The sequence below is a fragment of the Engystomops pustulosus genome, chromosome 4 (genome assembly GCF_040894005.1).
Source record: "Engystomops pustulosus chromosome 4, aEngPut4.maternal, whole genome shotgun sequence".
In the NCBI taxonomy this organism is placed as follows: domain Eukaryota; kingdom Metazoa; phylum Chordata; class Amphibia; order Anura; family Leptodactylidae; genus Engystomops; species Engystomops pustulosus.
In genome coordinates, this window is record NC_092414.1 from 188725200 (window position 1) to 188831645 (window position 106446).

General features: G+C 43.9%; 3 protein-coding genes across 5 annotated transcripts; all 3 read left to right on the top strand.

Annotated features, from left to right (window-relative positions):
- Window positions 1–15807: 15807 nt before the first annotated feature.
- LOC140127817 (indolethylamine N-methyltransferase-like) lies at window positions 15808–20647 on the top strand. Its single transcript, XM_072148921.1, has 3 exons — window positions 15808–16128; window positions 17204–17399; window positions 19963–20647. The coding sequence occupies exons 1-3, from the start codon at window positions 15978–15980 to the stop codon at window positions 20390–20392; spliced, it is 777 nt and encodes a 258-aa protein (XP_072005022.1). The 5' UTR covers window positions 15808–15977; the 3' UTR covers window positions 20393–20647.
- A 12478-nt stretch (window positions 20648–33125) lies between these two features.
- On the top strand, window positions 33126–47172 carry LOC140125724 (indolethylamine N-methyltransferase-like). The gene is made up of 4 exons (XM_072144573.1): window positions 33126–33260; window positions 43785–44139; window positions 44701–44908; window positions 46495–47172. The coding sequence occupies exons 2-4, from the start codon at window positions 43989–43991 to the stop codon at window positions 46919–46921; spliced, it is 786 nt and encodes a 261-aa protein (XP_072000674.1). The 5' UTR covers window positions 33126–33260; window positions 43785–43988; the 3' UTR covers window positions 46922–47172.
- Window positions 47173–48693: 1521 nt separating this feature from the next.
- Window positions 48694–98687, top strand: LOC140127818 (indolethylamine N-methyltransferase-like). Of its 3 annotated transcripts, XM_072148925.1 has the most exons (5): window positions 58455–58567; window positions 94675–94755; window positions 94991–95176; window positions 95508–95715; window positions 98199–98687. In XM_072148925.1, the coding sequence occupies exons 3-5, from the start codon at window positions 95026–95028 to the stop codon at window positions 98617–98619; spliced, it is 780 nt and encodes a 259-aa protein (XP_072005026.1). In that variant the 5' UTR covers window positions 58455–58567; window positions 94675–94755; window positions 94991–95025; the 3' UTR covers window positions 98620–98687. The 3 variants fall into 3 exon arrangements, with proteins under 3 accessions (XP_072005025.1, XP_072005026.1, XP_072005023.1); XM_072148924.1 differs by lacking the exons at window positions 94675–94755; window positions 94991–95176; window positions 95508–95715; window positions 98199–98687 and adding exons at window positions 48694–48841; window positions 57682–58041; window positions 69922–70597 and having other exon boundaries at window positions 58360–58567; XM_072148922.1 differs by lacking the exons at window positions 58455–58567; window positions 94675–94755 and having other exon boundaries at window positions 94928–95176.
- Window positions 98688–106446: the final 7759 nt, after the last annotated feature.

Genomic DNA, 106446 nt, shown 5'->3' on the forward strand with positions numbered 1-106446 from the left:
CATGGTTATTTTATATACAGCTCCCTCATAGTTATTTTATATATAGCCCCCTCATGGTTATTTTATATACAGCCTCCTCATGGTTATTTTATATACAGCCTCCTCATGGTTATTTTATATACAGCCCCCTCATGGTTATTTTATATAAGCCCCCTCATGGTTATTTTATATACAGCCTCCTCATGGTTATTTTATATACAGCCCCTCATGGTTATTTTATATACAGCCCCCTCATGGTTATTTTATATATAGCCCCCTCATGGTTATTTTATATACAGCCCCCTCATAGTTATTTTATATACAGCCCCCTCATGGTTATTTTATATACAGCCTCCTCATGGTTATTTTATATACAGCCCCCTCATGGTTATTTTATATAAGCCCCACTCAAACCATAGGGATTCATTAGATACAGCCCCACTCACTCCCATTTGTGTCTGTGGTAATCTTCTTATATTTGTTTCCCATGGACTACTTCCTTCTAAAATTAACTTTTACAATTATGCTAATCAGACAGAACAGCTCCTGGAGGTATTACCAGAGCCCCTCAGTGTGTAGCTTCATAGGCTCTTACACTTTGCATGACCACTTCCCCCTCCCACTATGTGCTGAAACTTCCTCTGTTGCCATAAGATTACAGCTAGAGATGAGCGAACATACTCGTCCGAGCTTGATGTTCGAGCATTAGCGTACTCGAAACTGCTCGTTGCTCGGACGAATACTTCGCCCGCTCGAGAAAATGGCAGCTCCCGCCGTTTTGCTTTTTGGCGGCCAGAAACAGAGCCAATCACAAGCCAGGAGACTCTGCACTCCACCCAGCAAGACGTGGTACCCTTACACGTAGATAGCAGTGGTTGGCTGGCCAGATCAGGTGACCCTGGGATAGACTAGCCGCTGCCCGCGCTGCTCGGATCATTCTGTGTCTGGATGCCGCTAGGGAGAGAGCTGCTGCTGGTCAGGGAAAGCGTTAGGGTGTTCTATTAGAATAGTGTTAGGCAGGAGTGATTCAACAAGAACCCAACAGCCCTTCTTAGGGCTACAATAACGTTATACTTTTTTTTTTTGTTTGCTTGTGGCTGGGCTTGCTGGCACTAGTAGTGCAGCTAGTACCATATTGTGAGGAATTAGCAGGGGGACTTGCTACAGTTGTGTTTAGCTCTTAGTGACACACATATCCACCTCAAACACCGAAGTGGGAAAATTTATTAGGGGTTGGATTTCAATTAGGCACAGTCTGCCATTTCCTTTTTTATTTTACGTTTATTTTTTTCATAACTCAGCGTCATCTCATCTGGCATAGCAGTGTGCTTTCATACTTGGCTAGAAAATAGCCATCGGAGAATCCAAACGGCTTACTTACGCCTACTGTAGCGTTATATATATTTGATTTCTGGTTGATCTGCTGGTGGCTGTCCTTGCTGCAGTGCATCTACTAGCAAATTGTGAGCAATTTGTAGTGAGACTTGCGACCACTGTGTTTTGCGCTTAGTGACGTACATATCCATCGCAAAGACCGAAGTGGGAAAATTTATTAGGGGTTGGATTTCAATTAGGCACAGTCTGCCATTTCCTTTTTTATTTTACGTTTATTTTTTTAATAACTCAGCGTCATCTCATCTGGCATAGCAGTGTGCTTTCATACTTGGCTAGAAAATAGCCATAGCAATAGGATAGCATCGTTTGGTTTTAAAAACTAAAAAACACAAAAAAAAAAAAAAAAAACACAAAAAAAAGTTAAAAAAAAATTAAAGTTATAACTCTCATTTTCAAAATGTTTAACCCGAGGGCTAGGGGTAGAGGACGAGGGCGGGGACGTGGGCGTCCAACTACTGCAGGGGTCAGAGGCCGTGGTCCTGGGCGGGGTGAGACACCACCTGCTTATGAGGGAGCAGGGGAACGCCGCAGAGCTACACTCCCTAGGTTCATGTCTGAAGTTACTGGGACTCGTGGTAGAGCACTGTTGAGGCCAGAACAGTGCGAACAGGTGATGTCGTGGATTGCCGACAATGCTTCGAGCAATTTGTCCACCAGTCAGTCTTCCACGCAGTCCACCCATGTCACCGAAATCGGCACTCCTCCAGCTCCTGCACCTCAGCCTCCTCCCCCCCAGTCTGCCCCCTCCCAGGAAAATTTGGCATTTGAACCGGCATACTCTGAGGAGCTGTTTTCTGGACCCTTCCCACAGTCACAAACCACTTGTCCGGTTGCTGCTGAGCAATTTTCCGATGCCCAGGTTTTCCACCGGTCGCAGTCTGTGGGTGATGATGACCTTCTTGACGTAGTGGAAGAAGTGTGTAAAGAGGTGTCCGACGATGAGGAGACACGGTTGTCAGACAGTGGGGAAGTTGTTGTCAGGGCAGGAAGTCCGAGGGGGGAGCAGACTGAGGGATCGGAGGATGATGAGGTGACAGACCCAAGCTGGGTTGAGAGGCCGGGTGAACACAGTGCTTCTGAGACGGAGGAGAGTCCTCGACCAGAACAGGTTGGAAGAGGCAGTGGTGGGGCCAGACAGAGAGGCAGGGCCAGAGCTGGTGCATCAGCGCCAAATGTGTCAACTAGTAAAGCTCCCGTGGCGAGGGCTCCTGCGGCGAGGGCTAGATTTTCAGAAGTCTGGAGGTTCTTTAAGGAAACACCGGATGACCGACGGACTGTGGTGTGCAACATTTGCCAAACCAGGATCAGCAGGGGTTCCACCACTAATAGCTTAACTACCACCAGTATGCGCAGGCATATGAATGCTAAACACCCCACTCAGTGGCAACAAGCCCGTTCACCTCCGGCCGTGCACACCACTGCTCCTTCCCCTGTGTCAGCTGATAGTCAGCCCCCTGCCCAGGACCCTGCCACAAAAACCCCATCGTCGCCTCCACGATCCTCCACAGCATCCACCAGCGTTCAGCTCTCCATACCCCAGACGCTGGAGCGGAAACGCAAATATAGTGCAACCCACCCGCACGCCCAAGCCCTTAATGTCCACATCTCCAGATTGCTCAGCCTGGAGATGCTGCCCTATAGGCTAGTAGAGACCAAGGCCTTTCGCAACCTCATGGCGGCGGCCGCCCCTCGGTATTCGGTCCCCAGCCGCCACTACTTTTCCCGATGTGCCGTCCCAGCCCTGCACCAGCACGTGTCAGACAACATCATCCGTGCCCTGACCAACGCCGTTTCTGACAAGGTCCACCTGACCACGGACATGTGGACGAGTGCTGCCGGGCAGGGCCACTATATATCGCTGACGGCACATTGGGTTAACTTGGTGGAGGCTGGGACCGAGTCTGACCCTGCGGCTGGTCATATACTGCCGACGCCGAGGATTGCGGGGCCTACCTCGGTCCAGGTGTTTCAGGCCTACTATGCCTCCTCCTCCGAACTACCATCCGTGGGCATGGCGCCATCAGTCAGTAGCTCTAGGCACAGCAGCAGTGCCGTCGCTAAGCGACAGCAAGCGGTGCTCAAACTGCTGAGCCTAGGCGATAAAAGGCACACCGCCCAAGAACTATTACAGGGCATCACGGCGCAGACTGATCTGTGGCTGGCACCGCTGAACCTGAAGCCAGGCATGGTTGTGTGTGACAACGGCCGTAACCTGGTGGCGGCTCTGCAACTCGGCAGACTGACACATGTGCCATGCCTGGCCCATGTGTTAAATCTGATAGTTCAGCGTTTCCTCAAGACATACCCCAATCTGTCTGATTTGCTCACAAAGGTGCGCCGCATCTGTGCGCATTTCAGGAAGTCCAGCACAGATGCTGCCACTCTCAGGGCAGCGCAGCGCCGCCTCCAACTGCCCGCTCACCGACTGTTGTGCGACGTGCCCACGAGGTGGAATTCAACACTGACCATGTTATCCAGAGTTTACCAGCAGCGCTGAGCGATTGTAGACTGCCAGATGTCAACTTCCACCAGAACTGGTAGTCAGGTCAGTCAGCTTCCTCAAGTCTACAATGAGGAGTGGACGTGGATGTCTGATATCTGTCAGGTGCTGAGTAACTTTGAGGAGTCAACACAGATGGTCATTGGCGATGCCGCCATCATCAGCCTCACCATCCCGCTGCTTGGCCTGTTGAAAAACTCTCTGATCAGCATGAAGTCGGAAGCTTTGCGCTCCTCACAAGAGACGGGGGAAGAAGATTCCCTTGTTGATAGCCAAAGCATCCTTAGGTCTGTTTCTCAGCGCATATCGGAGGAGGTGGAGGTGGAGGAGGATGAGGAGGAAGAGGAGGAGAATGTTGGCGAGACACAAGAGGGGACCATTGTTGAGTCCTTCACTGTTCAGCGTGTATGGGCAGAAGAAGAGGAGTTGGAGGAGTTGGAGGAGGAGGAAATGGACAGTCAGGCCAGTGAGGGGAGTGAATTCTTACGCGTTGGTACTCTGGCGCATATGGCAGATTTCATGCTAGGCTGCCTATCCCGTGACCCTCGTGTTCAAAGAATTTATTCCAGCACCGATTACTGGGTGTTCACTCTCCTGGACCCACGGTACAAGCAAAATCTTTCCACTCTCATCCCTGGAGAGGAGTGTGAGAATGCATGAATACCAGCAGGCCCTGGTGCACAGCGCTAGCGGCAGAGTGCGTAGTTCTGCGGGACAAGTAGCGAGGGAGAGTAGGCGAGCAGGCAGCTTGTCCAGCACTGGCAAGGGTACGCTTTACAAGGCTTTTGCCAGCTTTATGTCACCCTAGCAAGACACTGTCACCTGTCCCCAGTCTCGGCAGAATAGGGCTGATCTTTACAGAAAGATGGTGAGGGAGTACGTAGCTGACCATACCATCGTCCTAAATGATCACACAGCTCCCTACAACTACTGGGTTTCAAAGCTGGTCATGTGGCACGAACTGGCGCTGTACGCCTTGGAGGTTCTTGCCTGCCCTGCCGCTAGCGTCTTGTCCGAGCGGGTTTTCAGTGCAGCTGGTGGCATCATCACCGATAAGCGTACACGCCTGTTGACTGACAGCGCTGACAGGCTGACGCTTATTAAGATGAATAAAGCCTGGATTTCTCATAATTTCCAATCTCCACCAGGTGAAGGAAGCTCAACCTGAATAATTTATCCACTCCTCCTCCTCCTCATTTTCCTCCTTCTCCTCCTCTTTGTACAGTAAAGCAGAGGAAACTGGCTATTTTTTGACAGGGCCCACTGGCTCTAGCTATAGTACTTTATGCATTTAATTTTTCTGGAGGGCCACCGACCCGGTCCTCTGTTTTAAACAATTTTTGGGAGTGCCACATACAGGCACTCAATCTATTCAATTTTTCTGGAGGGCCACCTACCTGCTCCTCTGGTTTGAAAACTTTTTTGGACTGCCACATACAGGCACTCAATCTATTCCATTTTTCTGGAGGGCCACCTACCTGCTCCTCTGGTTTGAAAACTTTTTTGGACTGCCACATACAGGCACTCAATCTATTCCATTTTTCTGGAGGGCCACCTACCTGCTCCTCTGGTTTGAAAACTTTTTTGGACTGCCACACACAGGCACTCAATCTATTCCATTTTTCTGGAGGGCCACCTACCTGCTCCTCTGGTTTGAAAACTTTTTTGGACTGCCACATACAGGCACTCAATCTATTCCATTTTTCTGGAGGGCCACCTACCTGCTCCTCTGGTTTGAAAACTTTTTTGGACTGCCACATACAGGCACTCAATCTATTCCATTTTTCTGGAGGGCCACCTACCTGCTCCTCTGGTTTGAAAACTTTTTTGGACTGCCACATACAGGCACTCAATCTATTTCATTTTTCTGGAGGGCCACCTACCTGCTCCTCTGGTTTGAAAACTTTTTTGGACTGCGACATACAGGCACTATCCAAATTAAATTGTCTCCATAGCAGCCTCCACACATTGTCTCCATTGCTACCTCCAAAAGTCGTCCATATAGCTGCCTCCATACATCGTCCCTTTATCAAACGAGGTGTGTCAGGCAGAAATTTGGGTTGTTTTCATGGATTCCACATCAAAGTTGTTAACTTTGTCGCCACCCAGCTGTGTTATCCACAAAATATACTGGCAAACTTTTATCATTTACCAATATTATTTCAGCGCTTCTTGCGCTTCTGTTTACATTCCCCTCACCCGCCATATCCTAAACTTATAAGAACGCTACTACACTTGATCTTATACAAAAGGTTCTTAGAAGTGCTGTTTGGGGAGTAGCCTAGAGACAGGGGCTTGGATTGGCGAAAGCTCGCCTGGCAGCGGAGCGCCAGCTCCATGCCAAGATCCAACTAACATAGTTTTAACTGCAGCACCTTTAATCTACTACTAGTTCACTGCCTCCATACATGGTCCCCTTATCAAACGAGCTGTGTCAGGCAGAATTTTGGGTTGTTTTCATGGCTTCCATGTTAACTTTGTCGCCACCCTGCTGTGTAATCCACAAAATATACTGGCAAACTTTTATCATGTACCGATATTATTTGAGCGCTTCTTGCTCACCTCCTTTGGTTCCTCTCTGCCACCCATTGGTTTGAAGCCTGAGTCCATTTAGGGTATGTCGCCATGCCACTCTCTAGCCTGCCGCTGCCTCTGCATGCCGTCCCCTATAGTGTCAGGGTCAATTATTGGATGTTTTAGATGCTATCTAGCTTCATTCTGTCACTCTGTCATGGCCATGCTGTTGCCCATAGTTTTGGCATAATGGTGCGATTAAGCAGCCTCAGAGGCATCCATGCATGCTGCCCCTGCTGTTTCCTGTCCATTTCCGTGGTGTTTCCATCCTTTTCTGAGGTTCCCAGGTGTTTGGCCAAGCTTCCCTGTGCAGAGCCTTGGTCCCCTTGAAAAATGCTCGAGTCTCCCATTGACTTCAATGGGGCTCGTTATTCGAGACGAGCACTCGAGCATCGGGAAAAGTTCGTCTCGAATAACGAGTACCCGAGCATTTTAGTGCTCGCTCATCTCTAATTACAGCAGATAGAGGGAGGGGGAAGTGCTGAGGGGGAGGCAGTCTAACAGCTTGTGAAGCTGCAGCACATAGAGGCTCTGGGAACACCTCCAGGAGCCCTTTGGGCTCATTAGCATAATTTTAAAGTTGATTTTAGAAGAAAGGGGGCCATGGATAACAAATATAAGAAGATTACCACAGTCACGGAGCCTGGATCTATTAGTAAGTATCCCTGGTTTATTGTGTTTGCTTTTGATGGTGGATTTTCTGTAAAGCTTGGACATCATAAACTTCAATTCAAATTCAATAAACCATTTTTATAAACATTTTAAAAATGTGTCTAGCAAGGTGCAAAAGATGTTTTAAAGACATCCCAAACATGACATATACCATTTCTCAAATTGTCATATTTAGGACCAGCAAAAACGAGCCAGGTAATTTTAAAGAAACACTTAAAAATCTTTCTAATTCTTCAGATGCACAACAAAGGCATTTTTGGAAACAAATCAACACAATGGGGCACATTTACTTACTCGTCTGGAGCAGTTCACCGAATGTGCAATGTCCGCCGACAATGTACTGTGCCGCGATTCACTAAGATTGTGCGCCCGATATCCTGCATGTGTCGCTTCCCCGCTCAGGTTCGACTGAGTTCACCTTCTTTTTCCTGGTGCATGTAAGTGCTTGATCTTGCGACACAATTTGAATGTTAAATCAAGCGCGTAGTCTGAATCAGTCGGATCGTCCAATGACCCTGATTTCTGTCACATTAAAGCCAGCACAGCTGTGCCAAAATCTGATCCTGTGCGACAAAATCCCCTGCTAAATACCTGTCACAGCCGTGCAATCCCCGAAAATGACGGAAAATCCGACTAAAGTGCAATCGCGGACCCTTAGTAAATAAGCCCCAATATCATTTGAAAAATGGCCTTTCTATTGTGCAATGTTTCATTTTGGTTTGACATTTGTATAGTTTTGGAAAATGGGTCCGCTATGGCAATTTTGTAAGCTATTTCTCTTTATTTGGGATATGTTTATTCTTTCATGTGTGTTTGTGTATCCTTTGTGATGTTACATAATCTATCCCCATCAGGTCATGTAAGAACCTTTGGTGAAAATGTTTATTTTTACAGCTTTTTACTGTAACTGGGACAATTATTTACAGAAACTGAGAACCATATAGGGGTTAGCTGCAGAACTGTACTGGGTCCGATACATAGCAGATCAGCTGCACTGGTCTTTAGCGTTACTTAGTTTGAACAGGAGAAGACAGAGACGGTAATAACCCACACCTCTTACTTTTAAGGGGCCTTTCACCAGCAATCGGAGACTCTACCTGCTCATGCAATCTATGCAGGACCTGGAGAGAAACTGCAACAACATCTTTTGACATTACTGAAAACTTAGAACATGCACAACCTCCATAAAAAGAGAGCAATGTGATACATTTGAAAGTAGAGCGTGACTAAACTTTTAACAAAATTAAATAAATGCAGATGATGTTAGTAAGCTTTGTAATACACTTTATTAAAGAAATGTGTTCCGGTGTCCTTCTTCTTTCTCTGCCTTTCTTCCTTATTTTAGTAGTTTGGGTAAATCGGTTTTGTGTCTAGTGTACCTGTGTAACATCACATCTATCTGAAGTGGGAAGACCTTAGACTTTCAGATACACTGCTCAATGCAGGAGAAAGAAGCAGAAATATTGGCATACAAAAAGCTTTTTTACTTAACAAAGTAGATTACAAAGTTTATTATTGCTACCTTCACTATTTATTTCTGAAATGTAAAAACACCATTTCACAAAATCAAAGCAAATGGGCTTACCGGTAATATTTCACGATAGTCAGTAGCAGCTTTGTTTCTGGAACATAACTGTGATTTTTACTGCTAGACAAGCCATTTATCCTTTTCTAACATATGGAAGTAACTGTATGTTGTGCTTATATAATTGGTAGGTGCTTGCTCTTAACCAAGGCAGAATTATTGGGAGGGCTCTAGGGCCATCCGCACCAGGGCCCCACCAGTTTACTCATAAGGAGGTACCCACCAGCAATGTCCAACAGTCAAATAAAAGCTGTGAGCTAAATGTCTGTGGGAGTGATGCGCAGCTATGGTGCCGCTGCATGTGCACCTACCTCCAAGCTGTGCCAGCGATTCACTGGCTCTGCCAATGAAGCCAAAGTGTACTCGCCCAGCTGTACTCAATTGTATACTGCATTCAGAATGCTTTTTCAGCATCTGCACTACATGCAGAGTGAAACCTGATTCCTCTTCCTCCTGCTTAGTACCTGGTTGGCTGAACTAGTTGGCTGAACTGGTTGCCAGCCAAGTACAAGCCAATCAGTGTTAGGTTTACTCAGCTCCATCTGTAAAAGGAGGACAGAGAACTCTCAGAGAATCAGTGGCGTGTGGAACTGGTGTGGCAGATAGAACTAGTAGTCAGTGCTACTGCCACTGTGCCAGCTAGGTCAGCAGCTAGGGTAACGTGTAAGTAAGAAAAAGTATAGACTATTAATGATAATTTAGAACCGTAATGTGTACCACTACATTCACTGGGGGCACCTACCAGATTTTGTGACCAAGGGCTTCCACCCACCTTAATCCGGTCCTGATGTTAACATCCTTCTGTAAAGGCTGGGATAATTCTCTAACCCCCAACATAACATGGTGAATAGCAACCATGACATCTAGGTGGTTAGTCACAGGGAGGGGGTCTTAAAGATATTATTTCCATCCTTTCTTGACATGATGACATAGTGAGTATGTAATCTTTGGCAACATTGGGTCTAACAAGAACCTCCTGCCATGGTGTGGGTCATGAGTACTACAGGCAATAATACCTAGGTATGCTGAATTAATGATGGTTCTAGCATTACCTGAAAAATGATAAGCTAATTAATGAATTAATATATCTCGAAGAGTATTATGAATTATTAAATAGTGGTAGCCAGCATACGGAAACTAGTTTTTACTCAAAGCATTGAAGCTACTCTCACATTGTAGTGGAAAGTAAATTAGTGCCAGGCCATAAAGCAGTCACATGCCCTGTCTCTATGTTAGTTACGCCACAGTAAATTATTGAAACGAGGAGTTCAAGCTAACCACAATTTCTGCTTTCACAATTGGTATAGTGCTAGAAAACAAAGGGTCAGCATTAATGGTACATTCCCTTTTTGGGTAAGAGTTACCTGTATACATGGAGAATATAGGTGGAGCAGAAGAAAGTGACTAAGGTGTTAATTATGTTAATTCTAAAGGAGGGAAGGGATCCGATGGATTCTAGAACTTTTCCATTCCAGGACAGAAAAATAATGAAGGGCTAATAGACTGGAAGCTATCCTGTAATCTCTCATATTGGGGGACCAGGTAGGATTTATCAAAGGAAGGGTGCCTTTTGGCCTTCTGGCTTTGGAAGTCACTGAGGGGATACCCAGGGTGTGGCAGTGCCTGCTCTAGTTGCTCTTGATGCAGAAAATGTTTTTGACAATCTGCACTGGAGGTGGCTGGAGCTTGTACTGTATAGAATGGGAATCCAAGGGATCTTCCAAATATACCTTCAGCTTTATATGTTGACCCAAGGGCAAGAGTGAGAATGCAGGTTTTCCTTTCCTCACCCTTTCATTAGCAGAAGGGAACGAGACAGGCATGTCCATTGTCCCTTCTACTTTTCGACTTGACACTGCAGCTCCTTTCTCGCTTATTGGGATATTTTCCATCGTATGGATGTGGGAACCAAATGCTTGTTTGTTTGAAGAGTTGCAGAGGACATGGTCTTGTTCATGTCTGATGCTGCGGAGACCTTGGGAATACTACTTATATACGGCAGGAATTTGTAGCCTTTTCAGGTTTTAACAATGTAATCTGATGACTAACCTAGGTATTAAAAGAGAGCACACTTCCAGACTCAACCGATAGACCAAATTATCCCCCGCTTTTCTCTAAAATTCTATCAAAATGTCAAAGGTAGAGAAGGGGGTGCAGGCCCTACACTCACGTGCAACCATTTGTTAACTACCTAACAAGCCTCTCAAACCCTATTGGTTAGGGACCTCTGGTCGGCAAACCCTACGCTGACTGAGTGCACAGGAAAGATGACCAAACACAGAGGGACAGATAACAAATAACAGACAGACGGCAAAGTCAGACAGAATTGGATCAAATCCATAATGGTGGTGAAGCACAGATTCGAACAACAAGGGAATGGTCAATTAAAAAAAGCAGAGGTCAGATACACAGTACAGAAAAGTAATAGCAATCAGAAATATCCATCAAGAGACTAGAATAACCAGCAAGTAATGGAACTGGGCAGATATACAAAGGAGATCCTGGATGCCACCCCCAGCAGCTGACTGGACGCCTATGTATAAACCACTACAAACTGATGATGGTCAAATAAAAGGGGGTATAGGGTTCCCTAGTATAAGAGTGTACAACCTATCTTGTCTGGCCCATCATATAAATGATTGGGTGCCTAGATCCGATGTATTCTCTGACTTTTGTCATCCGTATGATCCGTTACCATTGCCATACTCTCTCTCTCTTTTCCTGGGAAATATTAATGGATCTGTCACTCGTAGAGAAAAAATAGCATCCTGGAGAACCTTATGAAAGAAGTTTGGGCTATCCTATATTACATACAAGCACCTCCTGCAATGGGCAAACCCAGCCTTCACTCCGGGTACCTATAACAGACTTTTCACTAAAGTCAAGATAAGGGAGTTAACACTGTGGGTCAACGTCTACATGACTCACTGCTTGACTTTGGAGGAAATAAGTAAATGTCATGGCCTTGGCTGTGATTAGTTCATTCAACATTCTCAGAGGAGAGATTCAGCAATGGGCAAATTGGTAAATGTTAGCAGAGAGGTTGCCCTAAATTTATTTGACTCCACCATACTGAGTTGGTACAGTTTGCCCCATCATCTCATTTTATTATGTTAGATTAAGAAATTAATATATTAAACATGATGCAGCAGCGTTTAACACCTGGTTCCAGCATAGCCCAAGCTCTGATACTGGCAAAGGCAGACAATTGGCAGATAACTCAAAAAGCTGTCCAGGATGAAGAGACACGATTTATGGCCTTTTATCTGCCCCAAATGTCAAGAACATGTCACGGTGATTTCATGGACTATGCGCATGTCCACATATTCAGCAAATGTGAAGGGAATACTGGACATGTGCCTTGACTCTACTGGACCAGATAACACGCTGTACTTGTTTTACTACTTACAGGAACCAGAGTTGGGCTCTCCACATCAGATCCAGTACATCCTATAATTGTTTTTTTTGTCATTTTGTCATTTTTCTGATGACAACTTGAAACATGCAAAATCTTTTTGCATAAATGGAGGAAACGGGCCACGGTGTATTGAGACACTTTGGAGCTTACGTCACTAGTGCAACCTTTTACGCTAACATAATGATAACTCACTGAGAATATGAGAACGACTGTGGGGACTTTGAGCCTATTCTCAGGCTACATGCACATCTAACGTGTGTTAGGGCATAGTCGGGCGAGTATACAACTTCTGCTAACCCCTCCCCTCCATAGTGATACACAGCAACAACCAAAAGCCCCCCCCCATAAACACAGGGACAGATAGAGCATGCTATAGTAAAACATTAATGAAATAGGAGCTATAGGGGCTATATACTAATCTTGAGGGCAATTTCAGTATCATAGGTTTAGACCAGTTTGATTCAGACCCGCAGTAGGGGTTGTCAAAAGTGAACTCTTTTCATTTGTATATGACCTCTTCCTGGACAAATATAGCATTAAAACATTATCTGAACTATAAAACATTTATTTATACAATTCAGTCTAAAGCCTGTGGCTCTGTAGTAAGGATTGGTGTTGAGTGTGTCCCCCAGGTCCGACCCCCAACTTCATTAGAAGTCCGACGTCAGCTTCATCTCAACTTCCCCCAATACTTAATATGATCATTGACTTTGCCAGTGGCATTTAAATGGGTGTGGCACTAACCTGTTGATGTCATCGGGAGCAACGACCCTTCCCACAATGCCCGCCAGCAGCTCTGCTGGTATGTAAGTGACGCCACATGCATGGCCGGAGCAGTTTAAATGCCACCAGCGACTTTGGCAGTGACATTTAAACATTTAACACCCGCTACTTGTGCCAACACAGATCACAGGTTTGGGAAGCGAACCAGATTTTAAAATTTGCTCGAATTTCAACAGATCCGCTCATCACTACTCAGGATATGCTAGGAACTGTAATTTTGGTAACAGCATGAGAGACAGAAATTTGACTATATATGCTGATTGTCACACGTTCTACCATTATTTAAAGGATTATACACAAGGATTTCTATCCGTCATGGATTTGCCTATACAAATTTTCAATGTCAATAAGAAGCCAGAAGCTCTTTATAGTCCAAATATAAGATGTTTATCCTCATGATCCTCATGATACCTGAACAAACACATGAATGATATCTCATAGAAAAGTCCCTAGCTATAATTTCTCAGATGTCACCTCATGAATAACTAAAATATGACCACTTCACTTCACTGCTGGTATCCTATTGTTACAGCCAATGCTATGATGGGTGATGTTCGAAATTTGCTTATACAATTAACTTAGGCCAAACACTAATTTGGCTTACAGCTACTGCTCCCAATCCCTCCAAACACAAGTAAATATAGTTTGACCAAGCTTAACCAAGAGATGAATGAGGTGCTGTTAGACAACTGATAAAACAAATAGATAAAACATAGAAATTCATAAGACCCCCAATACATTGAAGAAATATGGCCAGAGCCACTGGAAACAGCAGGTCAACTTATTTTGTACATATATGCAGGGAGCTGTAAAAGAGTTGGCCATTAATTACTGTTCATGGCCTATTTTCAATTGTGACTAATAACCAAAAGGCATAGAGCCAAAAGGAGTCTACTTTATGTCCTTGTAGCAACTTGGCATTCAACTCAACGTGGCCCATACCGAGGACAGGAAATTGGTAGTAATGTCCACCTATGAACCTACTCAAGCTCTTTTAGTAATCTTTCGATGTTCCTTAACAGCTACCATATAAATATGTATTTCACAAGTAGAGGATGTTTTCCAAGGGTTGTTATCTGCTGAGTCTGTGGGAAAGAGCTAAAGGCTATTTTGGAGAAAAACTAAAAAGAGTTACAAACAATGAATGTCCATTGTATCCTCTCTGGAACCTCTTATGACCCTAAAGAATAGGAGAGCATTTCAACCTTTGCCAGGGTTCGTGAATGGCTTAAACATATCTTACATGGTGTTTCCATTTTTGCTCACTCATCCTCCCTTCTCCACCCGGCCATGTTCTACGCTGGCGATCTGGTCCGGTGAATAAGGCCTTAGACTTAAAGGAAATCTACCATTAAAATCCATCATGATAAACGTAAATGATAAACAGGGACACTTACTTATAGATCCAGACACCATGACGGTGGTAATTGTTTTATATTTGTAATATTTGACCTCCTTCCTACTAAAAATCAACTTTTAAAATTTATGCTAATGAGTCAGAAGTGCCCTGGGGGCATTGCCAAAGCCCCTCTGTGCTTCAGATTCACAGGCTGTTACACTTTGCTGGAGTGCTTCCCTTTCCTACTGTGTACTGAATTTTTTCTGTTGCAACGAGATTACATCAGGCAGAGGGAGGGGTAAGTGCCTGGAGAGCGGAAAGGGAGTCGTATTCCTGTGTTACAGTGTAACAGCCTATGGAGCCATAGCACGGAGGGAGTCTTGTAATGCCCCACAGAGCCCTTATGGCTCATTAGTATTATTGTAAAAGTTGATTTCAGAAGTATGGAGGCCATTGATACCAAATATAACATTACCACAGTTACAGTGCTTGAATGTATGAGTAGGTGCCCCATGTTTATCATGTTTGATTTTGATGATAGGTTTCCTATAAGTACCCCTTGCAGACATTATTGAACCCAGTTGGTAAGTCCCATAGACTTCTTTCCCTCTCTGCGTATGAATATTACATCTTCCATTTATTCATATTGTGGAATGTAGAGACACATAGGGGCAGATTTACTTACCCGGTCCGTTCGCGATCCAGCGGCGCGTTCTCTGCGGTGGATTCGGGTCCTGCCGGGATTCACTAAGGTAGTTCCTCCGCCGTCCACCAGGTGGCGCTGCTGGGCTGAAGTTCCCCGGAGGTGCGCTGGAATGCCCTGAAATTCACCGGCCAATACCTAGTGAAGGTAAGTGTAATTTTCGCTACACATTTTTTGTTTTAAATGCGGCAGTTTTTCCGAATCCGTTGGGTTTTCGATTTCCGTCGCGTGCATGCCAGCGCCGATGCGCCACAATCCGATCCCGTGCGCCAAAATCCCGGGGCAATTCAGGGAAAATCTGCGCAAATCGGAAATATTCGGGTAACACGTCGGAAAAACGCGAATCGGGCCCTTAATAAATGACCCCCATAAAGTTGGATTAGACAGCACCATTCCCGATTTAAAAATAAAATATTAAAAAAAAGGAAAATATGTGTTGACCTCCATCATAAGGGTGCAAGTTACATTTTTTCCTCCAGCTTCTAAATACATTGGACGGATTATTAAAGGAGAAGCCAATATTGTACTTACCCGATTTATCTTCACACAGAGAAGTGGGAGTGGGGGGGGGGGAAATAGTACTGCCCCATGTAAACAGGTCTTTTCAGTAACAACCCCCCCCCCCCTCACACTGTCCTATTGCGGTCAGCCATATGTCTTCCGGGGGTTTTCCACAATTTTTGGTTGCAGAGGGGCCGCTACTGACATTATTTATGAATACAGCCCAGTGGGGGAACCAAAGAGCTATTAAAAGGTGATCAATGCGTTTATTAAATTTATTTCATTTTGCTGACAGTTTGGTTTGAAGTCTCCCGAAACAAGCCTGAGGCAACGCGGAGCTGAGAAGATGTCAGCTGCTTTCAAGTCAACAGAAGACAAAGTGCATTAACAAGAGAAGCTGATTCATTTCCTGCAGATAACATCTCATGACTAAAGACCCGTTTGCACACTATAAATTCTGCTTAATTTGATACATAAACCAGACATTAAAGTCACAGCCAACAGAAACAGCCGTTGAGCAGCTACAGGATGGATCCCAGCTCCCTCAAGCTTTACTATGTGGATGATTTCGATCCAAGGGATATTATTACTACATACGGATCACCTGATTCGGATGCAGCATTATATGAAGAAATGACCGTATTTCCATTGAAAGCTGTTCAGAGGCTTGTGTCTTCAGGTAAGACTTTATGGGGGTCATTTATCTTTAGTCTGGGACTTTGCACCTGTCAATTTTTTTTTCTTTAGCTTTTTGGGTTTGATTAATTTAACATAGAAGATGATATATTTGGTTTTTGAGTTTGTTGGTATTTTGTGATTTTTTTTGTTCTAAAAAAGTTGCGGAGTCTATTCATACTTAATCCAAACATATTGCCTCTACAACTCGGGACTTTATTTGCACAAAAATTGTGACTTTTTGTCCAAATCTTGATTTTAAAGATATATTAGACGCAACACTGAAAAAAAAAAAGTTGCGACCAACATTGCTGGGCTGGTGAAAAAGTTGCACATTTTTGTGCAAATATTTAAATGCGCCAAAAAAGGTGCAAAAATAAGAGAGAAAAAAATTAAAAAAATCAACATAATTAACCCTTACTAAGAAGTATGACTATTTAGGTAACTATAGGCTTGTTACTCACTGCCGTGTTTTTAGATAGTCCCCGGAACTATGTTCATGATAAGTTCAGTAGGTTTATAAGTTAAATTTGTATGTAAGTTAGAACTGGTATATTTTGTAAGTGTAACTCCAGACAAATTTTTTGGTCCCTGTAACAACTGAATTTTAAAAATTTAGGGTTGACAATGGAACACGGATTATTATTAAAGTTTTATTTCAGACTCTTTACACTTGATCATTGAGTTGGACTAAGGGAATTACCAGCAGCCACAGCCTGAGACAGTGTGCACAGAGGTCTGTTTGTAAGGGGCTGTCTGTAAGTCAGGTGTTCTTAAGTCGGGGCTGCCTGTATGTGTAACATAATCTATAACCTAAACTCTACACATCCTCCATAATTTGGACTTCTAGTCGTGGGTCATACAAACACTGATGTACAAATAATAACTCAAATACCACTGTGAGAAAATAGAACTTGGCTTGCTGTGGTCTGCTTTAACATCAGTTGTCAATTCGGTAAATCTTTTTTCTTCACCGTATTTTTTAATACTTTACAATACTTTTTGATGACTATTATTGGATGTTTTTTATGCATGCATCCAAAATGCCTGATGGCTTCTTCTGTTTTTGACTGTAACAGGTACAATTACAGGAAATATACTGACTGACCTTTCCAGCGGACCTCTCATAGCCCACCTTATTCCAATGGCTGAATATTTCAGAGATATAGTGCTTATGAAGCCAAATTACTTTTGCTTGCATGAAATGGAGAAATGGCAATTTGGAGAAGAGGATTCTTTTAACTGGTCCCATCTCTCAGAGTTGGAAAACGACAGGTATGAAGTAGACTGATGTAACTTTCATGTTGTAATAAATGATTCCTGGCTTACCCATGGTGGTCTAGGGTAGTTCAGAGGCTTACGATCCTCCTCCTAGTGATCTTGTGTAATTTAGCATAGTTAAAGGATCAAAGAAATTATGTCAACTATTTTGAAACTTTAGGTCTGCACACAAGGGAGGTCCCACCAAACTATCTGCATGTGTGCTGGATTAACCGACCTTGCATCCATCACTACCCGAGCTTTAATGTTTTGGCCCTATGTCAGCTCTGTTCTTTACCATCACCACCTCCTACTCAACCTCCTTCCCTGTTTAGGTTCTGTCCTCGATCAATCATCGTCATCTTATTTATTATCCCTGTCACTTTTTTTCCACCCCTTCATTATTCCATTCAAGTCCACCACCAGCATGGTTATCAGCGCACCAACCACTACCACCACAATAGCTTCACAAGTGCAAATACTACCACCAGTAGCAATGTCCTCTACCTTTGCCCGATTTTACTCATCATCATCATTCCAAACATTGATTCATCTAATAGTGTAGACTTGTAGAGTGAAAGAGTGAAAAAAAAACAGGAAATACTTTTTTTTAGGGCTAACTGATTGTTTTTGATGATGAGCTTCCAAGAATACTAGTTCCCTGGTAAAAGTCATGTCTGACAAAGAGAACTAGTATTCCCAAAAAAGCTCACTAAAAGGTCAAAATTTACTGTGATGGAAGAGGCTGAAAGTTAGTGTTACTTAAAGAGGTAATAAAGTACCTTCAAGGTAAAGATCAACTGTGGTCTTCAACTACTGGCTGGAAGACCATTATTGACAACGCTGCTACAACTTCCAATCCAGCCATCCACCTTTTAATTTGGAGATACCTAGGTATGAGTTTTTTTGCATAACATACAGTAATTGTGTGGCTTGCTATACTATACAATGGGGCACATTTATCATATGCTGCCCCTGATCCTCTGCAGAATCCTCGGCAGTTAGATTTTCCAGTTGTATAATGGTTCATAAAAGTGAAGACCGAGTTTAAGACTTGCCAATTTGTTCTCACATTAAGTAGATAGGTTTTAGAGATTGAACCCAAAACCAGATTCCATAGCCCCACAAGAAGAACTTGACAACCTCTATGGGTTCTCTTTTTAGCAGCCATGCCTCATCACTGATGGTACACTCATAGAGCCTCTTAATTGGCTAAAGTTTGCTTGCAAGGCTGTTAATAGAGGCTTATCTAGTCACCACCTGAAGCCACGTTATCCATCTTCTCTGGTTTCACCTTCTTTCTGCCATTTTGAGAAATTCACACAAAATTAATCCAAAAAGTTTGGGATTGGCTGGAATCATATTTTATGGGAATTGTAGAATATACTAGTGATGTGCATTCCATCTTTTTTCAGTGAGCTGGATCATTAGGTTCCCCTCACTGAAAAAAACTGCATGTTCTGGCTCCTGAACAGCTCCCTATTACATATAATAGAGGGAGTCTCCATTTAGTCAGCCAGTAAGGGGTGAGGATTACTAAGCCACCGACTCCCTGCCTGGAGTTGACTAGTGCAGGGTGATTTTATTAGAAATACAAAGAGGAACAGGTCAGGCGGAGGAAGAGAAGATACCACAATAAATGTCATATGTCCTGTCTGCCTGGACCTACCCTCTTTAGTATAAACTTATGAAAGCTGCTCTACCGATAAGCTCTCAGGAGGGAGCCGGCTCCCATCATTCACTGGCATTTTGTGCCGGCTAGGTCGCAAACGACCCATCAATAGAATGTACTTATAATGTTTTAAATCAAGATTATGAGTTTCTGGTTAAATCTGAGGTAGCTTAGGATCCTTTACAATCCATTTATAATAATGTCTACAATAATGATAATATTCTTGTTGCTTTAGAGCAGTGATGGCTAAGAGAGCCCAAACCGCAATGCCATGCCCAACATGGCAATTTAAGATGTAACTTAGTACTCTGATTGGTACTCTGAGTTCAGCATTTCAGGAAGATCTGTAAGGGAAATTTGTGCTGGGTCACAGTCCAGGTGAAAACATAGAGAGGTCTTAGTACCACCTCTGGCATGTGTGCCACCACTTCTCTAGAGTGTTTGTTGGGTTCATAAATGATTGATTAAAGGAAATCAACCACCAGGATGAAGGAATGTAAACCAAGCACACTGACATACTGGTGTGTGCCCCCTCTGGCAGGATCTGCTCTTCTTTTAGCTTCTGATGCCCTGGGTTTTTACAAAAAAGGCTTTTATGGATTATGCAAATGAACCTGAGGGGTTCCCGTCCCCATAGATGTTAATGGAACCTGGAGCCCCTCAGGCTCATTTGCAAGTTTTTTAAAGGCTTTTTTTCTTAAAAACAAGGGCATAGGAAGCTGAAAAAAGAGCAGATCCTGCCAAACGGGATGCACACCAGTATGTCAGTGTGCTTGGTTTACAATCCTTCAACCTGGTGGTAGATGACCTTTAAGCAATCAGATATATTCCTGGTGATAACCTCTGCTCGTCTGTAATTGTTTTGCTTTTAACTATTCGGTTTCTCGTTTTTTTTTTTCATTTCAGGAATAAATGGATTGAAAAAGAAGAGTGTACCAAAAGTAAAATCAGAAATATTATGAAATGTGACTTGAGCAAACAAAACCCAATTGACCCATTTGTCCTCTCGAAAGCCGACTGTATGACATGTTTTTTTTCATTAGGTGAAAACAGCATAGACAGAGCAACTTATTGTGAGAATATTAGAAGGTTATCGTCCTTGTTAAATGTTGGGGGTCATCTCATCCTGTCTGGGCTTTTCAATGTAAAGTATTTCTCTATTGGAGAGGACAAGTTTCATTCTTTGTGCATTGATGAAGAGTTTTTCAGGAAGGTTATGGCAGATGCTGGCTTCATTGTAGAACATCTAGAGAAACTTGATAGCAAAGCCTCCAGTGACAAAGCCAAATATGACCAAGTTTTTCTTGCAAGTGCTGTAAAAGATAGGGAGGTCTAATTGTAATTGTCTTTAACATCCATACGAAAAAAAGTCACAAACTGCTAAAATATCTGCATGATAACATTTATTTCTGTAATTGATGAGATATATTGATGAGAGCTAATTTTAAAGGAGTAAACTATGTTATGGAATGAGGAGATATCACTATGATATGCCAAAACTTTATGGTTACTTTGGGATTGATCTGGGTTTTCTAGTACAATCAAGACATGTCATGACATGCTATGTATTAAAGTTAGTTTTATCTATAAATTCCAAATATCAGTGTGATTTCTTTCATGTGGATTACGGGGGTGGGAAGCCAGGAGCCCTGAGTAAACCTGGGGGGACTCAGTACTCATTGTGGTGGAGAACCCAAGCTGCAGTTCCCAGGTAGGGCCTGCCAGGTAGCGCCCTTCCTGGAAGTCTGGGTACTGGAGTACCATGTTCCCCCAGGCTTAGGATGCCTACCAGTGGCTCCCGGTCCTTGCAGAATTTCTGCTGAGATCGGGCCAAGGTTCCAGGCCACAACAAAAATGGCTCCAAGTGGTTGGCTAGGTCTTCCACAAACTCCCACTTGAAATTTTTGAGAATTTCTTTTAAATACTAAATACAACTATTTATATTACATGTATATATATCTAGCCAAAGCAACACCTCCTTCACAAATCATGCAGTTGGTGCTGTAGCTACTCTTGCCACCATCTCAAAGGTTCCTTGCCTTTTGTTCTTTTTAGCAAGAAGAAATATGGTGGGCTGAAGAAAATTTTTCTGGTGGACTTTGCACGTTCTTTCATGTGCAAACTGCTTGCACATGTATTTAAGAAGTGTCCGCACCACATTTGTGTTGCACACAACCGTTTCGTGCTGCACTAGTCTTGAAGCAACACAAATTTCTGCACTGGACCTTATGTCAGAATTATTCTGCAACGTCCAACAGAAATGTGCAGTTTTCACTGCTCTTAGTAAATGTGCTCTATATACTTGCTATTCACTTTGGCCTACAACCAAAACACTCCTCATTCCCTATCCACCTCAGGAAGCTCCTTTGATATACAGGCAGTCCTCGGGGATACGTTCAAGAAAGGTTCTTTAGGTTTGTTCTTAAGTTGATTTGTATGTAAGTCGTGACTGGTATATTTTAAAATTGAAGCTCCAAACCAAAAAAATTTTGTCCCAGTGACAATTGGATTTTCACATTTTTGTGCAGTCATGGGAAGAAGGATTATCAATAAAGCTTCATTACAGAAACCTCACAGCTGATCATTGCAGCCTGGGACTGAAATAAAGCATCTAGAAAAATTCCCCAGTGGTCACAGGGGGTAGAGAGGTCCGTGTGTAAGTCAGGGGTTGTCTGTAAGGGTGTTGGGTGTCCTTTAAGTCGGGGACCGCCTGTACTCATATATCATATACAGATAGTTCTGTCACTGAAGGGTAAGAAAGTGTATTTTAGATGAAGGCCTGTGTGGTAGCCATAAATGGACATCCATTAAATAATCTAATTTTTAATATATTGACATCCACTAGTCCAACCAGAATCTTTGGTTAGTTTGCTACTGGCAATAGAAGCAGGGGCTTCTGGGACCAAACACAATGCTGTTTTTAAAGTTTTTAAAGTTTTAAAGTCTCTAGTCTTAGGTTACTTGTTAAAAACCTGCACTTTTCTGACCCATTATGGCTGTTTGCATAGTGGCTGACATATATAACTCAAGCAGGACATTAAGTAAAACACCCAGTCACCTTCACATTTGGTAAATGGAGAGGGGAAAAGAGCAGTTGAGATGGTGTACCATGTCAGCATTGGTTGTTTCAGCTTGGATGAACAATGAAGATCTCCAGTGCTCAGGTAAGTAAAAAACTACATTCCTTAATTAAAGGACATCTACCACCAGGATGAAGGATTGTAAACCAAGCACACCGACATACTGGTGAGTGTTCCCTCTGGCAGGATCCACTCTTATTTTAGCTTATTATGTACCTGTTTTTTTTTTTTTTATGTTTTTAAAATTGTGCAAATGAGGGGCTCCGGGTTCCATAGGTGTTAATGGAGCCTGGAACCCCTAAGTCTCATTTACATAATTTTCAAAGCTTTTTTTTTTAAAATAAGAAGAGCAGATCCTGCCAGAGGGGACATACACCAGTATGTCTGTGTGCTTGGTTTATAATCCTTGATCCTAGGGGTGGATATCATTTAATGCATGATTAAAAGAAGATGTATACCCATGGGGAAAAACACACACAGTGACCTACCTACTTGTTGCAAGCTGTAAAATTTAGCTCTTAGTCATGGTCTAAACTCTCACTCTACACACAAGTGTGTTATAAAACAAAATTACACCTGAAAATCATCACCTGACATCATAGGAGGAGGGAAGAGCAGCGGGAGATAGAAGAGACCATCACATAATGTATGTATAGCGGATAAATACAAAAAAGCATTAGTCATCTTATACTTAATAAATGTACTTTAACCAATTAATTACTGGGCAAATTTCCAGTTTTGCATTTCCATTTTTTACTTCCCTCTTTCCACAACCCAGATCTTTTGGTATTTTCCATTTACACATAGGAGGGCTTATTATCTGTGGGACAAATTGTATTTTCTAGTGGCATATTTTTTTATTTTGTTCATTGTACACTGAAGTTGGAAAAAAATTCAAAATGTGGTTGTAATTTCAGGGGCGTAACTAGGAGACGTAGGGCCTCATAGCCGATTTCTGAATGGGGCCTCCCTTCTCCCTTAAGAAAACATACATATTTATTTACTCACACATAGGAATTACATTCATACAGTATATACACGCCATATATACATACATACATACAGCATATACAAGGCAACCAATCGGCACCCTCCGATGACGTCACAAAAGGAGCTGATCGGCCATTCAAGATGGCGGTGCCATTCGGAAACACTGTTAGGTGCTGCTGTCGGCTTCGACCGTGGCACCTAACTTGTTAGCTGTTACTGGTGGGTGTCAGCTGTGTAATACAGCTGACATCTGACACGTATGGAGAGGGCTCAGCCTTACTGCTCCCCTTACTTCTCTACCATGTATATTGTTGAGGCACCTAGGATATATAATATAAAGATTTAGCATTTCCAGATCTTGCATTTCCACAGCTTATGAAACCAATCAACTCCACTCTTAGGGGGGGTTCACTCTTTTAATAACGGTGGCTGTAAGACAGGACATACCTCCATGATGTTCCTTCAGACAATGATTAGATAAGCCGAACACACCCTGTTTCATGATTTGCTTATCCTCAGGAACGAGTGCATTAGAAATTTGCTCTCCAAATCCAATATTAAAGGACTATTTAGTACTACCTTTTTATAGAAAATACCAGATAAACAACATATTTGCTATCACAGTTTGCCAGGGATTGTATGGGGTATGTAAGTACTTACGGATGAAAAAGGTTTTTGTTTTACACATAAAATCATGCATTGCACATTTGTAAGATCCTATGGCCTACAGCCAGTTATACGCGTGGTGCTTCTGATTGTCATGTCATGATTTTCAGGTGTCATTTTGTTTTATAGCAAACTTGTGTGTCCAGTGACTGTCGTTATGAATAAAGGTCATCCCAATTTTTTCTTGTGTAAGTTACCCAATAATCCTCATTGTTTATTAAATGTCTTAAAAGATTATCAATCTTTACTCATTGTAATAGATACCAAATCACTAAATCATATATAGGCGCTCCCCTACTTAAGGACACCCGACTTAAAGGCGACTCCTAGTTAAAGACGGACCCCTCTGCTCACTGTGACCTCTGGTGGAGTTCTCTGGATATTACTATAGTCCCAGATTGTAATAATCAGCTGTAAGGTGTCTGTAATGAAGCTTTATTGATAATCCTTGGTCCCAATACAGCAAAAAATTTTGAAATTTTGTCACTGGGGGAAAAAAAAAATGTGTCTTGTTCTACAATTATAAAATATACAGTTTCGACTTACATACAAATTCAACTTAAGAACAAACCTATGGACTCTATCTTGTATGTTACCCGGGGACTGCCTATATACACATATAACTAAATCATATATAATACGTTGACCAATGCTTAGGGTGCGTTCACACACGTTCAGTTTATCAGATACAGTCTTTGATGCCCAAACCAGGAGTGGTCTGAAAATAAAGGAGGAGTAACTCTTCTAAATGATAATCTTCACCCATTATGATCCACACCTGCTTTTGGGTTCAAAAACTGCATGTGAAAAAATGTGTGGCTGCACCCTTAAAGATTTTGGGGGAAATTTACTGGTATCAGAATTGTCTGAGGTAAAACTGTTCTAGCTGTTCTAGTTGAAACCAATCAGAACTCAACTTTAATTTTATAAACAGCTGTGGGAAAATGAAAGCAGAGCTCTGATTGGTTGCCATGGGAAACTAGAACAGTTGTGCTCTCAGACACTTCTGATAAATCTCCCCGTCACTGTGCTTCCATGACTGTGGGGTGGTACATGCTTGTCGGTTTTACAGATGACAATACAAAACAACATGTGGGCATGAAAGTCCAATGGCAAATATAGCAGCATTACAAAACATAGTGCAAAAATAAATAAAGGGACAAAATAAGCAAGTTATTTTTTAGTGATGATATTCAACAACATTCAGAGGACAACAGTTCCTACCAGGATGCAGGGTTATATTCGAGAGGCGCAGTTGGCGATAGTTGGGGTGCCCTTGATGTTACTTATGAATAACTGACTATAAAACACACGAGAGACAGTGAGGCGGGAAACTGTGGCACACTTTGCTTGTTAGTTACAACCACACTTTACTATCATTACACAATCCCAAGGTCTTTATGTTTTGTTTTCCTGGTACTGCATGTCATGTGTGTCAGCCTGGCCCCCCAGTATCCCAGAGAATCCTCAGGTGGACCTAGGCCTTAACACTCTTTGGGGACCCCGAGATCCAGACGAAGGCATTATTTGATTCACAAATAATATGGATTAGAGATCTTATTGATGATACATCCTACATGGGGATTTTATGGAGAGGGAGCGGGCTTTCAGGATTGCCAAATCTGGCGGGCCTGTATTATCCTAGTCTGATGCTGGGCATATATTTGAATATATTTGGCTGGTCACTACATGATTTTTTTTTTATCACATACAGTAATCACCTACCTCTAAGTGGGTTACTCACTTCATGAGGCTGCAGATTGCCTAGGATCAGAAACTAGTAGGAGGACTCTTAGCTATACACGATTCAAGGAATCAATTAAGACTGGCATTTTAAACAATATTCCATCCTGTTATACCTTACAAGTCGTAATGTCATCGGGAGCAAGAAAACCCAGACAAAATGACAATCACATGAATACTGTGCCTGTGGCATGTAAGGGATAACATGAATGGACCCATTTTAAAAGGCCAGCGGCATTTTAAAACATTGACACCCACAATTGTTACAAGCACCTGCTGTGGGTGTTCGAAATCAAATTCTTTGTAATGAATGAAGAGGAAAATCCCTATATAGTGCCATACTGTAGTATGGTTTGGACAAAAAAAACTGCATCAGAAAACCTGAGCGTGTGGATGCACACTAAGGCTGCTCTCACATAATGGGGGTCATTTACTAAGGGCCCGAATCACGTTTTTTCCATCGGGTTACCCAAATATTTCCTATTTGCGTCGATTTGCCCTGAATTGCCCCGGGATTTTGGTGCACAGATCGGATTGTGGCACTTCAGCGCCGGCATGCAGGTGACGGAAATTGGGGGGAGGGGGCGTGGCCGTAAGAAAACCCGATGGATTCGGAAAAACCGCCGTATTTTATAAAAAAAGTTGCGCTTGACACGCGCTTACCTGCACCCAGGGTAGGACGGTGAACTGCAGTGAACTCCGACGGAATTCAGCGCAGCAGCGACACCTGGTGGACATCAGGTGCACTACCTTAGTGAATCGCCGGAGGACCCGAATCCTCCACACAGAATGCGCAGCTGGATCGCGACAGGACCGGGTAAGTAAATCTGCCCCAATATGTGGGCATTGTATTTGAAAATGCATGGGTTAAAACACATCATACGCACATGTATAAGGCTACATTCACACAAACGTATGCCCGAAGGGTATACGTTCGCCATGATGGAGAGGAGGAGTGCATGGGGCCTAAATAATAAGAAATGTAATTTTTTTAACATTATTAAAAATTATTAACAATGTAAAATACAAGTGACTACTTACAAAACATGTGATATGTTTAATGAGGGGTTTTGCCAGATGAGTTAGACTAGATTAAAAAAGACAGTGCAAATGCATTATGGGAGGGAGGCCTCAATAATATGTTGTGTCCTGTAATTAAAAAATACCACCCTGTTGTTATAACCTAATGCTGAGAACTCTGCTAATTTATATAAATCCCCCTAATGATTTTATTTAGCACCACCCTTACTATAAAAAAATCCATTAAGGGGGTGCTATAAATATTTATTACCCTGCTTACTTCACTGAACCTATATATAGCCCACTCAGATTGATTTACTGACCCCAGGGTCGGCGCCAGTACTGAACTTACCTGGGAAAGTGCTGGGCCCCAGAGCCGCAGGGGGGGCCAAAAAAGGTTTCACATAAGGAATCCATGGGAGTGAGGGGGGCTGTATCTAATGAATCTATAGAAGGGGGTGGCTTTATATAAAATAACCATGAGCTGTTTGGTATAATAAACTAAGGAATATTTTAGGGACAGGAGACTGTTTCAGTTTCTGAATTGTACCGTCGCCACGTTAGTTTACAGCATATGGGCTCACTGATTCTCTGTCGCCCAGGGGCCTACTGATACCTGGAGCCGACCCTAGCTGACCCCTGTGTGAAGCTCTCCCATTTCATTATATACTACCTCCTACAGTTTCCCCTACTTTTATTACATAAAGCTTCCCATATATAGCCCCAAGTTTTATTATATAAAACCTCCCATACACTGCTCCCCCTAATTTCATTATAAACAGCTCCCTCCAGTGTCATTTTATACATCCTAAATATCTACCCTAACCCCTGCTAACTTCTTATATTGGACAAGTCGGACAAGGACAACCATAACTAGATGACTCGGACAGCCCCTCCCCATCCTTTCCGACTACCACATCTCCTCAGAATTCCACAAGCAAACTAAATCTAACTAAAAGTATAATTCTCTAGTGGTGAAACTCGGAGGTTTCCAGGTCATACTGGGAGTTGTAGAGGCAGTTCTTTTATAGTATATTAAAGTACAGTGGAAAATTAGGATGAATATGAAGCCAAATCCAGCAAGTCCTATCTAGAATCCTGCAGTGTTAACCCTGAAGAAGGCTCCGGTAATGCTGATTGTCACATGTTCTACTGTTATGGAAATGTTTATACCTGAGGGTTGTCATCCAGTATACATTTATCTATACAAATGAACAAAGTCAGTAAGAAGCCAGGAGCATTTTAATATCTACATATAAGATGTTCATATGATCATCAGCTATCTCATGGAAAACATCTTAGAGCAAAACCCTTAGGTTTATATTTCTTTCTATTATCTTGTATTGGACGTGTGTTTCTGTATCATTCTTGTATTAACTACAAAGAAAAAGAGACAAGCATTACCTCCAAATTACAAATGTCATACACATTCGGAGGCAGCATACAAGAGTACAATGACAATGTAGGCTAACCCAGTATCCTAAATCTGGGTATCAAGTAGTAAGAAATGCAAGTATTACAAATAGGAAACGACACATGACATCAAGAGAATTATAAAAAAAAAATCAGGAACAAGGACAAAATAGGGGGTTTAAAGAAGAGGTGGGACAGCAAATTATCACAAGGGAGAAGGATAGGTGGCCTAATAGGACCAGCAGCAATGGGGTTGTGTAGGGTGAGCCGTAGCAGAAATCAGGAGAAACAGGAGAAAACGGCCGACTGACTCAATGTCAACCACAGTCTCCAAATAAGCGAGTGGGTTACTCTAGTGTTGTGAAAGTGAGCCATAAGTTCCTCCAATCTATGTAATATTGTTATCCCACCAAACCAATCAGAAATCTGAGGTGTCCGAGGGGTTTTCCACAGCCCTGGGATGAGAGCACGGACTGCAATCAACGTGAAACACAGGGAGATTTGAGCTTAAGACTCTGAGGTGGAAATTAGAAACTGCAGGAGAACAGCTGTGGGAGGATTCTTGGGATGATGACCCATCAAATCACGTATCAGTCTGCATACTTCAGACCACCTGCGTTACCAGGCAACCCCACCAGATATGCGTCATAGTCTCAGGAGCACCAACATCTATCTGTGCAATTTGGATACACAGATTGTAGTCTAGTTGGAACCCAATACCACCTGCAAAGTATCTCGAAGTTAGTTTTTTGGATATTACATGAGGTGGACAATTTATGGCACAATTTAAAGGCCTTGAGCCAATCACCGGTAGAGTTCCATGTCCCAGGCTGTAATATAGGGGGGTTCCATATCACTCAATTTATCAAGCAGAAGGCTCTCACCAGCATAACACAAGGTCCCACCAACTTTTAGGTGCATGAGGTAGGCATGTTCCCATTTTGAAGGGTGCAAGTATAAGGCAGTAGGGAGAACAGCTTCATAATAACAATAATAATCTATATTTATGTAGCGCCATGATATTCCATAGCACTTTACAATTCATAGGTGACATATCCAAATAAAATTAGACATAGCAGAGTACAAACAATCATATGGAACAATAGATAAGAGGGCCCTGCTCACAAGAGCTTACAGTCTGTAAAGGGTGATGGAAGGAGACTAGAGCTTGTAATCTATAAGGATGATGAGGGTGGCACAAGAGGTCCAGCCATTCTTTGTATTGGAACAGAATAGAATAATTTAATAATTGGGTAACATGTAGAAGGCGGGGTAGAGGGAAGAGTTGTAGGGAGTCTAGTCCTGATCTGGTGCACCCCAAAAAGTTTGCCAGGCTGGCGGATGAGGGGGATATCAGCTCTGGGGTAGCAATGCTGCAGCAAGATATGGCCACTACCAACCAGGGGAATGTCTGTAAGAAGGGTAATGGGATCACAGGCAAGGTCAGACAGGTGCTGGTTGTGGGCGATTCGACTATTAGGGGAACAGACAGGACAATCTGTCACAAAGACCGTGCATACCGAACAGTGTGTTGTTTGCCGGCTGCTCGGGTTCGGCATGTTGCGGACCTGGATGACCGATTACTGGGAGGAGCTGGTAAAGAACCAGCAGTCATGGTCCACATTGGCACCAATAACAAAGTATGAGGTCGATGAAAAGTCCTAAAATGATCTCACGGCCTTAGCCCATAAGCTCAGGGCAAGGACATCAAAGGTAGTTTTCTCCGAAATACTACCTGTACCAAGTGCCACACCAGAAAGGCAGCGGGAGATCAGGGAGGTAAATAAGGGGCTCAAAAGTTGGTGTAGGAAGGAGGGCTTTGGGTTCATGGAGAACTGGGCTGACTTTTCTGTCAGCTACAGGCTCTACAGTAGGGATGGGCTGCACCTCAATGGGGAGGGTGCAGCTGTTTTGGGGGAAAAATGGCTAGAAGAATGGAGGAGTGTTTAAACTAGAGACAACTACACTTGTGCAGGGCAAAGAGACAGTGTAGATAGGGAGCTGTGAAGAGTCATAGTCCATGGGGGAAGAAGGGGAGCTGGAATGACATTGGGGAATAAGAACCAAAGGAATAGCGAAAGGGAAAACCGTATAAAGTGCATGTACACAAATGCCAGAAGCCTCACAAACAAAATGGAGGAACTGGAACTCTTGATGTTGGAGCAGAAATATGATATAGTGGGTATCAGCGAGACATGGCTGGACAGTAGCTAAGCCTGTCGTGCGAGATGACGCAAATGTGGAGTCCCTATGGTTTGAGATAAGGGGAGGGGAAAAGAATAATAAAATATTACTAGGGGTTTGCTATAAGGCTCCAAATACAATGGAGGCAGCAGAGGAAATGCCGATAAGTGAAATGGATGGGGCTTCAAAGCACAGGGAAATACTTATCATGGGGGACTTCAATTACTCCAATATTGACTGAAGGGGCAGAAACCTGCAGGTCCTTCAAAGGTAGTAGGTTGTTGTCAACAATAAAAGACATTTACCTGTGACAACTAGTCCTGGAGCCAACAGGAGGGGGGGCACTGCTGGACCTTGTTCTAACCAACAGACCTGATAGGATATCAAAACTACAGGTTGGGGGGAACCTGGGGAATAGTGAACATAATATCATTGATTTTATATTATGCTTTACTAAGAGCATTAGTGGAGGGACAACGAACATAAAACTTATCAAAACTTCAGGAGGGTAAAATTTTCAGCAGCTTTGGGACAATGTTCTCAAAGACAAAAGCACCCGAAAAAATGGGAATTCTAAAAAAGTCCTGTGAGAAACACATACCATATGGGAAAAAAACATAAGAGAAACAAGAAAAAGCCTATGTGGTAACTAGTACTGTAAAGAGAGCAATAAGCGAGAAAGATAAGGCGTTTAAGGTACTAAAACATGACGTTAGCAAAGAGGTGTTACAGGATTATATAGAGAAATATAAATTCTGTAACAAAACAGATAAAGGCCGCAAAAATAGAGACTGAGAGAAATATTGCCAATGAGAGCAAAAATAATCCCAAATTGTTTTCAAGTAAAATACTAAAATTGGAGGGTGTCGGCCCTCTGAAGAATAACCTGGGGGTCATGGTGGAAGGAGATGATGAAAGAGCCATTGTACTGAATGTCACCTTCTCAAATGTGTTTACCCAAGAAAATTCACTGGTGGAAGACATGATGTGGAATGATGTGAATTCTCTTTGGAATGTCAACAGTTTAACCCAGGAAGAGGTACGACGACAGCTCACAACCAATAAAATAGACAAATTAACAGGCCAAGATGGTAAACACAATCAAAACCAGATCAACCCCAATAGTCTATGGTATATTACATTCAACTCTTAAACTACAAAAGCCAAAAGTACCAAAAAGAAAGAGCTGCAAAGTTATCATTAAAAATATATTCTTTATTAAAGTTCTCCACAGATTTATACACATATATATCCCACAAATGGGAAAATCAAATACATAGGGGAAACAAGTAGCCCCAGATGGTAAAAAGGGCATCCACAGAGTACCTATAACCCCCCTTCCATATGCCCCAGAGTCAAAGTATGCTCAGAATTTATAAAAGGTAGTCAGTCCAACAGTAAGACAAGTAAGGGTAAAGTGGCAATAGTGCAATGAAACAAATAATGAAATGAACCGGAGGTACCTTCTGGTATTAAAAATTCTATATCTCTATAGAACATTTACCCAAAAACATGGTGAAGGGCAGACAAGGGGCAATCAATGGGAGGCCAAATGGTACACCCGGATGCACATTTCGCACAAATGCTTCGCCAGGAGGTCAAGATGGTATACACCCCTGGGCTCTACATGAGTTATGTACCGTGATAGAAAGACCACTTTTTTAATATTTGCAGATTTTACTAAACTGTGTAAAGTCATTAATACTGAGGTTGGTAGTATAGCATTACAGAGGAATTTGTGGAAGCTTGAGGAGTGGACAGGGAAATGGTTGATGAGGTTTAATGTAGATACATGTAAGGTTATGCACTTGGGTCATGGAAACAAAAAGTATAATTATGTTTGAAACTGTCGATTACTTGGTAAAACTGAAGCTGAAAAAGACTCAGGGGTATTGATGGATGGTAAATTAGCAGCAGAAAAACGCGATTCGTTCCCTTAGTAAATGTGTCCCATTGTGTTTCGGATCCGCTCATCACTACTCCTGGCTTCTTGCTCTCTAATTTAGATGATCAGCATTTCTGTTACACTGTAGTTGCTCTGACCTCACAGTCTTTGGCTCCAGTTATCACCTGCTAATACAGCACATCACCCCTGCTGACATGTATAAACACAGACAAGTGATCACAGGGCTAATGACAATGGCAACACAGTGGATTTAATCGATGAACTATGGTCTGAATATATCAAAACTGGTGCAATCTGTCAAGTGCAGTTGACTCACTAATGTGCACTTTACACCAGATAATCCAATAGTGTTGCACACTCTGGTCTGTTTTTAGGATGTGAGACAGTTGCACGTTTTATTTATTGGTGCACTTGCGTGCTTCATGATGTTGCGGCCGCTTCAGGTGCACAGTTTTCAAGTGTCAGACAAGGTGCAGCCACAACACAATTATGGCCCAAACACTTTTTTACTATGAGAACTGTCAATCTGTGGAATAGCCTGACTCAGGCGCTGGTCACAGCAGGGACAGCAGAGAGCTTCAAGAAGGGTCTAGATGCCTTGTTACACCTAAATAACATTGACAGATATGTTATATAGAATTGTTTCCCATAAATCCCTTCCTCATCCAATCCCTTCCTTGGTTGAACATGTGTCTTTTTTCAACCATATGAACTATGTAACTTTATAAATATTTGTGCAAGCTCAAAAGACCTTAATTTTAAGGCAAAATTAGACAAAAAAAAACCTGGGGCAGACACAATAATATATTCAGGCCAGTATTTGTTATTTATTATATTTGGCTGCCACTTGTGTTTTTGTTTGTTTATTTATTTTTTTTTTTTTGTTCTTTCAACAGCCTAAAGGCATCAAAGAGCTAAGTAGAAAGCAGGTGACTTATAAGGGAACCTGTCACCAGATTTTACCCCTTTAAACTACAGTATATATTCTCAAGTATAAGCCGAGTTGTTCAGCACAAAAAAAAAAAGAAAGTTAATAACTCACCTTTCCGGCACCCCCAGACAATCCACTGCAATAGTATTGTGTGTGCTGGCAGCAGGCACACACCCTCATGTCAGCGGAGGCTGATGTCAGCTTTATGCGCCCCAGGGACCTTCCACTTCCAGACTGATGAAAGAGAAGACCTGCAGGGGGCACCGGAAAGGTGAGTTATTACGTTATTTTTAAGAATTGGGCAAACTGGGGCTTGCGTTATACTGGGGCAAACTGAGGCCATATACTGGGGGAAAACTGAGGCTGGCTGTATACTGTAGGCAAACTAAGGCTAGCTGTATACTAGGGGCAAACTGGGGTTGGCTGTATACTGGGGCAAACTGGGCCTGGCTGTATACTGTGGCAAGGGGCTGAATAGCTATATACTAGGGGAAAGGGGCTGAATAGCTATATACTGGGGGCAAGGGGCTGAATAGCTGTATACTGGGAGCAAGCTGTGACCAATTCATTTCCCACCCATACTCGAGTCAATAGGTTTTCCCAGTTTTTTTGTGAAAAAGTAGGAGCCTTGGATTATATTTGGGTCGGCTTATACTCGAGTATATATGGTATTAGCAAATGCAGGTAGGTTGCAATATGTCCTTTCTAGAATTCCCACATTGATTTGAAATCTCACCCACCAATAAAAAAAATCTTTACAAAATCATGGGAAATGAGCTGAGAAGAGGCATGTGTTGCTTGAACTGCAGGGGGGTGCTTTACTTCAGATGCCTTTATGTTCCACCATATGTCACATAACAGCAGAACTTCTGAGATCTATCAGGGCTGAGAGTGTCATTGTGTGTTATATATATCCTTACGGACTGAAAGCTGCCGTGTCACTCCCTAATCCTCATAGACTGTAATCTCTTGTGTCTCCCCCTCATCCTCATAGACTGTAAGCTCTTGTGTCACCTCCTCATCCTCATAGACTGTAAGCTCTTGTGTCTCCCCCTCATCCTCATAGACTGTAAGCTCTTGTGTCACTCCTCATCCTCATAGTCTGTAAGCTCTTGTGTCACCCCCTCATCCCCCTCATCCTCATAGACTGTAAGCTCTTGTGTCACTCCTCATCCTCATAGACTGTAAGCTCTTGTGTCACCCCCTCATAGACTGTAAGCTCTTGTGTCACCCATCATCCTCATAGACTGTAAGCTCTTATGTCACCCCTCATCCTCATACACTGTAAGCTCTTGTGTCACCCCCTTATCCTCGTAGACTGTAAGCTCTTCTGTCACCCCCTCATCCTCATAGACTGCAAGCTCTTGTGTCCCCCTCATAATCATGGGCTGTAAGCTCTTGTGTCACCCCCTCATCCTCATAGACTGTAAGCTCTAGTGTCAACCCTCATCCTCATAGACTGTAAGCTCCTGTGTCCCCCCCTCATCCTCATAGATTTTAAGCTCTTGTGTAACTCCCTCATCCTCATAGACTGTAAGCTCTTGTGTCACCTACTTCATCCTCATAGACTGTAAGCTCTCGTGTCACCCCCTCATTCTCATAGACTGTAAGCTCTTGTGTCACCCCCTCATACTCATAGACTGTAAGCTCTTGTGTCACCTCCTCATTCCCATAGACTGTAAGCTCTTGTGTCACCCCCTCATCCTCATAGACTGTAAACTCTTGTGTCATCCCCTCATCCTCATAGACTGTAAGCTCTTGTGTCACCCCTCATCCTCCCAGACTGTAAGCTCTTGTGTCACCCCCTCATCCTCATGGACTGTAAGCTCTTGTGTCCTCCCTCATCCTCATAGACTGTAAGCTCTTGTGTCACCCCATTCATCCTCATAGACTGTAAGCTCTTGTGTCACCCCCTCATCCTCATAGACTGTAAGCTCTTGTGTCACCCCCTCATACTCATAGACTGTAAGCTCTTGTGTCACCTCCTCATTCCCATAGACTGTAAGCTCTTGTGTCACCCCCTCATTCCCATAGACTGTAAGCTCTTGTGTCACCCCCTCATCCTTATAGACTGTAAGCTCTTGTGTCATCCCCTCATCCTCATAGACTGTAAGCTCTTGTGTCACCTCTCATCCTCATGGACTGTAAGCTCTTGTGTCACCCCCTCATCCTCATAGACTGTAAGCTCTTGTGTCACCCCATTCATCCTCATAGACTGTAAGCTCTTGTGTCACCCCCTCATCCTCATAGACTGTAAGCTCTTGTGTCACCCCCTCATCATCATAGACTCTAAGCTCTTGTGTCACCCCCTCATCCTCATAGACTGTAAGCTCTTGTGTCACCCCCTCATCCTCATAGACTGTAAGCTCTTGTGTCACCCCCTCCTCCTCATAGACTGTAAGCTCTTGTGTCACCCCCTCATCCTCATAGACTGTAAGCTCTTGTGTCACCCCCTCATCGTCATAGACTGTAATCTCCTGTGAGCACTCCTATTGTTCCATAGGACTGTTTGTACTCTGTAATGTAATATTATATCTGTATATGTTCCCTATGATTGCTGCAGAATTGATGTCCCTCACCTCTTTCTGCATATGTCGGGGGCTCAATTTCAGAACTAACCCAACCTTTCTGCGCCCACTTCCATCTCCTTAGTGTTACGTATTATCTAACTCAGATAGAGAAGGCTACATAAGCCTCCAAGGCACCTTCACTCTCACCTCTGACACTGAGCAAACATTGTCCCCAAGACTGTCCACACAATCATGCTCATTACCTTAGGGGGTTGTTTCCAGTATTTTTTCATAGTTTCAGGGCTTTGGAATAAGCTGTAAAGTAACTTTATAAAAATATGGAAATGAGCCAGAGGCACGCTTGGGCAACTTATGGCTCCCCCCTCCGCTAATTACGCACGCCCACACCAATTCGTTTTCATTCCTCTTTCCTGCCCACTCTCCACAGATAAAAAATCTATAATTTTTGCATCATTATTTTCCAAGTAGCATAGGTCTTTTAATTTTGGCCTTTATAGCTGGCTGAGAGCTTGCTTTTTGTGGGACATGTACTTTATAACAATACAGGCAGTCCCCGGGTTACGTACAAGATAGGGTCCGTAGGTTTGTTGTTAAGTTGAATTTGTATGTAAGTCGAAACTGTATATTTTATAATTGTAGATCCAGACAAAAAAAATATTTGGCCCCAGTGACAATTGGAGTTTAAACATTTTTTGCTGTAATGGGACCAAGGATTATCTATAAAGCTTCATTACAGACACCTTACAGCTGATTGTTGCAGTGTGGGGCTATAGTAAAGCATTCAGAAAGCTTCACCAGAGGTCAGAGGGGTCTGTCTGTAACTATGGGTTGTCTGTAAGTCGGGTGTCCTTAAGTAGGGGACCGTCTGTACCATTATTTTTGTATAGATACCTTTTATTTCATTTTGTTTGTGACAACATACCGTATATACATGAGTAAAAGCTGACCCGAATATAAGCTGAGGCTCCTAATTTTAACACTAAAAACTAGGAATACCTATTAACTTGAGTATAAGCGCCTAGGTTGGGAAATGCATTGGTTACAGCCTTCCTAGCATATAGCCCGCAAGCACATGCCCCTCAGTATATAGTCAGCAGCCCCCCAGTATATAGCCAGCCCCTGCCACTTAGTATGTAGCCAGAGCCTGCCCACTAGTATATGGCCAGTGGCCCCTTCCTCCAGTATATAGCCAGTAGCCCACTGCCCCCATTATATAGCCAGCAGCCCCCTAGTATATAGCCAGCAGCACCCTTGTATATACCCAGTGCTTGCCCCATTGTATATAGCAAGTGCCTGTGTCTTGTATATAGCCAGCATCCCCCTGCCTCCAGTATATAGCCAGTGTCTGCTCCCCCTGTATATAGCATGTGCCTGCCCCCCATATAAAGCCAGTGTCTGCCCCCCAGAATATAGCCAGTGCCTTCCCCATTACATAGCCAGTGCCTTACCCCAGAATATAGCCAGTGTTTGCTCCCCATTATATAACCAGTGCCTGCCCCCAGTAAATAGCCAATACCTGCCCTCTCGTACATAGCCAGTGCCTGCCCCCAGTATAAAGCCAGTGTCTGCTCCCTTTTAAATAGCCAGTGCCTTCCCCCAGTATATAGCCAGTGACTGCCCCCTCGTATATAACCATTGCCTGCCCCCAGTATATAGTCAGTGCCTGCACCGCAGTATATAGCCAGTGCCTGCCCCCCAGTATATAGCCAGTGCCTGCCCCCCAGTATATAGCCAGTGCCTGCCCCCCAGTATATAGCCAGTGCCTGCCCCCCAGTATATAGCCAGTACCTGCCCCCGTATATAGCCTGTGCCTGCCTCCCAGTATATAGTCAATGCCTGCCCCCAGTATATACACAGTTCATGCCCCCTTGTATATAGCCAGTTCTTGCTCCCAGTATATAGGCAGTGCCTGCCCCTTCATATATAGCCAGTGCCTGCCCCCCAGTATATAGCCAGTGCCTTCCACTTTGTATATAGCCAGTGCCTGCCCTTCCACTATATATCCAGTGCCTGATTCAGGAATTGTGGCACATGTTTTTCATCAATCTGGTGCTCCCTGCACTTTCCAGACAGAAGGGAGGAATCAGCTGATGGCATTGATGAGGTGTTATGGAGGCCCTGGTTGTGTGATAGCGACCTTCAGCTCATCTGCATTGTTGGGTCCGGTGTCTCTCATAGATTCTTTATGGGGTAAACAGGGGAGTAACTTGAGGGGGTGCAGAGGGTGCGGTCGCCCAAGATGCGGGTGCGGTAGCCCAAGAAGCTTTGGGGGTCCATAAGGTCTCACTTTCCCTTATGAGAAGACTATTACTATAAACCATACATTATAGTCGGGGGCCTGGCACAGACTTTGCACTGGGGCCCATCAGCTTCTAGTTATGGGGGTTAAGATCAGGAGAGTTTGCTGGACAATAAAGCACAGTGAAACTGTGGTTATAAAACCAGGTACTGGTACTTTTGGCAGTGTGGACAGGTGCCAAGTCCTGCTGGAAAATGAATTTTGAATTGAATGGCTGAAAAAAAAAATAACTTTTTGCTGACATTTTAATGTATTGAGATACACCTGTCAGAATCCTGTTCACAAAAAATTGATCACCTAATATTAGGTGATCATATTAGCCTGACCGAACTGATAAACCCATTATTTTGTTTCCGAAATGAAAACTTTAGGATGGTGTGAGGAATTATTATTATTATTTTATTATTATTAAAAATTCTAACTAAATTGTTTGTGTCAGTATACACGGCTAGAATTGCATTACATTCTTTTATACTGTAGAATTTCATTACATTCATTATAACTGTAGACTCTTTTTTATTTTACATGTTGTAGCTTGAAGGTCAGAAGTCGTGCTGTGCAGCTGGCTTATAGTTTGGTGTAAAATGCCTTCCTTGTATGTCATGTACTGTTTCTGAACGAATAGTGGAGATTTCTCATGAAGCAATGAGATTCTGTTGTATTGTAATACGTATCTTACTAATTTACTAATATAACTATGCAGGGTCGGCTTCAGGTTTCTGTAGGCCCCTGGGCGACAGAGCCTCAGTGGGCCCCTTTACAGTGAACTCATGTGGCGGCACTAAAAATTCAGAAACTAAAACAGTCTCCTGTTCCCTAAAATATTCCCTAGTTTATTATACCAAGCAGTTCCCTCATAGTTATTTATACAGATGCCCTCAACCCTTAAGGATTCATTATATAAAGCCTTATTTGGGCCCTCCAGCAGCTCTAGGCCCCGGAACTTAAGTATGGGATTTGTACTGAACTAGAATCTTCTTAAGAGCACTAGTGGTATCAGGATAATTTCATTCTCCAACCTTGTGATCCTATTAAATCTTAATTTGGAACTATATAGAAATCAAGGTCATGGTGGATTTCCACATCAATGGCATACTGTACCCTAGGATGCCAGATTTACCCTCAATATGGACGGTCTATACCCCCGATTGTTTCTGTTCTCACTTTTTGACCCTCTTTTGATCGCTGCCTCTATAATTGCTCCATTATTTCTTTGAATTGCCAAGTTTTTCCATTATAAAGGGAACCTGTCATGAGGAGTTAGATTCATTAAACACCAACAGGCTGTTCTGGAGGACAGTGTCAGAATTACAATGATGTCCAGGAATATTTAAAATGATGCTAAAAATCAACTCGAGAACATGAAAAAGAAGCTTTTTTTTTCATTTAAACATATCGCAAGATTTTTTGCTCATTTGACACCAAGGTTGTGTTGCAACTACAATAGTAAATTTGTCCCTATATGGTTTGGGATGTTTTTGTGGTGCACCCAACAAACCGTACTATTGCCTTGACAGTTCACCTCTTAAACAGGACCTACTGTTACAATTTCCTCAGGGATAAATAAAGCTTTATTATATTGCATTGTGTATTGTGTATTGTACTACTTTGTAGGTCAACTGGACAAATTTTTCTAACACAGTTCAAAAATTTCTGCGTGAATTTACATCACTGCTCTAAAACGTTTGATTCTCTAGTGGTGAAACTCCAAGCTACAGGTTGTCAGGTCAGACTGGGAATTGTAGAGACAGTAATTTAATTGTATATTAAAGTATAATGGTAAATTAGGGTTCAAATAGAGCCAAATCCAGCAAGTCCTATCTAGAATCCTGCAGTGTGGATCCTGGAGAAGGCTGCGGTAAGGCTGATTGTCACATGTTCTTCTGTTATGGAAATGTTTATACCTGAGGGTTGTCATCCAGTATACATTTATCTATACAAATGAACAAAGTCAGTAAGAAGCCAGGAGCATTTTGATATCCAATTATAGGATGTTCATGTGATCATCAGCTATCTCATGGAAAACATCTTAGAGCAAAACCCTTAGGTTTAATTTTCTATCCAGATTTCTTTCAATTGTCTTTAATTCCAATTTTTTTTTTTTTATCAGATATTCATCTCTGCTGCTAACCCATTCTAGAAGGTCAATGCAGTTTGGCCCTCCTATTCCACAGGGAAGAAGGGACTCCTTGCAAAATGTATCATTATGATATCACAAAGTCTCATCATCAGCATGAAGATGAGCGTCCACCCCTAACCTCTCCAACAGACTGCAAAATTTGTCAGATTTTACAAAATTCCCAAAAAAACTTTTTAATATGTTTTTTTGGAAAAATCTTTTACATATATAATACATTTGCAAAACTCTCAGTAGATATATGTCAAATCATTTTTAAGATCCCCTCCTCTGTTTTTACAAGGTATTTTTTCCAAGGCAAAAAGGGAAAAACCTGCAGAATTTTTGTCATGTACATCAATATAATATTTGACCACAACAGATGAGTTTTTATATGAGATATACATGATGGAGAATTTCTCAGAGCTAAGAAAATCTGTTCGGAAAAAGTTACCTATGAAAAATAATTAGAGATGGGCGAATTGATTCTAACAAATCGGAATTCGGTTAGAATTTCAGGAAAACTTCCAGAAAGCCGAAGTTTACGGTGATTCATGGGAACAAAGTTTATTTTATCTCCTTTATCACCAAAATGGGGTGAGTACAACGTGTTACATGAGGCAGAGAACTCTGGGAAAGAGAAAGGAACACCCTCAATCACATGTGCAGACCTGTAAGCCAATCAGCAACTGGCAGGCTTATGTGATGTCACACAGACTATAAAAGAGGCCGCAATTTTCTTATCTCGGCACTTCACACTGCATGTGCTGCCTGTAGTGTCCAGCTGCTTCTACTGTACTGTGCTGTAGAGATTTTTGCTGCAAGGGTGTCCGTTTTGGGGGATCTGTATACCTCAAATAGCAGTTCTTTTTTGTTGCTGAGGTGAATAGGAAGAAATCTGTGTAAAATCCACATAGTTTCTGTAGTGATTTCTGCTCCAATCGCAGGGTGTCCATTTTGGGGGATCTGTATACCCCAACTAGCATATCTTTTTTCTTACTGAAGTGTATAGGAAGAAATCTGTGTAAAATCCACATAGTTTCTGGGGTGATTTCTGCTCCAATCCCAGGGTGTTCGTTTTGGGGGATCTGTATACTCCAAATTCCAACTCTTTTTTGTCGCTGAAGTTAATAGCAAGAAATCAGTGTAAAATCCACATAGTTGCTGGAGTGAAGTCCAGGGTGTCCATTTTGGGGGAGCTGTATACTCAATTTCAGTTCTTTTTTTGGCAAATACGTAATATTTTCAGGGAAATTATAATGAATGATGCATGTGGCGCATCTAATTTTCAAATTCAAATTTAAATTAAAAATGTCAAACTTCAAATTCATTTCAAACTTCAAATTCATTTCAAACTTCATATTCATTTCAAACTTCAAACTCTATCATTGTGCCACATTGTGGCTTACCATGTTGCTGCCACCTCCAGAATTTGTCATTGTGCTACTCTCTGACCTCCTGCTGCTGCCACCTCCACACTCTGGCATTGTGTGGCCACCATGTTGCTGTACACCTTATAGTCCACAAGATTGTTAAAATCATAAAAAGCTATGTTCCTGTATTGAACCAAGAATCAGGTCACAAACACATCCTATAGGATGGTTGCATGTATGCAGCAAAGAGAGGGAATACTTTGGGCAGTATATTATCTCCTAGTATCGCTACTGCCCGTACTATCTCAGTCACTTCTTTACCAGTTTCCTTCAGTATGGTTTTGTTTGAGCCAAATATTACACACATTTTAGACAATTTGAATAGATACATCTCATTTACGACATTTAGAACATCTACTGTAGAATAGAAGATAAATGTGTCTTATTGACAATAAACAAATGTAACTTTAGTGCACATTTCAAAAAGTCCCCAAAAAGCAAAATTGCAATGTGCCAAAAAATGGCTCAAAAAGACAGAAGAAAAAGGAAGAAAAATAAAGATGACCCCCCATATGTTCAAAACATTTATGAAGTGTGATTATGTTGTATATTGTGTTCAATGTAATCTTTGATATATATGATGTACATTGCGAAAGTTAAAAGTCTGAATTAGTGAACATCTGACAGCTATAAAAATAGGAAACAAAAACTCATCTGGAGTAGTCAAACATCTTATTATGTACATAACAAAAATTCTGCAGGTTTTCCCTTTTTTTGCCATTGAAAAAATTCCTTGTGTAAACAGAGGAGGGAACTGTAAAAAGAATCTGTTAATGCGTGAGGCGCAATGGATTTTTAAATTAGGTATGAATGTGTCTTAGTGTATTCAGGTGCCATTTCAGATGCAAAAAATAAAGTAATTATAAAATTAAGTTAAAAACAGGGCTGTGTAGACGGCAAGCCAGACCTTTGACTTCTAGTCCGACTCGGACTCCTTAATTTCAGGAACTCTGACTCCAACTCCACCAAAATAGTACATGAACAAGTGCAGCATATATTCATCTCAACTTAAAGTCATCAAGCCGCCCCGACAGGCCATATGCACCCTGTCAAGCTATGAGCACTCTGCTGAGATTCAGAGACCAATGAGTACTACCATAACTTATGTAAGATAACTGATGGCCACACACATTGGTGGAGGAGGTCGGGTAGCAGTGAGTGCAGCTCCAGGTCCTCTCATGCTGCTCTGTGTCCTAAACCCTGGCACTGGTTGTATGAATAGGCATCCATACTCAGAGCTGAGAAGCCACAGGTGAGGAGAATGTGTGATGCAGGCTCAGGGAATGGACTGGTGAATCAGACAAACAAAGTGGGCACTTAGACTAGATCCCCTTTCGTATCGGCATAACAAGAGACCAGTATCTTATCACTAATAAAATGTCCAGCCTCCTCCTCCGGATCTTGCAATATCCAACAGCTTCCTGAAATTAATTACTAATAAAATGTCCAGCAGCAGCCTCCCCTCATTGGTGTAATGTCCAGCATCCTCCCCTCATTAATAAAATGTCTAGCAACCTCCCCTTCACTAATGTGATTAACAGCTTTCTTTTCAGTGTTTTGTTTTTGTCACTGAGCTGGGTGTGTGTTCTGTGGAAAGTTAGGTGGTTGCATCATAAAATTTAGAGTGTGGCAGGTAGGGTTTGAGTGATGGATGACTGAATGATTCAGTGTCCAGGACACCATGTAAAAACTCCTAAAATACCTTATTCTCAGTGCACTCAGCACTGGCTATACTCGTCTTTTGCTACTTGTAGTACTATTGCCTCTATTTTGCTTCCTGTGTATTCTGACCATAGCTTTGTTTTCTGATTACTGTCTTGCCTTGCAATTCTGTGCCTCATCGCCATCTTGAATTTGAAACAGGTATTCTGACTCCACTTGTGCTTGTCTTTTTATCTGTCTGTCTCTCTCTACCTGTCATTTATTCTAAGCACTTAATCAGAGTATGGACTATTGTCCAGTTGTTCCCTGCAGGTTAGGGCAGTATGGGCAAGTAGAGGGCATGTGAGTAGCTGCACCGATGTCTCTGTCTTGACAGTCTCCAAAACATCATAGATAGGAGTGATTTGTTAATGTTGCCACCTGTGATGGCAAAATCTACTAATTGTAATGTCATCTCTACAACTGGCCCTGAAATTTTCTATAGTGGATTTTGTATTTACTTTAGAAAAGTTTGTCACATCTTATCAATATCATCCTTAATTGTCAAGCATAAAGTAACTGTACTAAAATAATAACAGGCTTTCAATAGGTTCTTTATATTTAAGGAGGCACCCAAATCCAGCATAATAAGGACTTCATACAGACACATATGAGGTATTGGCTGAGAGGGCAATTGTACAAAAAAGGTGAGTAATGTGTCAAATCTATCATATTATTCTGTGAATTGTATTCTTTTTTTTTTTTTTTGCTCCAGGATCCTCGTAGGGCAACAGGGAACTTAGAAGACATCATGTGTCCTCCTCACATACAATATGCAAAGTAAATCAACAAAAGAATGTAATGAAGTTGCAGCAGATAATCACATGACTCAACACTGCCAACTATAAATTCTGTATGATATGGGATGTAAAACAGATTTTTAGGTCACATCAACAGAAAAAGATTGACCAGATTGAAGATGGATTCTTGCTCATTCAAGTACTATCACGAGCATGAGTTTGATCCAAAGGATCTACTAAATATTTTTGCCGTGCCTGATGCTGATAAAATATTACATGAAGAAATTGTTAAGTTCCCCCTGAAAACTCTTCAGAGTCTGGTGGCCTCAGGTAAGACTTTTGTTTTTTTTTTCATTCATGTCCATGTAAATAATATAGTAAAGGAGGATTTCTGCTGCACACTGGTGGAATGTCACGGGTGCCCAAGAGAGGGTCCCACTCCCCTAAAGTATATGAAATTTCTGAATTCAGTCACACCATTGTGCCAACTGAGTCTGATGAAGGTCAATTGATAGATCATGTTTGAAAGTTTATATAATAAAAATCACATTTTGCAACACAAACAGTGTGACTGGAGTTCAGAAATTTCATGTAAATAATATGTCTACCCGGAGGTCCTTATTCCTTAGCTACAAAAAGTCATTGTATTTCCTGGGTAAAATGTAAAACATAAATCCCTTGTTGTATGGGAGGTCACTGGCGATTATGATTACACATATCATCCCAATCACCTTTTCTCCTGATGGCTGGTGTAATGTCCACACATGTACCCAGCATATGTGCCAGACACCTGCTATTCTAGGGGCACACTTTTTTGGGGGGGTTGATGACTATCTACCTCTGCTTACATTATAGATCTATGGCAACATCTTCTTTCTTTCATTGTAACAGGTAAAATTGCAGGAAAGACACTGATTGACTTTTCAACTGGACCCATCATACCTCAACTGCTGGCAACATGTGACTATTTTAGTGATATAATAGTTCTGGAGCCAAATGACTTTTGCATGAAGGAGATGGAGAAATGGCAGAATGGGGAAGAGGACAGTTTTGACTGGTCCCATCTATCAGATTGTTTTCCAGAGTTGGGAGGTGACAGGTATGAAATGGGTGAATTTCAAAGTATTGAATTTTAATCCTATACCTACATCTTTATTTTGTTTATTTATAATTCTCATGAGTTTATCATTGTCATCAAGAAAAACATCAGGATTATAATTTGGGTTTTTAGAAAATTGCTGCCCAATGGAGAGATGGAGAGTTATATGAATTACATAATTCATAGAGACTTATGAATGCTTATTATATGCAGCAGAATTTGTACTTCATAGTGACAGCATTTAAAATTCTGTGCAATCATGTAATATGTATAACATCTGTGTAAAAATCATCCTTTGTCTGTCGTTCCCATTGGAGGAGAGGCTGATTTTGTCTTTGTGTGAACACAGTTTGCTGGCTGAATTGGTGTTGACTGCAAAGTTTAAATGTCATATCTGACAGCGCTCTACTCCAATTGTCCAGCAGAAGAGTCTGGTCTCCTCTAAGTGTTTTGTACACATTCAGTCGAGTGTTAGTTTTAGTTCATCTTGACCTGCTTCTTTGCTTGTGAGGGAGACATTGTTTGCTTTTTTTCTATTTAAATTGGCTACTGTTCCAACTATTCTTCTGCCTTTGTGATTCTGTACTTTATTGCTATCTCTGTTGTGACTTGACTTGTTGACAATACTTCTTTGTTTGTGTTGTTTATCCTGTTATGTGTTTCCACTTTGGTGTAGAAAGGGAGCACATTATAGTTCTCCTGTTCCATTTAGGGTACACAGTCACAAGTAAGTAGGGCTTGTTTGGGAGCTCATTATGCATGCAGGATAAAATACTTTACACGTGGCTCACTTCTGGTTTCTATATGATTCAGACCTCAGTTTACAATGTGCCTTGCAGTTTATGGCTCTAACTTATTTATAATATCTTCATTTCATGATTGATCTGTGATGGATGGACATGCTTTTTTTACATTTGTGATTCGTCAAGTTGTGTTTTATTTCTGTAAGTTAATTAAAAGAGATTTAAAATAAAAATTAGGTGTAATCTTCTTCAAACCTAAAAAAAAAATTCTTATTTGTTTATATTAGCAAGTCTTTGTCTCTGTGTTTGTATTTTTTCCCAGGAAGGGAACATCGACCGGTTGTCTCCAACCACTTAGGGTTGAAAGGGCAATTAGGCAGTTATAGTTGGGAAAGGGTTGAGTATTAGTGCTTACTGTCCTTGTCTATTGCTCCAGTATATCTAGACCATTCCACTACAGCAGCAGAGAGCTGAGCCCACCTGCACAGTAAAATCAAAGAGGTTAATAAAAATGTATTATTGTAATATTAATATACCCTTTTGTCTAAAATTTTTAAAGGATCATATAATGTTTCTTAGTGCTGTAACCCTGATTTAACGCTTTTATTTATCCCCAGCTATCTATAAATCCAATCCATACAGATGGAGACAGAAAAAGAGAGCTCTGTCTATACTGTGGCTAACGCTCAAAACAGGCATAGCTCCAAATCACTGTCATCCTTTGCCTCCAACCATAGCATCAGTCACTATCTTACATTTACAGTATATGTATGTTCAGTTAGTGTTAATGTCATTTATATTATGCTTTTATCTTTACATATTCAATTTCTCTCTTTTTTTCAGAGATAAGTGGATAAAAAAAGAAGAGACTCTCAAAAGTAAAATCAAAAATGTGATATTTGACCTGAGTAAAGATGATCCATCAGAGTCTTTGGCGCTTCCAAAAGCTGACAGTCTGACGAGCTTCTATTTATTAGGTCAAACTAGCAAAGACAAAGAGGCATATAGGAAGAACTTGAGAAAGTTATCCTCTAGGTTAAAAGTAGGGGGTCATCTCATCCTCACTGGGACATTCAATGTAAAGCACTTCACCATTGCAGAACACAAGTATCACTCTCTGAACATAGATAAAGATTTTGTTACGAAGTCTCTGGAAGATGCCGGCTTCAATATAGAAATGATTGAGACACTTGATAGCAAGGTCACCAGTGACTTAGCCAAATACGATCAGATTTTTGTTGCTAGTGCCCAGAAGGTTAAGGAGGTTTAATGGAAACAAAAATGTTTAATTATTTGAAGATAACAGAGGGTGAAAACCTGCATGATGCTTTAAAGTTTTAATTTTCAAGACTTGTTGAAGATTTCAGCATTTATAGGGGTATTCTGCTTTATAAAATGATGAGTTATCTCTTTAATATACCATTGCTCGTTGTTGGCGGGGCTGTCCTTCACTTGTCTGAAGAAAAATAACATCCTGACATCCTGTATGTCACATATATGTTATTTACAATAAATCATAAGTAGCAGCATCAAGACTTTCATTTGGTTTTATTCGGTTATATGCAGAAATCACCGGGCCAAAAATGGGTAGAGAAAAAAATAAATTGTGTTACAGTATACATACACTAACATATATATATATATATATATATATATATATATATATATATATATATATATGTATATAAAAGCAGGTGCATGCTCTGGAATCCTAACTAGAGACGAGCCAATTTTTTTGTTCGATATTGGGTTCAATGTTTGACTTCGGCCACCGATCCCGGATGTCTTGCCGGCCAAACAGAAAATCTTCCCCTGTCAATCTGTCATAAGCATACTGGCTGTTCAGCCATCAATCCAGCAATGCATCGAGGTCAGGCAACCGAACCCGTACCCTGAACATGGACATCAAGTCTGCTCATCTCTAATCCTGACACACACCATATTTGGTACATATTGGGGCACATTTACTTCCAGGGTCACCAGAGTTCACTGAGTGCATTGTCTGTCTATAATGCTGCGTGCGGCGATTCACTAAGATCATGCGCCAGAAATCATTAATGTGCCATTTCCCCACTCAGGTCCAACAGAGTTCACCATCTTTTTTTGTGGTGCATTTTAAACATAGGGCTTAAAGTGTAACCGTCATTTCAAAAAACTTTTGATATGTTGTAGGGCAGGTAATTTTAAGCCCTTTTGCAATTGGATTAGTTACCCGAATCCTGCTCCTTCCTCTTGTATTCTGCAGACTTCCCCTAGATGGCAGTGACTGCTCAGATAGCTGTTACTATTGACATTCCGTCTTCATAAAGAAGCCAGACTATGGAACAGGAGACACGCCCCATCCCCCTGCAGCCAGCTGATTACCTTCTGTCTCCCTGCACACAGCTGATTACCTCATGTGTCACTGCCCCAGCACTCAGCCATGTGCAGGGAGAAGCCCCCACTAATGTAGTGACCAAACACCTACATTCTTATCTCTCCTCAGTTTTCCCTATACTTGTGTATAACAAATAATCCACACTGACACAAACTGCAGCCTCCCCTCCCCCCATCACCTCACACAAGGAAATGGCAGGAGACAATCTCCAAGTCTACAAGCTGTCCTGTCATGTGCTGTGCTGATAGAAGAGGAAAAAGGAGACCGGAGTGCACGCGGAGCGCTTGTAGTGCCAGTACCCAAAGGAATCCACAAACCCAATATAGTATGAGTTTTAGAAATAGCAATCTTTTAATGCTTTACAAAAGGATTAAAATGTCCAATAATGACGCGTTTCGGGTTCAACACCCTTTCTCAAATAGCGGACAGAATGGTAAAATAATTTTACCATTCTGTCCGCTATTTGAGAAAGGGTGTTGAACCCGAAACGCGTCATTATTGGACATTTTAATCCTTTTGTAAAGCATTAAAAGATTGCTATTTCTAAAACTCATACTATATTGGGTTTGTGGATTCCTTTGGGTACTGGCACTACAAGCGCTCCGCGTGCACTCCGGTCTCCTTTTTCCTCTTCTATATTGCTACCGGCCCCTCTGGGAATCCGGGTTATTTTGGAGTTTGTGTGAGCTGCTGATCAGTTGCCTGCCCTACCACTCAACCCACATCTAGAGACGCCATCAGACCAGGAGTCTTGTACCTACCCAACGTGGACGTGGACTTTCACTATATACCTTGACACCAAGAAGAACGAAGGTGAGCATCTTTAATCTTTGCATCTACCCGCTGATTCCTGACGTTATTACCCGAGGCGCCGTCCGGTGTTGTTTTCCCTTTTTCTCTACCTATCGTATTATGTGCTGTGCTGAGTGAGTGTTACTTAGGTAGGTAGATAGATAGACAGATAGACATGGATACATAGGTAGATATATATGATATAGATAGGATATACAAAGATAGATAGGAGATAGAAAGATATGAGATAGATAGAAAGATAGATAGGAGATAGATAGGAGGGATAGATAAATAGGAGATAGATAGATATGAGATAGATAGATAGAAAAATATGAGAGATGGATAAATGGATGATAGATAGATAGATAGATAGATAGATAGATAGATAGATAGATAGATAGATAGAACCCTGGTTGCTACGGGCCAAAAAAGGTACTAAATGAGGACCGAGAGGGAAAATACTTTGAGGAATGATTCCCAGGGACACCTGGAGCAGAATTATGTATTTTAGTTTTTTTTTTTTGCTCAGAATGACGGTTACACTTTAAGATAAAAATACGGCGCTGTATTCGAATCAGTCAAACTAACTGACGGCAGCCCCCCTAATTTGCATGACATGGAAGCAGCGCAGCTGCGCCACAAAAAGGGTCACGTGTGCCAAAATCCCAGCGCACACATTTAACTAATACCTGTACAAGCAGTTTTAGCCCTGATAAAGGTGCACAGTCTGACAAAAGTGTGCAGCGCGACCCTTAGTAAATGTGGCCCATATAGTAAAAGTCTGTCCCAAGCCAATAATAGTGACATATTATCAAACATATGACCAATTAACAACAGGGGTTCAAAGCATCATGTGGCCATCATATCATGTAATCAAACATATTGAAATCATCTCCAATATGATACATGTGTTTATATATTGGATCAGCTGTTAGGGGTCTGGATCTTGCAACTTTGTCTATCACACCTAACTATGGAGCAAACAGTGTGTCTGAGTACAATGCCCGCACCCCACAGTGTCATCCTGTTTTAAAGCAATTGCCACAAATAAATCTCTCAAAAATCAGTTTAACTGGCATACTATAGTTTGAAGGTATGGTTGCTCAAAGGGATATTCTCATCTGGTCATTCATAATAAATTTAATTGATCTGGGATATACATATACTGTATATACTTGAGTATACGCTGAACCATATATAAGCTGAGGCCCACAAAAAACTGAGAAAACCTATTGTCTAGAGTATAAGCCTAGGGTGGAAAATACATTGGTCACTCAGTATAAAACTAGCCAGCCCTTTGCCCCCCAGTCTGTAGCCATCCCCCAGTATATAGCCAGCCCCAGTATATAGCCAGCCAGTCCCCTGTATATAGTCATTCAGCCTGCATATATGGCCAACCAGTCCACCGCATTTAGCCAGCCAATCCCCCACATCTAGCTATCTAGCCCCACTATATAGCCAGCCAGCCTCTGTATATAGCCAACCAGTCCCCTGTATATAGCCAGTCAGCCCCTGTTTACAGCCAGCCAGCCACTGTACATAGCCAGGAAGTCCCCTATATATAGCCAGCCAACACCTGTTTATAGCCAGGAAGTCCCCTGTATATAGCCAGCCAGCCCCTAGTATATAGCCAGCGAGCCCCTAATATATAGCCAATCGGCCCCAATATGTAGCCAGCCAGTCCCTGTATATAGCCAGTCAGCCCCAGTACATAGCCAGTCAGTTCCCTTTATACAGACAGCCCTGTATATAGCCAGTCCCCACAACCAGTCCTGTGTATATAGCCAGTCCCCTGTATATAGCAAGCCCCCAGTATGAAGCCAGTGAGTCCCCTGTATATAACCAGCCAGCCACCTGTATATAGCCAGCTCCATAGTATATAGCCAGCCAGTCCCCTGTATATGGCCAGTCAGCCCCTGTATAGAGCCAGCCAACCCCTATATATAGCTAGGAAGTCCCCTGTGTATAGCCAGCCAGCATCTGTATATAACCAGGCAGTCCCTGTATATAGCCAGCCAGACCCCAGCATATAGCGAATCACCCCCTGTATAAAGCCAGCCAGTCCCCTCTATATAGCCAGCCAGTCCCCTGTATATAGCCATCCCCCAGTATATAGCCAGCGAGTCCCCTGTATATAACTAGCCAGCCCCATAGTATATAGCCAGCGAGTCCCCTATATATAGTCAGTCAGCCCATGTGTATATACAAACCAGCCCCTGTATATAGCCATGAAGTCCCCTGTATATAGCCAGTCATACCCCATATATAGCCAGCTAGACCCTAATATATAGCCAATCAGCTCCTGTATAGAGCCAGCCAGCCCCTTGTATAGAGCCAGCCAGTCTGTGTATATTGCCAGTCAGCCCCAGTTTATAGCCATCCAGTCCTCCTTATACAGCCAGACCCTAATGTATAGCCAGCGAGCCAGCCTCTGTATATAGCCAGTCCCTACAATATAGCCAGCCAGTGCCTGTATATAGCCAGTCCCCTGTATATAGCCAGCCAACCCTCTGTATATATTCAGCCCCATAGTATATAGCCAGCCAGTCCCCTGTATATAGCCAGCCAGTCCCCTGTGGCTAACCAGCCAGCCCCCTGTATATAGCCAGCCCCATAGTATATAGCCAGCCAATGTCCTATATATAGTCAGTCAGCCCCTGTATAGAGCCAGCCAACCCCTGTATATAGCCAGGAAGTTCCCTGTATATAGGCAGTCAGCACCTGTATATAGCCAGGCAGTTCCTGTATATAGCCAGTCAGCCCCCATATATAGCCAGCTAGACCCTAATATATAGCCAATAAGTCCCTGTATAGAGCAAGCCAGTCCCCTGTATAGAGCCAGCCAGTCCGTGTATATAGCCAGTCAGCCCCAGTTTATAGCCAGCCAGTCCTCTGTAACCAGCCAGACTACAGTGTAAAGCCAGCGAGCCAGCCCCTGTATATAGCCAGTCCCTACAATATAGCCAGCCAGTGCCTGTATATAGCCAGTCCCCTGTATATAGCCAGCCAACCCTCTGTATATATTCAGCCCCATAGTATATAGCCAGCCAGTCCCCTGTATATAGCCAGCCAGCCCCCTGTGGCTAACCAGCCAGCCCCCTGTATATAGCCAGCCCCATAGTATATAGCCAGCCAATGTCCTATATATAGTCAGTCAGCCCCTGTATAGAGCCAGCCAACCCCTGTATATAGCCAGGAAGTTCCCTGTATATAGGCAGTCAGCACCTGTATATAGCCAGGCAGTTCCTGTATATAGCCAGTCAGCCCCCATATATAGCCAGCTAGACCCTAATATATAGCCAATAAGTCCCTGTATAGAGCAAGCCAGTCCCCTGTATAGAGCCAGCCAGTCCGTGTATATAGCCAGTCAGCCCCAGTTTATAGCCAGCCAGTCCTCTGTAACCAGCCAGACTACAGTGTAAAGCCAGCGAGCCAGCCCCTGTATATAGCCAGTCCCTACAATATAGCCAGCCAGTGCCTGTATATAGCCAGTCCCCTGTATATAGCCAGCCAACCCTCTGTATATATTCAGCCCCATAGTATATAGCCAGCCAGTCCCCTGTATATAGCCAGCCAGCCCCCTGTATATAGCCAGGAAGTCCCCTGTATATAGGCAGTCAGCACCTGTATATAGCCAGGCAGTTCCTGTATATAGCCAGTCAGCCCCCATATATAGCCAGCTAGACCCTAATATATAGCCAATAAGTCCCTGTATAGAGCAAGCCAGTCCCCTGTATAGAGCCAGCCAGTCCGTGTATATAGCCAGTCAGCCCCAGTTTATAGCCAGCCAGTCCTCTGTAACCAGCCAGACCACAGTGTAAAGCCAGCGAGCCAGCCTCTGTATATAGCCAGTCCCAACAATATAGCCAACCAGTGCCTGTATATAGCCAGTCCCCTGTATATAGCCAGCCAACCCTCTGTATATATTCAGCCCCATAGTTTATAGCCAGCCAGTCCCCTGTATATAGCCAGCCAGTCCCCTGTATATAGCCAGCCCCATAGTATATAGCCAGCCAGTCCCCTGTATATAGGCAGTCAGCCCCTGTATAGAGTAATCCAGCCCCTGTATATAGCCAGGAAGTCCCCTCTATATAGCCAGCACCTGTATATAGCCAGGAAGTCCCCTCTATATAGCCAGCACCTGTATATAGCCAGGCCGTCCATGTATATAGCCAGCCAGACCACAGCATATAGCCAAGCAGCCCCTGTACACAGCCAGTCCCCTGTTTATAACCAGCCAGTTCCCTGTATATAGCCAGCCCCCAGTATTAAGCCAGTGATACCCCTGTATATAGCCCCATAGCCCCATATAATATAGCCAGCCACCCCCCTATATATAGTCAGTCAGTGCCTGTATATAGGCAGGAAGTTCCCTGTATATAGCCAGCCAGCACCTGTATATAACCAGCCAGTCTCTGTATATAGCCAGTGTATGGAAAAGGCGAACAGGAAAAGACCAAAAAGCACCCATAGAGTAGTAATTTGCAGAAATATTAAAACAACGGTGAGATGATAAGAGAGAGGCTCACCAGATACAGTTGTGCTCGTACCGGACACAACACTAGTGGAAAGTGTGAGCTATACCGTATGGTGCTGCCAGGCGGCTGGATCTTCAGAGCATAGTTGCCACACTGGTCTGAATCAAGTGGAATTGGTAGAGAAGTGGTTGTCGGTGCAGTGCACACTCGTAATGAATGGAATTGGAAGTGGTCTTCATACAAGATTTTTATTGGTTGCTCAACAATACAACGCATTTCGGAATCTCAAAGGATTCCTTTTTGAAGTGAGATGAGGCTGAACTGTCCAGCCCATTTTTTTAGCTGAGTTTCATTATATTTGTCTGTAACTTCATACAGTAGATCAAAGAGCCGATTCACTGGAAATCCATATCCCCTCTTTACTTTCAGTGCAGCAAACTCACTCCAGAGGTTCAGTCTCTGATCTCTGAATGATCCCTGTATATAGCCAGCCAACACCCTGTATAAAGTCAGCCCCATAGTATATAGCCAGCCTCTGTATATAGCCAGTCAGCCCATGCAGTGGCGGCATGCAGACTATGACGTTAGCTGCTTGCCCACATCATAATCTATGCTCCGCAAGCAAGTCCGGGCCTGACGCTTTCATGCGGGCATTGATCAAGAAGTGGACCTTTGGGGGAAGGGGGGGGGTTGCGTTGGAAAGTTGATTATACAGTTTATGCCACATTTTTCAAATCTGCCTTGTGTAACTTTAAGTGGTTATAGCTTTGGAACGCTATAAAATATCCAGGGGATTTTGAGATTGTTTTCTCATGACACATTGTACTTCAAATTAGTTTAAAAATTTGTATGATAACTTTTGTATTTAGTTAGGAAAAAAATGGAAATTTGGCAAAAACTTTTAAAAATACTCTACTTTTGAAGCAGATAGTCATAGCACACAAATAAATTCATAACTAAGATTTCCCAAATGTCTGCTTTATTTTGGCATGGTTTTTTAAGATTCCATGTATTTTACTAGAATGTTATGAAGCTCAGAATTTCAGTGCCATTTTTCTCATTTTTTGGAAAATCATCAAAACCCATATTTAGATGGACCTGCTCAACTTTTAATTGACTGTGAGCTAGACTCGTGAATTACCCCATTATGGAAACTACACCCCTCAATGTATGAAAAAGGACTTTTAAGTAGTTCGTTAACCCTTACGGTGTTTCATAGGGGGTTAAAACAAAATGTAACTGCAGTCTACAAATTGTAATATTTTTTACAATACATTCATTTTGGGTGTAAAATTAAACATTTGCAAAGGATTAAATGAAAAAAGGCTCCACAAAGTTTGATACTCAATTTCTCCTGAGTATCCTGATACCCAAAATGTGGTGGTAACCTGCTGTATGGGTAGACAGTTGGGCATAGAATAGAAGGAGGCGCCATCCAGAGCAGATTTACATTGTCACATTGTACAGGGTATAATTTTTTTTTTCCACATGAGATGCACTTTTCTGGTACTTAATTTTGGGGCATCTATAGCTAATTAACTCTTTATTGGTGGAGGAAATTAAAATCATCAATTTTTAGGGTGATTTTTCTGGGTTTTTTTTGGCCATTTACCATACTATAAAAATAGTATATTATTTTTCTTCTATGGGTCACCATGATGATGAAAATTCCTCATTTATATAGATTTTTACATTTTTTTCCCAATTTTACTGAATAAAAAGTAATTTTGGTGAAAATATTGTTAATTTTAGCATCATCATCTTTTCATTTGCATAACTTTTGCTTATTTATTTTTGCTAGAAGCGCTGTTCTTTTTTAGTCTTATTTTGGAGCATGTGACATTTTTTAAATCCCTTTTTAGAACATTTTTTTAAAGGGTATTAATTAAAAATTATCTTTTTTTTCAGATATTTTTTTGGGTTTTTTTTTTTACGGGGTATACTGTGAGGGGCCAATAATGATTCTGCTTTATTATGCAAATTGTCATGAACGCACCGATACTAAAAATGTGGCGGTTTTGTATATTTTATTCCCCTGTATATAACTAGCCAGCCCCATAGTATATAGCCATCCAGTCCCCTATAGCCAGCCAGCCCCTTTATATAGCCAGGAAGTCCCCTGTACATAGCCAGCCAGCACCTGTATATAGCCAAGCAGTCCCTGTATATAGCCAGTCAGCCCCCATATATAGCCAGCCAGACCCTAATATATAGCCAATCAGCCCGTGTATACAGCCATCCAGTCCCCTGTATATAGCCAACATGTCCGTTTATATGGCCAGTCAGACTCAGTTTATAGCCAGCCAGTCCTCTGAATACAGCCAGACCCCAGTATAAAGCCAGCGAGCTAGACCATGTATATAGCCAATCCCTACAATATAGCCAGCCAGTCCCTGTATTTGGCCAGTCACCTGTATATAGCCAGCCAACCCACTGTATATAGCCAGCCAACCCACTGTATATAGTCAGGCCCATAGTATATAGCCAGCCAGTCCCCTGTATATAGCCAGCCCCAGTATATAGCCAGCGAGTCCCCTGTATATAACTAGCTAGCCCCATAGTATCTAGCCAGCCAGTCCCCTATATATAGTCAGTCAGCCCCTGTATATAGCCAGCCAGCCCCTGTATATAGCCAGGAAGTCCCCTGTATATAGCCAGGCAGCACCTGTATATAGCCAGGCAGCACCTGTATATAGCCAGGCAGTCCATGTATATAGCCAGCCAGACCCCAGTATTAATTTAAAATTATCTTTTTTTCAGAGCTTTTTTTGGGATTCTTTTTTTACGGGGTTCACTGTGCAGGGCCAATAATGATTCTGCTTTATTATGAAAATTGTTATGACCGCACCAATACCAAATATGTGGGGGTTTTGTATATTTTATTCAATTTTACTGAATAAAAAATAATTCGGAGAAAATCTTGTTTATTTTAGCATCACCATCTTGTCATATGCATAACTTTCTTATTTTTCGGCTGACAAATCTGGTTAAGGGCTTATTTTTTGTGTTCTTTTTAGTGGACTTATTTTAGAGTGCGTAACATTTTTTATCACTTTTTAGAGCATTGTTTCAAAGATATTAATTTTAAATTATCTTTTTTCGGAACGTTTTTTTCTTTTTTTCTGGGCGTTTACCGTGCAGGTCCAATAGCAATTCTTTTTTATTATACAGATTGTTACGGACGTGGAAACACCAGATATGTGAGGATTTTTATGTGTGTATTTGTGTGTTTTATACTATAGTAAGTATTTGTATGGGAAAGTGACATTTTAGGGGCTTATATATTTTTTTTTATTTATACTAATCTTTAAACTTTACTAACTCATTTTAGAGCAGTGTAAACTGTCTGGCATGCAGATGCATGTGCAGACAGTTTACAGTCAGACCCGGAAGGCCTCGGAGGATCGGATCCCCTGGTCAATGGCTTGGGGGATCCTATTCACAGGGGGAAGAGTCTTAACAATCTTGAGTGTTCGAGTGTGGTGTGAGCTGGTGCCAGAAGTGAGACCTTATAAAACGTCCCCGTGCGTTAAGTATCTTCCCGCAGGGATGTACTATAACGTCCTTGTGCACGTAGGGGTTAAAAGCATCTTAAAGCTTAGTGTGTGGCAGGTGTGCTTTGAGTGATAGATGGCTGAATGATTCAGTGTCCAGGACACCATGTAGGAACTCCTAAAATACCTAATCCTCAATGCACTCAGCACTAGCTAGTTTTTTGCTACTTGTAGTACTATTGCCTTTATTTTACCTCCTGTGTATTCTGACAATTGCATTGTTTTCTGACTAGTGTCTTGCATTGCAATTCTGTGCCTCACCGCCATCTTCAATTTGACACAGGTATTCTGACTTCATTTGTGTTTGTCTTTCTATCTGTCTGTCTCTCTCTTACCATCATCTATCCTAAGCACTTAATCAGAGTATGGGCTGTTGACCGGTTGTCCCCTGCAGGTTTGCGGAAAATACAGGGCATGTGGGAAACTGCACCGCTTTCTCTATCTCATCTCCAAGCATCATACATAGGAGTGATTTCTTAATGTTGCAACATGTGACATGGCAAAATCTACTAATGGTAAAGTCATCTCTATAAGTGGCCCTGAAATTTTCTATAGCAGATTTTTTATTTACTTTGGAAAACTTTGTCAGTTCTTATCAATATCACCTAAATTGTAAAGCATAAAGTGACTGTACCAAAATAATAACAGGCTTTCATTAGGTTCTTTATATTTAAGGAGGCACCCAAATCCAGCATAATAAGGACTTTATACAGACTAGTAGGGGACCATTGCTGTGTTGGCTGAGAGGGCAGTTGGGAAAAAAAGGTGAGTATTGTGTGAAATCTATTATATTATTCTGTGAATTGTATTCTTTTTTTTTTTACTCCAGGATCCTCTTAGGGCAACAGGGAACTTAGAAGACATCAGGTGTCCTCCTTACACACAATATGCAAAGTAAATCAACAAAAGAATGTTGTTAAGTTGCAGCACATAATCACATGACTCAACACTGCCAACTATAAATTCTGTATGAGATGAGATGAGATGTAAAACAGATTTTTAGGTCACATCAACAGAAAAACATTGACCAGATTGAAGATGGATTCTTGCTCATTCAAGTACTATCACGAGCATGAGTATGATCCAAATGATGTACAAAATATTTTTGCCGTGCCTGATGCTGATAAAATATTACATGAAGAAATTGTTAAGTTCCCACTGAAAATTCTTCAGAGTCTGGTGTCTTCAGGTAAGACTTTTTGACTTTTTTCATTCATAGCCATGTAAATAACATGTCTACCCGGAGGGCCATATTCTGTATCCAGTAAAAGTCATAGTATTTCCTAGGTAAAATGCAAAACATAATCCATTGCTTCGGAGGTGATTATGGTGAACATATCATCCCAAGCACCTATTCTCCTGATGGCTGGTGTAATATCCACACAGGTACCCAGCATATGTGCCAGACACTGCTATTCTAGGGGCACACATTTTTTGGGGTGATGACTATCTACTTCTGCTCGCATTTTAGATCTATGGAGACTTCTTTTTTCTCTCATTTTAAAAGGTAAAATTGCAGGAAAGACACTGATTGACTTTTCAACTGGACCCATCATACCTCACCTGCTGGCAATATGTGACTATTTCAGTGATATTATAGTTCTGGAGCCAAATGACTTTTGCATGAGGGAAATGGAGAAATGGCAGAATGGGGAAGAGGAGAGTTGGGACTGGTCAAATATATCAGATTGTTTTCCAGAGTTGGAAGGTGACAGGTATGAAATGGGTAACTTTCAAAATATTGAATTTTAATCCTATCTTTATTTTTTCTTTATAATTTTGATGAGTTTATTATTGTCATCAGGATTATAATTTGGGTTTTTGGAAAGTTGCTGTCCAACGGAGAGATGGAGGGTTACATGAATTACATTCTGCATTTAAATTTTTAGAGACTTATAAATGCTTATTATATGCAGCAGAATTTGTACTTCATAGTGACACCATTAAAAATTCTGTGCAATCGTCTAATATGTATAACATCTGTGTGAACAATATCCATGTTCTGTGGTGTCCGTCAGTGGAGAGGCTGATTTTGTCTCTGTGTGAACACACACTTAGTTTTCTGGCTGAATTGAAGTTGACTGCACCAGACCCTTATCCTCCTGCAGTCTGCTCTAATTATAGCAACAGTTACAAGTTATGATTGACAGAGCTCTACTCCAGTTGTCCTGGAGGTTCTTGTCTCCTCTAAGTGTTTTGTTCACATTCAGTCTAGAATTAGTTTATCTTGACCTGCTTCATTGTTTGTGAGGGAGACACTGCTTGCTGTACTTTTTGGTATTTCAATCTTGGCTACTGTTCAGACTATTCTTCTGCCTTTGTGATTCTGTATTTCATTGCTGTCTGTGTTGTGCCCTGGCTTGTTGACTATACTATTCTGTTTGTGTTGTTTGTCCTGTTATGTGTTTGCACTTTGGCGTAGGGAGGAACCCCTTTCTAGTTGTCCTGTACCATTTAGGGTCAAGTAAGGAGGGCTTGTTTGGGAGCTCAATATCATGGCTCATTGTATTTGTCTGTGTCTCTTCCATTACAAGCTGCATACAGCATAAAATACTTTACCAGTGGCTTTCTTATGTTTCCATATAATACAGACCTCAATTTGCAATGTGCCTTGGAGTTTATGGCTCTTACTTATTTATAATATCTTCATTTATTGCTTGATCTGTTAGACACACATGATTTGATTGTTTACACTTGTGATCTGTCAATTTGTGTTTTATTTCAGAAAAGGTTAATTGACAGAGATTGAAAATAAAAATTATGTGCAATCTACTTTGAAGCTAAAACAAATTGCAAATGTGGTGGAATTAACAAATAAATCACAGTTGGACCATTTTCTAGCAGGTTTTATTTTTACAGCTTTAATAGTTTAGTTCAAGTTCCTTCTTTATTCTGTTTCTGATCCATAATTGCCACATATTCTTTTTTGTTTATATTGTTTAGTCTTTGTCTCCGTCTTTGCATTTTTCCCAGGAAGGCAATGTTGACCAGTTGTCTCCACCCAATTAGGCAGGGCTAGTTCAGAATGGGTTGAGTATTATGGCTTACTGTCCTTGTCTGTAACTCCAGTCCATCTAGACCATTCCACTACAGCAACAGAGGTGAGCCCTACTTCAGCCATATAAATAGCAAAATCAGGTTTTCAGAGTTGTCATAACTAGTAATGTAAACGACAACACTGAACCAGACTGGTCTTATGGGTGTCAAAAAATAGCTTCTTTACACGAGACACTCAAGAACATGAAAACCATGCATAAGGCTCTCAGATATAATGGTGCAGATTTACTTACCCGGTCCTGTCTTGATACAGCGGCGCGTTCTCTGTGGAGGATTCGGATCTTCCGGCGATTCACTAAGGTAGGGCTGCTGCGCTGAAGTCCGTCGGAGTTCACTGGAGTTCACGATCCATTGCTGGGTGCAGGTAAGCGCGTGTCAAACGACACTTTTTTCTAAAAAATACAGCGGTTTTTCCAAATCCGTCGGGTTTTCTGACGGCCACGCCCCCCGATTTCCGTCACGATGCGCCACAATCCGATCGCGTGCGCCAAAAACCCAGGACAATTCAGGGAAAATTGGCGCGAAACGGTAATATTCGGGTAACCTGACGGAAAAACGAGATTCGGGCCCTTAATAAATGACCCCCAATGTATCAAGCAGCAGGGCAACTACACTCATCTTGACAGCTTGCTCACTATTTTTTCGTCTGTACAATATTTAGATGTGTACTACGAGAGCTAATATTTTGTGGGGTGGGTGTCAGGGTGATACTCATATTTCCCATGACTCCACATACAATGACATCACGCCATTACTAGCGCTAAGTAGGGGTAGTATTGACCTCCCTATCTCAGCTATTCTGATATCACATTGACTTAATGCATTTCACGTAACACGGCCTCACTTGCGCCGGTACATGGAGACAGATACACCTAAAATGATATCTGAACATGATACGGTGCATCTGTAATACCTATGTCATTTATTATTGATATTCATACCTCAGATGACACAATGGGGCTTATTTGCTAAGGGTCCTGCGGACGCATTACCGTCTGGTTTTCCGACTTTTCAGGAATTGCGCAGCCGGGACAGGTATTTAGAAGCGCATTGTGTCACATGCAATCAGATTGTGTCGCAGTCGCACCGGCTTTCATGCGATACAAATCCTGGGGTTGGCCCGAGTTCACCTTCTTCTTCCCGGTGTATGTCAGTGCATGGCTTGCGACACAATTTGAGATGACAAATCCCACGCGTAGTCTGAATCCGTCGGATCTGATGCACCAAAATCTGATCGCGTGCACCAAAAACCCCAGTTACATGCGGCAAAACAGAAAAATTCGGGAAACCTGAACGAAATGCGTTCCGCGGACCCTTAGTATATGTGCCCCAATATATCTTAGAGCCTTCTGTATGTTTTTGGTGTTCTTGAGTGTCTTGTGTAAAGAGACATAAGACCAGTCTGGTTCAGCGTTGTCGCTCACACTGCTAGTTGTGACAACTCTGAAAGCCTGATTTTGCTATTTATATAAAAAACGGAAAAAACAGGAGAAAGAAGCTATCGTGGGGCGCTAATAGGCCAAATCGTGTCTTTCTCCAGGCAGCACACTACAGCCACCTAGCTGGACCGTTATCTGCCGGTTGTATTATCTGTCTATTTTGGTCTGAAGAAGGTTTTTATAACCGAAACGCGTTACCTAGACTTTTATTTTTATCACTGTTTGTTTTATATAATAAAAGATTTTCAATACAGATTATTTCCAGCTATTTATCACTATTGTAGACACGATTTGGCCTATTAGCGCCCCACGATAGCTTCTTTCTCCTGTTTTTTCCGTTTTTTACTCCACTGTCTACACCGGCCTCTATTCGAGGTCCGGGTATTTTGGAGCTGTGGGAGCTGCTTAGAACAAACCATCCATCTACTCCTGCTATTGGCTTCAATTAGCCATACGATCCGGAACCCTTCCCCAGGGTGGGTACAAACTGCACTGTAACAAGGTGCTTTCAGGTGAGCAGTACTCTCTTCTCTCACCAACCATTGATCCCAACAGTATTACATGAGGCGCCGTCCTCTCTTGTTGTTTTTTCGTTCTGTTTGCTATTTATATGGCTGAAATATAGCCCATTTTTTATTATATAAATTAAATAAACTATTTATTTAAGCGTTCTCATTCAGGCAGAATAGTATTTCTACATTATTATAATGTAAATCTTCATCTTCTTTGGTAACATTATTTAACAGAGCTGAGCCCACCTGCACAGAAAAAGGTTAATACTAGAGATGAGCGAGCACTAAAATGCTCGGGTACTCGTTATTCGAGACGAACTTTTCCCGATGCTCGAGTGCTCGTTTCGAGTAACGAGCCCCATTGAAGTCAATGGGAGACTCGAGCATTTTTCAAGGGGACCAAGGCTCTGCACAGGGAAGCTTGGCCAAACACCTGGGAACCTCAGAAAAGGATGGAAACACCACGGAAATGGACAGGAAACAGCAGGGGCAGCATGCATGGATGCCTCTGAGGCTGCTTAATCGCACCATTATGCCAAAATTATGGGCAACAGCATGGCCATGACAGAGTGACAGAATGAAGCTAGATAGCATCTAAAACATCCAATAATTGACCCTGACACTATAGGGGACGGCATGCAGAGGCAGCGGCAGCAGCGGCAGGCTAGAGAGTGGCATGGCGACATACCCTAAATGGACTCAGGCTTCAAACCAATGGGTAGCAGAGAGGAACCAAAGAAGGTGAGCAAGAAGCGCTCAAATAATATTGGTACATGATAAAAGTTTGCCAGTATATTTTGTGGATTACACAGCAGGGTGGCGACAAAGTTAACATGGAAGCCATGAAAACAATCCAAAATTCTGCCTGACACAGCTCGTTTGATAAGGGGACGATGTATGGAGGCAGTGAACTAGTAGTAGATTAAAGGTACTGCAGTTAAAACTATGTTAGTTGGTTCTTGGCATGGAGCTGGCGCTCCGCTGCCAGGCGAGCTTTCGCCAATCCAAGCCCCTGTCTCTAGGCTACTCCCCAAACAGCACTTCTAAGAACCTTTCGGATAAGATCAAGTGTAGTAGCGTTCTTATAAGTTTGGGATATGGCGGGTGAGGGGAATGTAAACATCTGCGCAAGAAGCGCTGAAATAATATCCGTAAATGAAAAAAGTTTTCCAGTATATTTTGTGGCTTACACAGCAGGGTGGCGACAAAGTTAACAAGTTTGATGTGGAATGCCCTGCAATAGCTCTTGGGCGGTGTGCCTTTTATCACCTAGGCTCAGCAGTTTGAGCACCGCCTGCTGTCGCTTAGCAACGGCACTGCTGCTGTGCCTAGAGCTACCGACTGATGGCGCCATGCCCACGGATGGTAATTCGGAGGAGGAGGAGGTGGAGGAGGGGTGGGAGGATTTGGAGGTATAGTAGGCCTTTGAGACCTGGACCGAGGTAGGCCCCGCAATCCTCTGCGTCGGCAGTATATGACCAGCCCCAGGGTCAGACTCGGTCCCAGCCTGCACCAAGTTAAGTGTAGTAGCGTTCTTATAAGTTTGGGATATGGCGGGTGAGGGGAATGTAAACAGATGCGCAAGAAGCGCATGATGCGCATGGAGCTGGCGCTCCGCTGCTAGGCGAGCTTTCGCCAATCCAAGCCCCTGTCTCTAGGCTACTCCCCAAACAGCACTTCTAAGAACCTTTTGTATAAGATCAAGTGTAGTAGCGTTCTTATAAGTTTAGGATATGGCGGGTGAGGGGAATGTAAACAGATGCGCAAGAAGCGCATGATGCGCATGGAGCTGGCGCTCCGCTGCTAGGCGAGCTTTCGCCAATCCAAGCCCCTGTCTCTAGGCTACTCCCCAAACAGCACTTCTAAGAACCTTTTGTATAAGATCAAGTGTAGTAGCGTTCTTATAAGTTTAGGATATGGCGGGTGAGGGGAATGTAAACAGATGCGCAAGAAGCGCATGATGCGCATGAAGCTGGCGCTCCACTGCTAGGCGAGCTTTCGCCAATCCAAGCCCCTGTCTCTAGGCTACTCCCCAAACAGCACTTCTAAGAACCTTTTGTATAAGATCAAGTGTAGTAGCGTTCTTATAAGTTTAGGATATGGCGGGTGAGGGGAATGTAAACAGATGCGCAAGAAGCGCTGAAATAATATCCGTAAATGGTAAAAGTTTGCCAGTGTATTTTGTGGATAACACAGCAGGGTGGCGACAAAGTTAACAACTTTGATGTGGAATCCATGAAAACAACCCAAATTTCGGCCTGACAAACCTCGTTTGATAAAGGGACGATGTATGGAGGCAGCTATATGGACGACTTTTGGAGGTAGCAATGGAGACAACGTGTGGAGGCTGCTATGGAGACAATTCAATTTGGATAGTGCCTGTATGTGGCAGTCCAAAAAATTTTTCAAACCAGAGGAGCAGGTAGGTGGCCCTCCAGAAAAATGGAATAGATTGAGTGCCTGTATGTGGCAGTCCAAAAAATTTTTCAAACCAGAGGAGCAGGTAGGTGGCCCTCCAGAAAAATGGAATAGATTGAGTGCCTGTATGTGGCACTCCCAAAAATTGTTTAAAACAGAGGACCGTGTCGGTGGCCCTCCAGAAAAATTAAATGCATAAAGTACTATACCTAGAGCCAGTGGGCCCTGTCAAAAAACAGCCAGTTTCCTCTGCTTTACTGTAGAAAGAGGAGGAGAAGGAGGAAAATGAGGAGGAGGAGGAGTGGATAAATTATTCAGGTTGAGCTTCCTTCACCTGCTGGAGATTTGAAATTAGGAGAAATCCATGCTTTATTCATCTTGATAAGCGTCAGCCTGTCAGCGCTGTCAGTCGACAGGCGTGTACGCTTATCGGTGATGATGCCACCAGCTGCACTGAAAACCCGCTCTGACAAGACGCTAGCGGCAGGGCAGGCAAGAACCTCCAAGGCGTAGAGCGCCAGTTCGTGCCACATGTCCAGCTTTGAAACCCAGTAGTTGTAGGGAGCTGTGTGATCATTTAGGACGATGGTATGGTCAGCTACGTACTCCCTCACCATCTTTCTGTAAAGATCAGCCCTACTCTGCCGAGACTGGGGACAGGTGACAGTGTCTTGCTGGGGTGACATAAAGCTGGCAAAAGCCTTGTAAAGCGTACCCTTGCCAGTGCTGGACAAGCTGCCTGCTCGCCTACTCTCCCTCGCTACTTGTCCCGCAGAACTACGCACTCTGCCGCTAGCGCTGTCAGAAGGGAAATACTGTTTCAGCTTGTGCACCAGGGCCTGCTGGTATTCATGCATTCTCAAACTCCTTTCCTCTCCAGGGATGAGAGTGGAAAGATTTTGCTTGTACCGTGGGTCCAGGAGAGTGAACACCCAGTAATCGGTGCTGGAATAAATTCTTTGAACGCGAGGGTCACGGGATAGGCAGCCTAGCATGAAATCTGCCATATGCGCCAGAGTACCAACGCGTAAGAATTCACTCCCCTCACTGGCCTGACTGTCCATTTCCTCCTCCTCCAACTCCTCCAACTCCTCTTCTTCTGCCCATACACGCTCAACAGTGTAGGACTCAACAATGGTCCCCTCTTGTGTCTCGCCAACATTCTCCTCCTCTTCCTCCTCATCCTCCTCCACCTCCACCTCCTCCGATATGCGCTGAGAAACAGACCTAAGGGTGCTTTGGCTATCAACAAGGGAATCTTCTTCCCCTGTCTCTTGTGAGGAGCGCAAAGCTTCCGACTTCATGCTGACCAGAGAGTTTTTCAACAGGCCAAGCAGCGGGATGGTGAGGCTGATGATGGCGGCATCGCCACTGACCATCTGTGTTGACTCCTCAAAGTTACTCAGCACCTGACAGATATCAGACATCCACGTCCACTCCTCATTGTAGACTTGAGGAAGCTGACTGACCTGACTACCAGTTCTGGTGGAAGTTGACATCTGGCAGTCTACAATGGCTCGGCGCTGCTGGTAAACTCTGGATAACATGGTCAGTGTTGAATTCCACCTCGTGGGCACGTCGCACAACAGTCGGTGAGCGGGCAGTTGGAGGCGGCGCTGCGCTGCCCTGAGAGTGGCAGCATCTGTGCTGGACTTCCTGAAATGCGCACAGATGCGGCGCACCTTCGTGAGCAAATCAGACAGATTGGGGTATGTCTTGAGGAAACGCTGAACTATCAGATTTAACACATGGGCCAGGCATGGCACATGTGTCAGTCTGCCGAGTTGCAGAGCCGCCACCAGGTTACGGCCGTTGTCACACACAACCATGCCTGGCTTCAGGTTCAGCGGTGCCAGCCACAGATCAGTCTGCGCCGTGATGCCCTGTAATAGTTCTTGGGCGGTGTGCCTTTTATCGCCTAGGCTCAGCAGTTTGAGCACCGCCTGCTGTCGCTTAGCGACGGCACTGCTGCTGTGCCTAGAGCTACCGACTGATGGCGCCATGCCCACGGATGGTCGTTCGGAGGAGGAGGTGGAGGAGGGGTGGGAGGAGGAGGAGGCATAGTAGGCCTCAAACACCTGGACCGAGGTAGGCCCCGCAATCCTCGGCGTCGGCAGTATATGACCAGCCGCAGGGTCACACTCGGTCCCAGCCTCCACCAAGTTAACCCAATGTGCCGTCAGAGATATATAGTGGCCCTGCCCGGCAGCACTCGTCCACGTGTCCGTGGTCAGGTGGACCTTGTCAGAAACGGCGTTGGTCAGGGCACGGATTATGTTGTCTGACACGTGCTGGTGCAGGGCTGGGACGGCACATCGGGAAAAGTAGTGGCGGCTGGGGACCGAATACCAAGGGGCGGCCGCCGCCATGAGGCTGCGAAAGGCCTCGGTCTCTACTAGCCTATAGGGCAGCATCTCCAGGCTTAGCAATCTGGAAATGTGCACATTAAGGGCTTGGGCGTGCGGGTGGGTTGCACTATATTTGCGTTTCCGCTCCAGCGTCTGGGGTATGGAGAGCTGAACGCTGGTGGATGCTGTGGAGGATCGTGGAGGTGACGATGGGGTTTTTGTGGCAGGGTCCTGGGCAGGGGGCTGACTATCAGCTGACACAGGGGAAGGAGCAGTGGTGTGCACGGCCGGAGGTGAACGCGCTTGTTGCCACTGAGTGGGGTGTTTAGCATTCATATGCCTGCGCATACTGGTGGTAGTTAAGCTAGTAGTGGTGGAACCCCTGCTGATCCTGGTTTGGCAAATGTGGCACACCACAGTCCGTCGGTCATCCGGTGTTTCCTTAAAGAACCTCCAGACTTCTGAAAATCTAGCCCTCGCCGCAGGAGCCCTCGCCACGGGAGCTTCACTAGTTGACACATTTGGCGCTGATGCACCAGCTCTGGCCCTGCCTCTCCGTCTGGCCCCACCACTGCCTCTTCCAACCTGTTCTGGTCGAGGACTCTCCTCCGTCTCAGAAGCACTGTGTTCACCCGGCCTCTCAACCCAGCTTGGGTCTGTCACCTCATCATCCTCCGATCCCTCAGTCTGCTCCCCCCTCGGACTTCCTGCCCTGACAACAACTTCCCCACTGTCTGACAACCGTGTCTCCTCATCGTCGGACACCTCTTTACACACTTCTTCCACTACGTCAACAAGGTCATCATCACCCACAGACTGCGACTGGTGGAAAACCTGGGCATCAGAAAATTGCTCATCAGCAACCGGACAAGTGGTTTGTGACTGTGGGAAGGATCCAGAAAACAGTTCCTCAGAGTATGCCGGTTCAAATGCCAAATTTTGCTGGGAGGGGGCAGACTGGGGGGGAGGAGGCTGAGGTGCAGGAGCTGGAGGAGTGCTGATTTCGGTGACATGGGTGGACTGCGTGGAAGACTGACTGGTGGACAAATTGCTCGAAGCATTGTCGGCAATCCACGACATCACCTGTTCGCACTGTTCTGGCCTCAACAGTGCTCTACCACGAGTCCCAGTAACTTCAGACATGAACCTAGGGAGTGTAGCTCTGCGGCGTTCCCCTGCTCCCTCATAAGCAGGTGGTGTCTCACCCCGCCCAGGACCACGGCCTCTGACCCCTGCAGTAGTTGGACGCCCACGTCCCCGCCCTCGTCCTCTACCCCTAGCCCTCGGGTTAAACATTTTGAAAATGAGAGTTATAACTTGTATTTTTTTTTTAACTTTTTTTTTTTTTTTTTTTTTTGTGTTTTTTAGTTTTTAAAACCAAACGATGCTATCCTATTGCTATGGCTATTTTCTAGCCAAGTATTACAGCACACTACTATGCCAGATGAGATGACGCTGAGTTATGAAAAAAATAAACGTAAAATAAAAAAGGAAATGGCAGACTGTGCCTAGTTGAAATACAACCCCGGGCCCTAATAAATTTTCCCACTTCGGTCTTTGCGATGGATATGTGCGTCACTAAAACACAGTGGTCGCAAGTCTGACTCCAAATTGCTCCCAATTTGATAGTAGATGCACTGCAGCAAGTACAGCCACCAGCAGATCAACCAGAAATCAAATATATATAACGCTACTGTAGGCGTAATTAAGACGTTTGTATTCTCCTATGGCTATTTTCTAGCCAAGTATTACAGCACACTACTATGCCAGATGAGATGACGCTGAGTTATGAAAAAAATAAACGTAAAATAAAAAGAAACTGGCAGACTGTGCCTAATTGAAATACAACCCCGGGCCCTAATAAATTTTCCCACTTCGGTCTTTGCGATGGATATGTGCGTCACTAAAACACAGTGGTCGCAAGTCTGACTCCAAATTGCTCCCAATTTGATAGTAGATGCACTGCAGCAAGTACAGCCACCAGCAGATCAACCAGAAATCAAATATATATAACGCTACTGTAGGCGTAATTAAGACGTTTGTATTCTCCTATGGCTATTTTCTAGCCAAGTATAACAGCACACTACTATGCCAGATGAGATGACGCTGAGTTATGAAAAAAATAAACGTAAAATAAAAAGAAACTGGCAGACTGTGCCTAATTGAAATACAACCCCGGGCCCTAATAAATTTTCCCACTTCGGTCTTTGCGATGGATATGTGCGTCACTAAAGCACAGTGGTCGCAAGTCTGACTCCAAATTGCTCCCAATTTGATAGTAGATGCACTGCAGCAAGTACAGCCACCAGCAGATCAACCAGAAATCAAATATATATAACGCTACTGCAGGCGTAATTAAGACGTTTGTATTCTCCTATGGCTATTTTCTAGCCAAGTATTACAGCACACTACTATGCCCGATGAGATGACACTGAGTTATGAAAAAAATAAACGTAAAATAAAAAGAAACTGGCAGACTGTGCCTAATTCTACTCAAACCCCTAATAAATTTTCCCACTTTGGTGTTTGAGGTGGATATGTGTGTCACTAAGAGCTAAACACAACGGTAGCAAGTCCCCCTGCTAATTCCTCACAATATGGTACTAGCTGCAAATAAAAAAAAAAAAAAATTATAACGTTATTGTAGCCCTAAGAAGGGCTGTTGGGTTCTTTAAGAATCACTCCTGCCTAACAGTAAGCTAATAGAACACCCTAACGCTTTCCCTGAGCAGCAGCAGCTCTCTCCCTAGTGGCATCCAGACAGAGAATGATCCGAGCAGCGCGGGCAGCGGCTAGTCTATCCCAGGGTCACCTGATCTGGCCAGCCAACCACTGCTATCTACGTGTAAGGGTACCACGTCATGCTGGGTGGAGTGCAGAGTCTCCTGGCTTGTGATTGGCTCTGTTTCTGGCCGCCAAAAAGCAAAACGGCGGGAGCTGCCATTTTCTCGAGCGGGCGAAATACTCGTCCGAGCAACGAGCAGTTACGAGTACGCTAATGCTCGATCGAGCATCAAGCTCGGACGAGTATGTTCGCTCATCTCTAGTTAATACAAATTTATAATTGTGATATTAATATACCCTTTTGCCTAAAATTATAAAAAAAATATATAATGTTTCTTAATGCTTTAAACCTTATTTAGGGGTTTTATTTATCCCAATAAATATCTCCAATCAATTCAGGTGGAGACAGAAAAAGAGAGCTCTATCTATAGTATATGTATTTTCAGTAAGTGTTAATGACATTTATATTATGCTTTTAGCATTAAGTATTCAATTTCTCTCTTTTTTTCAGAGATAAGTGGATAAAAAAAGAAGAGACTCTCAAAAGTAAAATAAAAAATGTGATATTTGACCTGAGTAAAGATGATCCATCAGAGTCTTTGGCGCTTTCAAAAGCTGACAGTCTGACGAGCTTCTATTTATTAGGTCAAACTAGCAAAGACAAAGAGGCATATAGGAAGAACTTGAGAAAGTTATCCTCTAGGTTAAGATTAGGGGGTCATCTCATCCTCACTGGGACATTCAATGTAAAGCATTTCTCCATTGGAGAAGAAAAGTATCACTCTCTGAACATAGATAAAGATTTTCTTAGGAAGTCTCTGGAAGATGCCGGCTTCAATATAGAAATGTTTGAGACACTTGATAGCAAGGTCACCAGTCACTTAGCCAAATATGATCAGATTTTTGTTGCTTGTGCTCAGAAGGTTAAGGAGGTTTAAAGGTAAAAAAATGTTTGATTATTTGAAGATGCAGGATAAAAACCTGCATGATGCTTTAAAGTTTTAATTTTCAAGACATGTTGAAGACTTCAGCATTTATAGGGGTATTCTGCTTTATGAAATAAGGAGTTATATCTTTAATATACCATTGCTCGTTGATGGCAGGGCAGTCCTTTACTTTTCTGAAGAAAAAAAACATCCTGTACGTTACATATATGTTATTTACAATAAATCATAAGTAGCAGCATGAAGGCTTTCATTTAGTTTCATTTAGTTGTATACAGAAATCACCGGGCCAAAAATGGGTAGAAACAAACAATAAATTATGTTACGGTATGTACTGTTGGGACTTCAGCTCAAACAATGGCGTCAGCAAGGACAAATCAGCATTTAGTTAGCAAACCAAAACATAAAACAAAATCCTATGCTGGTCCGGCTCTACCTATACACCAGGATACCTCACTATCCTAGTGCAGGCCTAATACTTTACACCAAAAACAAAGTCACAATGTTCATAGCTTGCAAAGGTTTCAAGCTGGTGGCCTGTCCCCAGACTGACGTTCTGTGCAAAGCATTTATTCCCCACTGATGATCTCAGCTTCACCTGAGAACACCCTGGACTAGGGGTGTGGACTGGAAGACTCCCACTACCAGCCTGCCCTCCAGTCCAAGATATCCAGCCCATGTAACTTTAAAGAATAGAACCTCAGCAAGCTAGGTCTTGACTAGAGATGATCGGGTTCGGTGTTTGAGTTCAGCCACCAATCTGGGATGTACTGCCGGCCAAACAGAAAAACTCCCCCTGGCCAATCATAGCCATGACTAGTTGCTAGGGGCGGTCATTTGGCGGATTGGCTGTTCAGCCGCCAATCCGACATTACATCGGGTTGGGCAACCAACCCCGAACCCTGAACCTGAAGGTGGACATCAAGTCTTCTGATCTGTAATCATGACGCACACCATATTTGGTATATATATAGGACAAGCTTGTTCCAAAGCAATAACTAGTGACATAGTAAACATATTATCTAAAATATGACCAATTAACAACAGGAGTTCAATGCATCATGTGACTATCATATCATGTAACCAAACATATTGAAATCATCTCCAGTATGATACATGTGTTTATATATTGGATCATCTGTTAGGGGTCTGGATCTTGCAACTTTGTCTATCACATCTGATTGTGGAGCAAACAGTGTATCTGAGTACAATACCCGAACCCCACAGTGTCATCATGTTGCAAAGCAATTACCACAAATAAATCTCTCAAAAATTACAGTTTTCCTGGCATAGTCTAAATAAACCGAGGCCCCTAATTTTACCACAAAAAACTGGGAAAACCTATTGCCTGGAATATAAGCCTAGGGTGGAAAACACATTCGTCACAGCCTTCCCCAGTATATAGCCAGCCAGTCACCTGTATATAGTTAGTCAGCCTCAATATATAGCAGCCAGTCCCCCACATATATAGCTAGCTAGCCCCTCTATATAGCCAGCCAGCCCCTGTATATAGCCAGCCCCTAGTATAGAGCCAGCCAGCACCTGTACATAACCAGACAGTCCCTGTATATAGCCAGTCAGCCAATGTATATAGAGAGTTAGCCCCCCCAGAATATAGCCAATTAGCCCCTGTATACAGCCAGACAGTCCCCTGTATGTAGCCAGCCAGTCTTTGTGTATAGCCAGTAAGCCCCAGTATATAGCCAGTCAGCCCTAGTATATAGCCACTCATCCCAGGTATTCAGCCAACCAGTCCCCTGTATATAGCCAGCCCCCAGTGTAGAGCCACTCAGCCAGCCACTGTATATGGGTAGTCCCCACAATATTGCCAGCCAGTCCTGTGTATATAACCAGTCCCCTGTATATAGCCACTCCCATAGTTTAAAGCCAGCTAGTCCTCTATATAGCCAGCCAGCCCCCAGTATATAGACAGTCATCCCATGCAGTTGTGGCACACAGACTATGATGTCAGCTGCATTTGTTCAAGTTCGAATGGTCTCTCCATGTCAGGCCGAGTAAGAACAGGGGCAAAAGCAAAGGCAGACTTTAACTTAGAAAATGCTTCTTCAGCTGCCGGAGGCCAGAGTTTAGAATCAGCATTCTTCTTAGTTAATGCCACAATGGGAGATACGAGAGAGGAAAAATGTGGTATAAACTGCCGGTAGTAATTGGTGAATCCCAGGAATCTCAGGAAGATGTTGTTGACTAATTCCTTAAACACTGCAGGCACATTGCATAGTCCAAAGGGCATGACCAGATTTTCGAAGTGCCCGTCTCGAGTATTAAAGGCAGCCTTCCACTCATCGCCTTCATGGATGCGGATGAGGTTATATGCTCCCCACAGATCCAGCTTGGTGAAAACCTTGGCACCCGTAAACAATCAAGAAGTTCCGTGATCAGAGGTAGTGGGTAGTGCTTTCTCACCGTTACCTTATTGAGGCTGTGGTAGTTGATCCAAGGACGGAGGGAGCCATCCTTCTTGGCCACGAAGAAGAATCCAGCACCGGCAGGAGAAGAAGATTTGCGGATGAACCCCTTCTGCAGATTCTCTTTGATATAGGCCGACATAGCCTCGGTCTCGGGTATGGAGAGTGGGTATACCCGACCTCATACAGAACGCAATAAGAGAAGGGGAGATAAGGGGCTACAAAATGAGGGGGGATAAAAGGGGATCCACAATAAGAGGGGTATATACAAGGAGGCCCATAATTAGAGGGGGGAGAATAGAATGGTCACAATAAGAAGGGGAAATGAGAGGAGACCTACACATTTTTTAGTGTGGCCTAAAAATGTACTGCATATACTCGAGTATAAGCCGAGGTACCTAAATTTAACACAAAAACCCTTTTCCCTAGTATATGTACAGCAGCCCCATACCCCTTTATATAGCATGCAGCCCCTGCCCCCCAGTATATAGCCTGTAGCCCCTATTTCCATTATATAGCCAGCAGCCCCTGCCCCCCACTATATAGCCAGCAGCCCCTGCCCCCTATATATAGTCTGTAGCCCCTATCTCCATTATATAGCCAGCAGACCCCCAGTATATAGTGTGTAGCCCCTGCCCCCTAGTATACAGCCTGAAGCTCCTTCTCCAAGTATATATCCAGCAGCCCCTGCCCTCAGTATATAGCCAGCAGCCTGTGTCCCCACTATATAGCCAGCAGCCTGTATCCCCAGTAAATAGCCTGCAGCCCCTGATCTCAGTATATAGCCAGCACCCCTGCCCTCAGTATATAGCTGGCAGCCACTACCCCCAGTATTTAGGCAGAAGCCCCTGCCCCCAGTATATAGCCTGTAGCCCCTGCCCTCATTATATAGGATTGGAGAAAAAACAAATAGTATAATATGAAATGTCTGTGAGTTACTGAATGCCCCACAGCCATCCTGTGTAATGAACGTTGAATCCAGGTGGTCGGATGCCTCAATAGTGCATGTCCACTGTTGGTAGAGTGCCATGGTGGTTATGTTCAAGGATGACTATCTAATTTCTGAGGTTCAGCACTGCTACCTTTATGGGACAATGGGGCAGATTTACTTACCCGGTCCATTCGCGATCCAGCAGCGTGTTCTCTGCGCTGGATTCGGATCCGGCCGGGATTTATTAAGGTAGTTCCTCCGCCGTCCACCAGGTGGCGCTGCTGCGCTGAAAAGCATTGGAATGCACTGGAGTTCACCGAGCCGGCCTGAGTGAAGGTAAGTGCAAGCTTCGCGACAGATTTTTTTTTTTTTAAATGCAGCGGTTTTTCCGAATCCGCCGGGTTTTCATTCAGCCAGGCCCCCCGATTTCCATCGCGTGCATGCCAGCGCCGATGCGCCACAATCCGATCGCGTGCGCCAAAATCCCGGGGCAATTCAGGGGAAATCGGCGCAAATCGGAGATATTCGTGTGACACGTCGGGAAAACGCGAATCGGGCCCTTAGTAAATGACCCCCATTATTTTCATACGGGAACATTTGAGGTCTTGTACATGTAAATTTTTAGTTGGCATTTAATATAGTTTCCGTCTCGTATACAGGACAGAAATAGTGGGATTTGCATCTGTATTAGCCTCTAAGGTAGCACCGGCAGAGGGAATTTCAAGATTGGCATTATAAACACCAGTCATAATATATTCCCTCTCAGAAAATCTGAATATTATATAAGACCAAATGTATAAAATTTTTTGAACACAGAAATGTTGGCCAAATGAGTATATACAGTAATTGCACTTGGTTGGAGCTCCTTTTGCATGAATGACTGCATCAATGAGGTGTAGCATAGAAGTGATCAGCTGATGGAGCTGCAGAGGTGTTATGGAAGCCTAGGTTGTGTGATAGAAGCCTTCAGGTCATCTGCATTGTTGGGTCTGGTGTCTCTTGCCTTCTTGTCAAATCGTATTGATGCATCAAAAGAAGCCCCGACCAAGTATTGGGGGCATTTACTGTACATACTTCTCATTTGACCAACATTTCTATTTTCAAAAATTTTTTAGAGTCGGTCTTATATAATGTTTTTATTTTTTGAGATGTATCGATCTGTCTACGCCAGAAAACTGGAGTAATTTGCACCTGAAATGCCATGTGCCAAATTTACTGAAGGTTTTAGGCCAATTTTAGACACTTTTCCGGCTCATTCGAAAAAAAGGGCATGTCCTCGATAAATAGGGGGCATGATAGAATAGCCTGTGCACCAGAAAATTCAGGTCACGCCCTAGAAAATTCAATATTGTGGTAAAGCAAACTATACCATCTAATATTGAGTAGTTGGAGAAAAAGAAAGTTGACACTCGCCACAATGCTTCCTTAAAAACATTACTCTATTTTATCTTCTAAAGAGCTGGCGACAAACACAGGGAAGGGGGTAGACAGCAGGAGCAAACTTCAGGGATGAATCACGTTACTCTGAGCGATTCTTCTTTCCTACATCCCTCGGCATCCACAACTGAACTTAAATGAAGGTGCGATACACATACTAGCTTAAAATCAAAATAAAAAGGGGGAGGGGTTGTGTTACTTACAACCCCCGTCTCCTAAACATAAGGCAATTAGCTGAGTCAGACCTAAAGGAAAACCTTTGCGCTCAACTTATCCAATCAACCGCTGGGTGGGCAGATCTAAACCAAGGCCTTAATCAGACTCGAAAGTTGGCGGGTCTTTTTGTAATGTAATTTTTTCTAATATAGATCTCTTTACTTTCAGCTATAGTAATGTTTTTTATACATATATATATATATATATTATGTGGGGAATTGCTCTGGTAGTTGACAGGTAGCAGTGCAGGAAGCAGTGACACACGCAGGTTTAAAAGTCCAACTTAAGTGTTTATTCACACTTGCAACACAGAACACAAATTCAGCCTTGGCTTAGGCACATGCAAAAACATTATAAAAGTAATTCCTGCCCGGCTAGGCGCTGTCTAATACATTTGGAGGACCCTAGCTATCCGGGTACCAGGCTGCCTGGCACACGCTCTTGGCCAGCAGCAAGACAGGAGACCCTCAGTTACCTTTGCTGTGAGAATGCAATCTCACTTTCAGCTCTCCAGGTAGGGCCTCCCCTACTGCTTCTGGCCTGCAGACTAAATCAGGCCCTAACGAGGCCTGTGACCCGCACCTGTGGGCAATTCACAAACCCAGGACCGAAGCCCGGGTGGAGTAGGAGTCCCACTACCAGCCTACCCCTACTCCATAATAAGCAGGCCCAGTACGGACATTACAAATGTGTCTGTGTTAGCTAGGCCAACACAGACAAAACAGACTATTCCTGCTTATCATGTCTGCATTAACCCTTGGGTTACTGCAGACAAACCCAGGGCTTTTACCACCAGCATTTCATCTGCCTGTAAGACAGATAGCGGTTTTCCCACACAACACCTCTCACTTTCTCACATACCCTCCCCCTCAGTTCAGACCCACCGGGGCGAACTCCTGACATTAAGCAATGCGTTCGGGACAAGGCATCCGCATTGCCCTGTAGCTTCCCGGCTCTGTGCTCCACCATGAAACTGAAATTTTGGAGGGACAAGAACCACCTAGTGACCCTGGCATTCTTCTCCTTAGTTCTACTCATCCACGTGAGAGGAGAGTGGTCAGTCATGAGACGGAACTGTCGTCCCAGCAAGTAGTACCGTAGGGACTCCAATGCCCACTTTATCGCCAGACATTCCTTCTTTACGAGACTGTAATTTTTTTCAGCTGGCGTGAGCTTCCTGCTCAGGTAAGTAATGGGGTGTTCTTCTCCATTCACCTCCTGAGAGAGGACAGCTCCCAGCCCTACATCTATCGCATCCGTCTGCACAATAAACTCTTTCTTGAAGTTTGGCGCAATGAGGATGGGAGATCCACACAACGCAGACTTCAATGCCTGAAAAGCACCTTCTGCTTGTTCATTCCACCGCACCATGACAGGCCTTTTACCCTTCAGCAGGTCTGTCAGGGGAGCGGACATGGTGGCAAAGTTTGGTATAAACCGTCTGTAGTACCCTACGATGCCCAGGAATGCCCAGGCCAACCCTGTATAGCGTCAATCTTGTTGATCTGAGGTTTAATTATACCTCGACCGATCACATAACCCAAATAGTGTGTCTCCTCCATTCCCAGCGCACACTTCTTGGGGTTTGCAGTCAGGCCCACTGCCCTTAGAGAGTTCACTACGGCCTGTACCTTGGCCAAGTGACTCGCCCAGTCTTGGCTGTAGATGATAATGTCATCTAGATAGGCGGAGGCGTATCTCCTATGTGGCTTTAACACTATGTCCATTAACCGTTGAAAGGTAGCGGGGGCCCCATGAAGCCCAAACGGTAATACAACATAGTGAAAAGGCCCTCAGGGGTGATAAAGGCTGTCTTTTCTTTAGCCCCATCTGTCAGGGGTACCTGCCAATATCCTTTAGTTAGATCCAGGGTGGTGAAGTACCGAGCACCCCCTAGTCTCTCAATAAGCTCGTCCACCCGGAGCATGGGATAGGCATCAAACTTAGACACCTCATTCAATTTTCTAAAATCGTTGCAAAATCGCAACGTCCCATCCGGTTTGGGAATTAGAACAATTGGACTGGCCCACTCACTTTTGGACTCCTCAATAACCCCTAGCTTCAGCATCTTCTGAACTTCTTCTGATATGGCTTGTCTACGAGCTTCAGGGACTCGGTACGGCCTTAATCTTACCTTTATCCCTGGCTCAGTGACAATATCATGTTTAATTACAGATGTGTAGCCTGGCAACTCTGAGAACACATCTGTATTTCTTGCTACAAACTCTCGAGCCTCTCGCTGTTGCTCTTTGGTAAGGGTATCGGCTATTCGCACTTCTGCCTCCGGCACAGGCTTATCTGCGGCCGGTGAGGGTATCGCAGGAGGTGGACTAGCCAGGACCATCTCTGTATGCAGACTCTCTCTGTCTTTCCAGGCCTTCAACAGATTTACATGATAAGTCTGCTCGGGTTTTCTCCGTCCGGGCTGATGTATCCTGTAGTTCACCTCTCCTATTTTCTCTATAACCTCATACGGTCCTTGCCATTTAGCGAGAAACTTACTTTCTACAGTGGGGACTAGCACCAACACACGATCACCGGGACTAAAGCTCCTTACTTTTGCTGACCTGTTATAAACCCAGCTTTGAGTCCTTTGTGCCTCCTCCATATGCTCTTTGACAATGGGCATGACGGCTGCCACCCTGTCCTGCATATCTGCGATATGGTCTATTACACTTTTGTGGGGGGTGGGCTCTTGTTCCCATGTCTCCTTGGCTATGTCCAGGAGACCCCTGGGATGTCTGCCATACACTAACTCAAACGGTGAGAACCCAGTAGAGGCTTGTGGGACCTCTCGGATGGCGAACATTAAATATGGCAATAGTACATCCCAGTCCTTCCCATCCTTGTTTACCACCTTTTTTAGCATACTCTTTAAAGTTTTGTTGAACCGTTCTACCAATCCATCCGTCTGAGGATGGTACACAGAGGTGCGTAACTGTTTAATATTAAAGAGCCGACATAGGTCCTTGGTGACTTTTGACATAAAAGGAGTCCCCTGATCTGTGAGGATCTCCTTGGGAAGTCCCACCCGGCAGAACATGGCAAACAACTCTTTAGCAATTAGTTTCGCAGAGGTGTGCCGCAGTGGGATGGCCTCAGGATATCGGGTAGCATAGTACATGACTACCAGGATATGCTGATGCCCCCGAGCAGATTTAACTAAAGGACCGACCAAATCCATGGCGACCCTTTCAAAGGGTACCTCAATAATGGGCAGAGGTACCAACGGACTTCGAAAGTGTACCATGGGAGCATGCAATTGACAATCAGGGCAAGTTTCACAATACCTTTTTACCCTATCATACACTCCTGGCCAGTAAAAATGCTGCAAGATGCGTTCCAGAGTTTTTGTGGTACCTAGGTGCCCTCCCATCACATGCTTATGTGCAGGGTCTAACACCATCTGACGATATGGCTGAGGCACCATTAACTGCTCCCGGGTTTCACCGTGGACCTTATCAATGCGGTATAATAACTCCTGATTTACCACCACACGAGGGAACAACTTATCCACACCTGGGTGCTGAGGTACACCATTAATTTCTACCACATTTTCTCTGGCGCGGACCAGAGTGGGGTCCTGGAGTTGGGCAGTACCAAAGTTGTCACGGGATACCTCCAAATCAGACAACTGCGGTCCTGTCACTACCTCCTCAGTTTCGCCTGCCATAACATCTAGGGGAAACATTACACTTCCATCTTCTGTGGCGGTCACCCCTACGGCAGGAACTCCAGAGTCTGGGTCATCAGGCTCAGCTTCAGAGATCTGACCAGACAACACAGGAGAACAACCCCCCAACTCTTGGTTTCCCCGCCATAGAGTCCAGAACATGGGGAAGTCCCGTCCCAAGATAAGGTCATGGGGCAAGTTCTTGACAACCACTGCCTCATGTAGTGTCTCTCCACAAGAGGTCTGGAAGTTAATAACTGTGGTGGGGTAGTCCTTTACGTCCCCATGGATGCACAGGACACCAATTGTGCGCCCTGTAACTGTCTTGGGGTCTATGAGGGTCCCATTAATCAAGGTTACCCGACTGCCTGAGTCCAGCAGGGCCAACGCTGGATGCCCTGCCACTGTCACCCAGCACAGGTGGCACTCATCAGCAGAGTCGGGGCTAGTAGCTGTGTAGACAGGGGCAGCATAGAGAGAAACCCTTCTAGCAGAACTGCAGTCCATGGGCTCTGAGGAATTGGGGCAATGGGCTGCAATATGACCTGGCTCATGGCAGGTCCAACAGGTGGGAGCCTCCACCCCTCCTCCCCTGGGGTACTTCCCGGACATTGGGCGTTGTCCTGCGCCAAGTATTTGTGGGTGACACGACCTTCCGTGCCTTAGGGCCCGCCTGGGTATAAGGGGCTTTCTTTGTTAGGGCCTGGGTGGCACAAAACCTTTCCACCAACCCCACCAGTGCCTCGGCATCAGACGGGTCCCCATGTCCCACCCATTGTTGGATCTCACCCGGCAAGGCTCTCAGGAAACGGTCCAAAACAACCTTCTCGACCATCTGGGCTGGGGTTGATGTCTCCGGCTGAAGCCACTTGCGGACCAAGTGAACAAGTTGGTGCATCTGCCCCCTCGGTGGTAGCGCCTCCTGGTATCTCCAGCTATTCACTCTTTGAGCGCGTAGATGCTGATCCACTCCTAGTCGGGCCAAGATCTCTGCCTTTACCTTGGTGTAGTCCTGGGCATCCTCCGCTCTCAGGTCGTAGTATGCCTGCTGGGGATCAGCGACGAGGAAGGGGGCCAACACCTCTGCCCAGTGTTGCTGTGGCAACCTCTCTCGGGTGGCCACCCTCTCAAAGCCTGTCAGATAGGCCTCCACATCATCCTCGGCGGTCATCTTTGTCATAGCTTTGCGGACCTCTTTCCTGGCGTCCTTCACCGTCATTGCTGGGACAGTCCTTTGCTGAGCAGCGGTCAGGGCTGTTATCTGCTGGAGCAGCAATCTGTTTGTCTCTTGCTGCTGCACGTTGGACTGGACAAGCTGCTTGATTAACTCCTCCATGGCTGTGGCTTGCAGCTTCAGTGCTTTCAACTTCCAGGACATGCACTAGTGTATACTTCACTGCACTTTTGCCCGCATTCTCCACCATATGTGGGGAATTTCTCTGGTAGTTGACAGGTAGCAGTGCAGGAAGCAGTGACACACGCAGGTTTAAAAGTCCAACTTAAGTGTTTATTCACACTTGCAAAACAGAACACAAATTCAGCCTTGGCTTAGGCACATGCAAAAACATTATAAAAGTAATTCCTGCCCGGCTAGGCGCTGTCTAACACATTTGGAGGACCCTAGCTATCCGGGTACCAGGCTGCCTGGCACACGCTCTTGGCCAGCAGCAAGACAGGAGACCCTCAGTTACCTTTGCTGTGAGAATGCAATCTCGCTTTCAGCTCTCCAGGTAGGGCCTCCCCTACTGCTTCTGGCCTGCAGACTAAATCAGGCCCTAACGAGGCCTGTGACCCGCACCTGTGGGCAATTCACAAACCCAGGACCGAAGCCCGGGTGGAGTAGGAGTCCCACTACCAGCCTACCCCTACTCCATAATAAGCAGGCCCAGTACGGACATTACAAATGTGTCTGTGTTAGCTAGGCCAACACAGACAAAACAGACTATTCCTGCTTATCATGTCTGCATTAACCCTTGGGTTACTGCAGACAAACCCAGGGCTTTTACCACCAGCATTTCATCTGCCTGTAAGACAGATAGCAGTTTTCCCACACAACACCTCTCACTTTCTCACAATATATATATATATATATATATATATATATATATATATATGTATATATATATATATATTGTGAAATACTGAATAAAGGACATAACAGTTTTTATCACTATATGGGAAAATGCAATACATTACGGAAATAAACATTTTTCTTTGACCGATACTTTGAGATTAGAGATGAGCGAGCACTAAAATGCTCGGGTACTCGTTATTCGAGACGAACTTTTCCCGATGCTCGAGTGCTCGTTTCGAGTAACGAGCCCCATTGAAGTCAATGGGAGACTCGAGCATTTTTCAAGGGGACCAAGGCTCTGCACAGGGAAGCTTGGCCAAACACCTGGGAACCTCAGAAAAGGATGGAAACACCACGGAAATGGACAGGAAACAGCAGGGGCAGCATGCATGGATGCCTCTGAGGCTGCTTAATCGCACCATTATGCCAAAATTATGGGCAACAGCATGGCCATGACAGAGTGACAGAATGAAGCTAGATAGCATCTAAAACATCCAATAATTGACCCTGACACTATAGGGGACGGCATGCAGAGGCAGCGGCAGCAGCGGAAGGCTAGAGAGTGGCATGGCGACATACCCTAAATGGACTCAGGCTTCAAACCAATGGGTAGCAGAGAGGAACCAAAGAAGGTGAGCAAGAAGCGCTCAAATAATATTGGTACATGATAAAAGTTTGCCAGTATATTTTGTGGATTACACAGCAGGGTGGCGACAAAGTTAACATGGAAGCCATGAAAACAATCCAAAATTCTGCCTGACACAGCTCGTTTGATAAGGGGACGATGTATGGAGGCAGTGAACTAGTAGTAGATTAAAGGTACTGCAGTTAAAACTATGTTAGTTGGTTCTTGGCATGGAGCTGGCGCTCCGCTGCCAGGCGAGCTTTCGCCAATCCAAGCCCCTGTCTCTAGGCTACTCCCCAAACAGCACTTCTAAGAACCTTTCGGATAAGATCAAGTGTAGTAGCGTTCTTATAAGTTTGGGATATGGCGGGTGAGGGGAATGTAAACATCTGCGCAAGAAGCGCTGAAATAATATCCGTAAATGAAAAAAATTTTCCAGTATATTTTGTGGCTTACACAGCAGGGTGGCGACAAAGTTAACAAGTTTGATGTGGAATGCCCTGCAATAGCTCTTGGGCGGTGTGCCTTTTATCACCTAGGCTCAGCAGTTTGAGCACCGCCTGCTGTCGCTTAGCAACGGCACTGCTGCTGTGCCTAGAGCTACCGACTGATGGCGCCATGCCCACGGATGGTAATTCGGAGGAGGAGGAGGTGGAGGAGGGGTGGGAGGATTTGGAGGTATAGTAGGCCTTTGAGACCTGGACCGAGGTAGGCCCCGCAATCCTCTGCGTCGGCAGTATATGACCAGCCCCAGGGTCAGACTCGGTCCCAGCCTGCACCAAGTTAAGTGTAGTAGCGTTCTTATAAGTTTGGGATATGGCGGGTGAGGGGAATGTAAACAGATGCGCAAGAAGCGCATGATGCGCATGGAGCTGGCGCTCCGCTGCTAGGCGAGCTTTCGCCAATCCAAGCCCCTGTCTCTAGGCTACTCCCCAAACAGCACTTCTAAGAACCTTTTGTATAAGATCAAGTGTAGTAGCGTTCTTATAAGTTTAGGATATGGCGGGTGAGGGGAATGTAAACAGATGCGCAAGAAGCGCATGATGCGCATGGAGCTGGCGCTCCGCTGCTAGGCGAGCTTTCGCCAATCCAAGCCCCTGTCTCTAGGCTACTCCCCAAACAGCACTTCTAAGAACCTTTTGTATAAGATCAAGTGTAGTAGCGTTCTTATAAGTTTAGGATATGGCGGGTGAGGGGAATGTAAACAGATGCGCAAGAAGCGCATGATGCGCATGGAGCTGGCGCTCCGCTGCTAGGCGAGCTTTCGCCAATCCAAGCCCCTGTCTCTAGGCTACTCCCCAAACAGCACTTCTAAGAACCTTTTGTATAAGATCAAGTGTAGTAGCGTTCTTATAAGTTTAGGATATGGCGGGTGAGGGGAATGTAAACAGATGCGCAAGAAGCGCTGAAATAATATCCGTAAATGGTAAAAGTTTGCCAGTGTATTTTGTGGATAACACAGCAGGGTGGCGACAAAGTTAACAACTTTGATGTGGAATCCATGAAAACAACCCAAATTTCGGCCTGACAAACCTCGTTTGATAAAGGGACGATGTATGGAGGCAGCTATATGGACGACTTTTGGAGGTAGCAATGGAGACAACGTGTGGAGGCTGCTATGGAGACAATTCAATTTGGATAGTGCCTGTATGTGGCAGTCCAAAAAATTTTTCAAACCAGAGGAGCAGGTACGTGGCCCTCCAGAAAAATGGAATAGATTGAGTGCCTGTATGTGGCAGTCCAAAAAATTTTTCAAACCAGAGGAGCAGGTAGGTGGCCCTCCAGAAAAATGGAATAGATTGAGTGCCTGTATGTGGCACTCCCAAAAATTGTTTAAAACAGAGGACTGTGTCGGTGGCCCTCCAGAAAAATTAAATGCATAAAGTACTATACCTAGAGCCAGTGGGCCCTGTCAAAAAACAGCCAGTTTCCTCTGCTTTACTGTAGAAAGAGGAGGAGAAGGAGGAAAATGAGGAGGAGGAGGAGTGGATAAATTATTCAGGTTGAGCTTCCTTCACCTGCTGGAGATTTGAAATTAGGAGAAATCCATGCTTTATTCATCTTGATAAGCGTCAGCCTGTCAGCGCTGTCAGTCGACAGGCGTGTACGCTTATCGGTGATGATGCCACCAGCTGCACTGAAAACCCGCTCTGACAAGACGCTAGCGGCAGGGCAGGCAAGAACCTCCAAGGCATAGAGCGCCAGTTCGTGCCACATGTCCAGCTTTGAAACCCAGTAGTTGTAGGGAGCTGTGTGATCATTTAGGACGATGGTATGGTCAGCTACGTACTCCCTCACCATCTTTCTGTAAAGATCAGCCCTACTCTGCCGAGACTGGGGACAGGTGACAGTGTCTTGCTGGGGTGACATAAAGCTGGCAAAAGCCTTGTAAAGCGTACCCTTGCCAGTGCTGGACAAGCTGCCTGCTCGCCTACTCTCCCTCGCTACTTGTCCCGCAGAACTACGCACTCTGCCGCTAGCGCTGTCAGAAGGGAAATACTGTTTCAGCTTGTGCACCAGGGCCTGCTGGTATTCATGCATTCTCACACTCCTTTCCTCTCCAGGGATGAGAGTGGAAAGATTTTGCTTGTACCGTGGGTCCAGGAGAGTGAACACCCAGTAATCGGTGCTGGAATAAATTCTTTGAACGCGAGGGTCACGGGATAGGCAGCCTAGCATGAAATCTGCCATATGCGCCAGAGTACCAACGCGTAAGAATTCACTCCCCTCACTGGCCTGACTGTCCATTTCCTCCTCCTCCAACTCCTCCAACTCCTCTTCTTCTGCCCATACACGCTCAACAGTGTAGGACTCAACAATGGTCCCCTCTTGTGTCTCGCCAACATTCTCCTCCTCTTCCTCCTCATCCTCCTCCACCTCCACCTCCTCCGATATGCGCTGAGAAACAGACCTAAGGGTGCTTTGGCTATCAACAAGGGAATCTTCTTCCCCTGTCTCTTGTGAGGAGCGCAAAGCTTCCGACTTCATGCTGACCAGAGAGTTTTTCAACAGGCCAAGCAGCGGGATGGTGAGGCTGATGATGGCGGCATCGCCACTGACCATCTGTGTTGACTCCTCAAAGTTACTCAGCACCTGACAGATATCAGACATCCACGTCCACTCCTCATTGTAGACTTGAGGAAGCTGACTGACCTGACTACCAGTTCTGGTGGAAGTTGACATCTGGCAGTCTACAATGGCTCGGCGCTGCTGGTAAACTCTGGATAACATGGTCAGTGTTGAATTCCACCTCGTGGGCACGTCGCACAACAGTCGGTGAGCGGGCAGTTGGAGGCGGCGCTGCGCTGCCCTGAGAGTGGCAGCATCTGTGCTGGACTTCCTGAAATGCGCACAGATGCGGCGCACCTTCGTGAGCAAATCAGACAGATTGGGGTATGTCTTGAGGAAACGCTGAACTATCAGATTTAACACATGGGCCAGGCATGGCACATGTGTCAGTCTGCCGAGTTGCAGAGCCGCCACCAGGTTACGGCCGTTGTCACACACAACCATGCCTGGCTTCAGGTTCAGCGGTGCCAGCCACAGATCAGTCTGCGCCGTGATGCCCTGTAATAGTTCTTGGGCGGTGTGCCTTTTATCGCCTAGGCTCAGCAGTTTGAGCACCGCCTGCTGTCGCTTAGCGACGGCACTGCTGCTGTGCCTAGAGCTACCGACTGATGGCGCCATGCCCACGGATGGTCGTTCGGAGGAGGAGGTGGAGGAGGGGTGGGAGGAGGAGGAGGCATAGTAGGCCTCAAACACCTGGACCGAGGTAGGCCCCGCAATCCTCGGCGTCGGCAGTATATGACCAGCCGCAGGGTCACACTCGGTCCCAGCCTCCACCAAGTTAACCCAATGTGCCGTCAGAGATATATAGTGGCCCTGCCCGGCAGCACTCGTCCACGTGTCCGTGGTCAGGTGGACCTTGTCAGAAACGGCGTTGGTCAGGGCACGGATTATGTTGTCTGACACGTGCTGGTGCAGGGCTGGGACGGCACATCGGGAAAAGTAGTGGCGGCTGGGGACCGAATACCGAGGGGCGGCCGCCGCCATGAGGCTGCGAAAGGCCTCGGTCTCTACTAGCCTATAGGGCAGCATCTCCAGGCTTAGCAATCTGGAAATGTGCACATTAAGGGCTTGGGCGTGCGGGTGGGTTGCACTATATTTGCGTTTCCGCTCCAGCGTCTGGGGTATGGAGAGCTGAACGCTGGTGGATGCTGTGGAGGATCGTGGAGGTGACGATGGGGTTTTTGTGGCAGGGTCCTGGGCAGGGGGCTGACTATCAGCTGACACAGGGGAAGGAGCAGTGGTGTGCACGGCCGGAGGTGAACGCGCTTGTTGCCACTGAGTGGGGTGTTTAGCATTCATATGCCTGCGCATACTGGTGGTAGTTAAGCTAGTAGTGGTGGAACCCCTGCTGATCCTGGTTTGGCAAATGTGGCACACCACAGTCCGTCGGTCATCCGGTGTTTCCTTAAAGAACCTCCAGACTTCTGAAAATCTAGCCCTCGCCGCAGGAGCCCTCGCCACGGGAGCTTCACTAGTTGACACATTTGGCGCTGATGCACCAGCTCTGGCCCTGCCTCTCCGTCTGGCCCCACCACTGCCTCTTCCAACCTGTTCTGGTCGAGGACTCTCCTCCGTCTCAGAAGCACTGTGTTCACCCGGCCTCTCAACCCAGCTTGGGTCTGTCACCTCATCATCCTCCGATCCCTCAGTCTGCTCCCCCCTCGGACTTCCTGCCCTGACAACAACTTCCCCACTGTCTGACAACCGTGTCTCCTCATCGTCGGACACCTCTTTACACACTTCTTCCACTACGTCAACAAGGTCATCATCACCCACAGACTGCGACTGGTGGAAAACCTGGGCATCAGAAAATTGCTCATCAGCAACCGGACAAGTGGTTTGTGACTGTGGGAAGGGTCCAGAAAACAGTTCCTCAGAGTATGCCGGTTCAAATGGCAAATTTTGCTGGGAGGGGGCAGACTGGGGGGGAGGAGGCTGAGGTGCAGGAGCTGGTGGAGTGCCGATTTCGGTGACATGGGTGGACTGCGTGGAAGACTGACTGGTGGACAAATTGCTCGAAGCATTGTCGGCAATCCACGACATCACCTGTTCGCACTGTTCTGGCCTCAACAGTGCTCTACCACGACTCCCAGTAACTTCAGACATGAACCTAGGGAGTGTAGCTCTGCGGCGTTCCCCTGCTCCCTCATAAGCAGGTGGTGTCTCACCCCGCCCAGGACCACGGCCTCTGACCCCTGCAGTAGTTGGACGCCCACGTCCCCGCCCTCGTCCTCTACCCCTAGCCCTCGGGTTAAACATTTTGAAAATGAGAGTTATAACTTGTATTTTTTTTTTAACTTTTTTTTTTTTTTTTTTTTTTTTTTGTGTTTTTTAGTTTTTAAAACCAAACGATGCTATCCTATTGCTATGGCTATTTTCTAGCCAAGTATTACAGCACACTACTATGCCAGATGAGATGACGCTGAGTTATGAAAAAAATAAACGTAAAATAAAAAAGGAAATGGCAGACTGTGCCTAGTTGAAATACAACCCCGGGCCCTAATAAATTTTCCCACTTCGGTCTTTGCGATGGATATGTGCGTCACTAAAACACAGTGGTCGCAAGTCTGACTCCAAATTGCTCCCAATTTGATAGTAGATGCACTGCAGCAAGTACAGCCACCAGCAGATCAACCAGAAATCAAATATATATAACGCTACTGTAGGCGTAATTAAGACGTTTGTATTCTCCTATGGCTATTTTCTAGCCAAGTATTACAGCACACTACTATGCCAGATGAGATGACGCTGAGTTATGAAAAAAATAAACGTAAAATAAAAAAGGAAATGGCAGACTGTGCCTAGTTGAAATACAACCCCGGGCCCTAATAAATTTTCCCACTTCGGTCTTTGCGATGGATATGTGCGTCACTAAAACACAGTGGTCGCAAGTCTGACTCCAAATTGCTCCCAATTTGATAGTAGATGCACTGCAGCAAGTACAGCCACCAGCAGATCAACCAGAAATCAAATATATATAACGCTACTGTAGGCGTAATTAAGACGTTTGTATTCTCCTATGGCTATTTTCTAGCCAAGTATTACAGCACACTACTATGCCAGATGAGATGACGCTGAGTTATGAAAAAAATAAACGTAAAATAAAAAGAAACTGGCAGACTGTGCCTAATTGAAATACAACCCCGGGCCCTAATAAATTTTCCCACTTCGGTCTTTGCGATGGATATGTGTGTCACTAAAACACAGTGGTCGCAAGTCTGACTCCAATTTGCTCCCAATTTGATAGTAGATGCACTGCAGCAAGTACAGCCACCAGCAGATCAACCAGAAATCAAATATATATAACGCTACTGTAGGCGTAATTAAGACGTTTGTATTCTCCTATGGCTATTTTCTAGCCAAGTATTACAGCACACTACTATGCCAGATGAGATGACGCTGAGTTATGAAAAAAATAAACGTAAAATAAAAAGAAACTGGCAGACTGTGCCTAATTGAAATACAACCCCGGGCCCTAATAAATTTTCCCACTTCGGTCTTTGCGATGGATATGTGCGTCACTAAAACACAGTGGTCGCAAGTCTGACTCCAAATTGCTCCCAATTTGATAGTAGATGCACTGCAGCAAGTACAGCCACCAGCAGATCAACCAGAAATCAAATATATATAACGCTACTGTAGGTGTAATTAAGACGTTTGTATTCTCCTATGGCTATTTTCTAGCCAAGTATTACAGCACACTACTATGCCAGATGAGATGACGCTGAGTTATGAAAAAAATAAACGTAAAATAAAAAAGGAAATGGCAGACTGTGCCTAGTTGAAATACAACCCCGGGCCCTAATAAATTTTCCCACTTCGGTCTTTGCGATGGATATGTGCGTCACTAAAACACAGTGGTCGCAAGTCTGACTCCAAATTGCTCCCAATTTGATAGTAGATGCACTGCAGCAAGTACAGCCACCAGCAGATCAACCAGAAATCAAATATATATAACGCTACTGTAGGCGTAATTAAGACGTTTGTATTCTCCTATGGCTATTTTCTAGCCAAGTATTACAGCACACTACTATGCCAGATGAGATGACGCTGAGTTATGAAAAAAATAAACGTAAAATAAAAAGAAACTGGCAGACTGTGCCTAATTGAAATACAACCCCGGGCCCTAATAAATTTTCCCACTTCGGTCTTTGCGATGGATATGTGCGTCACTAAAACACAGTGGTCGCAAGTCTGACTCCAAATTGCTCCCAATTTGATAGTAGATGCACTGCAGCAAGTACAGCCACCAGCAGATCAACCAGAAATCAAATATATATAACGCTACTGTAGGCGTAATTAAGACGTTTGTATTCTCCTATGGCTATTTTCTAGCCAAGTATTACAGCACACTACTATGCCAGATGAGATGACGCTGAGTTATGAAAAAAATAAACGTAAAATAAAAAGAAACTGGCAGACTGTGCCTAATTGAAATACAACCCCGGGCCCTAATAAATTTTCCCACTTCGGTCTTTGCGATGGATATGTGCGTCACTAAAACACAGTGGTCGCAAGTCTGACTCCAAATTGCTCCCAATTTGATAGTAGATGCACTGCAGCAAGTACAGCCACCAGCAGATCAACCAGAAATCAAATATATATAACGCTACTGTAGGCGTAATTAAGACGTTTGTATTCTCCTATGGCTATTTTCTAGCCAAGTATAACAGCACACTACTATGCCAGATGAGATGACGCTGAGTTATGAAAAAAATAAACGTAAAATAAAAAGAAACTGGCAGACTGTGCCTAATTGAAATACAACCCCGGGCCCTAATAAATTTTCCCACTTCGGTCTTTGCGATGGATATGTGCGTCACTAAAACACAGTGGTCGCAAGTCTGACTCCAAATTGCTCCCAATTTGATAGTAGATGCACTGCAGCAAGTACAGCCACCAGCAGATCAACCAGAAATCAAATATATATAACGCTACTGCAGGCGTAATTAAGACGTTTGTATTCTCCTATGGCTATTTTCTAGCCAAGTATTACAGCACACTACTATGCCAGATGAGATGACGCTGAGTTATGAAAAAAATAAACGTAAAATAAAAAGAAACTGGCAGACTGTGCCTAATTCTACTCAAACCCCTAATAAATTTTCCCACTTTGGTGTTTGAGGTGGATATGTGTGTCACTAAGAGCTAAACACAACGGTAGCAAGTCCCCCTGCTAATTCCTCACAATATGGTACTAGCTGCAAATAAAAAAAAAAAAAAATTATAACGTTATTGTAGCCCTAAGAAGGGCTGTTGGGTTCTTTAAGAATCACTCCTGCCTAACAGTAAGCTAATAGAACACCCTAACGCTTTCCCTGAGCAGCAGCAGCTCTCTCCCTAGCGGCATCCAGACAGAGAATGATCCGAGCAGCGCGGGCAGCGGCTAGTCTATCCCAGGGTCACCTGATCTGGCCAGCCAACCACTGCTATCTACGTGTAAGGGTACCACGTCATGCTGGGTGGAGTGCAGAGTCTCCTGGCTTGTGATTGGCTCTGTTTCTGGCCGCCAAAAAGCAAAACGGCGGGAGCTGCCATTTTCTCGAGCGGGCGAAATACTCGTCCGAGCAACGAGCAGTTACGAGTACCCTAATGCTCGACCGAGCATCAAGCTCGGACGAGTATGTTCGCTCATCTCTATTTGAGATGGATACTTCTTTTCTTGTTAACAGTTAAATGTAATTATCCTGTAATGCTTCTTGTTGCATGTTTTCTTAATGTACACTATATAAAGACCCCCCATGTCATTCTTATTGTTTATTCTTTTAGTATGTATGGGATATTGCATACATACCACTTATAAGCGTCAAATGATTTCCAAAAATAAAAGTCAAAAGGGATGGTGAAAAGCCTATTGCAATAGGCCTAGAATTCTTCTTTCTATAATCTCCCCATCTCACCAGGTAGTGCCTTAGATTTATTTAAAAAAAAAAAATTTTTTTAAATAAAATTAATAAAAAGTGAAACAGGATGTTAAAGGGTCAATATATTCTGTTGATAAGAAGAATATTTCATAGGGAGAAAAAGAGGCAATTAAGTGGTTAAGAGAAAATAAAGAGATGGTGGTGAAAAGGGCAAACAAAGGATTTAATGTGGTGGTTTTGACTCGTAATAATTAGAAGCTGAAAGACAATTAAAGACACATACATAGACTAAATTCCCTCCTTAGGAGATATGGTACTACCTTCGAAGATCCATAAACTACCAAACCCCCGGGGCGATCAATTGTCGCAGGGGCAGGATCAGTAACCGAATCTATATCCAAATATATTGGCTATTGACCACTGATGACCATGAAACCATCTTACCTAAAAGATACAAACAATTTCTTAAAATCTATAAAAGATCTTGGCAAGAAAATTACAAATTAGTAATGATGGTGTAAGATGGAAATAGAAGCAAAAAAAAACATCCAGAACATAAGATCCAAATATCGTTTCATTTGTTTGTGAGGCCACACTTGGAAGACAGAAACATGGTATGAGCAAATAGACAGAATAGCAATGGGTACGCCATTTTCTGGCACTTTATGAAGACCTCTCTTTTGAATGAATTTCTAAAACATATCACTGTTATGAAGATCTTATGGGATTTCTTATATATCTAAACTCAGATATGATGAACATGCATTTTACATAAAGAATCAACAAAGACAGAATAGTTTTTATTGTATTGTTGATGTTGTTGTCTTTATTATTATGGGGGCTGTCATCAGGCCTAAGGTCTTTTAACAGCATATAGTACAGCAGCCGGGGTATTTTCCTTCAATTCCCCCCTACTTTGTCCCCACATTTCCAAATGCCTACAGGTAAGCCTGCATTATGATTTAGTTTACACCAATACGTGCCGGATGGTACCTCCGGACTGGTTTCTATTATACTAGTTCAGTTCTGTGTCCGTTTTATACTATTGATTGTGTATGGAAATCACGGGTGCTCCCGCGATCTCTGTCTCCGATCGTGGGTGCACCCGTGGCCCTCAGCGTTCCCCTGGACCTCCGATCCGCTCACCTCCCCTGGCTCCAGCGATGTCCTCTCCTGCTCCCGCGGCTCGGCGTGCACCAGCTCACTCAGATTTAAAGGGCCAGCGCGCCGGTAATTGGCGCTGGCCTGTTATAAGTTTCTGCCTCTTCCTGTGACCCTTGCCGGATCTTCAAGTCTTCCCCATGAAGAGAAAGCTCTCCTGTTATTCCTGTGTGCCAGTCCGTTCCTGTGTATCCTGCGTTCCTGTGTGTCTGTCCATTCCTGTGGTCCTGCGTTCCTGTGTGCCAGTCTGTTCCTGTGGTCCTACGTTCCTGTGTGCCAGTTTGTCTCTGTGGTCCTGTGTTCCTGTGTGCTAGCTCCTGCACTTCCTGACGTGAGTCCTGCTGTTTCCTGTATTACAACCTTGGCAGCCACCACGGGCTAGTCGCACCTGTGGAACGACCTGGTGGTTCTACTTAAACTCCGGTCCCAGGTCGGCTAGTACCACCTCCCGCGGTGGTCCAGAGGGTCCACAGACTCCCAGTTGTGACAATGGACATTGGTCCGGCCATTATTACTGTTATATAGATTTTAGGACATTACAGTAAGGGTGATTTTTTTTTTTTGTATTCTGTATAGTCCTAATATTATTCTGGGCTCCTTTCTCCCCATTTTGTATTGTATGGAGATGATAAATATTTTGCTGATTGGGATTGTTTTTGAAATAAAAAATTGACAATGTTTAGAATGATAGAATGAGACACTCATTTGTGTTTGAAATATAGTACAGCAGCCACAAGCAGCAATAATGTAAACAAGCAATTTCAAGGAAAATTACTCAACAGGGGTTTATTAAGAAATTAAATCCCCCCCCCCCCCAGAATGTCGATGAAATACATACAATGCCCCCGACCCCAAATGTATTATAACATAAAAGATGCCCACTCCTAAAATATTAAAATATTTATATTTAAAATATTAAATATACTATACAGGCGGTCCCCAACTTAAGAACACCCGACTTACCGATGACCCCTAGTACGATAACAGTTTTCAAAGGTGTCTGCAATGAGGCTTTATTGTTAATCCTGGTTCTTATAACAATCCAACATTTTTAAAATCCAAATGTCACAATTGAGACCAAAGAAAATTTGACTGGGACTACAATTATAAAATACACGGTTCAGACTTACATAAAATTCAACTTAACAACAAACCTATAGAACCTATCTTGTATGTAACCTGGTGACTGCCTTTATACAGTGCTTCCGGGTGAATTATAGTATTAAGTAGTATTTTGCCAACTCCATAAGTTAGTATATACAATACATCCCCAAATTAATTTAAATATACAGCAACACTCTTCATTTAACACCCCCCCCCCCCCCCCAATATAGCACCTTTCCCTGAATAGGTAATAGCTCATTATATAAATAAATAAACAGAAAAAAGCTTAGTACATAAACTAAGAAAGTTTATATAAATACAGCACCAAAACTTATCTCAGTTTATAAATACAAAACCAGAAACAGGCTTACTACATAAAAAAGCATTAGAACAAGCACATTACATAAATAAAGCCCAAAAACCAAGCTCCCTACAGAAATTCAGCACCAGAACTGTGCAGAAGTACATCACCAGCAGTATTCCATACAGAATTACAGTGCCAAACTTTCATGCAAAAATACAGCACCAAAACTGGGTTCTATACAAAAATACAACACCAGAACCATCCTTTGTACACAAATCCAGCACAGAAAGTGTCTCTGTTCAGAAATACAGTGCCAGAACTAGCTCATACATACTGGGACACATTTACTTGCGCCAGTTTTCTGTCAGCCTTTGCATGTTTTTTCATGTGCAAACTGTTTTTTGTGTCGTGGCTGCACTATTCTTTACGCGGCACTGAAATGGGCCCTCCGATGCACAGTCAGAATGTGCGCCACATTTTACATGCAGAAGTCAGAAAACAGGTGCACTAAAATCCTTAATCTGGTGCCCACTGCACACCACACAGGCAAATTGCAAATAGTACAGTTTGCACTGTTTTTAGTTCATGTTCCCCACTGTATATACAATGAGCGTAGTACAATTGTAATTTATACAAGGCCCGTCAATGCATTTGAAAAAATACAGTGCACCCTAAGATGGAAATGTTGCTCCCAATTCTCCTCACCATGGTTGTGAAGAAGGCTTTTGATCTGGTGTTGATTGGTTCTTCATGGAGGAGACTCTTGGTTGAGTAGGAGTTGGCTCTTGCATGTTGTCATTCATATTGTCTTACTTATACCTTATTCAACCTGCAGGGTTGTCCCCTCTCTCCTGTAATCTTTGTACTTTCTCTTATACTGTTCCTACATATCCAACATTAACATTAGCGGGATTCTAGCTACACATTCTGGCTCTCCTGTAACAATTTTGGTAAGTTGCAAAAAAGTTGCGACAGGACCGGGTAAGTAATTGTGTCCCAATATGTATATAATGGTGCACATCCTCCATTCTTTAGTGTGTCTGGTTGGATGCTGGAGCCCCCTGACACTACAGGCTGCTACCCCTGTAGTTATGCCCCCAGAACATGGGTAGCTCATGAGCTATATATCTTTCTTTGTCTTGACAGACACATCTCCAAACCATCAAAAAATGGGAGTCATTTGTAATTTTTGACGCCTGTGACAAAATCTACTACTTGTAATGTCATCTCTACTACTGTCCCTGGAATTTCCTAAAGTGTATTTTTACCAATAGCATATTTTAAAAAATATTTAATATATTTTTATGTTTTTGGCTGCCATCTGTCAGATACTATTTATATAATCCTTAATTCTCAAGCATTAAGGGACAGTACTGAAGTAGTCAGATGAAGGTAATTTTACCTCTGCTTACCAGACTTTCCTAATTATATAAAAGGCATTACAGCATAATGTGGACTTCATACAGACCAGGAGGGGACCACTGAGGTGTTGACGGCAGAGTCAAATATTTCAAGAGGTGAGTATTGTGTTAAAATTATTATATCATTCTATGAAAAGTGTTTTTTTACTCCAGTATCCCCCTGAGGCAACATCCCCCTGTGGAGCTTAGAAGACATCATGTGTCCTCCTTACATACAATATACAAAGTAAATCAACATAAGAATATAATGAAGTTGCAGCAGATAACATCTCATGACTCAATACTGCCAACTATAAATTCTGAATGATATTGGATGCAAATCAAATTTTAGGTCACGTCAACAGAAAAACATTGAAGAGATTCGGGATGGATCCTGGCTCATTGAAGCATTACCACGAACATGAGTTTGATCCAAAGCATCTGCTAAATACTTATGTCTTGCCTGAAACTGATAAAACATTACATGAAGAAATTATTCTGTTTCCAATGAAAACTCTTCAGAGTCTGTTGTCTTCAGGTAAGGCTTTTTTGTATTTCTCAATTTTTGTCCATGTAGATAATATGTCTACCTAGAGGTCCATGTTCTTTATCCAGGAAAAGTCATGGTATTTCCTGCGTAGAAGGTCATACATATAACCCCTTGCTGTATGGGAGGTCACTGGTGATTATGGTGAACATATCATCCCAATCACCTATTCTCCTGATGGCTGGTGTGATATCCACACAGGTACCCAGCATATGTGCCAGACACCTGCTATTCTAGGGGCACACATTTTTTTGGGTGATGACTATCTACCTCTGCTTATATTATAGACCTATGGGACTTCTTCTGTCTTCCATTGTAACAGGTAAAATAGCAGGAAAGACATTGATTGACTTTTCATCTGGACCTAACGTATCCCACCTGCTGACAATATGCGACTATTTCAGTGATATAATAGTTCTGGAGCCAAATGACCTTTGCATGAGGGAGATGGAGAAATGGCGGAAAGGGGAAGAGGAGAGTTTTGACTGGTCCCATCTATCAGAGCATTTTCCAGAGTTAAAAGGTGACAGGTATGAAATTAAATACATTATTGAATATTGAGCCCATAACCTCTGTTAATAATTCTCAAGGGTTTATCATTGTCATGAAGGATTATAAAGTGGTTTTTTAAACGGCTGCTGCCAAAAGAATAGATGAATCATTTACATTTTTTACATCCTGGATTACAATTTACAGAACCTTATGAAAGCTTGTTATTTGCAGGAGAAATTGTAATTCCTAGTGATACCTAAAAATTCTGTGCAATCATATAATAGTTGTTTAACATCTATTCAAGCGTCATCAAAATCCCTCTAAGGAGATGCAGTTTTTGTCTTGGTTTAGAAATGCACTTAGTTGGTTAGCTAAATTAGCCACCGCAATCTGCTCTGGTCTAGCAACGGTTAACTGTTCTACGAATGACAGAGCTCTGTTCTGGAGTTTTCTGTTTAACAATTACTGTTTGTTCACATTCAGTCAGGTGTCAGTTTCTTTGCTTGTGTGAAAGACACTATTTGCTTTATCTCTGTTTTTTTTATCTTGACTACTGTTCAGATTATTCTTTTGCCTTTGTGATTCTGTACTTTGTTGCTATCTCTGTTTTGACCAAGCATGTTGACTATTATTCTCTGTTTACGTTGTTTTTTCTTTTATGTGTTTGCATTTTGGCGCACGGAAGGACCATCTTCTAGTTGTACCGTATCATTTAGGGTACGCAGAGGCAAGTAGGTCAGGATTGTTTAGGGGGCTCAGTGTCATAGCTCACTGTCCATATCTATGTCTCTTAAGTTACAAGCTACCTACAGGATGAATTACTTTACCAGTGGCTCACTTATGGTTTCTATATGATTCAAACATCAGTTGGTAATATGACTTGGAGTTTATATAAATATATATATATATATATATATATATATACATATATATATATATATATATATAATAAATAAAAAATTATGAGCAATCTACACAGAAAAAACATTCAAATGTTGTGGACTTAACAAGTAAATCATTGTTGGACCGTGCTGGACCTGGCAGGCTTTGTTTTTATGGCTTTCAATATTTGATCCAAATAACATATCCTCTATATCGTGTTTCTGACTCATACTTGCCGACCATACTTCTATCTTTGCATTGTCTAGTCTTTGGGGGACTTTGGGGGAATAAACGCCATGTTATTCTCTGCTCAGGGGCGGATAGGGCTAAGTAGTCACAAGTGCTAGCAATAGGCTTGCTACTGACGTGGCGCAGAGGTCCTGATAAATATTCTCCTTTGACTCTATGGGGGCATCTACTAAGGGCCAGAATCGCATTTTTCCGTCGCATAACCTCAATATTACCGATTTGCGCCGATTTCCCTGAATTGCCCCGGGATTTTGGTGCACATGATCGGATTGTGGCGCATCGGCGCCAGCATGCACGCAATGGAAATCCGGTGGGGTGGCCATTAGAAAACCCGACGGATTCGGTAAAAACTGCCGTATTTAAAAGAAAAAAAGTGTTGCTTGACAAACGCTTACCTGCACCCAAGGTAGGACGGTGAACTTCAGTGCACTCCGACAGAATTCAGCGCAGCAGCGAAACCTAGTGGACAATGGGCGCACCCGGAAGACCTGAATCCTCCACTGAGAATGCCCCGCTGGATCGCGAAAGGACCGGGTAAGTAAATCTGCCCCTATGTATGCATTTTGGTGCAGAAGAGGAACATCGACCAGTTGTCTTCTACAGCTTAAGGTTGTAAGGGCAATTAGGCAGGGACAGTTGGGAAGGGGTTGAGTATTAGGGCTTACTGTCCTGATCTGTCCCTCCAGTCCATCCATTCCATTCCCCTACTGCAGCATTACACAAGGACCCTGAATGAAGAGTGGTTAGCCAACCTGTACTGTAAAAGCAAAAATGTTATTCAAATTTTTGAATTGTAATATTATTATTAAAATATTATTATTAATATTATTTTGTCTAAAATTTCAAAAGGTTTAACTTCTAAAGGGTATTATTTATCTAAAGGTCCAATAGTGAAGCCAATGCTCCCCAAAGGCACAGTTTTAAATCACTTTCTGCCTCTGGCTCAATCCATTGGGGCAGATTTACTTACCCGGTCCTGTCGCTATCCCGCGGTGCAGTGTCTGACGAGGATTCGGGTCTGCCGTGATTTACTAAGGTCGTGCTTCCAATTTCCTTCATGTGTCGCTTCCGGGCTGAGATCCGCCAGAGTTCACCTTCTTCTTCCTGGTGCATGTGAGTGCTTGATCTCGCGACACAATTTCGTTTTTAAATTCTGCGGTTTGTCTGACGGCACGCCCCCCGATTTCTGTTGCATGCTAGCCGGCGCCGATACGCCACAATCTGATCGTGTGCGCCAAAAACCCAGGGGAATTTGAGGCAAAATGGAAATCGGAGCCCCATTATGTCAGTCACTCTCTTACATTTACAGCATATGTATATCGTGTTAGTGCTAATGTCATTTATGTTGTGCTTTCAGATTTATTTGTTCAATTTCTCTCTTTTTATCCAGAAAGAAATGGATGGAAAAAGAAGAGACTCTAAGAAGAAAAATAAATAATATGATGATTTGTGACCTGAGCAAAGATGAGTCTTTGCCACTTCTGAAAGCCGACTGCCTGATGAGCTTATATTTAATAGGTCATACTAGCAAAGACAAAGAGGCATATAGGAAGATCATTAAAAAGTTATCCTCTTTCTTAAATGTAGGAGGTCATCTTCTCCTCGTTGGGGCATTCAATGCAAAGCATTTTTTTATTGGAGAAGACAAGTATCACTCTCTGATCATGGATGAAGAGTTTTTTAGGAAGGCTCTGGAAGATGGAGGCTTCATTATAGAAAATCTTGAGAAACTTGATAGCAAGGTCACCAGTGACTTAGCCAAATATGATCAGCTTTTTCTTGCTAGTGCTAAGAAGGTTAAGGAGGTTTAATGGTAAAAAGTGGTATTCTGTTAACTCTTTGCTCATTGGTTGCGGGTCTGTCCTTTACTTTTCTGGAAAAAAAACATCATGACATCCTGTATGTTACATATATGTTATTTGCAATAAATACTAAGTAGCAGCGTGAAGACTTTCGTTTGGTTTTATAGGGATGCATAAAGAAATCACCCAAAACGGGTCGAAAAAAAATAATACATTGGGTTATGGAAATTACTTACACTTCATACACTATAGATATATAAATATATATATTCAAATAGGTGCACACTCTGGATTTTATGTCCGCCTTCGGGTTCGGTGTTCAGGTACGGCAGCCCATCTCAGATGTATTGCCAGTTCCCCCTGGCCAATCATAGCCATCATAGGGGGCATTAATTTGCAGATTGAGTGTTCAACTGCCAATCTGGAAATACATCGGGGTCAGGCGGCCAAAGCCGAAATGTGGACATCAAGTCTGCTCATCTCTACTCCTGACGTACACCAAATTTAGAACAAGCTTGTCACAAGTAGAGATGAGCGAACATACTCGTCCGAGCTTGATGCTCGTTCGAGCATTAGCGTACTCGAAACTGCTCGTTGCTCGGACGAATACTTCGCTCGCTCGAGAAAATGGCAGCTCCCGCCGTTGTGATTTTTGGCGGCCAGAAACAGAGCCAATCACAAGCCAGGAGACTCTGCACTCCACCCAGCATGACGTGGTACCCTTACAGGTCGATAGCAGTGGTTGGCTGGCCAGATCAGGTGACCCTGGAATAGACTAGTCCCTGCCTGCGCTGCTCGCATCATTCTCTGTCTGGATGCCGCTAGGGAGAGAGCTGCTGCTGGTCAGGGAAAGCGTTAGGGTGTTCTATTAGAATAGTGTTAGGCAGGAGTGATTCTACAAGAACCCAACAGCCCTTCTTAGGGCTACAATAACGTTTTATTTTACTTTTTTTTGGTTTGCCTGTGGCTGGGCTTGCTGCCATTAGTAGTGCAGCTAGTACCATATTGTGAGGAATTTGCTGGGAGACTTGCGACCGTTGTGTTTAGCTCTTAGTGACACACATATCCACCTTAAACACCGAAGTGGGACAATTTATTAGGGGTTTGATTAGAATTAGGCAGAGTCTGCTGATTTATTTTTTTTTACGTTTATTTCTTTTTATAACTCAAAGTAATCTGGCAAAGCAGTGTGCTTTCAGTGTAGGCTAGAAAATAGCCATAGGAGAACCCCAACGGCTTACTTAGGCCTACAATAGCGTTATATTTTACTTTTTTTTTGTTTGCTTGTGGCTGGGCTTGCTGCCACTAGTAGTGAAGCTAGTACCATATTGTGAGGAATTTGCTGGGAGACTTGCTACCGTTGTGCTTAGCTCTTAGTGACACACATATCCACCTTTAACACCTAAGTGGGACAATTTATTAGGGGTTTGATTAGAATTAGGCACAGTCTGCTGATTTATTTTTTTTTACGTATAATATTTTTTATAACTCAAAGTAATCTGGCAAAGCAGTGTGCTTTCAGTGTAGGCTAGAAAATAGCCATAGGAGAACCCCAACGGCTTACTTAGGCCTACAATAGCGTTATATTTTACTTTTCTTTGTTTGCTTGTGGCTGGGCTTGCTGCCACTAGTAGTGCAGCTAGTACCATATTGTGAGGAATTTGCTGGGAGACTTGCGACCGTTGTGTTTAGCTCTTAGTGACACACATATCCACCTCAAACACCGAAGTGGGAAATTTATTAGGAGTTTGATTTGAATTAGGCACAGTCTGCTGATTTATTTTTTCTTACGTTTATTTCTTTTTATAACTCATCAGGCACAGCACAAAATCCAGTTGTGTGCTGTCAGTGTAGGTTAGAAACTAGCCATAGCAATAGGATAGCATCGTTTTGTTTAAAAAAAATAAATAAATAAACACACAAAAAAAAAATGTAAAGTTTACACTTTAATTTGGAAAATGTTTAACCCGAGGGCTAGGGGTAGAGGACGAGGGCGTGGACGTGGGCGTCCAACTACTGCAGGGGTCAGGGGTCAGAGGCCGTGGTCTTGGCCGTGGTGAGACACCACCTGCTGATGAGGGAGCAGGGGAACGCCGCAGAGCTACACTCCCTAGGTTCATCATGTCTCAAGTTACTGGGACTCGTGGTAGAGCACTGTTGAGGCCAGAACAGTGCGAAGAGGTGATGTCGTGGATTGCGGACAATGCTTCTAGCCATTTGTCCACCAGTCAGTCTTCCACGCAGTCCACCCATGTCACCGAAATCAGCACTCCTCCAGCTCCTCCACCTCAGCCTCCTTCCCCCCAGTCAGCCTCCTCCCAGCAAAATTTGGCATTTGAACCGGCATACTCTGAGGAACTGTTTTCTGGACCCTTCCCACAGTCACAAACCACTTGTCCGGTTGCTGCTGAGCTATTTTCCGATGCCCAGGTTTTCCACCGGTCGCAGTCTGTGGGTGATGATGACATTATTGACGTAGTGGGAGAAGTGTGTAAAGAGGTGTCGGACGATGAGGAGACACGGTTGTCAGACAGTGGTGAAGTTGTTGTCAGGGCAGGAAGTCCGAGGGGGGAGCAGGGATCGGAGGATGATGAGGTGACAGACCCAAGCTGGGTTGATAGGCCGGGTGAACACTGTGCTTCTGAGACGGAGGCGAGTCCTATAGCAGAACAGGTTGGAAGAGACAGTGGTGGGGCCAGACGGAGAGGCAGGGCCAGAGCTGGTGCATCAGCGCCAAATGTTTCCCGTAGTCAAGCTCCCGTGGCGAGGGCTAGATTTTCAGAAGTCTGGAGGTTCTTTAATGAAACACCGGATGACCGACGGACTGTGGTGTGCAACCTGTGCCAAACCAGGATCAGCAGGGGTTCCACAACTACTAGCTTAACTACCACCAGTATGCGCAGGCATATGAATGCTAAACACCCCACTCAATGGCACCAAGCCCGTTCACCTCCGGCCGGGCACATCACTGCTCCTTCCCCTGTGTCATCTGCTAGTCAGCCCCCTGCCCAGGACCCCGGCCAAAACACCTCCCGTGCGAAAACCCCATCTTCGCCTCCACGATCCTCCACAGCATCCACCAGCATTCAGCTCTCCATACCCCAGACGCTGGAGCGCAAAAGGAAGTATAGTGCAACCACCCACACGCCCAAGCCCTCAACGTCCACAACTCCAAACTGCTTAGCCTGGAGATGCTGCCCTATAGGCTGGTAGAGACAAAGGCCTTTCGAAACCTCATGGCGGTGGCCGCCCCTCGGTATTCGGTCCCCAGCCGCCACTACTTTTCCCGATGTGCCGTCCCAGCCCTGCACAAGCACGTGTCAGAGAACATCATCCGTGCCCTGACCAACGCCATTTCTGACAAGGTCCACCTTACCACGGACACATGGACGAGTGCTGCCGGGCAGGGCCACTATATATAGCTGACGGCACATTGGGTTAACTTGGTGGAGGCTGGGACCGAGTCTGACCCTGGGGCTGGTCATATACTGCCGACGCCGAGGATTGCGGGTCTACCTCGGTCCAGGTCTCAAAGGCCTACTATGCCTCCTCCTTCTCCCACCCCTCCTCCATCTCCTCCTCCGAATTACCATCCGTGGGCATGGCACCATCAGTCGGTAGCTCTAGGCACAGCAGCAGTGCCATCGCTAAGCGACAGCAGGCGGTGCTCAAACTGCTGAGCCTAGGCGATAAAAGGCACACCGCCCAAGAGCTATTACAGGGCATCACGGCGCACACTGATCTGTGGCTGGCACCGCTGAACCTGAAGCCAGGCATGGTTGTGTGTGACAACGGCCGTAACCTGGTGGCAGCTCTGCAACTCGGCAGACTGACACATGTGCCATGCCTGGCCCATGTGTTAAATCTCATAGTTCAGCGTTTCCTCAAGACATACCCCAATCTGTCTGATTTGCTCACGAAGGTGCGCCGCATCTGTGCGCATTTCAGGAAGTCCAGCACAGATGCTGCCACTCTCAGGGCAGCGCAGCGCCGCCTCCAACTGCCCGCTCACCGACTGTTGTGCGACGTGCCCACGGGGTGGAATTCAACATTAACCATGTTATCCAGAGTTTACCAGCAGCGCAGAGCGATTGTAGACTGCCAGATGTCAACTTCCACCAGAACTGGTAGTCATGTCAGTCAGCTTCCTCAAGTCTACAATGAGGAGTGGATGTGGATGTCTGATATCTGTCAGGTGCTGAGTAACTTTGAGGAGTCAACACAGATGGTCAGTGGCGATGCCGCCATCATCAGCCTCACCATCCCGCTGCTTGGCCTGTTGAAAAACTCTCTGGTCAGCATGAAGTCGGAAGCTTTGCGCTCGTCACAAGAGACGGGGGAAGAAGATTCCCTTGTTGATAGCCAAAACACCCTTAGGTCTGTTTCTCAGCGCATATCGGAGGAGGTGGAGGAGGATGAGGAGGAAGAGGAGGAGAATGTTGGCGAGACAGAAGAGGGGACCATTGTTCAGTCCTTCACTGTTCAGCGTGTATGGGCAGAAGAAGAGGAGTTGGAGGACTGTTGTGCGACGTGCCCACGAGGTGGAATTCAACATTAACCATGTTATCCAGAGTTTACCAGCAGCGCAGAGCGATTGTAGACTGCCAGATGTCAACTTCCACCAGAACTGATAGTCAGGTCAGTCAGCTTCCTCAAGTCTACAATGTGGAGTGGACGTGGATGTCTCATATCTGTCAGGTGCTGAGTAACTTTGAGGAGTCAACACAGATGGTCAGTGGCGATGCCGCCATCATCAGCCTCACCATCCCGCTGCTTGGCCTGTTGAAAAACTCTCTGGTCAGCATGAAGTCGGAAGCTTTGCGCTCGTCACAAGAGACGGGGGAAGAAGATTCCCTTGTTGATAGCCAAAGCACCCTTAGGTCTGTTTCTCAGCGCATATCGGAGGAGGTGGAGGAGGATGAGGAGGAAGAGGAGGAGAATGTTGGCGAGACAGAAGAGGGGACCATTGTTCAGTCCTTCACTGTTCAGCGTGTATGGGCAGAAGAAGAGGAGTTGGAGGAGTTGGAGGAGGAGGAAATGGAGAGTCAGGCCAGTGAGGGGAGTGAATTCTTGCGCGTTGGGACTCTGGCGCATATGGCAGATTTCATGCTAGGCTGCCTATCCCGTGACCCTCGCGTTCAAAGAATTTATTCCAGCACCGATTACTGGGTATTCACTCTCCTGGACCCACGGTACAAGCAAAATCTTTCCACTCTCATCCCTGGAGAGGAAAGGAGTGTGAGAATGCATGAATACCAGCAGGCCCTGGTGCACAAGCTGAAACAGTATTTCCCTTCTGACAGCGCTATCAGCAGAGGGAGTACTTCTGCGGGACAAGTAGCAAGGGAGAGTAGGCGAGCAGGCAGCTTGTCCAGCACTGGCAGGGGTACGCTTTACAAGGCCTTTGCCAGTTTTATGTCACCCCAGCAAGACACTGTCACCTGTCCCCAGTCTCGGCAGAGTAGGGCTGATCTTTACAGAAAGATGGTGAGGGAGTACGTAGCTGACCATACCATCGTCCAAAATGATCACACAGCTCCTTACAACTACTGGGTTTCAAAGCTGGGCATGTGGCACGAACTGGCGCTGTACGCCTTGGAGGTTCTTGCCTGCCCTGCCGCTAGCGTGTTGTCCGAGCGGGTTTTCAGTGCAGCTGGTGGCATCATCACCGATAAGCGTACATGCCTGTCGACTGACAGCGCTGACAGGCTGACGCTTATGAAGATGAATAAAGCCTGGATTTCTCCGGATTTTCATTCTCCACCAGGTGAAAGAAGCTCAACCTGAATAATGTATGCACTCCTCCTCCTCATTGTCCGTCTTCTCCTTCTCTTTGTACGCTAAAGCAGAGGAAACTGGCTATTTTTTGCCAGGGCCAACTGGCTCTAGCTATAGTACTCTATGTAAATAATTTTTCTGGAGGGCCACCTACCCGGTCCTCTGTTTTAAACAATTTTTGGGAGTGCCACATACAGGCAATCAATCTATTAAATTTTTCTGGAGGACCACCTACCTGCTCCTCTGGTTTGAAAACATTTTTGGACTGCCACATACAGGCACTCAATTTATTTAATTTTTCTGGAGGACCACCTACCTGCTCCTCTGGTTTGAAAACTTTTTTGGACTGCCACATACAGGCACTATCCAAATTAAATTGTCTCCATAGCAGCCTCCACATGTCGTCTTTTTAGCTGCCTCCACACGCTGTCTCCATTGCTACCTCCACACGTCATCGCCATAGCTGCCTCCAAAAGTCGTCCATACATGGTCTCCTTATCAAACGAACTATGTCAGGCAGAATTTTGGGTTGTTTTCATGGCTTCCACATCAAACTTGTTAACTTTGTCGCCACCCTGCTGTGTAATCCACAAAATATACTGGCAAACTTTTATCATTTACCGATATTATTTCAGCGCTTCTTGCGCATCTGTTTACATTCCCCTCACCTGCCATAACTTAAACTTATAAGAACGCTACTACACTTGATCTTATACAAAAGGTTATAAGAAGTGCTGTTTGGGGAGTAGCCTAGAGACAGGGGCTTGGATTGGCGAAAGCTCGCCTGGCAGCGGAGCGCCAGCTCCATCCCAAGATCCAACTAACATAGTTTTAACTGCAGCACGTTTAATCTACTACTAGTTCACTGCCTCCATACATGGTCCCCTTATCAAACGAGCTGTGTCAGGCAGAATTTTGGGTTGTTTTCATGGCTTCCACATCAAACTTGTTAACTTTGTCGCCACCCTGCTGTGTAATCCACAAAATATACAGGCAAACTTTTATCATTTACCGATATTATTTCAGCGCTTCTTGCGCATCTGTTTACATTCCCCTCACCCGCCATAACCCAAACTTATAAGAACGCTACTACACTTGATCTTATACAAAAGGTTCTTAGAAGTGCTGTTTGGGGAATAGCCTAGAGACAGGGGCTTGGATTGGCGAAAGCTCGCCTGGCAGCGGAGCGCCAGCTCCATCCCAAGATCCAACTAACATAGTTTTAACTGCAGCACCTTTAATCTACTACTAGTTCACTGCCTCCATACATGGTCCCCTTATCAAATGAGCTGTGTCAGGCAGAATTTTGGGTTGTTTTCATGGCTTCCCCATCAAACTTGTTAACTTTGTCGCCACCCTGCTGTGTAATCCACAAAATATACTGGCAAACTTTTATCATTTACCGATATTATTTCAGCGCTTCTTGCGCATCTGTTTACATTCCCCTCACCTGCCATAACCCAAACTTATAAGAACGCTACTACACTTGATCTTATACAAAAGGTTCTTAGAAGTGCTGTTTGGGGAATAGCCTAGAGACAGGGGCTTGGATTGGTGAAAGCTCGCCTGGCAGCGGAGCGCCAGCTCCATCCCAAGATCCAACTAACATAGTTTTAACTGCAGCACCTTTAATCTACTACTAGTTCACTGCCTCCATACATGGTCCCCTTATCAAACGAGCTGTGTCAGGCAGAATTTTGGGTTGTTTTCATGGCTTCCACATCAAACTTGTTAACTTTGTCGCCACCCTGCTGTGTAATCCACAAAATATACTGGCAAACTTTTATCATTTACCGATATTATTTCAGCGCTTCTTGCGCATCTGTTTACATTCCCCTCACCCGCCATATCCCAAACTTATAAGAACGCTACTACACTTGATCTTATACAAAAGGTTCTTAGAAGTGCTGTTTGGGGAGTAGCCGAGAGACAGGGGCTTGGATTGGCGAAAGCTCGCCTGTCAGCGGAGCGCCAGCTCCATCCCAAGATACAACTAACATAGTTTTAACTGCAGCACGTTTAATCTACTACTAGTTCACTGCATCCATACATGGTCCC

Bases quoted from the DNA above. Each gene is read 5' to 3' on its own strand.
- LOC140127817 (XM_072148921.1), top strand. From the start codon at position 15,978: ATGGATCCCAGCTCCCTCAAGCTTTACTATGTGGATGATTTCGATCCA. The intron at 16,129-17,203 runs GTAAGACTTTAT...TGACTGTAACAG, and splicing joins TCAGAGGCTTGTGTCTTCAG to GTACAATTACAGGAAATATA. The intron at 17,400-19,962 runs GTATGAAGTAGA...TTTTCATTTCAG, and splicing joins TCAGAGTTGGAAAACGACAG to GAATAAATGGATTGAAAAAG.
- LOC140127818 (XM_072148922.1), top strand. From the start codon at position 94,963: ATGATATTGGATGCAAATCAAATTTTAGGTCACGTCAACAGAAAAACA. The intron at 95,177-95,507 runs GTAAGGCTTTTT...CCATTGTAACAG, and splicing joins TCAGAGTCTGTTGTCTTCAG to GTAAAATAGCAGGAAAGACA. The intron at 95,716-98,198 runs GTATGAAATTAA...CTTTTTATCCAG, and splicing joins CCAGAGTTAAAAGGTGACAG to AAAGAAATGGATGGAAAAAG.
- LOC140125724 (XM_072144573.1), top strand. From the start codon at position 43,989: ATGGATTCTTGCTCATTCAAGTACTATCACGAGCATGAGTTTGATCCA. The intron at 44,140-44,700 runs GTAAGACTTTTG...TCATTGTAACAG, and splicing joins TCAGAGTCTGGTGGCCTCAG to GTAAAATTGCAGGAAAGACA. The intron at 44,909-46,494 runs GTATGAAATGGG...TCTTTTTTTCAG, and splicing joins CCAGAGTTGGGAGGTGACAG to AGATAAGTGGATAAAAAAAG.